Source organism: Argiope bruennichi, chromosome 5 (genome assembly GCF_947563725.1).
Source record: "Argiope bruennichi chromosome 5, qqArgBrue1.1, whole genome shotgun sequence".
In the NCBI taxonomy this organism is placed as follows: Eukaryota; Metazoa; Arthropoda; class Arachnida; order Araneae; family Araneidae; genus Argiope; species Argiope bruennichi.
This window is the reverse complement of record NC_079155.1, coordinates 19,035,005-19,179,183: the sequence shown is the minus strand read 5'-3', so window position 1 is coordinate 19,179,183 and position 144,179 is coordinate 19,035,005. Positions and strand designations below refer to the sequence as shown.

The 144,179-nt window shown below is 31.6% G+C and overlaps 2 protein-coding genes across 6 annotated transcripts; both read left to right on the top strand.

The window, feature by feature from the left end:
* Positions 1 to 36,080: 36,080 nt before the first annotated feature.
* LOC129968198 (uncharacterized) lies at positions 36,081 to 54,638 on the top strand. Its single transcript, XM_056082050.1, has 5 exons — positions 36,081 to 36,148; positions 39,738 to 39,822; positions 51,738 to 51,904; positions 53,265 to 53,341; positions 54,586 to 54,638. Exons 2-5 carry the CDS (start codon positions 39,811 to 39,813, stop codon positions 54,636 to 54,638), a joined length of 309 nt encoding a protein of 102 aa, XP_055938025.1. The 5' UTR covers positions 36,081 to 36,148; positions 39,738 to 39,810.
* Positions 54,639 to 57,740: 3,102 nt separating this feature from the next.
* Positions 57,741 to 129,334, top strand: LOC129968755 (suppressor of cytokine signaling 2-like). 5 transcript variants are annotated; one of them, XM_056082978.1, is made up of 2 exons: positions 57,741 to 57,863; positions 123,326 to 129,334. In XM_056082978.1, exon 2 carries the CDS (start codon positions 123,402 to 123,404, stop codon positions 124,257 to 124,259), a length of 858 nt encoding a protein of 285 aa, XP_055938953.1. In that variant the 5' UTR covers positions 57,741 to 57,863; positions 123,326 to 123,401; the 3' UTR covers positions 124,260 to 129,334. The 5 variants fall into 5 exon arrangements, with proteins under 5 accessions (XP_055938953.1, XP_055938949.1, XP_055938950.1 ...); XM_056082974.1 differs by lacking the exon at positions 57,741 to 57,863 and adding an exon at positions 70,394 to 70,723; XM_056082975.1 differs by lacking the exon at positions 57,741 to 57,863 and adding an exon at positions 103,850 to 104,093.
* The last annotated feature ends 14,845 nt before the right edge of the window (positions 129,335 to 144,179 follow it).

The window sequence follows — 144,179 nt, the reverse complement described above, 5'->3', positions numbered from 1 at the left end:
CAGTCTGCCGATAACTTGTGGGCGGCCGACTATGAACTAAATGCGATGAACGTCGAAGATTCTATCCACAGATTTTCAGACATTTGATTCAAATGTCGTTCATCAAGCTTTTAATTTGCACTACTTTTGGCAATATAACCGACAAGGTAACAAGCGAATAAGACATCGACAAGGTGATATTCTTATTTTGCTAGTAATTTTTGGTCGGTCGGCTATGAACTCAATATGGTGAGTGCGAAGATGTTAAATCTGCAGATTTTAAGACGATTGAAATATCGTTCACTTAACTTATAACTTGCACTAGATTTGGCAATATATCCGACAAGTGAATAAGATACCGCAGTCTGCCGATAACTTGTGGGCGGCCGACTATGAACTAAATGCGATGAACGTCGAAGATTCTATCCACAGATTTTCAGACATTTGATTCAAATGTCGTTCATCAAGCTTTTAATTTGCACTACTTTTGGCAATATAACCGACAAGGTAACAAGCGAATAAGACATCGACAAGGTGATATTCTTATTTTGCTAGTAATTTTTGGTCGGTCGGCTATGAACTCAATATGGTGAGTGCGAAGATGTTAAATCTGCAGATTTTTAGACGATTGAAATATCGTTCACTTAACTTATAACTTGCACTAGATTTGGCAATATATCCGACAAGTGAATAAGATACCGCAGTCTGCCGATAACTTGTGGGCGGCCGACTATGAACTAAATGTGATGAACGTCGAAGATTCTATCCACAGATTTTCAGACATTTGATTCAAATGTCGTTCATCAAGCTTTTAATTTGCACTACTTTTGGCAATATAACCGACAAGGTAACAAGCGAATAAGACATCGACAAGGTGATATTCTTATTTTGCTAGTAATTTTTGGTCGGTCGGCTATGAACTCAATATGGTGAGTGCGAAGATGTTAAATCTGCAGATTTTTAGACGATTGAAATATCGTTCACTTAACTTATAACTTGCACTAGATTTGGCAATATATCCGACAAGTGAATAAGATACCGCAGTCTGCCGATAACTTGTGGGCGGCCGACTATGAACTAAATGCGATGAACGTCGAAGATTCTATCCACAGATTTTCAGACATTTGATTCAAATGTCGTTCATCAAGCTTTTAATTTGCACTACTTTTAGCAATATAACCGACAAGACGACATGTGAATAAGACATAAGACATGTCGCATTTTGTCAAAAAAGTTTGATCGTTGGACTAAGAATTCAATGCGAGTGGATGTCGACGAGTCCAAATTCTCAGTCATTTTATTTAAATGTCATAATGTCCGTTCAGTATATAATTTAAACTATATTTCGCATATTAATAAATAATATGACAAATGAATAAGATGTCATATTTACCTCGACTAATCTTTGTCCTTCGGCTAAGATTTTTATCAGAGTTTATGGACAAAAAAATATTTTCATTGGGCACTTCGATTACCTGTCAGTGGAATTATTAGAGAAGTTGGTACTTTTATGTTATTCATGAGTAGGACGATCGAGATGTTTTCCATAATTCATCATTCAATTCCAAGTTCTAAAATGAATCGCCATCTTATTCATATAATTGTTACTTCCTCTGTAACGAATTGATAAATTTATTTTATTCCTTTCACTATAAGAATTTCCAGACTAAAATCTAGTGAATGATTAAACTAAATTTTAAAAAACACTGTAGTATTTTCGCACTCTTGGGAGTATGCATGCTAAAAAATTATTTTGCTGTAGCCAAATTATGTGAATTCATTATAAATCACTGGAGTAAGAAAATTGTATGATTGTAAATTAAATTTATTTAAGAGTAAAATATCTGTTTTCTTTTGCAATATAATTTATCAGGCTACAATTATTACACTAAAGAAATATTACCGATTGCAGTTGACGACAAAAAAAAATATTTGTGGTGTGGTAGCTTTTTTGCTAAACTAAAAGAGTTTATCCAAGTATTCACTAAATTTGCTAAATAAATTATTATCTTAATTCTTCAGACTCTGCATTCAATATTATGACTATGTAATCGGAGAACGTATCGTTATCGTTTGTATATATTTTTCTTTCAATTACTATTCACAGCAAAAGGTATATAATTTCAGATGCTCTCCATTTTTTAATAGACTTGTATAAAGATGTCTTGATAAAATGATGATTGAAATAATTATTGATAAATAACACATTAACCCCTTGACATATGAATATATATAACCTCCTAATAAGATGGCAGATCTTATTTGGAACAATTTCAAGTTATTTTTGCATTTTAAATTACTTAATACCTTCACTTAATTGCAGATTTAAAATTTAAAATTCAATAATTCCATAAACGATTCAGAATCCCTATTGTATACGAAGGGGTTAAGAAAACCAATGCATGCAACTGAGGGGATAAAACTCACCTTTTGGGAGGAATATTAGCTTGCAATAACTTCGAATTAAAAAAAAAATACTTAACCATAAGATCGCATGCTTAAAAATCAAAATAGGTGAATTCATGTCCAAGATCTAATAGTTTTTTAACAAAATGTATTGTTTTTTTATCCTAAATATATATAGAAAAATAAATACAAGGGAGGATCTAACGGTTAACCAGTCCATTTTTCATAAGAATATTTTTCATATCTTACATAAAATAGCAAGTTTGTACATATATTTACAAAATATTTTCTCCGGCCTTCTTAAAAAAACAACATTATTGTATCTTTTCCGCATTCTATATTGTTCGTCAGCTAACTATAGTAAATTTTTATTGAGTACGTGCACTTATTCGCCTCGGATTCGAAACACATCTTAATTCCTTCTCGATGTTGTACTCCTTACTCTACAAATATTTTAGGTAGGGGACTACGCAGAAAAATAGGTTTTTGGCGAAAACATCGAATATTTTTTATTGATTATTCTTGATGTCTGAAAAAGTTTCTTTTATAAAACTTTTTGTTTCAACATTCATTTTATATAGTTTCTGATATAAAATAGTAAGAGCACGCATTTCTTCATTTAGCATGACACGTCATTCTGGTGCAATCTACGTTTCTATCTATATATTACAATCTGGAACGGAATAGCTATATTTTTTCTAAAATTAGAGATCTCAGAGAAATTAAATCTCAAGAGTCTCATAAAGAAATAGACTCAAATATGGACAATTTTTTGGTGGTCAGTAAAGGAAACTGAGAACACTTTTTTTTTACAAATACCTTTGTAAAGTTTTAACAATGAAAGAAATGGTCAGCATCTGAATAAAAAAGTTAAATAATACTTAATTTTCTTTAAATAATTCTAAAATTAATTATTATGATTTATTTTGAAGCCAAATTAGAGATATTGTGCTTGCCCCCCTGTCGGTTTTGTCTTGCTCCCCAGTCGGCAAATCTCTGCCGCCGCCTCTGTTGCAAGATGATGTCAGAATTGAAAAGGCATACCGGACTGCTACCGTATGGGCTCTTTGATGGTGAGTTAAGTAAAAAAAAAAAGTACATAGTAGATAAAATATATAGCAATGATTGAATCAAATAAAATTTAAAGTAGCGCAAGAATCCAACTGCATGAAAGCATATGACGTTTTGGGCGGCAAGTCCTTTGAACACTTAGTTTAAATACTCCAAGAATTTGTTATTATATCCAACTTCTGCCAATATCCGCCATGCTGCAAATCTTGTAATATTGTAATGCATGCAACTCTGTTGTAAATTTGCATTTATTAAATCTCGGTTTTACATTTTCATCTGATATATCCATCTCTTTTACTAAATTGAAGGAGAATCAATGAAAAAGAGCCTCTTCTAGCGGTCTCCCTTTACATTAAAAGATCTCATGTTATAAAGCATAGGTTCCCAAAATGGTCCAGGTGACCCTCAGGGGTCCATAGGAGACCACACGGGGGGTCCACGTAGACGTGAAAAGAAAACAAGGGTTCACAAGTTGTAAGTGGGGGTCCACGAAAAAATTTCTGGTTTTCATAATAAAGAACAAAAATTTTGGCTTGGATTTACTTATCAACGTAGGTAGGTAGCATCATTCACTAGGTAGGTACTCAGAAATATTCGAGACTCAGTTCAAACACAGAATTAAATAGAACAATAGATAATAGTACAAGTGTACACCACATGTCGAGACTTCCAAAGTGCCGCCCGTGCGCCCGCTCGTCCGGGATGCTTGTTTAGACCTGCAAAGGGATAAAATGCGACTTGCGCTGTGCTACTTTTTTTTTTTTTTTTTTCTTAACACCCCCAATTTAGGGTGATATTTTTTAGGAGTTTTGAGAATACAGTAGAAATGTAGCAGCAGGGGGTCTACCGAAAATAGTAAAACTTTGAAAGTGGTCCACGAGAAAAAAAAGTTTGGGAACCTCTGTTATAAAGTAAAATTAGTTTCTGAACCCCTGATTTATACTTAAAGTTTATCTCGTGATTTTAAGAACACTCTGTATATAACACGTGATTGAAATTATAATTTAATCATATTTCTATCGGCGACTCACACTTTTATGATTCTGCTTTGAACCCCATATTTTTTTATTATAATAATTATTTCCTTTTATTAAGTAAACTTTAAAAAAAAATTCCGATTCAATATTATTGAGAAACTTTTTATCACTCTTCTTTCTAAATTCATTATTATTTTGTAAGAACCTTTAATTTTCACCAAAATTAAATTTACTCCTCTGAAGTAAAATTCTGCAGAAATTCTCTTAAAGCTACTGAAAGAAATAACAGTTTAAACTGCAGGGAATTTGTTTGTACCGATTTTAGAAAAACAAACGATTTTTTTTAAATACCATACGGAGAAGAATTGAATAAAATAATATTATCCGAGAATTTTCGTTGAATTTCTTTTTAAAAATGGATTACCTGTCAAAGAACTATTCTAAAACAAAGGGAGAAAGTTTTGTTCCGAAGTGCAATAATTCTTCCATAGACGTAAGTAATTTATTTGAAATATTTCTTTCCTGTAAGGAAGAAATTGTGAAAAATAGGGCAAATTTACGAATAGATCTAAATGCCCTTTTTCATCGAAGTTTTCTTGTAAAATTGTTATCTATCTCTAGTGGCGTATGTATGTGTGTGTGTCGTATAGGATAGACTAAGATAGAAGTATTCTGTTTAATATCTGTACAGTTAAGATAAAAAATAATAAAATGAAGTTCTCCAATGGAAAAACAATTGGAATTTTGAAAATGGATTATGTAGATACTTAAGTTTTTACTGACCTTATAATGCCATGTAATTCGACTCCATTAGAAAGGTTCATGGATGCAGTAAATAGAAAAGGTATAACGCTTTTCAAAAGACACGGCTTTAATGTCTAACACAATTTAATGATTAAAAATGTTTTTTGAAAGATAATCATATATATTAAGTTATACATAAAGGATTTAACTGAATTTAAAAAAAGCCGTGGGAGACTAAAGTCCTTAAAATATGTCGAATTCGATAATAAATTCTGAAATGGAAGATAAAAATGTATAACATGCAAATTATAAAAAAAATAAAATACAGAAATTCTTCAATATTATATTTATTAAAAATTATAAATACATAAACACCTAAGTTAATAAAATTAAATGTATTTAAAAATTCCAGTAACTTTTTGAAAAAAATTTAAAATGTTTGGATGCTATCATCATTAAGTTTTGTAAAGTTAAGAAAGAGGAGTCAAAAATAAAAAAAAAATAAAAAAGAAAATCTTTGCAATGTAAATTTTAAAAGAATGATAATCAATCAGAGTATTAGGAACAGTAAAATATTAAGACCATTTTCGTCAAAAATGAGAGCCTTGTGATAAAGTGAATTTATATCAAAAAAGTAAACGAATTAATTTTATATGCATCTCACATAAAGAAAAAAACAAGCCACTAACCGAAATTCGATTTTACAGGATATAATTGGACAATGGGACTTCGAGACTCATAGAGGCCTTTTCTACACTTTGCACATGAAAAAAAAAATGAAACAGTAACTAAATTTCGCTAATAGTTAATTAAAATTATCACACTTCAAAAAGTACGTTAACAAAGATAATTAATTCTATAAATGCTGTCCAATTATAGACTGTCAACTGAATTCAGCAACCTACCAAAAAAAATGGGATTTCAGGAAACATGAAAGGTTTTTCTACACTTTGCACACGAAACAAAAAGTAAAAAAGAAACAAAATTTCATTCATAGATAATTAACATTATCACGCTTTAAAAAGGACGTCAGAAATGGTAAGTAAGTCCCTAAATGCTGTCCACTTCAAATTGTCAACGTCATTTCAGCAACCTGCAAGAACGAATCCCCGCAAGAGAAAGATCACCTCATGCAGAACATTTCGTCTTCTTTCTCGGAAATACCGAGTTTTGTCTTTATTCGCAAAGAATCTGTCAACGCCTCCATCAACCAAAAACGAATAAACAAATTCTGAGGAAATAAGACCTACACGACGTTCTGCGGTTTACGATTGTCGCGTTCGAAAAGAAGAAAACGGCGGGAAAGTACCGTTACTGTTCTTGATTTCACACACCCCCCCCGGGTGCCACACGCACGGACCTTTTCTTCCGAGATGGCCGATTCCAGTAATTTATTTTGAGAAAGGTGGTTGTAATTGAATGCTTCTGTGTAAACACCTCGGCAGGCAATTCTCCGCATGCGGAAGTCAATATGACTAATGGCTTTCGCTGCGTCAACAAAAGCCATGTGAATGGCACACTCCAGTGGAATCGGTTAAGTGTAGGGGAAGGATTCATCACGGTGGAAATCGCTTCTTTTTTACTTTCTCGTATACGTAGTATAGAGAAAGTAAAAAAATAATCGTCAAAATATTCGAACGCGAGATTTTGACGAATCTACACGTCTCAGACCTGCCTGAATTCGAAAAACAAATTTTTGGAAAATGTCCATAAGTCTGTCTGTAATAAAGATAACTCAGAAACGATATGAGCTAGGCGGTTGAAATTTGGCATACGGTCTTTACACCAAATTTGAAACTTTCTTTCACATTTTGAGAAAAATATGTGCACAGGAAATCCGTTTGGATGGCTGTTCGTTTATAAGTTTACACGACAATTAGAAAACGAAGAGCACTTAATCGATACAATTCGGTGCACTGATTAAACTTCTTTATTGTAGACATATGTCACGTTTCGAATCAAATCCAACGAGGAGTTGAACGTCTGTCTGTCTGTACTTTTAGAATCATGTAAACGCGATCATTCAAAAACTCAGTGATTTAATTGTATTAAATTTGGTATGCGATTCTGTGACTGCAACTTTAGTTTTGGGTCAAATTTTGGTTTTTCAATCGGTTGGAAAAAAACACGTTTAAATCATAAATTTATCTTTCTTAAAGAGTATGCGAGAAACATTTGGAGAGACCACACCCACGTGTTTCTCGTGCACTATGGAATTTTATTTAAAAGGTTCAAGTTTTAGAATTATCGCTACCGAAATTTCCTCTGGAATATCGTTACCGAATCGTCCATTGTTGCAATTTTCCTGCATTGCAATAATGGACGATTTAGAAACTAAAAGCAAAATCTGGCTACACATATCTACGAAAAATCACAGAAATTATTGAGACTAGTATTACAAATATATAAATGTTTATGTACATATATAAGGGGCAATGTCTTATCTTTAATCTTTTCATTATTAACGAGATATTACATCTCATTAGTTATAATAGTTAAGTTAGTTAAAATAGCTCTTTGTAAAAGTAGGGTGGATTTTTTTGGAGGTACGGGAGGCGGGGAGGGGGAGGGATTTAAGCGTCATATCCCAGCCAATTTTTTAAAATTCATTTGGGAAAAAACTAGGCACAAATTTGTTTTATTCTAAACTTATTCTTACTTGAATACTAAAGACTTATTCACTTACTTGAATAACAAAAAAATGAAGAGAAAGGTATTTTTTAAAAAACTCCTAGTCCAAGGTTTAAGACTACGATTCCGGTCTTATTTTCGCAATAAATTTCGTAGAAACATACTTCTGATTACAAAAAAGATTTTCAAACGTAATATGCATTCATCTTATGGTATTTTTAAAAATTAAAAAAATAAAAACTTTTATAAAAATTACGGAAATTAAGTTCTTGCTTTGCTCTCCTCCATTCCTTATAGTTATATATAGTGTTACGAATCTGTGATGCGGCTTCCCAGCATAGTTGGTTCCATGGGAGGTCCCAGAGCTTGGCGACAAACTTGGCGACCATTTGGCAACTTGGCGAAGAAGTTGGCGACTTTGGCGCCAAAATAGATTGTATTCGAAACATCGAGAATTTTCCCGATCCGTCCAGTAGGAACCGAGATACGCCTCGAACGTTCCTGATTGGTTGAGAGGCTTCTAGCCCCACCTTCTGAGACCTATAAAAGGAAGCAGCCGCAGCTGCCGGGCAGTCGTGAACCAGTGGAGTGCGAGAATAGTCGGAAGCGACAGAGGGTGAATTGAGTAGTCGAAGAGTAGTCGGAATCGACGGTAAAGAATTGGCCTTCCAGAGATAAGCGGAGCAGCGACTGAGTGAAGCTAGTGCTGAACTAAGCTGTGCGCTACTGTCCGCAGTAGAGTCTGGTTATATGCTGCTGTTGTTGCTGCACGTCTCGGCTGAAGATAATCGTCTTCTGTGCTGTATATAGTTGTCGTCTTTGTGCTGTCCTGTGTGTCTTCGTGTAAATAAACGTCGTTGTTTTATTTTCTACTGCCGCCTGCTGATGGAGCGTTCTTCACACCATATAACTTCCACTATCCAAACGAACCCCGGAAATTTCGTAACAATAGTAAAAGTTTCCACCAACATAATGAATATAACGTAAAAATTTCGACTTCTGTAGGACAAAAATGGACACATATTTCATCTTCAATTTTAAGCTGACTCAGTTATGAGCAGTTATAGTACATTTTATTGTTAATAATCAGACCAAGTAGGCACCTAAGGCCGCTAGACTGAAATGGAGTTATAGCCAAGTCGATTAAAATATTTTTCCTAACTGTAAAAGAAATAAATTTGAAAAAATAATTTTATTAATGAAGTATCAGTACTACAGCGTGCGTGCATACTGAATTATTAAAATCACTAATAAAATTACCAATACTTGTTTTTTATAAGGGAATATTAATCATTCATTAACTGATCATGTTATATTCCACTTGAATGTCCTTTAGAATAATGATTTTAAGTTATTATATTTATTTAAAATTTATTTTTTCTGTAACCAAACGCTAGAAAATAGCCTCCTACATCAGCTAGTCTAACGGACAACGCCAGCTAAGCGCCAACAACGCCAACTGAATCCTTAGTTCGCTTTTTTTTTGGGGGGGGGGGGGAGGATTCAAATGAGCATGACTTTTCCATCGTTCCCCCAAATAAATTTCTTTTTTTTTCCTTTTTTTTCATTTTTAAGTAATTTTGTTGTGTTGTAATTATTTTATACAGTATTTGTGTATAATTTAATTCATTTGTATGTGTACTAAGCTCCTTTTGCTGTTTTAATTGTGTCACTTGCCGATTTGAGGGGAGTCCCGGAGTTCTTGAACTCGAGGTTCTTAATCTCCGAACATAACATTGCGTCACTTATTGAATTTTCAACTACATATCGCAACATTTCTTAATCACCTTACAGAATAATTAAATGCTTACATTTATAAATAACGAAATCATTAACTAATAACTATGATTCATTGTTTCAAGCATTTTATTATTTTAATTACCTTTTGTGTGCTGTACATTTTAAAATATAAAATTTAAAATGTGAATTAATTAAATTAAATTTTAATTAATTTAATTAAATTTTAATTAATTTAATTAAATTTTAATTAATTTTAAATTTAGTTAATTTTAAATTTAATTAATTTTAAATTTAGTTAATTTTAAATTAAATTTATTTTAAATTTAGTTAATTTTAAATTTAATTAATTTTAAATTTAGTTAATTTTAAATTTAATTAATTTAATTATATTTTAATTAAATTAAAATTAAAATTTTTTTTTCTTTTTAAAGAATTTTATTAAAATAAAAAGATTGTCTTAAATAAATCATCAATATATATATCGATTAAGTTAAAAATATGGTGAGAGGAGAAATTAAATCGGTTCATTATTAAAAGAAGGATCTCATAACGTACATTGCCTAGGGCCCCAAATTGCTTAAATCCGCCATCGAGTTGCAGACGTGCGACTGCTGTTAATATTCTAGTTTGCATAATCCCGATTTGCATGTTCTTATACTCCGCAGGTGGTTTGTAATCTTTTGCCATTTAGCCCGATCTTCCAGGGCATTTTTCATTTTCAGATTAGATTAAATTACTTAACTCTCTGACTGCGTGATTTTTTAAAATCACTATTTCGATGCGATGCTTGCAGATAAATTCAAACATTTTCCAAACAAAGTGAACAGATACTATATGTTACGCGATAATGATATGATATAATAAATATATGTAATCCTATAAATAAACACTCTAAACTGCGGATGCAATAGAAAATGGATTGATTGCCTTCCCACGGAAATCGCGGGATACGCAACTGGAGAGTTCATCTAGCATTGAAATTCTCACAACTAAACAGGACAGCTGTAAGACTTCTAAAAAGAGTACATATTTAATATTTACCACATACTGACGCAAAATATAGCGTGTTTATACATGAATATCCCAACTTTGTAGAGCTATTATCCCTTTAAAAGGCCGTTTTTTTTTCTAGTCATGGCATATTAAAATATTTTTAGAATTGAGATTGGATGAAGAAAAGTGGTTAATTTGGCCTATTAAATAAATTTAATTTGATTGATTAATTAATTTGGTAAATTAATAACTAAGTGAAGATCAAGATATTTTGTGTGAGATAAGGAATGGAAGCATCTCAGTTTCTGTCTTAATTTGTCAGAGCTTATGCCAACTTACATGACTTCATACAAAGATTGATGAATTTGATGGGGAACATGCTTCCCATGACCCTAGAAAGGGTTAAAAGAAAACAAACAGAGTACAACCTTATTGTTCGTCGGAAAATACAAGTAACAGTGGAAAGTATAAATTTAACACAGTTATACGTAAGTGTGCATTGAGAACCCATTCAACAATACGATATCAAGGTGTTGCAATAATTCATTCCGTACTTTTTCAGCATCTTTCATGTGACGCTTTGACAATCTTCAGATATTCATATCTTAAATTCGTCAACGTTTGTTGGTAAAGGAGGAACAAAACACCTGCTGTTTGATGCAGCCCTAGAAAAAAAAAAGGTACCCGTACAAGCATATTTGCATCGTTTCAAATTTTCATACCAAGCGTGCAGAGAAAATTGTGGGATGAATTATCGTATTGCTTCGATATCATTTGCATTTCTAAAGGGACTCGAATTGAACACTTATAATTGTGTTCAGTTAAAATTTGGACTGTTATTTTTTATTTCCGATTAACAACAAGGCTGTTCTTTATTTTGTTTTCTTTTAACAGGTTTGCAAAATTGGGATATACATTTATAAACACCCTGTACTTCACAGTAGAAATCATGAACATCAAATTAAATTCAACTAGTATTTCCGAACGAACCAGGTAGTCACCATATGCGGCAAGTTTTTATCTAAAGGTGAAGATAACCCTAAAACAATCCATTTTGAAGGCGTGTACCAAAAACTGAGAGGATAACATTCTCTCTCATTTTATTTATAGCCGAATTCTCTCAAGTTATTATTTTTTCCTCTGATAGCTAGCATAAATGAAATCGCGCCAGAATAAATGATGCAGAAAAAATTCTAGAATATCTTTTAATTTAAAACGGAATCGTGTTCATAAATCTCAAAAGAGGATAGAACACAAAGGGATTATCCTTGATATTATGTGCAGCAAAAAATAAAATAAAATAAATAATAAACTTTAAATTCTATTCCTGATACATACAGAAAAAGTCGATATGGGAATCAATTTTCTTCAATTTGAACATAATAATGGTTTTCGAGATTCTTCCTTAAAGAAAATCTAAAGGAAAAGTTCTATTAATGAAAAGTTTATATATTACCAATAAAATGGGTTGTTTTGTATTTAATATCGATGATGATTGATTGATTGATTTCTAGATGGCCTTGGGATAGTGAGAGAATTATATTTCTTCAATAGATCGATTGGAATTTGTCAATAATTTGAGCTTCTATAATCAAATTCCACGAAATTCATTCATTATAGAATTACATGATATTAAGAATGATGTCTCTAAGGATGATGTCATTGTAGTGATGGCGGACTTACTTTATAATGTCTGTCTTCCGCTAAAAAAAAGAAATTATCATTTAGAAACCAATCAGGTATATTTCAATATTTATTTCTCGTAACAAGTAAACAAAGAAAAAGAATTTTTGTCAAAAAATCATCAAAAAACTTGAACACGTGAATTTGACGACTTTCCACGTTTCTGATCATCTAAGTTCTAAAAACACATTTTTGGAATCATATCGATCGCTTTGTGAACACGGTAATTGAAATCCTTGAGCTAAGCGGATGGAATTTAGTATATAATCTTTTCAACAAGTTTCAATATTTCTATCAAATTTAGAATCCGCTTTCAGTAAATTTGTCATTCCGTTTCAAGTCAACGTGAAAAACTATAAAAAGAGAGCTAGATGTATAAAATTTGGTGCACAAATTTAACATCTAAAGTATATCCGTATTCAATTGTGAATAAAATCTTTTAGCTAATTTACAGCCTGTCGATTTGTGCGTTTGCATCCTTTTAAAAGCGATAATAAAAAATGCAATGACTTAAATGAATAGAATTCGATATGGGATTTTGTTTATTAATTTGCAGTACGGTATCAAATTTTGGTTGTCCAATGATCAAAGAAAAGGCTTCCAAAATCCATACTCAGTTATTCTCACTATACTACTAGACACAAAATCTTTATCTGTGGGACTGTAAAAATAAAAATCTGAGTCGTAATGGCGTGCATGACTTTACACAAAGTTCGCAACTTTTATATGAGGCAAAAGGAGTCGGTGAATTTTTAGTACGAAATATGTAAGAAAACTTCCACGAACTATTTCCACTAGTTTAAAGAATGTATTCTCATATGAAAATTTCTTAGTGTTGCATTATTGTTTCTAATGCCTAAAAAAAGGAATAAAATGGTATCAGTCAGTAAATCATTTCCTGACAGAAACAGTAACGTATAAAAGAATTAAAGCATGGTAGAGAAAAAAAAATAATAAAGCATAAAATAATTAAAGCATGGTACAAAAAAAGAACAAAGCATAAAACGATTTAAGCATGCTACAGAAAAAAAGAATAAAGCATAAAACAATTAAAGCATGGTACAGAATAAAAGGAATAAATATTAAACAGTATATTTATTTCCTTTGATTAGTATTATTAACTCTAAGCCTAATTTAATATATTCAGAATACCTATGCTAATCAGTGCCCAACAGATAATTCCTAAAACTTTATAATAAGCATATATGTCTAATAAAAAAAATGGTCTAAATAAAGTAAATTATTATATTTTATGTTATTTGAATCAATAAATGGTCTGATAAATTACGAATTTTAAATTTTTATACAGGTAGCCTGTCAGTTATATTTAATAAAATATTCTTGAGACGCTAATATTTTAAACAAAAAGTGTCCATTCTTTCCGATTAAAACGAACTGATTTATGAAAATGTGAATATCTTTATTCGATAAAAACGCGTTGTTTTAATTCCTCGAACGACCGTCTTGAAAATATGTCAATCAGTACTCCAAAGTCTAATTGGCATAAAATAAGGAAATGAATGTCTAAAAATAATGATATTTGAAGTTTTATAATTCTGTCAGATTTGATAGCAGAAAATTGAAACGCGAGATTCTCAAGATTATTTTATTGAATATGATTCAAAAGATCGGAGGAATATATGAAATTTAGATTTCAAAATTTTTTCAGAAGCACATTTATTAACTGAAATACCAAAAACTATTATTATTAACATCATTTAAATCTTTTTAAAAGTAAAACTAAAAACTGAATTTAATGAGGAATCAGAGATAATTTTACTTTTTAAATTTTTTTAAGATATTGCATAAGTTATAAAAAAATATTCTCTAGCGTACATGAGGTTTTAATGTTGAACAATTCTGTTTTCTCTGTTCATAATTTAAAAAAAAAAAACAAGTTTGTTATAAAAAAACCCTCCATGTTTTAATTGATATTTAATCACTTCCACTTCAAATTTTGATGGAACTAACAGAAATTTAGAGAGATACATAATCAATGAACAGAATATCGCAAGCCTGTAATAGTAAGAAATATATAACTATCAAAATTTAAAACGTAAAAATATTTTGATGATAAAGCTATTAAGAAATGAAGCTACATAAAATAGTTAATTGAAAATTTTAAAGAGCATTAATCCTAGCGAGCCTGGTGGTTGTCAAAGGCGGCTAGTAATTAATAATCACAAACTGACTACTCCGACATACCTGAAGGCACACAGAATAACTTGAATGACCAGACCTCCGCAACAGCAACACTGGCGGGAACTGTGGTTGAATCTTAAGGACCATCACCGGCCACGGTATAACCCTTCCTTAAAGAAGTAAGTACATCCTATCATCGATGGGAGAAGCCAGCTAAAGCTGAAAAATCCCTAATTTTTTTCTTGTTTTGTACTTAATATATTCAATCTATTAAGTATAAGAAAGAAATCACAAAGGTAAATGAGAAAGAAAAAGATCTGATAAATTCTTATCTAGAAAAAAAATATTTTAATTGCTGATAATATATGATGATTATTTGTGAAAGAACATCTTTTTTTTTTCTCAAGTTAGCATTAATTCTCTTTACAAGTACGACTGTGGTTTAAATGACAATATAGTAACTCATCCAAATTATTTTAATATCACAGTCGATTGTTAATGTTCTGTTATCTTCTTGCGCTGTGGTCTGTTGGTAAGGCCTCGGCTTCTGAAACGGAGGGCTTCATATTCGAAACCCGACTCAGCCGAAGAACCGCAGTCTGGTGCACTTAAATTCGTGAGGGCCAAACGTCCTCCCGCTGGTGTGGTGTGGAGTGGAAGCTTGGAGAGGGAGCGCCAGCTCAGGTATCGTCCTCGTCCTCTGACCGCGGTTCAAAATAACGAGGTCTGCCCCACAACAGCTCTACTGTTGTTTTAAAACATGACGTTAATCTAACTAAACTAAATAGAGAACATAATTAAGAAACATATAAACAGCGCTTTACTTAGAGTCTATGGTTCTTAACTCCATACCTGCCTCTATTCCTTTCTGTAGATCTCCTATATTTTCTACTAAATCCTCCATATTTATTTTCTGGAAATATTTCAAGCCTTCAAAATAGAAAAATAAAAATCGAAGTGAAGGCAAAATTTTTTCGATTTTCAAAACTTACAATAACACTCATTTTTCACGTCTTCAGAAATGGCCTTTCCCATTCAGAAACCTTAAAAACCTAGAAGGCTGAAAGCAGAGAAAAAAATGGCTGCCGTAGCCAAAAGACACCGAAATCCGGCGCTGAATCGTCAAGATCGTCAAAAATGGCATTTTTATTCGCTGACACTCCCGAAATTTACGACTTCCATAAGTGAGGTGTTTTTCCCAAAACGAAAAAAAAAGGCGCCGTGAGACAATGGAAAGGATTTTGCAACGCATCCGCCGAGTGGGTCACCGGAATGGGCATTTGTCATCGAAGCTCGACCTCAGTTGTTTTTGCGCACGATAAGGTTTTAGTTATTGTGCGGGTGGCAATGGAAAGTGGAGATATTTACAACCAAACCTCCATTTCCTTCCTGTTCACGCTTCAGGCTTTAACATTAACCTACATATTTTTTTAGGCTCCAGGGTGATCCTGAAATATTTTGCTGCAGCGAGGCCTCTTTTGTCACATGAGAGTAACCCTTCGGCAATAAATAAATAAAAATTAAAGCGTTTTCATTCAAAAAGCGTGGCGGCGTGAATTATCTCCTCAAAATTTTCTCGAATACTTTTTAATAAAGGTGTTCCACGTCCTTATAGGCTGCGGTGGCCTGGTGGTAAGGCCTCGGCTTCGGAACCGGAGGGTTTCAGGTTCGTGACCCGATTCCACCAAAGAACCGTCGTGTAAGGGGGTCTGTTGCACGTTAAATCCGTCATGACCAAACATCCTCCCGCTGGTGTGGTGTGGTGTGGAGAGGGGGGGGGGTGCCAGCTCAGGTGTCGTCCTCGTCATCTGACCGCGGTTCAAAATGACGAGGTCCGTCCCAAAATAGCCCTAGTGTTGCTTCAAACGGGACGTTAATATAACCAAACCAAACCAATCCACGTCGTTATATAAAATTCTGAACCTTGGGTAAGGCAGCGATAACCCTGCATGGCACTGGCTAACAATAGTTACGACATATAGATCTTTGGTGTGTGTATGGTATTTTTAAAATTTTTGGCGATCGATGATTAGCATATGGTTTATACACAACACTTGAAAAATATGTATATTGGACGCTTTTTCTCTGACCGAACGAACAAAACTTGGCATAAATCATCCACTATTACTTACCATTTATTTCAGGAATTGCCTTTTAACTAATTATAAATAACTAAACTGGAGTAACTAAAGAGTAATTCTGTATTTTCCAATTACCTTTCCTGTATTTCGCAAACAAACAATACATTTATTTTAACCGCACTTTTCAAATTAGTTCTCATTTTAATGCTGTGTATTTTGTTTTAATAAATGTCATTCTGATTTTTTATTTTAAGATGAAACGATTTCTGTTTTGATATAATGAATTCACGCGGGTTTCCCCTATCTTCCAAAATCTAATGACTGTAACTTTTACTTTCAATAAATAACTCTATCCTCGCTGTTTATATCACAAGCCCCGTAAAGTTAATGCTTCAGTAAAAATGCAGTGTTTTCTTCTCTGAAAATTTCAAAGGTGTTACTCCTCTTCCCACGTTCTCTTCTCTGCTTTGGTGACTTTTCTATTATTCAGATATTTTAGCATGTTGCCACGTCTAGAATCAATTAAATAATGGATTTTTCAGAATCTGAAGGATAAAAATCGGTTATTTTCATTCACTGCTTTGCTGTTGACAGTTCAACCCACGCTACATTTTTTTGTTCTAAGGCTTTTTGTCTTAGCTTAGGTTTTTGCCTGTGGCAACGGACATTAAAACTTCGAATGAAAGCTTTTATCCAATTCCAGCCTCCAAATGCTTTTAATTTCCTCAGTAAAGGCTTTTCTTAGAAATGGTATCTACTGATTTTATACAGAATTCTGAAATCGAAGGATTCCATTTATTTTTTAAATTACTGCTGGATATGTATAATCTGTTTTCTGAAAGTGATATATCTCTTCAAACAATTTGTCTCAATCTTTAAGAATTTTAAAATAAGAAAAATTAGATATCCATGATAGCTATAATTGTATAACTTCCACAAGTAATTTATTTATTTATTTTAAAAGAAAAGGCACACTTTACAAATGCAGTTAGAATGTTCATTATATAATAAACATCAAATACACACTAAAAAAACTTATTGAAACATTAAGACATTAAAAATCGGAATTTATACATTTAGTCTAAAAAGCACTATAAGTAATATTAAGAATTTAAAGATTATAAATTCAGAACCTTAAAAAACATATAAGAGATTCAAAAGTTGAATATATTCCATTTCAAAGGGAGATTAGAAATTTAACAGTTAAGTACAATCAACTTTAAAAACGACAAAAAGCATATGATTCCAAAAACAGAATCTAATCAATAATTTTTAAAAAATACACCAGGAATTTAAAAAATCAATGCATTTAATTTAAAATATCTTAAAAAGTGCTTTATTTGACTCATATGTGCTAAAATTTATACATCAAATTGGCGTTAATGGGATAATAAATGCTAAAATTAGCTCTTACAAAATATTATATAATAAACCTTTATATTCATTGTAAATGTTAAATAAATTGCATTTAGACGCAACAAGGAAAACTATGCAATAACAATTACGAGAACATAAACAAACCAGCAGAAATGGTCTCCACAAAGCTTTCTTGCATACTGTACAATAAGCGTCTAATCCCTCTTCTTTTGTATAAACTGTGGGGATTTTAGGTAAAGCCACGAATACCTTTCATGGTCCTGTTCATCAACAGTTTTACAAATAGATCGAGTATTTTGACTGAATCTGTCGAGAGGGTATATATTTTGGACGCCTTTAAACGCTACCCGATTGACTTCAAAATTTGACACAAAATTACAGTTGTAAAGACAAGTTCACTTACCGACTTTCATTGATTTTAGTCATTGCGTTTATGCATTAATTGTATTTACATGCATGCTAAAGTACAGACCGACATACGGTCAACCGTGTGTCGGGTTTACTTCATAATTTGATAAGAATCTGTATTCTAGATTTTAAAACTGTCTATCAAATTTCATCTACCGAGCTCTTTGCATTTTATAGTTATCGAGTACGATTTTACTCGAACAACCAATCAAACAGACCTCTTGTGAATGAATTCCTTTCAAAATTTGGTAGAAAAAAAAGGCAGTTAATTAATTTCGGCTATTAAATTCGGCCATATAACTTATTAATTAATTAATTAAAATTAATTAAATTAACTAAATTTAGTTATATAACTAAATTCGGCTATATAACTAATTTCGGCTATATAACTAATTTCGGCTCTCTGCTTCAAAGCATTTTTGAATGTACAGATAGACTTACGGACTGATAGACAGAACAAACATAATGCTAAAAAAAAAAATAAAAAAAAATAAAAAGTTTTTCAGACTCGAAGAAAAGTAAAACGTGAAGATTTATTAAAATCTCGAGTTCGAATTTTTTCACGACTACAATACTTCCGCTATACTTCGTATGCGAGAAAATAAAAATGAGGAGAGATCAAAAGACCTTGTAAGCAGATGATAATACTGAACAATTACAAATGCATTTCGAATATTAATGATGCACTCACGTACAAATGGTTTAGATAAATCATTCATCTGCTCTAGTCTTTACAGCTGCGCATCAGTTATTTAGACGTAAGTTCACAGACAGCGAAAATAAACTTGCAGTAATTAGTTCTATGGATAACGCGTAAAAGGCGTATTTTTGTATAGTACCATTGGTATTAAGTTTGTCTGGGTGCTCCATTTTATTAAAGTAAGATAAATGATAGCTGCTACGGAAAAGGAATCCCCCCCATTCTGTTTGTTGTAAAGAGAAAATGGTGGATTAGAATAAAACCAGTTATCATCATTAGGGTTAATTCTTAATCAAAAATGAATCATTCTCCCTTTTAGGAATGAGGGGAAATGTCTGTCCATCTGTCTGTTGTTTTCTATAAGCTAGAGAGTTCAGAGCAAATAAATTTGGCCCATATATAAGGGGACAAAAATGTAAATCTTTCATCCATTTCTTTTTATATTGTTTGAGTGGATTTTGGCGTCTATCATTAAAGATTATTTTCAAAAATGATTTTTCATCATCTAAAAACTTCAAAAAATTATAGTCTAACTTCATTCGTTCTGCTCAGATTTCTGTTTTGTTTGAATCTTTTTCTATTTTTAATAATTTTTCAAAAATATTTTTTTTGCTTGATTAATAAATTTGGCTGAAATTTTTTTTTTGGATCTCGAAATTTTGATCAATTTCCAAGTTTGTTTTGGTCGTTGGGCACACATTGTCTATCTGTGAAGATAGTGACTCAAAAACTATTTGAGTTAAGATAATATTTTAATAATATTTGAGAGTATTTAAAATCAAATATCATATTGAATAATTTGATAATATTTAAAATTTTGATAATATTTGATATTTAATATCAAATTTGAAGAATTCTATCAAATTTTGAACGAAATATATTCAGAAGAAGTTTGTCCTTGTGGCGTTAGCATGAAAACTGAAGAACGGAGAGAGCTAACTACATGGCATTTGATACACAGTTTTGGCACCTAAAATGCAAATGCGTTATGAATTAAGTCTATCTATAGATTGTCCGTCAATCGATCTGTACATTCGCATGCTTATAAATGCAATAACCCAAAAGTAAGATATACGAATTTTGATATGTAATCTTTATATTAAAATTGAAGCCCTATGTCAAATTATGGTTTCAATATGTCGATTGTTTTAGTATGTATGTCAAAATATGTCAACAAAAAAGGCATAAAAATGTCTATTCGATTTTCTTCACTGTTATTACAAATCACAAACTGTTCATGCGTTCCCAGAAAATAAAAATTTGAGAATCTGTGGCGTCCAAGGCCTTCACCAAGTTTGACATTTTCTATGCGAAGGGGTGGGGGTGTGATAATACCTTTGTTAATTAATATGTGAACAATTTTCAGAGACGCAAACTCACAGCTTAAACTGATATAGGCCAATTCAGCATGTGACGTCATGGTATCTCCTCAACACTCATTCTGCGAAACATCGCTCCTTCAGCAAGTCATTTTTTTTTCTCGTTATACGAGATACTCATCAAACGAGGTTTGATTGTAGTATGTACATAATTATGTTCCAAATTGTTTCTTATTGAATTCTTCTTCTTACTGAATGAGCTACAGACGCTTTTCTAATTAAATTTTGCCACTGAATGTAAAATGTGATCCTCTACTTGGAGGTCTCTTCAAAAGCAACTAATTTCTCGATGAAGGGTGGGTTCTTCTGCTGGGGATCACAATAAAAGTGAGCAATTTCTCGGCACAAAGCGGACTTTTCCGTCTGGAGGTTACTACTAAATCGATCAGTTTAAAATGAAACTCAACATACTGTTGACAAAAACCGTCCACTTCAAAATAAAATTCATCGATATCAGTACATTTTCTACTTATGTGTTCTCTCACATTAATAAAAATTAAATAAAAGTTCACTTAAACGTATTTTACAAAAGTACTCTTCATTGCTGTCGTGACTTAAGGCACTTTACAATCCCAGTGACAGTTATCTGTCAGCGGTTTAAGCCGAGTGAGCGTCTGTTGTTTTTTCAGTTGAGCCAACTAGGGCCAAGAGTACGACTCAGCTATTTCATGCTTCACATTCGCTTGCACAACCCCTTTTTATAGGAGGGCACAAATAGAACACAGAAGAACAACCATGGACTCCAACCCGGGACGCTCAGATGACGGGGAAGACGCGCTATTCCTATGCCAGGACGCCGGCAGGTACTCTTTAGTTTTGGTTTTTGGATTTATACAAAACAGCATTAGAATGATATTAGACACTTTTTTGTGTATGCACATAACCGATCATTGCTGGAGGAATGTAAATATGTGTAATAAAGAGATTTTTTTAAAAAAAAATAAAAAAGACTGCCGAATTAGTCCTGAACTTTAACATGTTGCAATATTTAAAGACAGATCTTTATTTTATTTATTTATTTATTAAAACAGATTTTCGATTCGTTCGCGCATGAATTCATTTGAAGAGCCATTAACACGCACATAGGATTATTTTGATCCCAAATTATCAGAAAAATATTTCCAAATTAATGAACTCTTCAGAATCCTTTAAATATCTAACTATTTTTTATGCGTATAAACTAAATTTATGAAACAGATAATAATTTGCAACAAAAATAAAGATTTTTTTTTTTTCCTTCTTATAAGCTTTTTTTGTATGCATATCTCTTATATCTACTTTATTAATTCTATTCATATAAAATTTAATATAGCAAAATTATTAATTTTTTTGCATAAAAATTTGGCAAATAAATTGTGAAAAAAAATATATATATATTTAATTTACATTTTCTGGCATAATGCTAGCAATGCACAAATAAATATCAAACCCAATCTCCAATAAAAAAATAATAAATACTGACTGCACCCTGTTTTCTTGCTTATTCTGCTTTAATCGCCCATAGTTTCAGGAAATCCCTTGAATTCTTTACCAAAGAAATAATAAAGATCAAGGAAGACCCCCTCTTGTGCTTGAGAATTAAAAGTATTGTGATTCATTCATTCATTGCAAGGGGAATGACATTTGGAAAGCGGGAGGAGGCAACCCTGTGTTCAAGGTCAAAATGTTGCGTTTTCTTCACCAAGGAGGGAATAGAGGGGCTACTTCATTACTACAACGACAACGTCGTGATGTTTCGGAGTTCCGCGATGTGACAAAGTGGTCACGAGCACCTCCACATCATAATTTGGAATAGATACTTTAATTTGTTAGTTTAGGGAAAGTTAAATTTAATTGAACTAGTTTAGACGAGCGCAGTAAAGCTCTAACGTCATGAAATTTGGTAATTAATTTAATTTATACATATTTTTCAATATTTGATCTAGTTTAATTAATTAAAATAATAAAAAAGATTATTTATGGGGTAAATAGATAATTTTAATGGATTTACGTTGCACGTGCCTTTTTTCTATGGGGGACTGATCATAACTGGGCTGAATAAAAATTACAGAAAATTTTCACGCGTGTAGCACATCGTAGCTATCTAGGGCCTAAACAGTAATAATTTTGAGAATTTTAAGCCACCAAATTGGCAACAGAGTTACGATGTCCTCAGCTTTTTTACGGCTGGGAAATTAATGTAAACATTATCAATTGCAGCTCTAGGTCTTTTCCTTTCAGATTTTCCGTTTTCGATCGGTCTGCAAAAATCCGGCCGGCATTTTGCCAAGAACCGAGGGTGGTTGATTGAAGAATGGATTCTTTTATAGAATCTGGACAGTTTTTTGGCCGACCAGATAATTTAATACAATAGGTCACACGCCTGAGAGTTGGCCGGATTTTTTGAAGCTCCCATTCAAGATCAAAACGTTGCATTTTCACCTCGAAGGGGGGGGGCGGAGGAAGGTTACTCTATCATTTATAATCAGAGTTCATTTTTAATTGCTTCACAAACGCTTATATATATTTTTTTTCAAATCATCTACAATTTTATTACCTGAATTACTTGGGAAAAAAGCTTCATGTTCATTGTTCCGAAATTTTTATATCCATAGAGCTTCTATTTTTTAATTTAAACGTAATTCAGTTTTCTGTGATATTCCAATCATTATTTACAACGGCATTATTTTTAATTTTACATTAATTTTAAAATTTAGTCCGGCTGGCAATGGCTCTTGCACCAAAATACCTGACAAAACTAACTAAACCATGATTACATCATAAAAGGGGAGGTACTGGAAGAAACGGAAGCCCTGCATTCAAGGTCAAAATGTTGCATTCCCTTCTCAAAGAAGACAGGATAACTCAATTATTAAGATTGGTGTCTCAAGATTTGGTCATTTGTTTTGGAAAATTTTTGATTGGGGCCTACTTGACGACTTGTCTTGGAAATTTTTGAAAGCACTGTCAAATTTTTAATAAATTAAGCATATTTTTAATTCTTTCAAAAATTGCTTTAATTGACTTTTTCCCTATTTAATAACTATCGCGCAGAATATTTTTTGTTCTATTAAAATACAAAAAGTCCTTTTCCTAAGTGTATTAATTAAAATACCGTTGTTGTTTTGACAAAGCATACTTGAAAATTGATTTTTATTTGACAAAAATCGTTTTCATTACATTTTGATTTGGTATTTTCTCCTTAAATTCAGTTTTATGTAACTTCTTCGTAATCAAAACTTCAGTTTTGAATCCTGTTTATGAATATCGTCTTGGAATCTTTTAAAAGAGAAAAATAAAATAATAATCTTAAATAATGCAAGTGTGACTTAAAAATAGGATTGTAGTTTGTTTCTTCCCCTTTTTACGCAAAGCTGCTCGTGCTGTGGAGTCTAAAATTGATCATCTTGCTTCTGTAAGCTCACAACCATCAACATTTGTTTCCGGTTAATGCTCATTCATTTGAACCGTCTCTGTTTAGAAAGAGTAATTTTGAAATTCTTTCTCATAATTATAATTTAAATTCTGAGGGTGTTTTTTTTTTTTTTTTTTTTTACACCTACAACATGAGAGAGAGTGTTTAATTGCTGAGCTGCAATTCGATAAAAATTTGCTTGTTTTTTTTTTTGTTTTTGTTTTTTTTCCTTTGATAACCTTTTGACTTCCTATCACCCTATTGTTAATTTTGTCTGACCAGTGAATACCAGCTTAAACTCAACTGGTTTGGTGAAATTTTAAGCCTTTATAAGCCCTTTAACGTGTTTTAGAGACAAAAGAAGATTAACATTTTTCTGATACACACGCAAAAAAAAAAAAAAAAAAAAAAAAAGAGAGAGATAGAAATACTTTGACTGACCGAGATGATTCTTAAAACTAGAATGCGTTAATTTTTATTTTATTTATTTATTATTATTATTATTTTGCTAAAAAAATTAGATGTGTTTTGAATAGCTGCATATAATTCAAAAAAAATTATTTTTTAAACATTTCAACATTTTTTTTAGTTTCAAGAAAAAATAAAAATGTTTCAAATGGCTACATTATGAATTAAATAATATCTCAGTAATACAAACTGCATAATAACAATTCTGCAATAAAAGTTTCAATATATTTTTATAATACAAAAAAGTATTATTTTTAATGGTAGAACTATTCATAGAAGAGCCAGCTTCGTATATTTCCAAGCTTCCAATTTAAATCTTATCCTAGAACCACTATTGACATATATCGGTCTTTTCTTCAAATATTTATTAAAAAAAAGCATTTAAATAAAGTATTTCCAAACGCTCAGTGTTGCTTTTGGAACAGCCTTAAATGGGAATAAAAACGCATAGCCAAATGAAATGCAGTGTAGTATTAAGATCATAAAGTTGAAATAGTGATAGAGGGACTGCAACCCTAATTTGGTGTAGGATAAGATAAAATCACGTGACTTCAGAACAGAATTTGTATTCGCTGTAACCACATTCTCCATTACATTTCAAAGGCAGATTATTTCTCGCTTTTAAATGTTAAATTTTAAACATTATTTAAGCTATGGTTAACTCTTGCTGTGCAATTGGATGCAAAGAAAAAATTTCTAAGGATAGTCCTGTATCATTCCACAGCTATGCACAATAAACACATTCTATATATATATATATATATATATATATCCACTTTAAGTCAGTTTAAAATTTCGTAGCTTGGATCACTCAGTGATTTTGATGTTAGAACTGAATAATATTTCATAGCTTGGTTTAGTTATTGTATTTAATTTAACTTGTCATTAAGCTTCATTTAAACTGATATAACTGCATTATGTTTTACTACTCCCTTTATTTTAATCGAATAATTTTCGAATGTGTTGCACGCTCTTGGCTATAAGCTTGGCATCATTTTTTTCTCGCCTATACAAGTGTATATATAAACATTATTGACCTATTAATAATTGTGTATTTATTTCATGCAACTAAATTTCCTTATTATTTCCAATATGTTGTTTCTTTTTTACCATAAATATTCGAATCGTATTATACCATGAAAGATATTAAATCATCATTGTGAATGAAACAGTGAAACTGAAACGTAAGTTTTATTGAAAATGTCATATAGTAAAATTTCATAAAATTTCATGCTAGTAATAATTGCATGATTTTATACATTTTAATTAAGATCTAAAAAAGAAACTAGTAGATATTCAAAAAATAAGAAACTGTTAAAGAAAGAAATGCTATCTTTACAGATAGAAATTTTGTCTGAATGTCAACATTTATTAATAACTTGCGGTCTGCACGTACCCTAAAATCACCGTTTTCGTAAAAATTTCGAATTTCTTTATTATTTTGTATTAAATTCAATACATTTAAGATTCCAAAAATGATTTAATTTTGTTTCTGCGGTAGTAAGAAGCAAAGTTACCGGTAAAACTATAAACCAGAAGCGTATTATTTAAAACTCATACTAACAAGGGGAAGGCACGAGGTTTAAAATTGAGTTCGGGATGAGATTTTTTATAATGGTAGCATACATTTAGAATGTTCTCCGAATTCTTGGATTATAATTTAATTTTTAAAAAGAAAAATAATTATAAATACGAATGCATTTTTTAAAAAAAATATTCAGAAGAAAAAAAGTTCACTTTTATAATCTGCTTTTACAAGGTTTTTTTTTTATTTTTTTTACCTGTTTGAGATAATGATCGAAGTATTTGAACATGAAATGTAAAATTAAACGATGTTTTTAGGTAAATAAAAGAAATAAAATGCGTACTTAAAGAAGAAAAATAATCACTTTTAATTAATGCAAAAAAAAAAGCAAAAAACTAAACATGATCTAAATCAACAAACTCAGCTATTGATGTTATGGAAAAGAAAAATTATTTTCAAAACCAGTTTGCTAGTTTTTGCTTATTAGAATGATAATCTCAAAACAAGAAAAGAAAAATAAATAAACTTTTTAGGAAATGAAAATCGACCGGACCCAAGGACAGAAAGCAAAAGATTGCGCGACAGATTTTGAGTATGTCAAGATTTACGATATGTCGCCAAAAAAAAAAGGTATTCTTACTCTCAGATTCACATGACTCATGTTGAGTTGACTTGTTTCAATAAGAAACATACAACTAGCTCCCTCCATTTATATATCAGCTCTATGGTTAAGAGGGACTTACATTCAGCCATTTATAAAGGTGGGTTCACACGAGGCTTTTTATTGCGCGCAATCGTTGTCTCTCTACTGTTGTCCCTCTATTGTCCCCGTGTGAACAGTTGAGACAACGTTGATGGGACAATGGCTAATAGTTGTCCCGACGGGACAACCATTTGCCATTGTCCCGTTGCAGTCACGTGATTTTCCTGAAGTAGGCGTGACCTTCTATTGCGCGCAATAATAAGCCTCGTCTGAACCCACCTTAAGATTCTAGAAGATTACGCATATGCAGAAAAATTGTGTATGCACTGAAAGAACGTCTAGCAAGTGCTTGTCTCAACGCGATAAGTACTTAGTACTGTTGTACTATTTCTGCGCATGCGTGGTCTTACTGGAATGTTTGGAGCAGACTGAATGCAAACCCTACTTTACAAGTTTACAATGGCAGACGATAAGAGTGCAGTTCAGTATTCTGTCTCTAGGAGAGTGAATTTTTTGATCCTTGCAACTGGCATAAATGAGACAAGAAAGCGACAAAACAGAAAACTTTTCAGAGATTTTAGGCCTTCTTTCTGCTAAATAGTTGCATGTCCCACGTATTATTGGGAAGTGATGAGACAGCGTGCAAGTCTTGTTTGCGACTATCAACGATCATGTACTATGGCGCTTAGACTGGAGATTGTCTCGGAAACTGAATATTTGCCTCGTACGCTTGCCTTGTCTAAAAACAAATAAATGATGCTGTCATCCTTGGCCTCTCCATTCAAGTTTAAAGAATCTCTGTCCAGCACTTATAATAAATATAGTTTACAATCCACTCCATGAAGATCTTCTACAAGAAATGCTGCAACAGAGACAGTGACCGCCATAATCGACATCATTTCCAGCTTCTACAGGTTGCCGTCATAAAAGCTAAGTGTATTCGCTAACCTGGGCAATACTTAAAATCTAAACTTCGTTTTACCTAATCATGTTTATTCTTTTTGTCAATCAGTTTTATTTTGCCTTTTTATGTCAAAGGGTAAGTTTTATTTGAAACCTATTTTTCTAATGCCTTGGTAATATTTATTATTCTAAAATGCAGTTAACAAGTTACTAAAATGCTTAAGTATTTTTGTTAATATTGCAAGATAATATTGAAAGTGTGGTTTTGTTTTGGTTATTTGCACTCTCTAATTAACACGGTTCAGTTGTGTAACTTCTATTAAATATTTAATAAGTTATGTCGAATGATATTGTGTGCGAAAGAAAATATCAGTTACCTAAATTCATTTGCATAAAGGTTGAGTCATCATTAAGGTTCAAGTGTAAGTTTACGCAAGGAAGTTTAACACAGAAATATCTGCTTAAGAATTATTTTTTTATTTTTAAATTATTGATGTTTGTTTTTTGGTGGCTGTTTAAATGGTATTTTTTTTGAAGCTGAAAATTAGTTAAATGATTAAAGTAAAAAGGGGTTATTATTTAAGTACTGTATTTTCATGATTCTCTTAAGAATTGAATTGTCTTTTTTTGTTGTTGTTATAAAAATAATTGCTAGAAAGAGACAACTGGAAATTCTAGAATTTAGATAAATTAAAATTAAAAGACTGATTAAATTTGACTCAAGAAATTTTGAGAGCACTTTATTTCTAAATGCTTAAACCATATATTGAAAGTTTAGGTAGGTAATGTCACATATCTATATTGTAGGTGTAATGCATTGTAATTTACTTAACATGTACTTTCTTTTGACATAATTGCTATGAAACTATATAGATAACTGTAAATGAGAAATTTTATAATCGAGTTTAATTGTAGTAACATCAAAGATATGTTTCTTGAAATAAGGGAGACGAAGTAAAAAGTAATGTTGAAATTCTGACAGGATAATTTTTTATTCCATAAAGGATAAATATCTTTTTTTTATAAATATTAAATTTTATTTTGTACTGTCAAACGTAATATATTTGGTGTGGGATCGATCCTAATAGTTTAATGTAAATATTGCTTTTATTTTATACTTAGTGTTTGTTATGTTTAACAGTCCGATCCACAATAAACATTCTGGATTTTAAGTAAATTTCCCTTATTTAGTAGAATGTCTGCACCGATTGAATCCTCCAATCAGGATGGGATAAACCAAAACACCAACAGTTCGATTCTCCTTCGTGAGGATCGAATGTTTCATAGCTAACACACAGAACACATTCCAAGCTCCCCTTCCCCCATTTCCTGAAAAAAAAACCTTCTTTTCCTGTCCCTCTTGCCCCCTCCTCCCCCTCTTTCTAGGTCGTTTGAAAAGATACTAGATTCACTGACCTCAAGTCTGCCATCTATCTACAGCTGCGAAAAGAACTTTAATTACTGATCATTCATGGATTCGAAAACTCTCCGCACCTTTGTTCATGCGTCAGAATGCGCTTATTTAGTCAAAACAGGAAAAATGGAAAGAGGAGATGTTTACAATTAACAATCAAGTAAACGCTGATTATTAGTGGACTTCGAAAAAAAAAAAAAAAACTTACGGGGAAAACTTGTAATATCGTGGGGGAAAGATTCTAATTCACAATAAAACACGTTTGAACAATTTTCATTTATTATAAGGGGTTAAAACATTAAATTATGATGAATGAAAGATTTCTGATCTTCAAATTTGATTCACTTTTTTTATACGTTTATATCAAATTTTTATTGAATGTACCATGTGATCCTTGGCGAGTTTTTTGGCGATTCATCCCTGGCATGCGCTCAATAGTATTAGCTAATCAAATTTATATTTAGGCTTGTTTTTCTCATCCGATTGAAACCAAAATGTGACGCTGAATTGCAATTTTAATCACAAAACCCCGTTTCACGTTTGATATATTTAAATTACTGTATTTTTGAGTTATCGCATTTACCTGTTTCTGAAAATACAGACGAACAGACAGTCAACCTCGTATTTAATATGAATCTTTAATATGGATTTTAAAGATTATATCAAACTATTGCAACTATGTGTTTCAATATGACTATGTGTACTGAATGTTATTCGTCTAGTTGTATCGTTTTGTAGTTATCGTATTAATTTATAATCCAGCAGCCTGATGAGCAGATTTCCAGTGAATAGATTTTTTCGAAGTTTGATAGAAATCTATAAATTTGGTATAAAGACCATATACCAAATGTCATCAGTCTAGCTCATGGCATTTATGAGTTATGTTTGTCATGGACCGATAGGCATAATGCAAAAATGGGTTTTTCGAACTCAAGGTAATCTGAAGAGTGGAGATTCATTAATATAACGAGTTCGAACATTTTGGTGATTATAATACTTTCCTTATACTTCGTATACGAGAAAATAAAAAGGTGTCAAATTATTTTTCGGTAAATTGAGCATTTATTGATTAAATCTGTCGTTTCTAAATCCTTTGATTGCCCATAATCGATTTACCTTTCATCTACGAAGTGATATCTTAAATACTTCAACCAACATAAACGATTTCTGCGTTTCAAATTATTAACTTAATAATAGATTGCAAAATCAAAAATTCCATTATTCAATGAAAGAATGAAACCTGTCATTGTATACGAAAAGAATGGCCACCACGAGTAATTTAGTCTCGATTTAAATGAATTATCCCACCTCCACCCCACATTTCCCCTAGATTTAAATAAATGTTTTTGAAACTTCTCAACTACACACTTCCAGTTGGCAATATTTTTTTCGAATCCATTTTCTTTCCCAACGATTTGATGCATTCTCAAATTTGAAAGTAAAGAAGAAAATAAGCATTTGTGAGTCATTTTTATTAATATTGTAACATTCCCCGTTTCTCAGTACTGATAAGACATTTTCAGCCAGCTGTGCCGTCGCTGTTACTTACTAAACTCCTCGAGATAGCCAGATGGTGGATCTTTTCACCTGGGTGGTCTCGCATCTGTTCATTAGCGAACTACAATGAAAGACCACATGTGGAATTCCTCGTCCCAGAGGTATTGATAGTACCTTCAAAGAGAAAGGGGTGTCCAAACATCTGAATACTAGATGTTTCTATTTGTGAAAGGACCTTCCCATGACCCACTGGCGCCGCTGAGAGAGCATATGGCTGAACCCCGATTGACCGAAAGAGAGCTCAAATGACCAATGTCAATTAAGAGGTGGAGATTGTCGCAGAAGTAAAGTGCGGAGATTTGTTTTTTCAAAAGAAAGGAAACGAATTGCAGACGGACTGTTGGACTACGCCCATGAGATCGGAGTCCGGGAACCAACTAAATTTCAAGAAAGACTTTGACTGTTGTATCTCCTACTACAGGTGTAAATAACTATTTATTTAACCAAGATTAGAACAAGTTGTTCTTTGTATATATAGGGCTGTAAAATAAAGAATTGTCTGGAAATTCTGCTTCGTTATTTGATCAGTCTAGATCAAGACATTACAATATATCCTGGTAAAAATGGGCGAGAGGGACTACTTTTTGTTACGTGATATGGATAGTTTTCTGGATTGGTTATCTTATTATGGGACTTGTGTTGTCTTGGTTAACTAAAGAACACCAGTGATCCGCCATTAGTTTTCGTAACTTCCATTTCGGTTGTACGCACGTGGATGAGATTGACAATTAGTAAGAGCAAAATGCATGCACATTTTAGCAATAAAATATGTAGGTAATTATTTCGAGAGAAACATGTTACATAAAATCATCATGGCAGATATACTTACTACACAACCTCACTCCAAATCCATCGTTACGCCTCGCTCGACTCTTCTTCTTGCCAGGTAGCGCAGTTGTCACAAACAGAGCCAATGCGATCCAATCGCCAAATTTTAGAAATTAAAATTGGCTTTTGTACTTCTGTCATCTGCCGTAGCCAAAATCTTTGATAAAATTTGACATGAAGGGCTTTTATTCAAGTGCACGAGACTTGGAAATTTGGCGCAATGTGTGAAAATTTTACTCTCGCACCTATCTTTTCATAACTAGGGTACGAGTAGATAATGTAATTTTGTCCCCAGACCAATTCTGAACTGTTGTGCGCAAGGAAGTTTGATCTCTCTCCAACGCTTCTTAATATTCATATTAACAATTTACCAAGGGTTAGTAATTGTCACTTAGAAATTATTGCAGACGGTACCACCATTCTTACACACCATAGATACACAAATCGTCATTACACAACTACAACAGTACATGACCCTTTTACAGTGCTAGCTCTCATCGGCTGGAAAATAACAGTCAACCCAAATAAATGCGCATGCCTCCTGTTCACTAAAAAAATAGAAATGCCCTATCTAGCCCCTTTTTTAATTGCACCAATTAATTTCCCATTGCTTGAAATGTATGTCCTCCAAATGTGAAGGTGTTACGTCGACTGGTTCTCTCGCCAGGGTGTCCCAATCAGGGATTCTTTAATTTTAATCACCTTGTATATTAAACCGAATCTCTCTTTTTTTCATATAACTTTCTATAAAAGGAAAAAAATTGCGCCATTAAATATTTGATGAAACAATGAAAAGGATATGAAAATCCGTTTAACAACAAAATCTAATATTTAAAATCATGAAGATTGTGTGTGTGTGTGTGTGTGTGTGTGTGTGTGTGTGTGTGTGTGTGTGTGTGTGTGTGTGTGTGTGTGTGTGTGTGTGTGTTTAAAAAAAAGTCAAGAAACATTTGTACTGTAATTATATAGATATCATTAAAAAGACAGTTTTTAAAAATTTTAAATGGCTTACAAGTAGGTTATCTATAATAATATTTTTTTGAGCCTTATCACATAAAATGCTCAAATAACGTTTAATTTTTTTTATTAATTAAAATGTCAAAAAAAATCATTCAGAGATGCACATTCGCAAAATTGCATCTGTCACATGAATACGCAAGTTAATTCATGCGTTTATTGCACCGTAAGATTAATCCAAAACTGAAAGAAAAGGATTCCAAAATATATATGCAAACATTTTAGCAGATGCATGGTCAAAGAGAAGGAACTTTTGGAATTTTAAAATAGCTTTATTTGACCACTGGGGTCAAATTAAGCTATTTTTATACAAAGAAATTTTTATAAGAAGAAAGCGCAGTAAATTTTTATACAAAGAATAAGTGATGCGTCAATCTACATCACGACACAAGAGTAGAAGAGACCGAAATTTTTCTCTACAGTGGTTTCACCATGAGATTTTGATAGGGATTTCTTTGACAAGTATAAGGAAATGAAAATTCAGGTATCATTAAAAGAACATTAGTATGTAAATGAAGTATTCTATTCATAGTGTAAATGAAGTACTGTATGCTACAAGTAAGCATTTCGCTTTAAAACTTTTTTTTTCTACCCTTGTTCTTTAGAAAAGTTTCTTCTAATACCAAATATAAAATAAATCAAATTTCAACTTCCAGTAAAAATAAATAAATAAACTTGTTCTGATTAACTCTAAGAAACACGAGTATATTTTATTTCCAACTACTTTATATGAAGTCTCATCTGGGAAAATGAACGATAAAATATTCTGATAGAAACTGCAAGGGGGGGGGGGGAATTAGTTCCGACAAAAATCTGTTCAACTATGTTGTACGCCCTTAGAAAAGCAATGTTTTCCATGATATAAATTTAATCTAATAAGTCAGCAATTCCTAAAATTGCTTAAATATTCTTTCGTTTTTTTTTTTATTATATCTTGTCTGGGGCAATGCATAAAAAATTTCAAAGTCATTCAATGTTTTGAACTAATCAATTATGGAATTAATTTTCTCAACGGACTTAGAATAAAAAAATTAATTTTAATAATAACCAGAAATACTTTTTGCAATTTTCTAATGTTGCCATCCCAAATTAAATTTATAATAAAAAGAATTTTTACGCATCCTTATTTTTTTATCATAATTCTGAAAGCGAAATTTATTTTTAATCGTTGTTTTTCGTTTTCTTGTAGTCTGCATCCTAGTGGTATGTATTAAATTTTAAAAAATTAAAGAATGACAATATGCAAATATTTCTCCCTCATAAAAAAATAGAACTATTATTATTTTTTTTAAGTATTTTCTCTTACTCGTGAATTATTACTTTAAAAAAAAATAGTTTTCAAATTAGCAAAAGCGCAATTCTTTCTCTGGAAATAGATTAAAATAAAAAAATGAAATATCCACCAACGAATAATTCTAAGAATAAAGAATCTAAATAAAAATTAAAAAGAAGAATAAAAGGGAGATAATTCGGGTGAGTTTATTGAAACTGTATTTTCCATTTTTACTTTCTGTATGCCCGAAAAAAAATTTAGATTCTTCTTTTGTTTCTTTTTAGTGTATGTGTTTAAATTTGTTAACATTTAACATAAGGAATTTAACAATTTAAGAAATGAGTTATTATGTTTGATCTTTTGGAAATAGCATTGTATGATAAATAACTCGTATATAAAGGAAAAATGTGAGTCAGTGTAAAATTGTTTCCAATATAAAATTTAATACAAAGAAAAATAATATATTAAATTTTATTATGGTGAATTCTGATCTGTTAATTAAAAACCACAAAGCCTGTTCCTTTTATTTTTAAACTATGCATAAAAGATTTTATATCATTGTAACAGTTGCTATGATTAAAGGGGTTATTCCCTTTAAACATGGCTCATAAGCTAATTTCTAAATCTTGCGAGATTGACATTTGATTCCAGTAAAAAAAAAATGCTTTGAAAATTGTGAAACATTTAATTAAATATTATATTGCGTGAATCAATAAATGCATTACTGAAAAAAAATAAATTGAAATTAATAAATCTTATTTCTTTAACAAAATGCTTATACAGTCTCCAGTTCTATTAATTATATTTGTTAAAATATTTTTGATATTCTATTATGCTAATTAAACAAAAAAAAAAATGCATTTTGAATTTCACAATTTTAAATTAGCCAATCGTTGTTCGTCTTTCTTTTGATTGGTGGATCTTTCTACTACTGTTGGATGGCATAAAATCGTCACTCATTAAGATATGCAATGCTTATGGATTGTGCTGATATTTTTTGAATTTTTTCGGGATTTTATTTAATATTTGCTGGTACCCAGCGCGTTACTGCCGCAGAAGAAATAATTTTGGAAATATCGTTTGAAATTCGAAATAGCATCTTGTTTAATTAGGAATGATAGAAAGAATATTTTCTTATCGACAATGAATACATTTAATGAAAATTGATGTATTAAAATAATATTTATTCTATTTTTTTTTTCTCACTTTTACTTTATTATTTAAGTATACTTTATGGCAGACAATATTTTTTGTTTTTTCCGTCTTCAGCAAAAACAAATTTCTTGACTGTCCGATTCGTGGGCATGCAACAGTCCATGGATTTTCTAGATTAAAAGCAATAAATTGACAAAGTTTTATGGAAATCGGTGGAACTGTAGGGCAGTGCGTAAGATACGAACAACTAAAAATTCATTTTTATATATTGGATATTATATTGTTTATGCTCATACTTAGAAATATTAGAGGGTAGCATAGTAATTTACTGAATTTGAAAACGAAATATGAATTAATTGCATTGCTTATTTAACCTAGAACTAACAAATGATTAAAAGAATAAAAAAATTTGTATATTTTATCTCAAAATTAATTTTCATATTTTTTCATGTTATTATATATTTACTATTATAGGTCATGGAAAAGTAAGAGTATACACATTTGTCTCATAAACTTACTTTATTAAGAATTGTTTTGTATCTTTGGTGCTTTTAGTGTTTTGTATATCCATTAATAATAATTATGTAAATCTGTTTACTTGAAGTCATCTGGGTGCCCCACAAATGCTTGAATTCAGCTCTGAATCGATAGTGCAATGCGAATCTTACGAAGGAGTTGTCCAGAAATCATGACACGGCAGTTATAGCATCGAGGCTAGATGGAGTTTTTTTTTCATGCCGATAGATGGCAGACTTGAGAGAAGAAAAACCATAGGGGTTTGGGAGGGACTTAGGGGAAGCAGATGGAGTTCCCGACTCGACCACTATCTTCGTAATACAAGGCCTCACAATTCCCAACGCTTTCAGCCCATGAGGTTGGATAAATTCTCTAGAAAATTCTGAAGGCAAGTGGTGTAAAAGTGTGCGGTTAGTCATGGTACTCGTTGTCGTAGTGAAGTAAGGGTAATGTGTTATTGGCTTTGCTTAAAAGTTTTCCGAACTTTTTTTCATATTAATTTTAATTTATCGTAATAAAGATGAATAGTGCGTGCTGTGTTCCCAATTGTAAAAGTAATTACACAAAAAATAGCCCCAATGTTTCAGTATTTTCGTTTCCAAGCGATGAAAACACTAGAAGAGCAAGGATCTCTGCAATAAAGCGGGGCTATACCATGCCAACTAAATATAGTAAGGTAAGTTTGAATTTTTTTGGTACAGTTTTTAGTTAAATAATTCTTTTGAACAACGAAACATTTAAAATTATAACTTCCATTTGTCTTCTGTCATTTTTGTTTGCTCTACATTTAGTTACTTATGCTTCCAATTACTTCGGTATCGTTTGCTTGAGCTAAATAAAAAATTTCTTTGTTTTATTGTTACTTCTCATAGACTTTTTTTTATTTGTTCTTAATATTTAAAATGTTTTGTTTCTGTATCTTTTTGATTATACTTCATACATACTTTTTAAAATCTGACTTAGGCCTAATATTTGTTTCGTATATGTAGGTCTGTGATAACATTTTCAAGAAAATCAGTTTTTAACAGTTAGAGAAGCGTTTAATACCAGTACAGAGGAACTTATTCAAGTACCACTGTTAAAGGTAAATTTTTTAGAAATGTTTAATAGTTATCACCAAAATCTTCCAAAGTATTTTAGTGATTTATTGTTATTATGCTCTTATAAAAAAAGTTTAAAATCATCTAATGAATAATAAAACTTACTTTTGAATTATATATATCATGACTATAAATTAAAGAAAATTAAATTTATATTTTGTTCTAAAATATTATGTAAAAAAGTTTGATATAGTTGTAAAACAATATGAATTGCATGCTCATATAGGTTTAGAAAATGTAGTTTTTATTTGTTTATCTATAAATCATCAGATTATATATAAAACAATTAATATTTATTATTTTTAGTTATACACAATCTTTAATTATAAATGAATGCAACTTTTACAAAATATCTTAAACATTTTTTAAAAGAAGTAATGAAAAGTTACTGTTTTGAAATCCATCTTTCATATCTTGTAAAATGAATAGATTAATTCATGTAGAATATTGTATTACTTGAATGGTAGTATAAATAATTATTTTAGATATTCCAACATAATATTGAACTATTTATTTTGGATGAATGAGTGCTTCTGTTGATTTTAAATTTTATTATTGACTTTTATCACAATTGTTTCTTTTACTATTGTAATTAACTTTTATTTGTAAGTTTGTATTTTAACTTTATTTAATATCATAATTTTCATTTGTCTGTATGAAATTTATAATAAAGTTGGAAAACAAAATGTATTTGGTTATTGTCTATCTGAAAAAATGCCATGATTCAAATAGTGTGTGATTTTTTTTGTTTGTGTTTTCTTTTACCGTTTCTGCAGATTGAAGTGAAACTAATTATAAATGCATTGAAATGTGAAATCAGATATAATAAAAGCTAGTTTATTAAATTGTATGAATTACTAATATATTAAATGGAAACAATTCTTAATGTGAAAAAACAAGCCGTGAAAGTAATTCTTTTTTATCAACAGAATTAGTTGGTGTAAAATTTAAATTTTATAATAAATACATTAATATTTTATTTGAAAGTTCATAAGTAATTTGAGAAGTAAACAATTATATGTTAACTTATGAAATACATATATTACTTGTCACTACAATAAAAAAAAATCCTCAAAAGCTTTAAAAAGTCTTAATGATTAATTTAATTTTAAGCTTTAAAAAATATTTTCATGGAAAAAATAAAACAATTTTTAACAACTTTTAATAAGATAAAAAAAAAAACTCCATTAAAACAAGAAAACTAACAATAATACCCCAATGTATATATCTAATGAATTTACATTGTGATTTAAATCTTCGGAAGTTTGAATGTTATTAAATGGTCAATAAGCTATAGAGGACCTTAAGATTTTCTATCATGCCGTTTCTTTTATTCATACGGGGGGAAAAATAAATAATTTTGAATTTTATGCAAGATAAATGTCTCAACATTAGGAATAGAAAGTTATTTTTAAGTGAATTTAAAATATACCTAAACATCAAGGAAGAAAGCGGGATGCTGCTCACGGCAGCCAATCATCCTACCCGTGTGATGTCACAAATAAGTTGTGAGACCTTGTTTTACGAAGGTCGTGACTCGACGAAGCAAGGCCGTTTTGTTGGGTGTATGTGCGTCTGGTACTATAGTTCTCAAGCATTCGATTCTCCCGAAGGAGAATCAAACTGTTGTTTTGCTTAAAATACTCTGATTGAAAGAATCAATCAGTGGAGACATTCTTGCCAAACAAAGGCAATTTACTTAAAACCCGGAGTCTTCATTATGCAATCGATACTTAAACACTACAGCATTGTACATTGTTTACTAAAAGTATGTATATTTTTACAAGTGCGTAATTTTGCTTTCCAGCACAAATAGTGTCATCTGTATTAGATGCTGTCGGATGCCAAGCCAGTGATCCCAGAGCTTGGCAATGAATTTGGCAACAAAATGGATAATGCTCGAAACTTCGAGAATTTTGTTGATCATTAGGAACCGAGATACGCCTGATTGGTCTAGAAGCTTCTAGCCCCGCCTCCCGGGAACGATAAAAGGCCGACACTCTCAAGCTGATGTGTGTGGTCGAGAGTCGTCGTCGTGAATTGTAGTGAGAGTCGCCGACAAGTAACGAGTCTTCGAGGCGAAGCAACGGCGAATTAACAGCGTTGTGTGGAGCGAGTGCTGAACTGCTGTGTGCCGAGTCCTGTTTACTGTAGAAGCAGCGTCGTATCTTTTGTGTAGTAGCCAGTAGTGAGTCGGCAGCTAAAGCGAGAGAAGACAGCGAGACGCTCAGCCGTTGGAGAGATCGTAGAGCGGAGCTCCGAAGATCCTCTCTCTTGCTGGATTCTGTCTGGCCGCTCCGTGTGCTGTGGGCAATTACTACTTTTGGGCTACTGTCGTCAGTGGTGTGCTACTGTGTGCTGTCCTGTGTTTGTCTCGGCTGTAAATATTTGTCATCTGTGTACTCGTGTCTTCGTGTAAATAAACGTCGTCGTTGTTTTCTACTGTGGCCTGATTGTGTGGTTCTCCCACACCATATTATACATCTACTATCAAAAGAACTCGACGGTGAGAAGAAAATCCGTAACAGTTTGGTGTCAAAAGTGGGTTAGTAGTTAACAGTGTGTGGTGCAGACGAGATACCAGAGCAATGGGAGAAGAAATGAAAGCAGGTCAAGAGAAGTTTTTCCAAGAAATGGAAGCCTTTACGGAAGAAATGAAAACCGGATATGAAGAAATGAAGTGTGAATTAAAGATAGACCTTCTTCTTGCGTACAACCGTCCACCCCGCCACCACTGAACATAGCAGTATCGACAGGATTTATTAAAGATAGACCGTTCGTCGAGAAAAGAAGTTTTAGAAGATAAATAATAAAGTCGAAGATGCCCAAGATATTACAGAAGAAATTGAAGGGAACGGCGAGAGCCAAGTGGAAGTAGAAAAGACTGTATACCGAATGGAGACCGGTGTCACTGAAAAGGATCTTAACCCTCCGGAGGATGAACCGAAATTCAATAAAGGGAGGCACGAGCAGGGAGACTGTCAAATAATTGTGGAGCTGAAACAGTCTTCTCTGAATGAGTCCTCTGAAGTGGAATCGCTTGGGGATGGAGAAGATGAACTTTCTTCGGACGGGTCCGTCAGTGGCGACTCCGACTGCTCGACACAAACGACACCACAGCTTGAAAGCGCCGGTGTTTTATTGTTCCCAGGAGGTGGGGCTAGAAGCCTCTAGAACAATCGGGTATATCTCGGTTCCTAATGGACGGATCGACAAAATTCTCCAAGTTTCGAGTAATATCCAGTTTGTCGCCAAGCTCTGGGATCACTGGTTTGGCATCCGACCGCATCCAATACAGATGGCTGTAAATCAGTCTTTCTTATGATGGCACTATTCGTGCTGGAAAGCAAAATTATACATTTGTAACAATTTATAATGATTAAAAATTATTAAATTATTGTAAAATCATTAAAAATTATCATTATTAATAATCATTATCATTAAATAATCATTATTAATTATTATCATTAAAAATTATTACATTTTTAAATCGCGTCACGTTTTGTTTATATTAATTGTTTATCTATTAATTATGATTTATTTATTAACTTTGTTGAATACATCCTTTTTCAGGTACAGAAACTCTCTGCATTTTTTAAATGTCCCACGCTGCTTGGATTCCGTCAAAGTACGGGTGAGGTGACAGATGGAGGAGGAGGTATTTATCTATTTATTAAGATATACAAACATAAGTTTTAAATTTCTGTTGATTTATGTCGTATATAATCGTAATGTCATAATATTTCCAGAAGTTATTACGGAAAAACACCAAAATTCGGCTTGATAAAAAATTTTATTTAAGATTTTTTTAAATAAAAAAATCGTTCTAGCTGTGCATCTCTTCTCTCCAAAGTATGTGACATACTTTGGAAACTATGTCATATAGTCTAGCTTGTAGAGTGTCAACATACACATACACACACATACATACATTTGTTATAAGTAAAGGTAATTATCAAATGAAAAATAATTCAAAATAAAATACTGAGAATTGAGGGGATGCATTTTGCTTCAAAACAAAATCCAAACGTCTTTTACCCTTTCTAGAGCCATGGGAAGTAAGTATTGTTCCCACCAAATTCATAAAAGTTTGAATGAAGTTATGTGGGCTGACGTAATTTCTGACAAATTTTTGAATAAATGGCATATTTAAATGCTTCAATTCCTTATCTTAAACAAAATGGTGTATCTTGATTTGGTACTTAATTATTAATTAATTAATTTTATTTTATTTATTTAATAAGCTAAATGAATCACTTTTCTTAAGCCACTCTCACTGTTAAAAAAATTTTAATATATCATGATTTGAAAAAAAATTGTTTTTTGGATTAAGAGAAGTTAATTTGTTAGAATTATTTCAATAATGCTATAAAGTTATTTCGCAGCTGATTTTACCATCGTTCTCCTTTTAAACAAAGAAAAAAAGCATATTATACTCGGTTTCCTTTGATCTTCTAGTATGAGATGGATGCATCACATCGACCAAATAATAAAAAAAGTATCCAGTATGAAAAAAGGCACGATCGCTTTTATAGCACTCAACTTTCCCTTATCGATTTTTTGCCATCCAATAGAAGCCATTTGAAGAAAAGCAGGATTTGAAATTGTTCAATACGCAGATAAGAATGAAAAAAATACTCCAACATCTGATTTGAACCAGAATAAAGAAGTTTTCACCCAAATAAATAAAAAAATAGCCTTTATTTTTATCCGTAAACTGATTTTTATTCCATCTTTTTCGCATTAGACAATGGTCTTTTTTGTTTTTTTAACAGTCCGCCCGATTTGATGCAGCCATCTCCACGACTAAAAAACTTACCGGCGAGCGTGAAACAAGTGTAAACCTGCAAGAATTTTTACATTTGAAGAATCATCGATGGAAACATAGAGACTTGTTTGTTTGGGTGTTTACGGCGCAAGAGACGTGGTGTTAACTATTGTTCAGCAGTGTTCGCAAGATCTTCTGAAGTAGGCGTGATAATTCACAAAAGGCCTTCCGTTGTTCGCGATAGTTGGCCTCTTGTGAACGCTGATTTATGGAAAAATCTGAAAATCCAACTGTAAGTTGTTCAGTGAAAAAGCCCAACAGATTCAATAACTTTGTAACGACAGGTTATTCTACAAACATATCGAAAGATGCGAATATATTGCAGAAAAACACAACCGAAGAACAACTCTCGCAACAGCACAAAAGGCTTAGAGCGAACTCAACTACTCTCCCTCGCCTCAGTTCACTATTCGACTACTTATTTCCTGTCTCTCGGCTTTTTATAGTTTCCATAACAAGGCCGAAAAGCTTCCCGAGCAATCGCTAGAAATCGGAAAGTCCTAATGAAGTTATCGCCTTAAGATTTTCAAGTATTCTAGGTTTTTACGTTTTGTCGCCAAAGGCGAGGGTAACTGACCCAGAATCTGTTAGAGCTACTGCTATGTCTGTAAAAACATTTTTTTCGTAAGAGACATACTACGCAACGAAGCACTGTTATAGATTAGTAACATTACGCTGCAGCAATTTACAAGATTACAGAATCCCCATATGATGCCAATTGTCCAAATGAACTCATTTTAATATTTAAAAAAGATGCCTTGCAGCAATTTTTCTGGTTTAAACTGAGAGTTTTAGTTGGTATTGGCTAGCTAAAACAGACCTATATATACGTGTGTGTGTGTGTGTGTGTGTGTGTGTGTGTGTGTGTGTGTGTGTGTGTGTGTGTGTGTGTGTGTGTGTGTGTGTGTGTGTGTGTGTGTGTGTGTGTGTGTGTGTGTGTGTGTGTGTGTGTGTTTCTGGATATTAGATCTGATGGAGGGGAGAAGATAAGTGAAGAGCTGCGTTCCGTTTTTAAATAAAAAGCGAATATTCTGATAAGGAAAACTTAAATTAAAATGTTCTAGGTATTAAAAAACACATAAAAAATAGTCCTTCCAATATTAAGATAATTAAATCAGCATAAATTAAAAAAAAAACAAATTTATAAATATATATATTTATTAATTAAAGTCAAATCTATTTAATTATTCTTAAGCCATTGGATAGAAGAAAACGCCCGCTTAAAATTTCGGACTGATACCTGCAATACTCTTTTTTTGAAAAATTCAATTTTATCGGGAAAGCACGACCGTCGATAAATTCTAAAAATATTATTTATCCTTTCGAACTCACTAGTCAAAAAAAGGGAAAGAAAAAAAAAAGAAAAAAGAGTGTTAATGATTTTAGACAATATGATTTCATCATTTTTATGATGATTTTCGATTTTCATGAAAAAAAAATGGGGAAATTAAATCTTAAGAAAGGGGGGGGGAACCCAATTTTCACTGTCGCGACTGGTTCATAATAATATTAAACGGATCATTTATTTTGAAAGTGGTGCAAGTCCATTTTTTTCTTACGGCTACCATATAATTCAATTTAAAAATATCGTAAGATACCTTATTCTTTCAGCTTTACGTTTGGTGATATTTCTACTAATTTATCGAAATGTAATTTAATTATATAATTTTCCTTCAGACGAATTTTTAAAAACGTATATTTATGGGCATATAATTTTATACTTAAAGAAAAATATATATTTACGGGTTTAAAATGGACTTGCACCATTTTCCTAATTTGTCTATCGTAAAAAAGTAATTTGATTTCTTTTATGAAAAATTAAATATCACTTGAACTATATTTTATATTAATTCAATTTTGTTTATAAATAATGGCAGGAAACAAAATGAAAGTATAATATGAATTTTTTATTTGGAATGTTAATTATACTTATTTACTGCTAAACTTAACACGGTACACACTATTTTATGTTTCGATTGTTATAAAGTATTGATTTATTACTTTTTATTTGTATCACTATCACATGCTAATGTGAAATTATTCAATTTTCAGAAGAAATTTAAAGTAAAGTTATCTTCGAACGTAAAATAAAATATAAGCATTATCGTTCTTTAAGAAATTAAATATTAACAACTTATGAATAAGCCGGCGTACTGGCATAGGGGTAGCGCGTCTTCTTGATCTGGGCATCCCGGGCTCGAGCCCCGGTTCGGGCATGAGTGTTCTATGTTCTATCTGTGAGGTGTGTGAATGTCCCCACCCCCGTACAAAGGGGTTGTGCAAGTGAATGTGACGCATGAAGTAGCTAAGTCGTACTCTTCTACTGAAAAAACAATAGACACTCACTAACGACGGGTTTGTAAAATGCCATAAGTCACAACAACAACTTATGAATAAAAATCAGCGGGATTGGTCGCTTCAAAACTGTCTCGCCTGTTTTCTAATAAAGGTGTTATTCCAGAAAACATCTTGTGTGGCATTGGCGTTCAAAAGTCACGAAATATTAACTTTTGACGAGAATCTATCATGTGGTCTTATGCACGCATTCTGACAATTAATCCCTATTATGCGGTTAATAGTAACCGAAAATCGAATTGTGTTTTCCGAACCGATTAAACCAAAAATTTGGCTAAGAACTACACTTGTAGTCACAAAATTACTTACCAAATTTGATGCAAATCATTGCGTTTTCTATTATCGAATTTACATGCTTCTGAAAGAACACATCGACAGACAGTCAACCCCTTGTAAGATATGAATCAATAATTCACAGGTGTCAACACTATAGTTTTTAAATTTGTGTATCAAATTTTATCCATCTAGCCGTTTTATAGTTATCGTTTTAATTTGTATTCGAACAGTCGAATAAATAACTTCCTCTGAACGGATTTGGCTCAAAATTTGATAGAAATCGATAATATTGGTATCAAATTTTGAGCCAAATCCAATCAAGGATTCAACGTCCGTCGGTCTCTACTTTCAAAAACATGTAAACGCGACAATCAAAAGTGCAATAATTTAAATATAGCAAATTTAATATGTGGTCATGTGACTAAAATTGCTGCTCTGTGTTCAAATTTTGTTTCAATCGGTTGCGAAAATGCATTGAAAACGCAAAATCGCCTTTATTATAGTCTGCGTATTTTCTGTAGGCGGTTCAAGGTCACATTTTCTACCTCGCTATTGGTTGTCTGGTACCAATAGCGAGGTAGAAAATGTGACCTTGAACCGCCTACAGAAAATACACAGACTAGTGGAGAGTGTATGAGTAAAGAGGAGATCACTGCCACTGTTTTATTTTTTTTAAATATGAAAGATCGACATTCCAACTTCCTTTCCCGCCCCCCCCACCCCCTCTCCTTTTTCTGTCCGGACACAAGCATAGATGCCTAGTTGGCCAACTCATCAATTTAAGCAATAAAATTTCTGAAATATAATTTCTAAATACTTTGTAGTCCGATCAAATTATCATAAATGTCAATGGATTGATAAAAATAAAAACTGTCATAAGCCTAAATTGACTTATTTTACAAGATATATGAAAATTCTTAACATACAATCTAATTGATATAGTATAATCCACTTAATACACAATTCTTTGAATTCATAAACACAATACTTTTTAGCTTCTTTTTTGTTTATATTAATTTTATATTGGTTATTTAGCTTTTATTTAAATTTAATCAATGAAATATTTGTATATAACTAATGTACATATTTTTTTTAACAGTTTGCATATTTTTTATCATGCATATATATATTATTAATCAGATAAGCTGTGGCGACATCATAGCAGACTGCAAAAAATATCGTTTAAATGATTCTGAGAAATTGAAAGGTTTCGAGCACAAATTAAATTTTACGAAAGAGATTCCATTTCAGCCTTTTCTTTTCCTTTCATTTTCTTCTTAAATTTTAATAAATCACAAAATTTATATTAATCTAACATTTTCTCTAAATTTCACTGCTTACTCAACCTCTAATTCTACTTTTTTTTTTCTGAGTTTAAAAGTTTTTTTTTTAACTTTAATAAATTTCTGAGCATCAAAATGGAAAAAAAAGAAAGAGAGCTTTAGAATTCTTATTAATAAGCAAAGAAAAAAAAATACAACTAAAAAAAAAGTTCTTTCTTTTCAATTTGAAACAAACGGGAGGAAAGGAATTTTAATCAGGCTTTATAAGTAATCGGAATTCGACTATAGGTTTAACAAAATAATTAACTATTGGTAACTAATTTAGAATCTAATGCGACTCTGTTTAAAGCGAAGAAAAAAAAAAAAAAATAGAGGGCAAAAACGCATTTCTTCCATAATAAATCCGTTTTGAAAGATAATTAGTATGGCAAAAATCCTATTTTGTTTAACCAAACAAAAATAAAATACTCGCCAAAAAAGAAAGAAAGAAAGCCAAAAGATTTTAATTATTCTACGACTCACGTCAGGGATTGTTAGTTCTTAATTAAAATCAAGTTTCATTCGTTTTTTATCTTCTTTTCAAGGAAAATTAAGATAGAGTAAAATCCTATTATATTATTTAACTATTTTAGAATGTTCTAAAATGTCATGTTTCTCCGAAATATTTCTTAATATACGTTCTCATTAATAGTTGAAAATTATAATTATTCCAGGATGTTCTTTCTATTTTCATAAACGAAATAGCTTTGTATTTTAACGCATAATATTTTACTTATAAAGTTTCTGAATGAAACTTAATATTTAAGAAATTTATGAAATGATAATGACTAAAATATTTTTGATGTGAAAACGTTATTGCGTCATTTTTTGTAAGGGGGGAGGGGAAAGAAAGAAAAAAGGAGGAAACCAGTAGAAGGGGTCCTCCCGAAACGTTCTCGCATATTTTCTTATAAATATTTTATCCTCCTCTCCAAACATAAAATTAAGAACCTTGGACGATACCGTGAATGCTATGAGTGCTTCTATTTTTATTTTCAGAGTCCCGTGTGTATGCGTTTTGTACTTCTTAGAATAGAAAGAGAACCCGTATTTTCATATCAGCATATGCCAATAGTGAAAAATATTTACGAAGGAGCCTATTAGCGTGCGATCTTTGGAGATTTTTTGTTGTTGATGAGGATGATGATTAATCTTTGTGATGCGGTTAAAACACAGATATCCGAAAACTGAATATCTTTTAGGCGCCTTTTTTCAGATCGTTTGAGGCCAAAATATGACAGAACTACAATTGAAATGACACGGCGGATTTCATTTAAATCATGATTATTTTTTATTTTTTGGCTTTACCGTGTGTATATAATTGTGAAAGTACAGATTGACAGACGGTCAACTCTTTGAACAGATGTCATGAAAGATGTTATAAGCATCTATAATTTACATGCTAAAACTATAGACGTCATTTCATTTCCCTGTCTTGTAATATTTTTAAATGGACGCGTTTATATGTATGCAAAAGAACAGACCGACAGACGGTCAATTTCTAAGCGGATTTGTTATATTATAAACAGATATTTGTTATTTTATATTGAATTTACTAAAGTGTATTATTTTTTGTATATATTGCCAACGAAATTTGTTATATTTTCATTTCGTTATTTGCTATCTTATAATATATGAATAAATATTAAATTTTTCGTAAAAAAATTCATGTGAAGTTTGCTGCAAAATCATTATCTCATTTCCTCTTCTATATTGTTACGAACATGTGATGCTGCTTCCCAGCATAGTTGGTTCCATAGGAGGTCCCAGAGCTTGGCGACAAACTTGGCGACTTGGCGACGAATTTGGCAACTTTGGCGCCAAAATAGATTATACCCGAAACATCGAGAATTTTCCCGATCCGTCCAGTAGGAACGGAGATACGCCTCGAACGTTCCTGATTGGTTCAGAGGCTTCTGGCCCCGCCTCCTAAGACCTATAAAAGGAAGCAGCCGCAGCTGTCGGGTCGTCGTGAATTGAGTCGTGAACCAGTGGAGTGCGAGAATAGTCGGAAGCGACAGAGTCGGAAAGTAGTCGGAATCGACGCTAAAGAACTGGCCTTCCAGAGATAAGCGGAGCAGCGACGGAGTGAAGCTAGTGCTGAACTGTGCTCTACTGTCTGCAGTAGAGTCTTGTTGTATGCAGCTGTGTGTGCTGTTGTATGCTGCACGTCTCGGCTGAAGATAATCGTCTTCTGTGCTGTATATAGTTGTCGTCTTGGTGCTGTCCTGTGTGTCTTCGTGTAAATAAACGTCGTTGTTTTATTTTCTACTGCCGCCTGCTGATTGAGCGTTCTTCACACCATATAACTTCCACTATCCAAACGAACCCGGAAATTTCGTAACAATATAAACTAGTTAACTGTTTCGATCTCTTCGGAAAATATGTATCTAAATTGTCGCAAAAATGTATCGATGTCGAGTATACACGTCAAACACAGAGTATATGTAATCTGAAATTATGTTGTAATGAAATGACTTTTATTTTTCTTATTTCAATAATCACATTTATTTATTTGCTTAAACTAACATACATTTTTTGCATATAAACGAAAAGAAACAAAAAAATTAATTTATTATTTCAATTTGCTGTTAGAGAATGGTATTGAGCAAAACATGGTACAACGCATAATAATCTTTTATTTGTTCCTTTTGTTGAGGCTTGGCCTCAAAATATTTAAAAATATTTTCTTGAAATTTGCGATTCTGTTTGCGTATTTACTAAAATCGTCACTACTTATAACTCCTGACGATTAAACTCGTCATAACGTAAAATGTTGTACTTTTTCCATGACGAATATACTAGTCAAAAACAGTTAAGCGGTTAGTAAAGTAGTAGCCTTTGGAGGCCAGTTAATTCCCCGGAAGTATTTCATTCTATTTAATTTCAATTAAATCGCTTAAATAGAAATATCCATCATTTCGCCAAATTTCAAAACATTAAAGACCTATTATTTTGTTTCTTACATATGTTCCATTAAATTAATTGAAAAATGAATGGTAAACATTGGGATCTTGGGGGAAAAAAAAAAAAAAAGGAAGATTCACTTATGAAATATTCTATGATGTTAAAATGTACAGATGCATAAATAATAGACTCATTTCTAAAGCAGTTACAAATCATGGTCTTTGTTCCTACTTACCTGCACCGTTTCAACCTTAAAGCCTACTACTACCGATGCGGTGAAATGATCAATGGTAACATAAGACATTGCATATGCTCCTGTCCACTAATGGAACACATCAAAAGCAATATAGAGATGACAGTATATATATTCTCTGATGTTATGGATGAAAAAGAACTGATAAATGAAGTTCAGAGACAGCTAACTTGCATACGCCGAGTGCCAATTAGATGTATTACTCCAAATTTAGAATTGAAATTTTTATTTAAGTCTTATTTTAGTTTATTCATCTTTAGTTTATTTATTTATGAGAAAGAAAGGAAATAACTTTACTTTCATTTTATTTTATTAAAAAATTTTTTGTGTACCATGTGATCCTACTTGTGTCCCTTTATCAAGTCTGCTCGTGTCTTTGCACGCAACTTTTTTTATTTTTTTTATTTGGGCAGTCTTATAAACTACACATATATTAATTAGAATCCCTCTTTAGCTTTTATCGATGGACGAAAATCAGTAGATTAAATATTTGATGAAACAATGAAAATGGTCTGAATTTCATGTTAACCGTGTAATCTATCGCTGGAAATTAAGCAGTGTGCATGTGTGTGTGTATGTTTAAAAAAAATCTTCAAAATTCAGAAAAAATTTGCTGAATATTAAATAATTATAGGTGAAAAAATAATTTTTTGAGTTTTAAGAAGATATAAAAATTATTTTTGTGCTGCAATAATTTCGAAAATTATGGTGTGAAAGTATTAAAATTTCGCTTAATTTTTTAAATTCTATTTTTCAATTTTTTAAAAACCTGCTCCGATGTGCCCATTTCCACTCTCCCAAGTGTACATATGCCAAGATTGGTAACTCTAAATGAAACGGTTTGGTCTGTGGAATACCAATACACACACACACACACACACACACACACACACACACACACACACACACACACACACCTTTATTCTTAGTAGAGATGATGCATATTTTAATGCAACTTTTTGGGGAAAATTGTTGCATTTTCAGGAATTATTTGTTATTTCATTAAAGAATATAGCATTTTTTTGGCCAAATTGTTTGCCAATTTTGTTGCGAAATTGTTATTTTATATTCTCTTTTATTAATGCATGTTATATTTTTGGGACAAATATCTTGGAAGGCTTGTTTTCTTCCTTTATATTTAGCATTTGTTATTTTCTATTTTTTCCTTACATTGCCATTTACATTACATTTGCCTTTTGATATTTAATGAACTTTATTATGCAAATATATTAGTTGAAAATAAAAACTTTGTGCGCAGATTGGATGAAACTTATGTTATTTGGAATATATCTCAGCCTTAATTTTAAAATTAGATATTGTAATTTGTACGCATTATTTTGACGTCTCTTTCTCGGCTTATATCTAGGCCTGGTGGTAAGGTCTCGGCGGAGGATTTCAGGTTCGAGACACGATTCCACCGAATGCCCGTTAAACGTCCTCCCACTGGTGTGGTGTGGAGAGGGGGTGCCAGCTCAGGTGTCGTCCTTGTCATCTAACCGTGGTTCATAATTACGAGGTCCATCCCAAAATAGCCCTAGTGTTGCTTTAAAACCGGACGTTAATAATATAACTAAAGCTAAACTCGGCTTATTTCTAGTTTCATCAAATGTTTTCTTGAAAATTGTAAATTGTCTCATTGCAAAATAAATAACAAATCAAAACAATCCTCAAATAATCAAATTTATATAAAAACAGAGTAGGATCTGGAGAAAGGTAAAAGTTGCAATATATATATATATATATATATATATATATATATATATATATATATATATATATATTTATAATATAGACAATAATCAAGACGACATACCAGACTAATATAAACTTTATTTTTTTCCTGAAATAATGTCATAGAAATACAAAAATAAGAATATTGTTTTTCAATCTATTTGTCCGCCGTTCGTTCTCACACAACAGGCCTTTCACTTTACCATTTTCTTTTTCAATTTATATCTCAAGAATTCTGATAGTTCTCTGGAATTTCTAAGTATTTCAAGAGTGAAGTCAAATGAAAACTTTTTCCATAAGGATAAAAAAGGAATTTTAAAAACTAACTTTACTGTTGTTGCCAGCGTACAATAACAAACTTTAACAAAGCAATCAATTTAAAGAAACTAATTTAATTAGCCTTTAATAAACTTCTTATAAAAAAAGGGATTCTAAAAACATTCGGAAATTAATCCATTTAACAGTAAGACAACTCAAAAAACTTTAAATATGTCTCAGAATAAAGGCAAGGATTCCATTCCCGCCGAAAGAACTTTCTAGACAGTTTCTTAATTAATAAGAAAGTCTTGCGCGTTCCTTTAACTTTACAGCTCTTTCGGGAGGAATTAAAACGTCTGGGATAGTTGGAGGGGATTAGTTTTGTTTAAGGTAAGTCTAAAAATGCCTTACGGCTACTTCATTCTCAGAAAGAACTCTGGATAAATATTGCAGTTAATGGTTAAAATATGTAAATGAAATTCTAATTTATGCATGTTCCCTTTTTTGGTTCTTGATTATTTTTTTATCAGGCTTTCCTTTTTACTATCACTAACTGGCTTTGTTACCAGCTGGTCCGAAGCGGATATTGGATGTATATAATTTCTATAAAATTACTTACATAATTTAATGCCCATGATTAATTCTGCTTTATTTTAATAACCTTTTATCTGTTCTTTTTATTGTGCGTATGAACTAACCTAATTGAATTTTAAAAATATTATGACATCATAGTACTTTTAAAAATATTAAATATCTGGTTCATGTGTTTTCTTACACGATATTATAAAATTTTTGTTTCTTATTTCTTGCATAAAATGAAAGGATATTAAATAGAATCCTTGTTTCTTTGCATTTAACAATGGAAGAATATCACGCGATTAAATATTTGATGAAACGATGAAAACAATTTGGGTTTCATTCATAACAATGGAAATATTATTATAAAATGTACTAAAAATATGTTTAAAAGTTAATTAAATTTAAACCGCAGAATTTTACAACAAAAGTAAAATCAATTAAAGAAAACGATTTTTTTAAATTAAAAAAAATTTTCCATATGAATATTTTTGTAAGTTACCGCGAAAAATCAAAATCTCAGTAAACTTTTAGTTAAAATTTCAAATAAATTATTCCGAGATTCACATTTAAATCGTCGAAACTATTTCTGTACAAAATTTGGCAGTTATATGTCATTGTCTGGCCTCTACAACGCCAAAATAGGCAGAGATGCATCTATTCTGCTTTATTATTACAACAGATTATTATTATTATTATTTCTACTATACGGAATATAAAAAAGTGTTATTTAAAAAAATTCAACTCGGAAATTTTAATGAATCTCCACGTCGCAGAATTTCCCCTAATTCTCAAAAAATATTTTTGGAATTCTCTCTCTCTCTCTCTCTCTAAATGAGACATTTTATAAAATATGTGGAAAAGTGAAAAGAAAGCAGTGTTGTGGATTTTTATTTAACACTATTCGTACTATTTTATCAGTTCGACCATTAAAACAGGCATTCAAGAATGAGATGATTGAAGCAGATTTAAAATTTTTTGCTTTTTTACATGTGTGCTTTTCACTTTTGCTCGCTAATATATCATTAAATTATAAAAATGTCACAATGATTTTTTTTTTCTTTCAGAAAGATTGGCTGCTTCTCCAAGAGTTCAAATCCATGGATTTCGTTTTGCGGAGATGTACAAAGCATAATGAATATAGAATAAATCCAGTTAGAATCAATAAAGCGAAAGCATCCATTTCAAGAGAATGTACTCAAATGATAATAAATTTGATGCTATTTCCAGTTCCGTACGTTTTTTGTTTTCAATGGGTAACAACTCGACCACTCCAATTTATTAGAATAAGTTTTTATATATATATAAATTAATTTGAATTTCTATTTTAAAATATAGCATCAATTGTTTGTTTTATTTTGTTTTAGTTATATTAACGTCCCGTTTTTAAAGCAACACTAGGGCCATTTTGGGATGGACCTCGTAATTCTGAACCGTGTTCAGGTGACGAGGACGGCACCTGCATTTGTTTATGATATTGATATTCAGAGTAGCTATATATTTTTGGGATACCATGTATGCGAGTTTTTATGCTTCTTCTATATATATTTATAAGCCAAATAATTTCAAAAATTAAATTTAGAAAGTTATTAAGACAAATTAAAATTTAACCATTTAATTGCGTTCGACGTGCACGCTCTCATTCCAAATCTTCATTTTGGCCCGGTTGATCTGCAATTTTGTGTCTAATAAAAATAAAATCTTATTAGCTTCATTATGATTTTTTTTTTTTTTTTTTTTTTTTTTTTGCAAAATTTGCTATGCAAATATTGTATTACATTCGTCTTGTATATGTGCCATCGCTTGACTTTAAAAAGGACTTAAAAAAAATCCTCTGTTAACTGGTTAAATTAATTTAATATGGAATCCTATCTAAACTTTACTCAGATTAAAAAAAGGACATAATATCGTATCGCACAAAAGCTCCGTTGATTTTTTCCCTTTTTATATTAATATTTAAAAAAAAATAAAGAAAAAGAAAAGCATTTTTAAAACGTTGGAAAACTTTCGTGAATGATTATCCGTTAAAAAAAAAAGAAAAGAAAGAGATAGCGATATTTTTATGTTTATTCATTATTTATTGTCCGTTAGTTCATTTTACTATTGTTCTATTTTATCTCTAATTTTATCTTTCCTTTACTTTTGACGTAAAGATTCTGGATTGACACACTCATTACGTACTTTATTTGGAAAAAGAATTATACTATCGATTTAATTGTAATAAAATTGTGTACTCTATTATTAAATTAAATACAATAATTCAATTTTATTTATTTATACTTCATTTAGAATTGGTGCTTAGTTTCTTTTTTATTGATTATATTACTATTATTTTATTTTTCTTTACATTTGTGTTGCATTGCATTTTGAGTTTTCTTTAGTTTTCAATAAATCAGCACTCTACGGTGATGAAAATCAAAATGTAGCTTATTTGAAAATAGTTTAATTAATTATTAATAGTTTAATTATATAACTGGATTAACAGTAATAAAATTGTGCAAGTTATTATTAATATTAACAAGATAATTTTGTTTTATAATTTGTATTCACTCTAAATTGCTTCTGATATTGTTTTGCCCCCTTTATTTTTTCAGGAGAGAGGATGAGATGCTTCCGGTACGGTGGTTGGATCTCGTCACCCTGGAGGGTACACAAAAAGGTGGGGGATCAGGCACCTCCCATCGATGACGGGACGTACTTCTTTCGGGAAAGGTTGTACCGTGGCCGGTGATGGCCTTTAGGATTCAATCACAGTTCCCGCCAGTGTTGCTGTTGCGGCGGTCCGGCGATTCAGTTTTACTTATCTGTGTGTCATCGGACGAGTTGGAGAGTTAGTGATATGACTTATTTCTTCAAGAGATATTCGAGTTAAAGTATTTCTTTTTGGGACATCTTGGTATGAGAAATAGTGGACATAACGCCTTCATATGTGTTGGATATATATAGCGGACGATAAAAAATTAATCGGAGCAAAAAACAAAAACAAAAAAAAACACGCATTTGAAAATGACACACTGCGATTGGTTTTAGGTTTGGAAAACGTAATATGCCGTAAACTAATAAAGAACTGATTGCATGATGTCGACAATTAACCTTATTATTAATTTTTTTTAATACTCAAACTGTTGATCTTATAAAAATGTTAGTGACAGCACAAACGAAAAATAAAACATACAAAGATTTCAGAAGTAACAAGTGACAGCATGACCTAGAGCGCCAATTTTAAATATGCGTAGCCGAAAAAAAAAAAAAAAAAAAAAAAAAAGACAAATTTGGAATTTTCAATTTATTTTTTCACTGGAAGGCATGGTTTGTACTCGAGGTTAAACAGCGGAACACGTATGTTCGCATCACAATACAAGCGCGACAGTGTGAGAAATTTTTCCTTTAATGCTTCTATTAAGAGATTATTTCAGAGATTTCTTTAAAACAGGCCGATTCAGGAAAGGAAATCTTAGAACATCTTTGAAAGGAATGCATTCCGTAGGAGTAAGGGATTTTTTATCCTTTCGCTCAAAGTGCGAGAATTGCAATAGACATCAATTTTTTTACAGAACGTGTTAGAAATAATTAAATAATAAAAAAGGATTTGGATTGGGAAATAAGAGAATTTTAGAATAAAGAAACATGTGCTAATTGAAGATAAAAATTAGGAAATTAATTAGATTTTAAATTAAGACACACCATATATATATTATGCATTTCATTTGTAAATTGAAGGGTTTACCAATTGAAGTGTTATCGATTTAACTGGTGATTAAATGGTGTGAAATTATTACTTTATCACTTTTATTTTTTATTTAGTTTCATATTATTTACTATTTATGGTGAATTACTTATTGTTTCGCTTGTTATTATTTCGTTTTGCCTTTTATTTTTTTGTGTTTATTAATATTTTTTCTACATTTTTTTTAGCTAGATACTGCAAGTGGAAATACCCCTCACTAAATAACAGATGTGCAACTTGAGCAATTCATTTCTAAAATGAGTAATAATATTGCATTAAAATACTGCAGTGGCATGGGCTTTTTCTTCAACAACAACAAAAAAAAAAAAGGAGGGGGGCTTTATTGTTTAAATTTTGTTGTTTTTTAATAGGTTTCTGGCATTTGAAATAACTTCTTTTATCACTGGTAATTTTTTTTTTTTTTGTATTTAGTAAAAATAGTAAATAAGAAAAGAAAAAAAATTAATAATGCAAGTTGGTAATTGATTAATGTTTTGTTGTTTCCATAGCTCTAGAAAATTTTTGCATCCAAATAACTAACTAAACATGCATTTGTTTCTTTAGGAAAAGAGTACGTAAATCGATTTTGTATTTCTGATTCAAAGTGTTGAACCATACGAAATTGTTGAACAAAAATCTGTGTCCCATTTTAATGAACATATATACGCGGGAGGCATAATTTCGTACAAGGAATAAGTGGTAAAAAATACATCAGTCAACATCGCGACACGAGCAGAAGAAACCAACGTTTTTCCATTCAATGCTTTTACTATGAGATTTTTATAAGGATTTCTTTGACACATGTAGTCTTAAGAAAAGGAAATTTAGTCATCTTTAAAAGAATGTTGTAAGCATTAAAGATTTTTATCTCTTTACTTGAAGCGTAAGAAAACTCTAAGGTGAGCAGTTTTATTGAGGGCATGTAGAATTAATTAAATAAGTAGTGGGAATTAAAGCAAGAAATAAGAGGCCATTTTAGATTGAAATTAATGTGGGCTAATCTGATATAAAATTAGTATTTAAATTATATATAATATAAGCCAATTAAATCATAAACATTATCTTAGAAACAAATTTTGAAAAATTTAATAGCAATTATCTTAAAAGGGCTGTCACTGTCAACGTTCTTGTATTTTTTCTCAGTGATGGAATTCTAGATAGGCTGACTAGACAGCTGCCTAGGACCATTGAGCTGAGGGAACTGCATACAACTCGATAAAAAATGTAATCATTCTAAATGCTGAACAAATAAATTTATAAAAAATACAAATTCTATGCATTATAAATATTAGCCGTCTTTGGCGACCAGTCTGTTCACCTAGAATTTAACATTCTTAGATGTCAAATTAGTAATATGAATTGCATTTTTATTTAAATATTGTCTTATTACATGATAAAATAGAGAAAATATGAATTTAATTGAATCAATCTACAAATGATTGCATATGTAAATTCAAAAGTGTACACACTGCGAAATGGAACTGGAAATGTAAAACTTATTTCAGAATTAATATCTAAAGCATTTTTTTTTAATTTTGATTTCAGTATTGGTAAAAGCAGACGATTTAATAATTTGAAAGAGCAATAAAACAAATTTCAATTTCAACATAACAATGAGAAAGATTGTTACAGATCGTATATGAAATTAAATTAGAGAAACGTTTTCGCAGAAATGATTTTTTTTTTTTTTAATTTAAAAAAAAGGGGTGGGTGATTGAGTTTTTAAAGCAGTGTAAAAATCTCTTTTGTGAGAAAGGATTTTCGAAGATATAGCTGAAAAACACTGAAAACTTAAGTAATTGTAAATTAATATATTTTAATAAACTTTTGGGTTTTTTGAAGATTGATTATGATTTTTCTTTGTTTTGTGTATCAAATTTCATTATAGTCGGGGGGGGGGGGAACTAAAGATTTGTATACAAGGGAAACAAATCAGTAGTTTGTAATTTTGATCTTTACATCGATTAGAAGTATAATGATGTTTACATTGAATTAAAATCATTATTAAATATATATTAAAATATAATTAATTACCTAATTTTATATGCATTGAAAGAATTTCTTTTAATTGCTTATGTTCACATTCCTTTTAGCAAGTAACATAAAAAAATTTTAATGTTATATTATTTGCATATAATATAAATATACATATTACCCTGATATGCATATTAAAAAAATAATTTTAGATTATATTTAATTTTTTTTGATACTCAAATCAAATAGAAATTTTTTTCAAATAATTACTCATATATTAGCTTACATTCAGAAAATCAAAAGTATACACACAAAAGATGGTGATACGATTTTGTTTCTATGCAAAAAGTGAAAGTATTGCTTTCAAAAAAATGTCAATGAAGACTTTTATCAAGTTTCCTGGAAATATTTCCTATTCATCATATCATATTAAAAGCTTCCATCAAAAAATTCAGTCTCCCCCCCCCCTTTTTTTTTTTAAGAGTTAAAAACTTTTTCGAACTTCATATTTTTTGAAATCACAAGGAAAATTGACAAAAGAAATCGTCTGCGGCTATATCGTTTTTCAAATATTGTCCAAACGAATCCCAAAATAGCTAAAGAACAAAAAATAAATCATTTTTCGTCTCTCGACAGAAAACTTGATAAACATTTGCTCGCTCAGTCATGTTTATTTAAATTTTTAAATAACTCCGGGAACTTTTTCCTAGAAAATAATATTTTTTCCTCTTTCTCTCTTCAGAATGGAGATTCTTTTCAACGAAATCTTGGACTTGATCGCACTTCTAATCAATTATTTCAAGTCGGTGATTATGGAATTAACCACAAAACTTTGGAAAGAATTCTTCGAATCAATTTAAAAATAATAAGAGAATAAACTTCTTTTTTTTTTTTTTCTTTTTTTTTTACATTTTTGTTATTATTTGAATCATTTTTTTCTACGTCAAATTGCTGTTCTGTGAAAAATTGTAAAAATGTTGAATTTCCGACTCTAATTTAAAGATATCTACTGTAAGATCAAGTATGTCATTATAAGGTTGTAGTTCAGGAAAAGATTCGTAAATTATATCTTATTATTATTTTTTTTCGATAAAAGAAGAGTAATTCATGCAGCTCATTCATAACATGGATGCAGTAACAGTTTTAACAATTTTTGTGCTGTGTTTTTCCGTATTGATAAAATATGCTTGTTATATAAAAATTAATCAATAAAAAAATTTCTTTAATTTTTTTATTTAACTATCTATGATTATAATTTAAAAATCACAGAAATAAAATATTATGTAATAATGTCTATTAAAAATTTTGTTTGATTTTTATAGGGAAAAAAAGAAAAGAAAAAAGAATATTCCTCAGAAAATCTGAACGGACTTTTTTCTAGAAGTATTTGGAACTCCAGATCTAATTTCAAAAAGATAATTTCTTCCTGAAAGGATAATGACAACAAAATAATAATTTATTAAAGAAAGAATATAACAGCTGTTTTAAATGGGTGAGTGTTCTTTTTATCTCTAAGTAATTTTATTTTTATGAAACATAAAACCATTTGTGTCATAATTTCTAATTAAATAATATTTCTAAAAATTATTTTAATGCTTTATTTTTTTCCCTAAAAACAAAATGAGCATAATTATCCGAAGATTATTTGCAAGAAAGAGAGCAGACGATAACTGCACAAAGCATTTTGCATTATTAATAGGAAATTAATTTACAAGAATGAGAGCAGACGACAATTGCACAAAACATACGCATTTCAATTGCGAAATTTGATTAAATATTTATTGTTTATAACATATTCAAATAATCACTGCTCACTTATTCATTGCGATCAATTTATAAACAAAGTTTTCCAGTAAATGAATTTATTCTTTTTTGCGAAAGTTAGATCTTATCTTTTATAAATCCTTTATATTACAGAAACTCTTACGTCTTTATTAATTTTGGGGGTAATTAATAAAGTGGTAAGTTAAAAGCCGATTAAATATCGGCTTTGTTTCTTAAAGAATCTTAAGTAGTATTAGTAACTGAATACTTTTAATATAATTGAAAACTTGTTCAACTAAGCCTATTACAGCTGTATAAATTTAGAATCACCGTTTAAGTCTTGTATTTCTAAATTTTAAATGCAAATTTTGGAAAAAAGACTGTGAAGTGATTTTTTTTATACATTCGTTAGCATTTTGTGCAATAAATATTTTATGATAATCTATTTTTAACTATCTATAAAATGAAATTTGACTTTTATAAAGTATGCATATGTTTAATGTATTGTTTTTTATACATTTATTTTCACACTTTTTGAATCCAAAGCTATACATATCAATATACAACAAATGCATATTTATGTGTATATTTATCTATCTATCTTATTAAATATACACATAAGTATCTATGTATATATTTATTTATAATTTTGGTTCCTGTGCAAAATAACAAATTATCTTTTATTGTGTTCTTGGCAATAAAATAATTTTTTTTAATAAAAATTTAAAATATCTTTAAAGAAAGATTTTTCCAAATTAAAAAAAAATCTTTAATCTAATTGTTTTCACTCACATTGAATGAAATTCTAATTTACGTTTTTGAATATTAAATTTATTTATAAATTCATTTTTTGTGTGTGTGAGTTGCCCTTCACGTTCAAGAAAAATGATATAAGCATTTTATTCGTTATCTTTATTTAGATGCGCGTTCCTATTTCCTTCAGTTAAATATTAAATGCTAGAAAAAAACACTGAAATTGCCCAGACTATTATTTAAGAAATGAATTTAAAAGTCACGAAATAATAAAAAAAATAACGTGATAGGAGGAATAATGGAAAATTGGGATTAAATCTCAGAGTCCATTAGATATTGCTGGCTTAGGGGCCATCTAATTTCCAAAATTCCTTTTTCATTGATTTTACTTTAATCTATAAATAAAGAAAAACTAAGCAATTAATATTACGAGAAATAGAAACAACCAAAAAATTTAACCGTGGAGCATCTTCGAGAAAACTGTTTTCAGTATCTGGTTTCAAAAAGTTTTATTTATAAATTTAAAAAAAAAAAATGTTTCAAAGCAAAATGATGGAAACTAGCGGTAATGGTCTCCCCGAAACTTTCTCGCATATTCTCTAATGAAGGTGTTTGCCGAAGAACGCTTTGCATGGCTTTGGCGTGCAATAGCTACGAAATATTTGTTTTTGGTGTGAATTTAGAATTTTTATTTAATCTATTGTCATTCTTGGTGAGTGTTTTAGCGATTAATTCCTGGCATCTGGTTAATAGCGTCCGAAAATCGAATCTGCTTTTTCCCCAATCGAATGAAATAGAAAATTGTCAAAAAGCTCTAACTGTAGTCACAAAATATTGTACCAAATTTAATATATTTCGATCATTGCGTGTTTGAATTATCATGTCTTAATATTTCTGAAGATACAAGCCGAGAGATGGTCAAACCCCTCACTGGATTTGGCTCAAAATTTGATAAGTGTCTTCACTATAGATGTTTAATCTGTGTACCGCATTTTATCTATGTAGCTATCTTTGTTTTGAATTGTATTGACTTACATTCGAACAACCGGTCAGACAGACTTCCTCTGAGAGGATTTTGCTAAAAGTTTTTGATAGAAATCTGTAAATTTGGGGTAAAGATCGTAGGCCAAATTTCATCCATCTAGCTGAAAGCGTTTTTGATGTATCTTTGTCAAAGGCAGATAGAAGTTTTCCAAAAATGTGTTTTTCGTGTTCAGAAGTTCTAAAATGTGGAGATTCGTCAAAATCTCGAGTTCGAATTTTTCTATGATTACAATACTTTCTCTATACTACACATACAAGAAAGTAAAAATGCGTACATTTTTCGATCTAAAGATTTTCGATCCAATCTAAAGATTTTTTTGTCAGTGGTGTGGACTTGCAAACAAGTCGGGCAATTGGGGAAAAAAGGAAAGAAAAACATAGACAGATTGATGTATAAGCTATTTAAAAGCATAAAAATAAGTAATAAGGAACAAATTCTGAATTGTTAAGGATATTTTAATTGGCGCAGATTTGAATACACTGTCATGGTAAATCACTTGACAACAAGAAATTACCTTATCCAGAAAATACAGCAAGAAATGTATCTTGAATAAATATATAATCGTAGATAGTTACAGACCTTATCTGTTTTACATTTAGTCTCTATAAATAATATACTTATTTTTAAAAGCTAAGGATTCAAAAACCTAGAGAACATTTTCCAAATTTCACATTCTAATAATATTAGAAGCTACCGATTAATTATGATATATAAATGCAGAAATGATTGTTTACCACTTCCTGCTTTTAATTCTCTTTATTTATTTTTATTGAAAGTAAATGCTTCATTTAAGTTTCATTATTTTATTTTATACGAAATAGTATAATTTGGAACAAATCATATTATTTATCCTTTGCGTATTTTGCATGAAAATTACATTAAATCAGTATCATATCCAGAAAACAATTATTCTGTGAATCTCGCTTATTTAAAAATACGCTATATATCACTTAAAGTATTCTTCAATTAAAAGTTTACACATGTATATTTTATTAATTTGAATCATCAATTCGGTCCAGTAAGATTTTTTAATGAATATATTAATATTTAATATAACATATCTTCAGTTCTGGGAATTCTTAAATAAATATGAATTATTCAGATTTATTTAACTAAAGAAACATTTAAATCGTTTGCTCTTCTAAAATGATTTGCTACTTGAAAAAAAAAATATGAATTCTGCTAAAGATGTATATTTTTCTAACGAATACTTTCTCAGAAGTATAATAATTATTTTCGCAGATCGGAAAATAATTATAATTAATAATACCGTATCACTTTGTCAAACAAATTTACAAGTGCGGCGAGCAAAATTTAGTTGATAGCTAAATTAATTCATTTAAATAAATAATTGAATCAATTAATGACAAATACTTTTAAATGAATTGAATTTTATAGAAATATCGGAAGGAACATTTTCCACTTTCTCGAGTATTAATATATATATATATATATATATATATATAGCTATAAAAAAGAAAAAAAATCCAATTACAATACCTCTTGATAAAAACAATAATGCACAAATCTAAATAGCAAATCTATCTTTTATTGGCTTTGATTCAAAGTTTCATTCGTCGTCATCATTTCAGTGTTAAACATTTCCGAAACAACTCCACCTAACTTGTTACATTTATATAAATACAAATAAAAAAGCCTATACAGCCGGAATTTGCACAGATATATAATTCTAGTGATAAAACTACTTGCCAATTATCAGCTATCTAGTTTATTCCGTTTGGCTTACTTTACTCACAGGCGTACAGAAATGCTTGCCTTTGTCGGTTTTCTGAATTTTTATACAGATCTGCAGTTTTGTGGCAATGATGACAATCAAATTTCGAGCGTCTTTATGAATTAATTTCACAAGAAGAAGTTATTCCAAAAATGTGTATTCGGATTTGGAAATATCTAAAATATTAAATCCAAAATTTTTTTTTCTGCTATATAGTTATGAATTTGTAATGTTGCTTCCCAATACTGTAATATTAGGGTAATTTTGAACGGCGGTCAGAGGACGAGAGTGACATTTGAGCTGGAGCCTCCTTTTTAAATTTCCGCACCAGCATGGATTGTATGACTTTTCATACGAGACATATGCGTACGAAATATAAAACTATCAGTTAATGGTCGTCTGATAGCCGTTTGTGAAACTGGTCATAAAAAGCTTTTTTAGAAGGGATTACTACGTTTTAAATAACTACAATCGCGAGATTCGGCGAAATTTTTATTGGATATTATCGAATTCATTTGGATATTATCGATATTATGTTTTATAAAGTTCCTTGAGCTTGAAGAACAGCTAATTGAGGTTACTAATGTTAAAAGGACTTATTGCGTTTCAAGACTGCTATTATATGAAATGGAACCATTAGAATGGACGTTATGTTTTCATAAGACGGTATGATATATCGACTTTAAAATATCAGTCAGTCTACAGAATACCAATTTGTTTTTAAAAACCTAAACTTTACTGCTTTTCTTTATAATATTTTTTTTAAATCAGATAGTGCCTAAATTATTATTTTGTTGTATAATTTCTCTTTAGCTCTGAGAAATACGAAGTTTTAATTATATATGATATATAGTAAATATATAAGATACATAATAAATAGTAAGATACGTAATAACAGAAAAGTTGTGCTACATGCAGCTGAATACGAACTTAGTTTTTTTTCTGGATACATTTTTTTTAACGATAAACGGAATAAATGAAACCAACGAGAACTGTCTCCTCGAAACTTACTCGCATACTCGCCGTTAAGAGTCTTATTCACTACACCCCTTATAAAATTTAAGATTTATTGCTTTTAGGGTTATTAGAAAATACTGCAGAAGGTTGTCACATTTGGCAATTTATCGCCAATTAAAGTTACAACTTGATTTCCAAATTATTCATTCTCTGAATACTTACGAATTGTTTTAATTAATTTAAGTCATTAACTAGTTTAAACCGGATTGAAACAAAAACGAGACTATGTGAGTACGCATGCGTCGATATTTTTAAAAAAAAGTGTGTGGTTTTTTTTTTTTTTTTTTGCTATTTTAAAATCGGTCGAGCTCCAAAACTTTGTTTGCCAGCTAGAAAAATTGAAAATGGAAGTTTAAAAAAATTATCATTTGTATATATATATATATATATATATATATATATATATATATATATATATATATAGAGAGAGAGAGAGAGAGAGAGAGAGAGAGAGAGAGAGAGACGGGTGGGATAGAAACCGATAGAGAAGTCTCGTCATCGTTTCAAACCGGCTTAAACTGGTTAATGACAAATTAATTAAAACAATGACTTAAAAATAATAATGTTCTCACATAACTCTAAATTTGCGATCATAGATTTCATTTTTTAAAAATTATCTTTTCATTTTTTATATTTTGCGAACCTTTATTATTTTAAACTAACTTCAGATAATCATATTTAGAATTCCTAATAATAAATAGAGTCGACTTATTCTCCCTTAAATTTGGAGCTTAGAGTCTTAGTTATTTTTCTCTTATTAAAAGTAAAAATACGTTTCGGAGGGAATAATTATTTTTATTGAAGCTAAAAATAACTAGCTTTTCACGACAAAGAGAAAATCAAATTTTGTTTCACTTTTTTTCTCTAAAAAATTTCAATTAATATCATATTTCATTGATCTTGGTATATCGAAATTAAAATAAAAATTATAAAACTGAAACTGAGTCATAATAATAATTTGCGATTTAATTTGGCTTTGTTAAAGTCACATTTTAGTAAACTTTTTTTAAATAATTACTTTTGTTTTCGAATCTATCTGGACATAGTTTTCGAAGACTTGGTGGATTTTGAATTTAGATCGGAATTTTACTGAATCCCCGATCAGATCAGAATTTAACTTTTTCAAATTTCAAAATAATTTTTATAAACTTTTCAGTTTATAAATACTATATTTAATGTCAATTCAGTATTTACTTTAATACGAAAAAACATCGGAATTTTACAGTCGTGGCCAAAATTGTGGACACTTTTGAAAATCGTTCTGTTTGTATGCTTATAGAAAATGTTACATTTCACAAAATACAAACTCTTACATGTCAATTTAAAGAGAATTAAATGCTGATTTTAATATAAAAATCAAAATTCAAATATTTGCAATACAAAAATAGTTATTCTCACTTTAATCTGAATAGCAAATAGTGATGAAGTGGATTGTAATTTCTAACTTTCCTGATAAATCACTGTTCTTGGTCTTAGAACCAATCAAATGATAATAATTGATAGCAGAAGCTGACATCGCGTTTAAATTTGGAACAAGTCATTATTGTGCTTTTTTCTGTAGAAGGAAAACTGTTTTTTATGTAATCAAATTGCAATTTAGAAATTTTATTAAACTTTTTAATATATAGTTGGAATTTTTGTAAATATTTCTACTATTTAGTCAAGAAGCAATGGCATCAAATAAAGAAATATATTTTGACACCTAGAAAGAGAGCTAAGATTATTGCGTTACATAAATGGGGTCTTTCTATGCTGAAATTGCAAGGCAAGTGGGTGGTTCAGTGATTACATCTGGAGTTCGAAAGTTTTGTTTATGTTATCAGGAGACAAATTCAATAAAAAACAAAGCAGAAAATGGCTGAAAAAAATGCACAGCATCTTCTGATGACAGAAGAACAAAAAGACAATGTCTTCAGGATAAAAGAATGTCATTGTTATATATTGAATGAAGCAAATATTCGGTAGTGATGGCCAAAATATGTAAGACAAAGAATAGGCGAAGAGCTACATCCTGACTGCATTCTGGCAACTATGAAGAACTCGGCTAGTGTTATGATTTGGTCATACATGTCAGAAGAAGGTACTGGTCTCTTTCATATTATCAATTGATCATTAAATGCAAGGAAATACATTGACACTTTTCTAGAACAAAAGTACGATTCAGCTCCTTGCCACACAGCAAAAATATCGAAAGAGTGGTTTAGTACAAAGAGCATTGAATTGTTATCATGATCAGGAAACAAAATTATCGAGAACTTATAGCACCTTTTGAAAACTCTTATACATATGAAGCGTTCATCAAATAAAAGAGAATTAATTGCGGCTATAATTGTTTTCTGGCATCATGCAATAACGAAGGAAGAGCTTAAAACTGTCGTCAGCTCAATGAAACATCAAAGCAAAACTGTTATAAAAAATAAAGGCTACCCTACTAAGTACTGATAACTCGCTGCAGTCATCAGCATCTAAGGTATCTCGATAATTATTGCCTCTAAATTTTTTTTCATTGCAAATATTTGAATTCTGCTTTTTGTATTGATATCAGCATTGAATTCTCTTTAAAATGATATGTAAGAGTTTGCATTTTTGTGAAGTGTTACCTTTTCTATAAGCATACAAAGTTAGAAAACATTAAAATTTTCAAAAGTGTCCACAATTTTGGCCACCACTGTAATTTCAGTTAAATTTCTTAGACATAATAACTTCATGATTCCACTAGCAAAACAGTATGTCTCAAATCGCCATAGCCATTAAAGCCGTGCTATTTGAATAATCTTACCCACGTCCCATACTTTGTGCACACAGACCTTTCTAATGAAAATCAGCTTACTAATATAATCTTTTGGTAATTGTTTAAAAATTCAAAGTTTTTCAATAATATAAATTTTGTAATGAACCTGTTTGTATTTTATTTTTTTTGTAACAGTTACTATTATTTATTTTGCAATAAATCCTGAATTGAGCGATAGCAATAAAGTCATTATCTAAGGTTGCTTCAATATGCGATATTTCAATGTTTTTATCAAAGGATTGAAAGGAATTTGAAAACAATAACTTGGATGGTAAAAAATCTACTTCTGCCTTTTCTTTAAAAAAAAACAATCTTTTCAAAATATTTGCTCCGATGTAGTCATTTTCACTCTCCAAAGTACAGTCGTGCCAAATTTAGTAACTCAAAGTCAAACGATCTGTTCTTGGCGAGTCAACACACACACACACACACATAGATATACTCACACTTTCGTCTTTATTATTAGTAGATTAATATGAAAAAGCTCTTGACTCTGAAGCTATGTTCAAGAAACGTTAACCGAATCCATTTAAGCACTCGAATTCATTTAAGCACTTCGGTTTCGAATTCATTTGTGTGCTTAATTTGTGTGCTTAAATGAATTCGAAACCGAAAATCGTATGGAAAAATATCATTCACAGTGAATATGGCTGGCATACTGACATATTAATTTCTTATTAAGAGAAGGTTGAAATTCCATCTAAAGCACAAATAATTGTCATTTAACAAGCCATGCCACCTGTTTCAAGTTTCCAAACTTTACAAAAACAACGCAACACTAATTTTTTTCTGAGAAATGATAACGAATATTTCTTTATTTCACATCCAGTATGACCATCAAATAATATTTTGCCATCAGATGTGGCTTTTTAAAAAAAATCAGAAATATTCATTACTGGTTCATAAAAAAAAAGAAGAAAAATCCGGTATCCTTCAGTTTTTGTAAAGCTTGGAAAATTGATGATGCTAAGCTAAGAAATTTATTAAAATTCCATCCGCCTTTGGCGATCAGCTGGTTCGTCAAGAATAATACTCGCTAAGATTTTCAGTTAATATTTTAAATAATTTCGTCTCTGAATAGCTTCATCAGCAAAATGTTTTTAAGCTTTAAATTTTAGAACTATATAACTCATACTCATTATTGAAATTTTACACCGTTCTGTTCATAGTGTTATGTTTATCTCTAATTTTCTGTTAGCTCCAGTAAAATTTGAACTTTAAATTAAAGTGTAAATGATTGAATTTCAATTAATACAATTTTTTTTAAACCAAGTATGTCCCCCTCCCCTCAAAAATATGAGTGCAGAAAACACAGTCGTTTGGCATTAAAATCGTACATGCACTACAGACTAATTTTCATACTGTATGCAATATTTCAAAGAATTATTCAACAACAAATTTTCTGGCTCATCATAAAATTCAGTTTTCAGTTTTGCCTTCAAAAGGATTTAAATGAAGCAAATAATATTTTATTTTAGTCAATAAATATACTACTGTCCTAAATACTATAAGCAACGCCCTTTGGTCGTAAAGAGAGTCTAGAATATTCAGCGAAATATGCTCGACTCTCCAACTTTTTAGTAAAAATTTAAAATTATTTTTTTTATCTTTTGCAATCAAATTTTACCGAGTTATGAAGTTTTGAATATCCCTATTTTAGGACAATTAACAATTTCATAAATCTCGAAACCCCACCCATTAATTTTAAAAGAGAGTATAATTTTCTGTGTATTTTTGTATATTTTTTGCCAAAAATATAGTATATAGTATTTTAATAACGATAAAATACATTTTAATATACCTCTGCTTGTCCTGCGTTTTGGATAATCCAGCAGTTCTTTAATAAGATATAGACGGATTATTGAGAGACTAGGGTATTAAAGTGAAATGAATCCCTGCGATTCTCATATTTTTGTGAGCGACGATGAAGTAGAACTTAAATTCTGAATTTCTTTTCTAATCTAAATAAATAAAGTCAACCTGAAATGAATTTTTTTTATGTGTATTTTGTATTTTTTTTGTATTTTTTTGTATTTTTATTTTATGTGTATTTTTTATGTGTATTTTTTTTATGTGTATTTAAATAAGTGGAAATATGACGTTTTCTGCAATTATGTACATCTTTTCTTTCTCGCTTCTTTTATTGCTTAAATTTCTATGATTGGTTTTATTAATGCTGTTATCGATAATTTTTCTGATTCCATTCTAAAACATACATCTATCAGTAACTAGAAACAAGTTTTTAAAATTATTATTCACATATCATTAATTAAAAATTATTTTATTAGAAATTTAATTTATAAAATTCGTTTTTGATTAAAGCCAATATTTATCTTCACTCTTTACTTAATTCGAATCAAGAGAAGGATTCAAAATTAGTCAATTATATTAAAATTTTTATATGTTAGTTTAGTCAAGTCAAACAAATTAAATAAGTAAATAATTTGAAAATCTTTACAAAGAAAATTTTTTTTAACTGCTTCGAATTTTTTTTTTTTTTTTTTTTTTTCATTTCTTGCAAATTTATATAGAAAATAAGTCTAATTTATTTCAAGTAACTTTACTGTACACGATAAATACTAAATAACTGTACTAGGTATTGTATAAATTATTTATAATTGCTTGGGTATTGTTATTTTGAAACAAAATAATTTAGATCGTAACGATTGAATACTGATTCGCATCACTATTTATGCTTCAATTATGAGTTATTTATTAATAAAAAGTAATTATTCTGCTAAAAATTAAATTTTTAAAAACTTTCCAAAATTATATTAATATTCTTATCATAGTATAATTTGTGTGAAAATATTTTAAACTTCTCTCATTTTCCTTGAAATTTAGAATAGCTCGATAAAAACTATTAAAAGTATAAATCAGGTTTTTAATTAAAATTATTTGCTCTGAAATTTAGAAATGAAATAATATTAAAAATCGATTTCTAAACTTCTATTTCCTAGATTTCAACGAAAAATATATTTCATTATATCGCAGAAAAAAATGTTAACAAAAATTTATATTTTGAAGTCGCCAGTTTTATTTTAATTTTTTAAGTATTCGTGAATGTATACCGAGCGACAACTTATCTTGCTTATTTATTAATCAAAGTAAATCATTTATATTTAGAAAAATGAATGCTATTCAGATAAATATTTCAGATTATTTAAATTGGGTGTACATCGTCAATATTAAACATATATTCTGAATTTTATTGAAACATAAACTTGATGTATTCAACTTCATTCGTATGAAATTAATCATGTAAAAAAACCCACTAACCGGATACTTATCTGGACGCCAAATGTTTAAATTGGCTGTGTTTTACTCCGCCAATTGATGCTAACCGTTGAATAAAAGCCAAAGTAAGAGTTCGACCCTGAGAAGTCTCCTCTATAGCAACCATAAAGGTTTGTTTTCCTTCATTCGAAGCGTTCGGATCAGAATTGTTCGTGACGGAAAGCATTCAGGCGCCTTTTCGCTTTTCTATTTAAAGCATAAGCAGCCAAATATGGCAAACATTGCTAACTAAAAAAATCGGTTGTTTGGAGCATACCTCTAATGCTATGTATTTCAGACACTTCAGAATGAAGTTTGACAGAGGATATTGAAATGAATAAATTGATTAAAATTCTGGTCAACACGATGGGAATTATGATCAATTATTATTAAATTATGGAACGCTTAATAGCATAATTCAGTAAAATATGGAATGAAGATTTTATTGCTTCTATAGGAAAGAGTATCAATTGTTTAAATATATAGTGTTTAGTTTCTTTAAACTGTATTCTAAATGCTAACAATTCTAAACTGTATTGTGTAAATGCTAAGAAAAAAAAAACTATTTTAACATTTTATTTTGTGGGAAAATACTGCATTTTAGCAAATTGGCAATAAAAAGATATTCAAAGTTAGAAATATATAGACTACCATAAATGAGTGACCATTTATTAATACGACTATTGCAGATGAATAAATTTTAATGCAATGAATTTAATTGATGAATAAATTTTAATACAAATGCATACATAAAAGATAAAAAATAGTAACTTAAATTTCTATATCCAGACATAAAATAAGTAAAACTGTCAGATTTCAAAATCTATTTCTTTTGCAAGATGCATATTTATTTTTTAAATAGGAATTCATCAAAAAAATATATAATATATTCAATCTTTAAAAAAATTAAAATTATTTGTAAAAATTGTGATTAATTTTTAAAACGATTAATCGTATTTTATTTTATAAGCTAATATTTCGCTTTTCATTTTGTAGGTCACATATTTTATTGATTAGTTAATAAAAAATTTGATTTTTTAAAAAAAATTCATTTAGGTAAATTATTATATCAAAAAATTCCTATGTCTAAAATTAATGAATTTTGTGACATACGAATGTATAAATTACTTCGAATCTTTATTAAATACAACTTGCCACGTTATGTAATTTTTTATTTATTATTATTCCACATTTTTGGCAAAACTTATACACTCAGCTGAAATATTGCTTTCAATGAAGTAAACAAACATTATTTCTTTTTTGTACAATTTTTTTAATATGAATTTTAAAAAACGAATAATGGACCATCAATTTAACTATTTAAATAAACAAACGAAATAATAAAAAAAATCTTTCTTCTAAAGCGTGCCAAACATACTTTCAGAACGAACGATGTGAAAATGATTTCAAATTTTCCCTCCATGAAGCATCCAGACAACTTCACACTGGCGAGAAAAATAGTCTATTGATAAATCTAATTTAAAAAAGACCTAATAAAAAGAAAAAAAACCCGTACTACGATATTCTTGAACCGCGAATAGCAATTTCCCCGCATGCGAGCAGGGTTGCAAAGCAAACGAGTATGTCGAATTTCGCCAACACCCTGATGTTCCGAGAACTGCGAAGAGAGCGGCGTTTCTCAGTAAAATCTCCGCGCTAAGAATCAGTGGAAGTGATGAAAGCAGCGTAGTGTAGTTTTTATTTCGTGTACGCTGCGCTCATTGTACAGTCAGTCGGCAAGTCAGACGGAGTTCTTACTATTCAGGCGCCTCTTGATAATTTCCAACTGTGATAAAACTTCACAATGTGTGTTGGCAACTTGGAAAAACTTCTTTAGTTTGCAAACGATAAATGCCCCGTTTATTTTAAATGGAAATGAATATATGTTTGTTCTTTCTTGATTGAATTTGCGTTTGTGTTCGTACAAAAATGCTGCGCTTGGATTATTCGGGATATTTTCTTGTTTAATGGGTAAGTTTTAAAAATTTTTTTATTGGAAGTTTGTTTCTCATTTTTATTAACAAAACGGTGCAATGAGATTATGCATTTGCGATTTGTTATAGGAATAATTCTTAATGCTTTCTGCTTATTATTAGAATAAAATAACTATAATTCTAAGAATTTTCACTTTAGTAAAAAAGTATGTTTCGAATGCTTTTTACCCATTTCTTTATGTTGCATTCAAAGTTTGCTTCTTAAAATAAGTATTTAATATTTATCATAAAAATATAATTCTTAAATCTATCTGTGTATATCTTTTTTTTTTTTTTGCAATATATCTCTATTATCTCATTTTATTTTAATGACAATCCAATTTATCAGAAACTTAAACGTATTTAATTGATATTAGTACTATATCGTTGAATAATTTTCCATTTTTCACCTTCTTTTCTGATAGTTTCCTAAGTATCACTTTCTAGAATCTTAATTTTTTTTATTTAAAGAACTAGGGATATTTCTTTCATTGTTCTCATGAATCTTTTTCAAAAAATAAATTTTTAGAAATTTTGTTAAAATATTAAAGTATTGGAATATAAAAAAATAAAAAAAGATTGTATGCAGGCTCTCGTATATTGCTTAAGTTATGGATTCTATATTCACATAAGAATAAATTAAATATGTTCGTGATGCAAATCGTTTGGAATTTTTTTTTTTTTAATGTAAGAATTTTTTTGTAAGAATATAAAGATTTCAGAACACACTTTTATGATAGAAAATATGTATTTAAACCTAAAAATGATTAAATGTGATCTTCTTGAATATATTTTGTATATTATTAATATTTTGTATCAATTTTCGCATTTACAACAGGTACAAATTAATTGTCGTTTTGAACTATTCTTTGTAATTATATTAAAAATTGATGAGAAATAATCTAAATGTACATGCTATTATATTAATTTTAACTATTTCTTATTATAATACTTTGTTCCCTTTCCCTTGTTTTAAAGAGAGTTTTGAATGAGTTAATTTTACAACCTGTCAAAAAATATTTAATCTTCAACATACAAATTAAAGTTTGTTTTAAAATTTTTCTTCCTCTAATGTATCTACATTTAAAAAAAAAATACATAAATTTTATTTTTAAATAGAAAATTTTAAAAAAAAAAAATCTGTGGAACAAATTGGTTCTTATGCATTTTCCTCTTTTCTAGCTCATCATCTGTCTCAGCTGGTTTCTATGGCAACCATTTTGAATTATTAATGCTTCGTAAAAATAAAAATTATAAATAGGAATCTTATTTTTATTTATTTATTTTTCCTTCATAAGAAATGAAATTAACGAAGTGGATTGAGTTTGAAAAATTCGCTTTCTGATTAAAGTAATTTCCTAGCAGCTAAATCAATGCGTAAATATTTTTTTTAATTGTGGTATAATTTAGATTAAATGGCAATATAGATTTTTCTAAAAATGGAAGATATGCATCCTAAATATCAAAAACATATCCAAATTTTTTTTTAATTTTAAATATGTCTTTAAATTTTATCGTCATATCTCATTTCATATAAAAAGTGCTAATAAGCATTTGTTATGAATAATTAATAAAATATATTTTTAGATAATAAAATAATAACCTATTTTATTTTGCTCTGAAATTTTGGCTTTTATTTATTGGATAGCTTTATTTGTGATTTCTAATTCTTGTCTTTTAGATAAGAAAAAGTAACTACCAGTTTATGCATTGGCTTTGAATAACTTATATCAGTAATTAAAATGGATATGTTAGCCGGTAATCAATCAAGAAACTTTTTGTTTTCTAGTAACTTGAAGAAAAACTTTCAGAACAAAAATAAAAATTAATATTTCACCTTTTTTTAATTGTGTGTTTGTGTGTGTATTCTGGACTTGTGGCGATAAAATATAAGTATTAAGTAACGTTGCTATAGCTGTTATTTTGGATTACTCATCTGAAGGGATGTATCACTATGATTTTATAAACTATTTGTTTTATTGTAAAAATTTTGCATTTTACGCATTTGTGACTAAAATGGTATTTTAAATAAAATCTATGGGGGTAAAAAAAAAAAAAAAAAAAAGAAGCGTGCTTTTTTGGTGATCAAGTGGACTAATCATGTGGATGACGGCCTTTTGCATCTCTTAATGACGTCATTGGCGTAAACGAGTTCAATGCCAGGCGAAGAAGATGCGAGACAGTGATGAAATTGACGACCAGTTGTAACTGATGAAAATTGTTAAGAGGCGACTGTTTTCTTCGTTACTTTTTTTTTTCCTCTGGCAGGGATTACGTTCATTGATAAAAACTCCGCTTCGCTTATTATCGCCTTTTCTCTGAAGCGATCGTTGTCTCGGCTCATTCTCGCTAAGTGCCTCGAAGATTAATTTTTTTGAGAACTTGGAAAATCAAACGATAATGATGGGTTGTCTGAATAGAAATTTTCAGACAAAAGGCTCGCTTGCTTTCCCACTCAGAGCTTATCTTGGTGATTTTTCTCGGACCTCATTATGAGTTATGTAGGATTCTTAAACATTTATGCGTGATTTTTAGAATTAAGGTAGATTGTTTCCGATTAACTTCGAATCTGTAGTGCCTGTAGTACATGCATTCTGTAAATATACTGTATAGCCATTTTTTTTAAAAATCGTTATTTAAATTTTACTGATATATCCAAATACTGATAAAACTAAATGTCTTTGCTTTTTGTGCATCGTTGCAATAGTATGTTATTGTAGTCTGTAGTAGAAAGAGATTATTCCAAGAAAACGCAATATGTACAGCAGTTAAAATATTCCATTTACTGCTAAGTTTCAAAATAATAAAAGAATAATCTCCACTCCAAACTAACAAAGAAACATAGTTTTTTTTTTTTTTTTTGGAAGAATTTATTTTGTTCAGAAATACTTTATAAGGATGTTCTGTATATTTGCATATATTAGAAATTTAATTATTTTAAAGATATTAGAAATTTTTCCATTGAAATAACCAGTAAAAAAAATAAACTCTTGAAAATTTATTCTAATCAAGCATATTATTAAATAGTGCTCATATTTCATTTATAAATGCTTGTTTTATGGACCATTAGTAAATAAACTTCAAGGATCTATTTTAGAACAGTGAGTTTTCTGTTGCACAAGGCAATGCTCTTACGAAAGAAGCTTATTTACTTATCTTTATTTTTTTTGAGATCAACAATATTCAAACTAAGAAGTTGCTGTTGGCGTTGGCTTTTCTGCTGAATTTTTTTTAGATTAACCTTGAGCTTATGGATGTGCATTGAAATTCTGATAGTCTCTAGGAGTCAATGTTTGGATTATCTTTTGATTGCAACTACATCCTTCACAGAATTACAGATTTTGAATTGCATTTGTTTTCATTTTAAGTGAAATGAGACAGCTGGAAATCCAACTTTAACTTCCAGTTAAATTTTCTTGCTTCTATTAGGATTTATTTATTTATTTGCACATATAATCTGTTTTGTTTGTTAAACTTAAAATGACTAAAAAAAATCGTGTCAGTCTGAATGCTATTTCTTTTTTTTCTTTCTTCTCATAAAATTAATAGAAAATGCACGCCAAAAACTGAACACTTTTCCGCAAATCGCTTTTTCAAACGTCTAACCATTTGAATGATTTATATTGCGCCCAACGTCTTTCCATCAAAAGTTGACATGTTGCCATTTTATTCAAGCAAAATTCTAAAGAAACAGGAAGAGTTTTTCCAATTCTTTCCCTTTGTTCTATTATTTATTTTCTTTTTTTTTTATTTGTATTGTTAAGACGCGTGTCTGTGTACGAGTGGGACCGAGTGAACCAAAATGCTAGGAACTGGGACACGGATTTCCCATAAATAACGGAAAATTTCTGCCAAGGGAAAAACGTTTTTCAAAGGCATAAACAGTGCCCTTTTCATTTATTAGAATTTCAAAGATTTTTTTCTTCTTTTTTTCATTTAGTAGACTGTTTTTGTCGTTTGTCTTATACATACAATAGATTGCGTATTGTATGCGTTAGCCGAATAAGCATTTTCTTCCGTACCGTTTTATCAAACTGCAAAAATTGTTTCAAGGAAAAAAAGAGTATGTAGACTATCGCCACTGTTGTAATCTTACAAGAAACATGCGATCGAATCTATGTTTGTTAAAGACTGTGGAATTTCGATCGTTGTATGGATAAATTTAAATATAGATTTTTTTTTCTTTGTCTTAATAGAATAGTTAATCTGTTAAAATGTATCGCAAATTGTGTAAGATGAAAGTGGATTATAAGTGTATAGAAACTGGGGGTTTCAACGAATTTTAATAATATTAAAATGAGAAAATGGATGTGTTGCTAATTTTATTTCGCCCAATGAAAATGAAATAAAAAAATTAAACTGTTACGGCTATTTTAAAATTTACAAGCAATATTTTTCAAATTCACCTATAATTCGACATGAATTATGTGTTTAAAAATCAAAATCCAAGGGAAAAAATGCCTGGTTAAATATTGATTTCATTTGTTTAAAAAAAAAAGAGAGAAAGAAAAAGGAAGAAAAACTTGAAGCAAAATCTGATAAACGATCAAAAGTTTTTTTTTTTTTTTTTTTTTTTTTTTTGAGACAGAAGAAATGCCTTATCATTTACATAAATAAATCTTAATATTTTTCCGCGAAAGAACATTTCTGAGTATTTGAATAACTTTCTTTATTTAAACAGAATAAATAAATAAAATATTCTTTGCGATTTATTTATTTATTTATTTTTAAAAGGAAAAGCTAGCTGATTTTTTTTTTCTGTTAAGTTTTATTGAATCATTTAATATCGCCATTATCGGAAATATTTTAGTATTTACAATATATGAACTATTTAAAAAATTGTTGTTCATCTTGGATTGCTTTTTAAATAGTTATTTTAGACTTTAAATGCTAAAAGGTCCTTTGAGGAAATTCACTTATAGTATATTCAGTGTTTCAGATTTTTATTCATTTGAAAGAAAAAATGATTCAGATTTTTAACTCGGCCGCATCACAGTTAGATTAATGTTTAATGTTTCTGCGAACTAAACACTTAAACTTAACAAAACGGTAAGATGATGTCATGTACATCATTTGCGGTTTTTGCAGCTTCTCTTTTCGTTGAATCTGTAGTTTGTTGCCAATTCCTATTATTATTATAAAAAAAGAATTCCTTTTTCCCTCCCTTCTTTACTTGCGTCATTAAAATTGCCTGCAAATAAAATGCAGGAAGTAAACTAGAATAGTTTTGTTGTTTTAATTCTGTGAAACTAAAAGTTTGTTGAAGAAGGTAGATTTTTTTTTTTCACAGTATGCATGCTTGTTTGCATTGTAAGTAGTATTAATCTCTAAAAAATGTTTTAAGTGAGATCACTTATTTTTTTAAATTTCATTTTTGGTATTTTCTTGGACGTATAATTTAATTTAAGTGAGATCACTTATTTTTTTAAATTTCATTTTTGGTATTTTCTTGGACGTATAATTTAATTTAAGTGAGATCACTTATTTTTTTAAATTTCATTTTTGGTATTTTCTTGGACGTATAATTTAATTTAAGTGAGATCACTTATTTTTTTAAATTTCATTTTTGGTATTTTCTTGGACGTATAATTTAAAAGCAGAGTAGAATGCTACAACAATACCTGATGGTAGTGTCTGCATTATATATTTTTATTTGTAATGTACATTAATACTAAGCGAAAAATGCAGACGTTAAGTTGATTTTTTTTTAATGAAATTTCAAAATTCTTCGTTCCTGCACGTATGTAGTTTATTTGTATGTTTTAATAAATTTCAGTTCTTTTTAATAATGGCAATCAGGAAAACGACTTTTAAAGATAATGTTGTGGATAATGTATGATGCTAAGAATATATATATAACAATCATTCTATCACACCTTATTGATCAGTTTAACTGTTGCATGCCATCTTTGAAAAGGTTTATAAACTGTGGCAGTTCTGGATGCAGAAATTTTCCCAATTTTTTTTATGTACTTATCCTGAAAAGGTAGCACATTAAAGCTTTTGCAGTGAATGATAAAAATTAACCAATCACAATCCTTTATGTTTATAGGCTGTATAATATAGTAAAATGTAACAGTTCTGATGGTAAAAGTTCAGTGCGTTCTATATGTAGAAACTGCTGAATCGGGAACCATCAAATTTAGTACGCAATTATTTATCGGGCTGACAATGATAAAGCAAAGAGTTTTTTCCTAGTTAAATATTATTCAAATATTAAATTTCTCTGTAGTAACTTCGGAGGCATTTTATTGCGCTAAAACTATTTTTACATCACTTTAAATGTCAAAAACTTTAATTTTCAGCAATTTATTTTTATTTCCATTTTCTCTGACTTTAATACTTCTTTTAACTATTTTTTATTTATATTTTACAATTCTTTTCACCATTACTTTATTTACACTCAAGCATGTTGACACGATATATATTTTCACGTTGTCACTTTTGATATTAGGTGTGGAATTCTAAAAATATAAAACCAGAAGAATGATTGTTACGCTGTTTTGGACTAAAAGATATATGTTTTTTTAAATATTATTTGGCGAATCTATGAGATGGGTTTATTTACTTTTATCTCCATTTCTTCTTTGTCAAGTTTATTCTGGTCAGCTAAGGGATTTTGAAACATACGAAATACTTTATTTACGAAAAATAGATGCTTGCTGACTTTCTTGTAAAAACTGAACGAAAGAAAAAAAAAATTAGTTCTGGAAAAGTACGTATTCGGTTTGCTGATCTGGATCGAATGTTAGTATGGTTAATTAACATTGTGTGAAGTCATTTCAGACAGTATGGTTTTGATTTATAGATGATTGACTGATTCTTTCATTCTCATACTGTTAATACTTTTTTTTAGTTCAGCTATTGAAACCTATATCTTGTAAGAATTTCGCTTAATTTGAATAGCTGGTTCTGACTAGAAAACAAACAAAAAAAAAGTTTTTAAAATTTAAGCATTGATATAAATTTCTTATTGCTGATAATCAAATTACTTTAATTTCCTTTTGCAATTGCAGCAAATATTAAAAAAAAATATTACTGGTGATTTCTTATATGAAATAAATTTGCTGTTTATTTGAATTTGTTTTGCTTAACTTTTGCATCCCGTGATTTCATGCAAATATTATTTATTTAGGAATAACATCTTAGAAATGAATTTTATCATTATTTTGATTTATTTGGATATAAATGTTATTTTTAGGTTATATGCTATTTTTTTAATTCTTTGTTAGTATGAAAATGTGATGGTTTGATGAATTATTTTTATGCTTCAAATAATTTTTAACTTCTTCAAGTAACCGAAAAAAATCGTTTTATTACCAATTAATAATTTAATATTATTTCGTATGCATTCCTGTTTTAACCCCTTGAAGAATATATTTTTTTAAATGATAATGTATTGCAAATTTTATTTAATTATATTATTTTTGTTTTATGTCGGTTCCAATTTAGCAAGGCAGAAAAAAAAAATTTTTTTTTTCACTTAAAAAAGAAATTCAAATTTTAATTTAAAGAAAGCTAAACGTACGCATGTATGAGTATTAAAAGATTAAATAAAAGCAAAAGTTGCTGCATGAATTGGGTTCCTGACTGTAACCATTATGAGGAATGCTCGGTGTCCGATAGTCCAGATCGCAACAGGCCTTCCCTCCATGCTTGCTCATCTTCACCACTGGTCACTGTAACGAGAGTTCAAAGACCTTTCCCTGAAATCCGAGGGGATAAAAGGCAGACGGGCCGGCCTCGCCACAACTCGTTTTCTTAGCCTTGGAATACAGAGAAATTCCTCTCATACCTGGGGCTATTCTTGCGGTTGTTAGGTTTGAAAAGCTTACGTTACCTCATCACCGTCTCGTGCCCAGTTTGGCCGGATTTCGAGACCCCTTACTAAAGATTTCACCTTACTTCAATTGTCTCGAAAAATTATTTTAATTATGCCGCATTTTTCGTTGAAATGCGAGTCAAAAACACTAATTGCTTTTCAGTGATAAAACGGTGATCCATGATCGAAAAACAATTTTGCTTCTTTTAATTTTTGAACCTTTATTTTTAGCTTTCGTTTGGAATAGTTATTTGATTAAATAAAAATCATATGATTTATCGAAATAGGTTACTTGGAAATGAAACTGTTATGAGTAAATTTTGTCTCCATTCACCAGTGTGTAGCAGTGAAAATGGCGTTCGGGGGAATAAAACTTCTTTTTTCTCACTCCATTGTCATATTTCGTTTATAAAATATGAAATAAAGTATTAATGATATTTCTTTACAATCCATTATCCTAGATTTGTAGTATCGAGTATACATCTTAACATTTTCCGTTTCTATGTTATTGATGTATTAACCGTCTTTACTGGTATGTCGAATGTAGCTTGCTATTTTGGCTATGACACCATTTTTTCATATTCTTATTAGTGATTATTATAAAAATTTTAGAATAAGAAAAGTGTTCTTTAGAATTGTGACAAATCAATCTACTTTCAGCTGTCTAACTACTAAAATGAATCCTCACTTTCCTGCGAATATAATTATTCTTTTCTTACTCTTCCCATTACAATTGTTTTAAGATAAACAGACCTATTATTTATTCCTCCCTCAAAAATTCAATTTTCTGCTGGGAAAAAGCAAATCTTTTTTAATAATTCGTATTATATATGTTAATATTTTTTGATAGACAGTGGGAAAACGATAAAATATTTATCATCCTAAATGTTCCTCTCATATGACTGCAATTTTGTTAACACATTTCCTTAAAGTATTTTAATGAAGTCTTCGAAGAATCTATTATGCGATGCTGTCTTGGTTTATACCGACAATTATCCGTATCTTATGATAACTCGAACTACTATACGAATAAAGATAAATCCAGCGCAGTTTCCTCGCCGTCATTACCTCGATCTACCGAACACGAGGAAAAGTCTGTCCCCAGCTTTCTGAGTAAGAAAGGGTGTTCTCCGGCACTTCTGTACCGAGCGAGCCGAAGAGAAAGATTTAGTCACTGATGTCCTTGGCAAAGTGCATTGTCTTTGATCTAAGCATGCACCATGCTCTTTCTGGGAATTCCAATAGCAGCTCTTGCCTTGTTCAAACAAAAGCCTTCTTACCGACTGTTTTGCTGTCTTCTCTTTTTCCTGGTAATTCCTGCTCCTCGATTTACAAAGTTACGACGACGACTCTAGTTTTTTTTTTTTTTTTTTTTAGTAGGATTAACAGTGATTCCTCCTCGTCAAAAGTCGTAAACCGAATTGTTCCGTGTATCAGCGAAATAGCTTCACGTTTGTTATGTTGATTCTCTCGTAAAATGCAGTTACTTTGAAATAATAATAAGAAAAAGAAAAGAAAAAAAGATCTGGATGACGATATTTTCCAAGTGTTAAGTAAAAGTTCCCTAACGGTGTTTATTTAACACTGTCTGAAACGTTAATTCTTCTTGGGCCTGGGGAAGAATCCCGATTTTTGGGAAATTGTTATTTTTGGGCTTTATCCAGTTAATTGTTTCGACCTGTTCGGAAAATGCGCATCTAAACTGTGTCGCAAAAATTTAGTGATGACGAGTATATATATATATATATATATATATTAAATATCCTGACGAATAAACTCGTCATAACGCAATATGTTGTAATTTTTCCATGACGAGTACTCATCAAAAACAGTTAACTGGTTATGGGTGAATTATCGTTTTCATACACTTTGAATTGGGAAATTTATAAATTTTTTTGTAATTATATGTTTTTGTCAATTTATATAACCACCACATATTTTTCTCTATTGTTTAATAATTTTTAAGTCTGACTAGAATTTTGCTGTTCCAAATTAGAAAATTTAAATCGAGTTTTTATTATATTTCATAAATGAATGAGTTTTCGAATGGAAATAGAAATTTATAATCACATTTGTGAGCAGAATGATTTGTTTGCAAACAATAATTTAAGAAATATATATATATATATATATATATATATATATAATATAACTAATATTTTTGTCTTTCAAATTTTGAAGATTCTTGCTTTGGGGGGGGGAGAATAAAAGAAACGCCACCAATTCTACTGGCTTTGATGTTTTCAGTTCGGAAATTGTTCTACTAAATAACTCATTTCCGTGTCATGATTGTGAAGAGAAGAGATTAAGATTGTTTTAAAATAATCTGAGTGTGATTTTTTTTGAAAATTACTTTCAACTTTTTATTCATCGAATTACTGAATATTTTTAATTATCTGTTCAAAATTTATGAAACTTCCGAAAAAACAAAGAGTTCTAGCAGGCGATGTATGGATATATATTATATGACTTTATTCCAAGTAATAATAATAATATAAAATGAGAAATTTCTATAAAATACGAATTCGTTAACTTTCTTATTCTCAAAATATATTTATGCGAGTTTAATCATTAAAGTCTTCTGTAAATAGATAATGTACAATAACTACTGAAGTTAACGATGAATTTTGAAAATTTCTCCCTTTTCTACTTCCTTCTCGGGTGTGTGTGGGACGTGTTTTGATATTTCCCCAAAAATAAAATTTCCTTTTTCATTCGCAAGTTTATGCCTAAGAAAAGTATTACTATTCGTTTAAATTCTTCGAACCTGCTTATAGAAAAGATGTTTTACCGCTTTTAGTTTATTTCTTCTACTCTAACTAAAAGAGTTTAAAAAATACAGTAACCTTTGCTATAAAATTTCCGGGCATTGCGCTTTAAAGCCGAATTTAGATATAATTCTTTGTTTAAAAAAAGATTCAAAACAACAAGTAACAGTTCGCTACTTCATTATTATTTCTACCTTTTTTTAATTCAACTTCCGCGTATTCAACGAAATTTTCGGAATTTGTGGAAAATTAGAGGTAACTAGGATAAAGGTTTATCGTTTATTCAAAAGTGAGAACAAATAAGGAATCCAAATAATTACCAAGTTCCTCGGAAATCGCTATGAACTAAATAATAATTTTCTTATTACGGATGCCTAACTATAATGGAACTACGATAAGTAAGGAATAAGTAATCATTCTTCTACTTGGAAGACGAGGCGTATTTCCTTTTCCCTACTGGATCACCAATATTTTATTACCTGGTATTCGTGTCATTTCCCCCTCCCCCTCCCAACATTCCAAGCATCATTACGTTGAGCAGACGAGGCGAATTTTCCGAGAACTTTTCTAAAAAAGGGGAAATAGCATCTTCCGGGAGCATGAATTTTTAATACATTCATTTCTCCAAATATCTAGCCTTGGGTTTCTCTGAAAATATCATCCTATGGAATATGGAACCTATCTTCTCGGAAAAGACATGAAAGTCTCTCAAGTCTGCCAATATTTGCTATTTTGAATAGGATGTGTTTGAATTTTCTCGGAATTCGTGTTTCCAAATAAGCTTTATTTGATTTCGATTGCCTAATATATATATATAATATATATATATATATATATTGTTTTGCCTTTTTGCAGTTTTTAACTCGCATAGAACACAAAATTCGAACGGAAATAGTTCGCCTTAAATGATATTCTCCAGAGGCTTTTCATTGTCTGAAATTTTAGAAATGTAGGTTTGTCTCCTGATTTCTATGAAATTGGTTTCATATATGGGTTTGGTGCTCATAAATCTGTCAGTGTGTGCCAAACATTTTCGTGGACGTTGAAATCTGGAAAAGAGGATCCTTGACTGTTGCTTTCCTTCCTATTTTGTGGTGGTCAAATCTTACTCGACAAAATCGCGGAGAAACCTGCACACACCTCTCGCGATGCCGAAGTTTCGGGCAATCCCTTAATGATCCTTTTGCTCATCATTTTCTTCAGGGGCAGAAGGGAAATCGGAGATATGTATGCCCAATCTAATTATTACACTTAACCACTTGCGGTGGTTAAGACAAGCACTCTCTTGCCAAAACAGTTCATTGTAATTCGCAGCGAGGCTACACGAAATATCCTATATCTTATAAAAATCGGAAAAAGACTTATATCTTATAAAAGAATTAATATTCGACCTAAGACTGTACTTCTGAAAACTATATTCCAGCATTCAGTCGATGGGCCGCGAGCATCATTTTTTACTTCCATGACATGCAGACCTGCTGACATGTGTAGCACGTCGTTGGCGATTCTGTGGCAAAAGCATCTCGACGTGGACTTGCGTGGTTTCCATCACAAGTGGTTAACGCTTTTAAACCCATCTCGGCCATTCATAACTTGTCCGGTATGAATCGGGACTAACAATATGTTCCTGAAAGGACAGTCGACTTTAAGACAAGGAACTACATGCGTGGAAATGTGACAGTCACTGAATTGTGCCTGTGGTCTGTTATATAGTTCTTAGCTGGAGGGAGCCTTGTTTCTCAAAATGTATAAAATTATCCATTTAAATTAGTATAATTTGAAAGCTTATAAGGATGTGTTTGTTCCGTATGTCAAAACATCTGGCTCTACAACAATTTACCCTTTAATTTAGCAAGTGTTGAAAAGTTGTAAAAAAAAATGTTTTAACAGCCCATAATGAATGGAATATATATATTTTTATGTGTTCTTAGAATTGTTTAAGTTATTAATTCTTAGGGATTTATTTTTATTATTACTCAGAAATCTGTGTGCAGTTGCATACTTATGACACCCATTTGGAATGGTAGATCCATTCCCATTAGAGCCAATGAAAACACGTTGCTTCTGATCAACCGTGCTAAATACTGGATTCTGTGTTAACCGGATTAAATTTTATGTTACAATGCGTTTTGATATAAATATATACTGACAGGAATATTTCTTGGTTTGCATGTGTGCATAGTAGATATTTGTTTAAAGGCCGTATTGTGAATATAAGCGTAATATAATAAAATAATGCATAGCTGAGAGATAGGAAAAATCATTAATATTTAGGGATAGGAAGGATCGATTTACATCACTGAAAAAAAAATCTTTGGAATATATATGTGGCAAACATTGAATTAAAATGCAAAATAATTATAAAAATATGTGGGTGGGGCCATTTAGTGAATGGGCCACTTGGCTTTGTGGCCAGTAACAATAAGTCACGTCTCCGTGTTGCCACCTCCGGTTGAATGAACTGTAACTGATACAGATGATAGTGCTAAACAACGCAAGGACACGCCAAAAAGTCATTAACCGCGATTCTGATTATTCACCATTACTTTGTAATTGTAAAACCAGTAGAGCGCGAATCCCCAAACTCGTTTCAGCGGAAGCGGCGCCTGTGTCTTACTTTCAACATCGCCCATGTCTCCGTGTATCGCAGAATTAAGACACGGGCACCCCCTCTTTTTATTTTTTTCCAGGGATTTAGCTTAAAACTATTGCTGTTTTAGTCGTAACGTACTACGCTCAGATGAAAATTGTTTGATTCCTGACGCTATTTCTAGAGGTCGTGTTAAAAAAAAACTGTCAAGATCAACAAGTTTGTGAGCGTAATGATTGCAATTGTTAATCTGAAGTTGTTTGCCATTACATTTAATTTGTAAAGAGCTAGAAATATCCTAATATATTATCACTTTGGTATATATATATATATATATATATATATTCTAGATGAATTTGTAATATTGGCATACAGATCCTGATATATCGTGACTTTATCTTAATGATTGCTGTGGTTTGTTGAAAGTATTGATTGGTAAAAGTCATGAAATGCTGGCATTAATATTGGATGGTTATTTTATTAGATTTTCAGTATTTTAATTGTATTTGCCTTAATTATTTAATTGTATTAGTTTGCAATTTTTTCGTTTTTTAAATAATAAGTGATTAAAAAAAGCTAAACATACACTCATATATATATAATAAATAATACACTCCCGAGTATCCGGTTCATGACTATCCGGGTTCCGTACTATCCGGCCGAGTTTTCTTTTTTCATAATTAAATAAGGAGGGTAAGGCGTTGTATTGGCAATATTGTTTATATTTCCAGCATTTAAGTTGCTAATTACAGAATTAATGTTAAAATGTGAACAGTTTATATCCTTTAACTTTCTTTTTCACTAATAAATTCTGGAAACGTACAGTGCAGTGTATAAACATACATAAACTACCAGTACAAAGCCTTCGATTTTAACTCGACACATTACCGGCAACTGCTTCTATGATTCACCGGGACGCAACTGCGTTCACATTGAGATAAATGAATGGCTTAGTATTCGATAAAAAGCGAGAAAATACGTATTATGTCTGTGGGCTTTGGTATAAAAACTTTGTCTTCTAGTATTACTGGACAAAGAACAAAGAAATGAGTTCATAGAACTCCGGCCTGTCCGGCTTCTTTGTTATCCGGCCTTCCTTTATGCCATATTAAGTTGGATACTCGGGAGTCTATTGTGTGTGTATATATATATATATATATATATATATATATATATATATATATATATAATATTATCCCCATGCTCTACAATTCGTGGATTGGCCAATTTTTCACTTTTATTCTTGTTATATAAGGCAGCTTTTGAAAAGCCGTAAGATAAATGGGTGCTGTAAGAATTGTGCACTTTTATTTTTAGTGAGTTCTATTGTTTCTTTTTCACATTTCTCCGTGCAATTCCTTCTTACGAAAAACAATTTATGAGCGAAGGTTAAAAATAGCACCAACATTTAGAAAATCAAAGATTGTTTGAAGAATTTTATGTTCTTTAAAAGGATCGAAATGGATTTGTTCCATTAAGCCGCAGTACGGCTTTCGTTATCTAATACCATTCTCTTACTAAATATTTCCTGGGAAATCTTTCCTCTTCTATTTAAAAACGTTTTTTAAAGAGAAATTTTAGCTTCATTTTGTTCCCACAGTTTGTGAAAGGATTTCATTTGATAATAGATGGGAAATAAAAAAAAAATCCTTCAATTTCCTTGACATTTCTGGGAATTGTATTTCTGTTACGTCGATGTTCTAGCTCGTATTATTATAATCCATCTCTTCACTATTTATTTTCTACTTTTATGATTTCAAAGTAAAAAAATATATATGCACTTTTTTTAAAACAAAAGTGTCAGAATATATTTTTGCTTCATTTTTTTAGTTGTCTAATTTATTTTAATTAGACTGTTGAGCAAAAATCTAAAAATAAATATGCTGGTTTTATTACTTCTATTGTCTGAAAACTCTTTTGTTGTTATACATTTTGGGAGTAATCAGAATTGAAGGCATAATCTCATATCGTATTATATCCTCTTCAAAGATATCATCATCATCATAAGAAACGAATAAATGATTTTAGCATCATGCAAACATTTAATATGTCAGAACTCATCGTATATGCAGGGTGTTTCAAAGGTTGTTTACTAACTTTAAAGATGGGCCGGAATAATGAAGTTAACCATTGTTGCAACTGAAGTTGGAAATTCAACACGAGTGCGCAATGTTGGAGACTTATATTAGTGAATTAAATGAAAGAAAATGTACGCTAGATAAAATGTGCGACATAATTTACTATTGAACAAGTTATGGCTTCAGAAGATAAATTCTTTGAATACACGCTTTAAGTATTCCAACAGTTGGTACTGCGTTTACTTTTTCTTAACATGTTTCATCCGATTTATAATCTGGTTATTAAAGCAACTTGGTTGTTTTCTATTTTAAATTTACGTAATATTAAGTATGTGTTGTACATTTTTTTTTATTTTCCTAAGAAAGACCCTCTGTAACCCCCACCCTCACCTTTCCAACCCTTACTCTACTGCAAAAAACGTTCTTTTATTCCTGACCTACCTTGAAATGCTCTTTTAGACGCCCTATCTATCTATGAAGAGCATTTCGGAGAATTTGTTTCATTGTATAAGAATTCATTAATGCGAATGTTTTTATTCTCCAAGCTCTTTTTTTTTTGGGGGGGGGGGAGAAATTTTTCTGCGAAACATTTCTTTAAAATCTAATTTTGCCTCTGAACTCTATTTCTGGTTGTCTGTTTTTTTCCCTCTCGCGCTTTTGCCAATCTGAGAACGTGCGTTTGCTGTCGTTGCTTGTCTGCGTCTAAAAAAGAAGGTCATTAAGAGGCGCATTTTTGTTTTGCGGTGGCTCATTTTTATCTTCTTTGCTCAAAATAAATTGCGCGATTTGATGGTGATTATTTTATTTATTTTTTTTAATCTAAGGTGCCGCTCACTTCTTAATGAGATTTTAGTTATCCTACTAAAAAGGTTTTTCCCCCTCTAGGTGTCTTTTTTTTTCCTTCTTGCTAATGGTCGTTACTTTCTACGTAAATGTTTGTGTTATTTTGTTTTCAGATCATGGTAATGGATCTCAAACAACTTCAGTCTTTCCGACCAGCTATAATCGTATTAGATTGTTTTATTTGATTTTTAAATTAAATTTCAAATTAAGTTAGTATTTTCGTGTTTTTAAATTTTCCTTCCTTATAACCACCCCACCCCCCCTCTTCGTGCTTTTAAACTTTTATGTAATCATGTATTTCTACATATCAGTGGTTTATCAGAGGATTACTAATAATCAAACCGAATCTGAGTGGCTTGGAGGATTAATGGTAAAGATTTAGTCTTGAACCAAGCAAAAGGCATAGATTGAAACGAGCCAGATCTTCGATGTGCGTTTATTCCATACTAAGAGGGATAAAGTGCTTCTGAATTTGAATGGTGTTTGTGCACAGCAGCATTGATATAGAATGTCGGTCGGCCTTCAAAGGTTTCCTTAATATAGCTGCTCGTATTATGGCCATCCTGCATGTGCTTTCATAGATATTCTGTCAAATCCCGAATGTCTTTACATTCCTCTTATTAATTGTAGGGCCCTAGCTTTCACATTACCTGTGAATTTAATCATATTTGTTTTTCAAAGTTATCTTATTGATTTCAGCTGTTGATAATTATGAGTACATATCACTTATCAATTGCTGAAATTTACATATTATTATAACTCATAAATATTTGTTTCCTGCTTATTGTTATTATCTTTATATGCATTTTGCTCGCACACATAAGCGATAGCAGCGATATTTGACTCCGGCCATTAGTGTTAATGCATATTTTTTAAAAAATGTTTTTATCATTGTCAGAATAATGGGAGTGAAGTGATGGGCCAAATTAATATAGGTGCTGTGGACGTCAGCTGAAAATGAACTAAACTGCTTAAAAAAATCTAGTAAATTATACACTTTTTAAATAGCTGCCGAAATAATGATAGATTCCGGATGCTGCTTATTAACGAAGACAGTTTATGGAAGAATAATTTTCTACCCAATTACCGTCACCACGTACAGACACTGCTTCGCATAAAAAAATTTTAATAGAAATTTGTTCACTTTTTTTCCCACTTTAAAACCGAAGTGGATCGATAATTTATATCTAAAATTGCGATATGAGTGAGCACGTGTCAGAGCACTGTGTATCTTTTTTTGTAAAAGGAAAATCCCGCATCAGATTTTCCTTCGAAATCCCCATTCGTCGAATCGCAACCGATCTCTTGTCCTCCCAAAAATAAACTACTGCGAAGTGCAATCCGATTTCGAGCTATCGTGTTGACATCCGAAATACTATATTTGCGGTTTTCGGAACCGTGCTCAGCGAACCGGTGTCCGTCATTTCCCGCCGCGGAAGTTGGCAGGTATAAAAATCAGTGCTCTTTCCTTCGCCCCGCTAAACGACGCGCTGCATTTGGTTCGTTTCCAGATACAGCAAGACGACTTTTTCCATTTATTTACTCTTATTTTTCTCGGCCCTTTTTATAGCTCTTATGACTGTACGGGCGAGCCCCGAGAATAATAAAAAAGAACTAGTGGTAATAATAAAAAAAGAAAGAAACGAACACTCTTTTCCACGTAGTTTAAAAATGTCCCTTTTATTCGGGAAAGGAAAGATTTACTTTTTTTAATATTTTTTTTAATGCGTGTTCCTCTTATAGGGCGAGACGGATCGATCAAAACTTCAGTCATTTGTAGCTTTCGGGGGGTCGTGTACTTTCTGCAATCTGTATTAGTGTATTTATTATGCACATGTCTGGTCAATAATCAAATTTAGAACTATTAGGCAGGGAAAAGTAAAGCACTTTTTTACATTCAGATTTAAGTTATGAATGACCATGACATATTAGATTAACATCTATTTAAAATCATCTAATAGGAATTAGCATGGTTATTCAAAATTGTTAAGTACAGAGATGTAACGACCGGGAGGGTATGGGGGGGGGAGTAGATGCATTGGGTGCCATTTTCATGGTATGCCATCGGGACAAAACTTCAGTGCATTTATATCAATTCTTGAAATGAAATATCCTGAAGGTGTAAAAAAATATCATATAACGTCCTGCACTCTTGCTACGCCACTGGTCGAATGGCACATGAACTGGCATTCTAATCTTGAAATTTTCACGCCACACCTGTGGATGAGAATATATGTAACTGATAAATAATATTCCCAGATTTGATAATGTGCTAAGGAACAGTATATACACACACAGTGGAATATATTTATAATCACGTTTTGCCGAAATCAACATTAATCCAGAATTTACCGAACAAAAAGTAGCGTATCTTAATATGAACTTGTGAAAAACTTAATTCAGAACAGTTATTCTGTGTATTCGTCCAATCTTTGATTCATCTATCTAGTACATGACATTCTTATTTTTATTTTTCTTATGGCATTGATGGTGCCTTTTTATACCATGATAATTCTTTTTCGTTCTACGTCACCCTCGTCAAGGTCTCGACATTATTTCTCTTTCAAACACAGAAAAATGTGAAGCTTTGGTTATAAAAAGGCAGTACTTTTTTTTTTTTATCTGTTTGTTTTCTAGTATCTTACACCTCTCTATATATGTCGATTTTTTTATACACAAAATATGTTTCAGAAACTGGATTTATGATTAACTTTTATAAAATGTCTTTTATGTAACGATTCCCTATTTTTACCCGAGAGCCTAGTAGTAAATTGATTTAATATTTTTTTTGCACATTTGAAGTTTTACTGGATTAATAATACCATATGTATGCTTTTTTTTTATACATATCCAATGAACTCGGACATTTTCATTTGCATCATATAATCGTATAATTCTAAGCAGTAAATAATTTGAGTGCACGAGTATTTGAAATATATGGATCCAAAACCTTATTTTGCACACTTCAAAATGTATTATTTAAAAAAATTATTAATCAAATTTCTATTTATTTGTTCATATACGATTTAAATAATAAAAAAAAAAGGATTTTTAACCTTTTGCACTCAGAAAAGTAAAACGATGCATAATTGTTCTCCTAATACAAGGACGTGTTTATTGCTCCAGAAAATAAATATTTATATAACCAATTTAAGTTGAATTTTCACGAAAAATTAATTTGCATCTCTTTACTATTCTATCGGTGTTTTTAATAATCAAAATTAAAAAAATAAATAAATTAAACTCCAAAATGAGGCATCATCTTGAATGGTGGTTTAGAAGAGACATTCAAGTGCAAAGAATAAATTATAAAGAAGAGGGAAGAGCACTGGTGATTTATTTGTTGTACTTTTTGTTCGATAATCCTAGGTAATCATCAACTTCAATTTTTCTTAATAAAATTTGAATTACAATTTATGTTAAATTGTATATATATATTACTAAGTATATTTATGAATTTATAATCTTTATAATGTAAATTTTTAAAAAAAATATTAATTTTTATTCCTTTTGGCACAATTTAAATATTTCGCTAACTAAAAATAATTTATATAAAATTTATTTTTATTTGAATATGATGTTTAAGTACGCGTGTGAAGCATTTAAGTGTGTTTGTAAGGGCCGCACGAAAACCTTCTTTACCTAGAGGCACCGGATACAATGTACCTTCCTGCCTTTCGCAAACATCACGCAATACAGCATTAATAATAACCAGCTTGACCGAGTTCACTCCTAACCATTCTTAAAAATGTTACTAAATTCGCTCCAAGACATAACTTACTGCCGTCACCTTCAGTAACTAGGTTGCTATAAAAGAGCACATAGAACTTTCTCAATCACAATTTTACTTCCTTCCCTACCTTATCCGGGAGGCGTTCTTTTATAGGACGCTTCGCATGTAGTATTTCGATTGATTCGATACACTTCCATGTACTATCATTACACTCTTTCACCCACCTCCTCCCTTCCTAAGCTATTTCCAATTTTTGCACAGCGACTTCCATTTTTAATGATTTTTTTTTTTTTTATCGTTCCAGCAGTGTTGTTGTAGTAGTAGTGGTAGTAGTTTGATCGGATTTCTATCTCGCTTGACCGAGCTGGGGCGCGTCCTCATTCGTTCTCGGAAAAAAAAAGTATTATTATTAGAGAACACGCCTCTTAAAATAAACCACGGTGTGTGTCTCTTTTCCGAGAATAAGCGGAACTCGTAAAAAATGTATAACACGTAAATCGCCCGGGTGAGTGTCGTGCGAGGTCTCTTTCCTGGAACAGTATAGAGTGGTGTGTACATAATGAAGGGGAGGGATTGTGTGTTTACTGCCCGAGCGAGGGGGCGGGGGTCCGTGATGCTGCAACCCTTTTGTTCCTCGGATCGATGTACCCCCCTTTTTAGAAAGGCAGATGATGGATAGCGTGCGGTTTTGTCAAAGTTGTTACTATTACTGGCTGAAGGACTGCTGCATTTAAAACCTTGCCAGTTCGGGTTGTATCATTTTTTGTTTCGTTTTCACATGGAGGCATTGGCTTCTTCGTTATGCCATTTCGCATTTTGTAGAAATTTCGTGAAGACCGTTTATTTTATTACTATTTTGTATGTACACATTTGCGATTGAAGCCGCTAATTGTCATTAAATGATTGTACTGTAGATTCCAGGTTATCAGTTGGGATCTGATTGAATAATTGATGATAACAAGTTATTTCTTAAGACGGAGACTTGTATTTGTATAAATTATATTATTTTAATGATTAAAAAAAATATTGCTTGTTTTTTGTGTACAAACATTTACTGTTTCAATTTGTTTCATTGTTTTTACTCCCTTTTAATCAGAAATATTTTGTTTTTTGATTTTTTTTTTTTTTTCTTCCTTATCTTACAGGGTGGTGAAATTCTGCTTGTTTAACAAACGAACTAAAAATTACGTTAGCGTTTGTGCTAGTAATTGGAAAGAGTGAAATTTTATAGACATTTTAGACTTAGATGTTTCAGACATACGTAATGTATCATATGTATTTCCACTTTTGGCAAATCCTTAACCCTCTTGTCAAACTCCATATCTAATAGATAAATATGCAATTTTCATCCATTAATAACAAATATTTACTTTTTCGTGAGGAACAATTAATTATTATATTTATGAATGTAAAATTATCAAAACTGTAGAGATTTTATATTTACGAAATACATTGTAATCATTTAATGTTATGACTTAAGTAAATGTAATTTATTAACCCGGGCCAAAATGAACTTCAAGTTTTGAACTGCATTCGCTTATAGATTACTGAACACTATTTGTAGGGGGGGGAATGCAAAGTACTATTTCCATAATCATTTAATGTTGAAACAAAAACAATTAAAACAAGCTTAGCCATTATGATTAAATTAATGTCCATTTCCTGTAAGGTCATACCGCAGGTTTCTTTTTCGAATTTTTAAGATCCTATTGTATATCATAAATAATATTTCATTCATTACAAAATGATAGATTATTTTCAACGAGATAGCTAACTTTCATAATGATGCTTTAACCTTTTTCGATCCGATTTTTGCATGATTAAAATTTTAAATCCCATGTACAAATGGTTCTTTCTACGACAACCCATGTAAAAGTTGGATAGATTGTATCCAATAGGGAATGAGATTTAATATCTGGAACCATCAGGGCCGAAAATATTAATTTTATTTTGTTTTAGAATTAAAGATGCTCGTCGTCTTTAGAATGCTCATTTTCCAGCAGTTGTTATGGCATACTCAACAAATTCGAGTTACTGTTCATGGTCATCATATGTTATTATAACGCATGATTTAGGCCATACAAATGTATGGCATCAAATCTTCACGCCGCCGGGGGCACACATAGAAGAGAAATGCATGTTCACAGCGGGTTTGCATGAAAAGAAAAAATTCTAGGAAGAAACATAGCCTTTCTATTTTTTTTAGAGACTTGTTGTATCATGCACGTATGCTGTCACATTATTACTTTGTAACTGATAATTCCCTTCATTTTTTATATATATTATTACTGAAAAATGCCCTTTTGAAAAACAAAGTGGATTGACAGCTGTATCCAAATAATGACATCAGACATGATCTTCTAAGAGAGAATTTGCAGCAACTACAATTAAAAGTTACATGTGAAGATCGTGAGATGCCTACTTAATGAGCGGACTTTTTAAAAAAGATTTCCTGGGTTTCCTGATTGTTTTCTTCTTGTGTTTTTTTTATTACATAACCGAGGAAAGTGTTTTCTTATCAGCTCACCTGTCACGTGGCTGGATTGCATTAAGAGATGTCATTCTTCCATTGTCTCTTTTTGTGTGTGTGTGTGTGTGTGTGTGTGTCTGCTGTTTATTAATTCGATCACACCTTTCTCGGCATTCCTTTACTAATACGATTTCGTTTCGTTCGGGTCTTTCCTTATAATTTCGACGAACCTCGATACATTCTGCCGACTGGGCGAAAGCCGACTTTGTCGCTCCTTTGAAGAACTTCTATTCCCATTATGTTGCAAATGTGATCGTGTACATGTTATCAACAAAATTTAAAACCCGACATTCTATAGAATTCTTAAGCATTTTATTGAATGCCGAAAACATTGTCAATATTTGAAATGATTCATTTTCACACATTTCCTTGGCATTATATAGAATGCCACATGACAAACCGGTAAAGCATGAAATCCATCTCCAAATCTTTACAACTCCTTACAAAATTCAAAATAAAATTATTTTTCTTCCTTGATGCAACAATTAGGTCCATATTTTATTTTGTTTTCTTTAATAAAAAAGCCATAAATTTTATCCTGTACAGCTTTAATTTTACGTATTTTGAGTAAAAATTTTTTTAATAACGCCCTTTATTTTTTCAAAATAGCATTTGTATAGCCTTATCATGGCTTTTTCCCCATTGTTTTCCATTTATCATTTTATGGAATGCTTTGTTATTATATGTATTTTCTAGGCATAGTATATAATAATTTTCTTATTTCATGCTTTGCCTGAAAACTACAGGCACTCTATAAAATTCTTAAATATTCTATAAAATATAGTGGTAATATATATATCAATGATTTCTATAGTTTTCACTCTACGGCACCCTGGAGGCAGTCGGATATGTAATTCTCTTAATTTTATTTATTTCCAATTTAAAGTTTAGCTGTAGAATTTTTAATATGTTAATGATTTATGTATTTTGAAAACTTTATAAATGTGATTAAGATAAATTAATAATAAATAATAAATTTAATTATTTTATATACTAATGTGTACATCCACCTTCTGCTTGGCGCAGCATGGCCAAATTTGGCTTTTGCGCTAGTATACCTTACAATCCAATTTGATTCTACTAGTTATTATCAAAATTTGCTGAATATATATATGCACCCAAAAAATGTTTGGAATTTCTGATGTATACCAATGCTCTTCGTCGAAAATTCTAAAACCTTAAGCTTTCAACAAAGAGAGAAAGAGAGAGAGAGAGAAAGAAAGAAAAAAAGGAACCACAGGGGCTTCAGACTGAGAGGATGTTGTTATCTCTTAAATCTTATGTCCCATGGGGCGGCGCAGAACGATGACAACAAATCTTTTCGTACATTCACCTCCCCCTTCCTTGGAATATAACAATTGACATGGCTTACAGAATTCTGGGAAGCCCCATCCCGAAGTTCTCCCTCCCCTCTCAGTAGCTAATTCAGCCAGATGTCATCTCAACTCGCGGCAGATGGTTTGCGTCTTCTCCCCCCTGCTGGGAAGTTCAGAGGTCATCTCTAGGTAAGATCCCCCTCTCGAACTGGTTTCAGGTATCCTCGGAAGACAAGCCACCAATTAAACGTTCTTGGAAAAAACCATCACCGAATATCCGTTTGTGCGCTCCATTTTTTTTTTTTTTTAATATTTTATTTTCCCTCTCTTTTACCCTCCTTCTCTTATTTCCTCTGCTAAAAAAAAGAGAGAAAGAGAAACTGTTGGTGGAGGAGGAAGTGAGTACATCAAAAAATCCCCGGGCTCGTCGCATACAAAATTCTGGCAAGATTGGAAAAGTTCTCAGAATGAGAATTTCTAAGGGAGATGGGGAGTGCGGACTACTTCTCGGAAACTGATTCGCTTCGAGTATCTTTTTTTCCTCCTCCTCTTTTTCTCCTTTCCTATTTGTCCTATCAAAGTGCACTTTTTCACATTTCATTTTCAGTGCCATATCTCGGAGTAAAAAATTTCTGTTCATATTTTTTTCCCATGGTGTTTTTTGAATTTGAAAAATCCGAGAAATGTCGTGTTGATGCTTAGTGCTCGTGCTGAAAAAAATTAAAAGGAGGAACGACAGGAAAAATGTTTAAAAATAAAAGAGTAGGTTTGCTAGGGAGGGGGTGGGATAATAGGAATGACAGGAGGATTGAAAATGCACGAGGCTGTACTTTTTATGCTTTCTTTGTCGTATTTTGCATTATTTTCAGAACGTTTTTAAAACCTGATTTTTTTTAGAATGCAAAAAAAGAAATTTATTTTTAATTATATTGAATAGTATATAATATTAATATATATATATGAATTATAGAATTAATTATTGAATAAAATTTATTAATTTGATTATATATATAGAATTTATTATCTTAGTTCTTAACTTTAGAATTCATTATCAGAAATGTTATGAAGCCTTGATATCATTTCCCCCTAAATTCAGTACCAGTTGATGCCATTTAAATGGAATCAAAATGTAATTAAATTTATCGATTAACTGATTATTAAGTTCTGAAACTATATTGAAAGCGTATTAACAGCATTGCGCATAAATGTACAAAATTTTGAATCTCAAGTTCATTAAAAAGTCAAAGGAAAGCAATACAAATTTCATCTTTACAGACAATGAAGCATATCAAATTTTAATAAAAGTGTTGAAAATTATAAGTTTTACTTCGTCACCGGCCGAAGCATAGAATAAAATGTATACCCCCACCCTGAAAATATCGGAACATGAATCAATTAAAGAATGGGTTTCTACCCACTCTTTCACTTAAAATGGTTGGATTAACAATGTTCGTTATTGGTTGCAATATGTCATAATTGTTCTATAAAGAAGTGTTTTTTATGTAATGATATGACCCTTAGTTTTCCTTTTTGGGGACTATGAGTATGTTTCATTCTTAATCTAATAGAATTGGAAAGAAAACAACGATAAAATAATCTATTCCTGACATCACCCACTCTTCACCACCCCGCAGATTATTCTAGAAAACTTAGAATTAAAATCTTGCACCAAAATAAAGTGCATCAGCATGTAGGCCTTGTCTAATAGATATTTCTTTATCCGCTCTGTACCTCGAATTGCAGTTCTTTGAATTGTAGGTGTAGCCGCCGCTGTTCTTGAATAGATAAAATTCGAACGTGATAATGGTGACGTCATCTGTCTCAATAATCGAGACAGGCGCGTGTTTTTATTAATAACAGTGTTAAACTCTGCATTCTAACAAGAAGCAGTGTTCGATTCTAAAGTTAATATCAAACTGCTTATTATAAGTTTTAATTCAGATAATTAAAATTCGTAATTCAATGTATGAAGTTAAATTCTAGTGAATTCATTTAATCCTGGAATTATAATTTGTGGGGAAAGTTAAATTTATGGTTTCGAAAATAATGCTAGTAGATTAAATAAGTGGTTGTATTAATGGAGTAACGTCATAGTTGTTAGTTAAGTCTTAAACAGTGGCGGATTTTGAGAATAGGAAGTCAAAAGCGTGCAATTATTTTGAGAATATTCCTTCTATTTTGGAGATAAACTGCTGACATAAATGTGCCTCGAATGGATTTTGACGTTGAAGGTGGAATTTTTGAAGGAGCACTTAGACTCCGGATCCGCTATTTTCTTTACTAGAAAGCTGATAAAATACCTAAAAACATTTTAACCTTTATATATATATATATATATATATATATATATATATATATATATATATATATATATATATATATATATATATAATATTATTTGTTGTGAAGTAGAATGCAGTTTGGACCAGCAGTGAAGAGACTTTTTACATTTTAAAATTCTTTTTAATCCATCGGGAAAGCATAATTATTTACAAGCAGAGAAGCGGACAAGACGTCCGCCACAGAGCAGTACAAAAGCCGGAGTGGTGAAAAAGGGCCGAAATAAATTATCCCTCGCCTTATATAACCTTAGATTTTGATAGGGAAAATATTTCTTCATTGTGCTAATATATTAATAAGATTCTGATAGGGATTTCTGACACATGTCAATCACATGTAAGGGAAACACAGGGATCTTTTAAGAAAGCATGTGCTTACTGGACATTTTTACCCCTTCACGCCGAGCGTGTGAAAGTATCCGGCGTTTAGCTGACTAAGCAATTTTATGAAGCTTCTCTTGAATTAATTTAGTAGAGAAAGTGGAATTGGATCACGAAATAAGAGAATATTTTTAGAATGAAGTTACTATGAAAATTAATTAAATCGAAATTAAAAGTTTAAAATATCATTATATATATATATATATATATATATATATATATATATATATATATATATATATATATATATATATATATATATATACAAAAGTATTAGAATCAAGTTAATAGGAAAAACAAAAAATCAAATAATTAAACCAAAAAAATATAAAAAAAGAATCCGGCCTGAAGACTATATTCCTGAAGAATATATATATATATAGCCTAAAAATCAGTAAAACCTGTAGTTAAATATTCAGAAAGTACTAAATAGAAAGGGAAATAAAAGAGAATTTTTTAAAAAAAGTTTGTAAATTCACTTAACTGGGAATAAACTTATCTATATACTTCTCTCTACTCTTCAATACTCAAAGCAATCCATTGACAGTGTCAAGCGGCTGAAAGAGTTAAACCAATCTAAAAAAGCAGAGTGCTAAATTTTTCTCTCTTTTTCTTCGGCATTTGAATAAATTTTCACTAACTTAACAATCCAGGGAATTAAAGAAATTTTGAAGCTCCGGAGTACGAGGACGAGCGTCTCTAACGCCTATGATAAAGGAGGAAAAGAAAAAAAAAAATTGCCACTAGTCTTAATTTCTGTAATGAGTGCAACCTGTTTGTTAACTTTTGTATATTTGTAATGAAAATGATTGTTGCCTCCATTTTGAATTCTTTAATGCAAACATTTATGTTTCACAATGATTCGAAATAAGAAGAACTTACTCGTCATTACAATCATTTCAACCTTTTAGATTTCTGTTTTGACCATTTGGCTTTTTTTTGAGAATCTTAATTTAGTATTTTAGTTTGTGTTAGAGATTTAAACCATAAAATGATACATTCTGCGCATTGATTTGAAAACATAATAGTCGTTGCTTTGTTTTTATTAGTTTAATATTATTAATCCATGAAATAATGTTTACCATAAATTTGTGTGGATACAGAGGAACATTACAGAAACGGGTGGAGGAATCGACTTTATATTAATATTTTAATGATTTTCATTGTTTTGAAAGACATTATTTAATCTGATATTCCAATATGTATTTCCTTTAAAGAATTACCATCAAGTTTTGGATACAAGTCTAACAAAACAATAAAATAAACTGTCTCGCATCAACAAAGTTCACCTAAATTTACGCCGTCCAAATTTATGTCAAAACTGCATATATAATATCCTTACGGATAAAAACGTAGCATGATCGAAAAATTAATATTAATGAACTCATTTGCCGATGCAAATCACCAGATAATTATTTCCTAAAGATGTACGTTCATCCAAAATGATGTTCTAACGATCCAACTTAAAATATTCTCTTTAAAGCAAGCAATCATTAAATGGAGGGTTGTCCCTCGGTTTCCTCTAACAAATTGTAAAAGCTGGGGAACTCTCCCGGGACCGACGAGAAAAGAAGAGAACGATCTGTGAAGTCATAAAGCTTCTCCCGGGACGGCATCAGAAATTTAGGAAACCGATTCGTAGTCGCAATAATTGCTTCTGTGTAATTACGCGCGGCGTATAAATAGCCGATTCTGCGAGAAGCAAAATAAGTGTACTTGGAAGCGAGTTGCTGAATCGGAAGCCTTCGCACGAAGCAAACAGCCAGCATCATTTATGTTGCCGGAAAAATTATCTCGATTTTTGGCAGCGTGCCTGCATATTGTAATCGATGGCTGCCTCCTTTTCCCAGAAAAGAAATTAACAGGACAAAATAATGCTTCACACACTATTCTTAAATTCGCTGTCGAGGTGCCGCTTTTTTTTTTTTTTTTTTTTTTTTAATATTTTATTTTGGCTCTTCGCGGAAGGGTGGGGTGCTGAAGTTTCCCAATTCTTCACTTTGCGTAGTGGCCGTGGTCGTGTTTTTCGTTTTCGTTACGTACTTAGTGCATTTTTCACAAGGCTTCATTGTTTTCATTCCTTTATGGTGTTCCTATTTGTATTCGTATTTTTATTTGCTTCAAAAACTTTTATGGGTTAATTTAGTTTTTAAACAGTTTTAGTGATATGAACGTCCTGTTTTAAGGCAATGCTAGGGTTATGTTGGGACGGACCTCGTTATTTTGAACTGCGATCTGGTGACGAGGACGACACCTGAACTGGCACCCCTCCTCTCTCTCTTCAAACTAGTTTTTAAACAGAAATGTATTAAGATTAATATTTCGTAACTACATTGTGAGAGAGATTCTTTTGAACCGCCATTTGGTAACGCGGATGATACTTAAATCGGTACTCTACTCGTTAAATTTCTACGTCACACCAGAAGTCGGAAGAAATTTGACTTTCGATATGCACTATAAACAATGGATTTCCGATTGAATAAGATTTCGAACCTGGGTGCCTCCACAAGGTCACGCGGTCTTTTTCATTAGCTAATAAAATTACTTGAAAAAATTATATTCTTTGAATCTTTTTTTCAGGCATACAGGGTTGGCATGATCGAAATGATATAAACATTTAAATGCATACCGACATCATTTAACTCACTCGAAAATAAAAATAAAAATTCCCATTTACGAAGAGGAGTATTTCTTGTTTTGACTGAAATTCAACTCAAAATCATTTTATTAGTTTGAAGTTTATTTTTTAAAAAAGATTTAGTTGTATTTTGTTATCGAATTGGTTTCATCGTTACTTCATTGAACTCTTCAATAGACTTGTTTACTACTGAGCGCAAAACCAGGAAATGATATAAAACGGTATTTTTCACATGATTATTATCGCATCTTTCCTGAAATCTAAACTTAGGTAATGCAAAGATGCGAAACTTGTTTGACGGCATATCTCTTTCTTGGTTTCACTATACAATACGGCATTCATAGAGTCAAAGTAGGAAAGTAAGGATGTGTGCACTATATAAATGTTTACGAACGTCTTGGGACATGCCACCTATTTCTTCCAAGGTCACCAAAGTTCATCCCTATGGGTCAGGGGTTTCGTCGGTTTTCCCCAAAATGTCTTAACATCTGACTCAGTAGTCATTCTTACGTCATTAGTATTCTTTTAAATTCACAGTGATATGTTTGCTTGTAATTTAAAATGATTAAAAAAAAATGGTGCTGTTACGCGCTTATGTGAAACTATTGTACGTTTGAACTTTTGCTATAATATCTATAATTGAAGTTACTCGCAAACTTATTAAGATTTTGTGGTTCGAATAAGTGGGTTTTTTTTTAATGTATTTATTCTCTTGTTCCTTTGTTTTATAAAAATGAAGAAAAGACTCAATTATGTAAATACGTCTGCTGTTTTTATTCTCGCAATAATAATGGCATTTTCAAATCTTAGTGAAATTTCCTTCTTTTGCATTATAGCTAGAAACGCATGCTATGGATATGATATCTTATATAGATTTGACGATGTTAGCATTTGCTTGTATACGAGTCCATTGAAAGAACCAAACGCGTTGCTCTTATCTGTTTTAATATGCATTATGCATTTACTGATGGTTGTGTTTATGGAAAACATTAAACAAAAAAACAAGGACTTAACCTTTAGTTATTTAATTTGGTAATCTATTTCAGTATCAATGCCATTAGTGATAATATTATCGATATTTTTTTAAATGTTCACTTCTTTGTCACTTTTTAATCAAAGACAAATCGTGTAGCGTTTATAATGGTATATCTCTACTGATATTTTAAATGGAACTTTAAAGATGAGACCCTAGTCTATATCTACCTTCGAAATAGTAACAGATAGTGCTTAGTGTAGTATTTAAGATGGCGTATCTTTCTTCCGGTCCAACTTATTTACTTACCTTCGTTTGCGCACACAAAAAGCTTTGAGTATTAATCTTTTAACCCCACAAAGACTGGATTATCTTATAATAAACTTTTGTAGTTTCTAGCGTATGTTTACCATAATGCCTTGTCTATAAGGGGATGTTTAAGTTTAGGAATCGTCAGTAGAGGAATGAATCCGTTTCGAAACCAGGTTCAGGTGATTATACCTTGTGTATGTGTCCTTGAAGCACATTAAATTTGGGGTATTGGGTCTCATCCGTACTGGACATTTCCGACGGGTCATAAACGTCCAATAAATCATCTGTAGCTCATTAAAAAAAAGGGGGGTCAAGGAATGATTAGTTTAGGTTTGTTAAAAAACATGTTAGCTATCGGCAAGAACATTTGGCTAGAAAATGTATTGGTATTTTAACTAAATTTTGATGCTTAAACATAAGGGAAAAGCTTTTGTCTCTTTGTGTATGTAAGGGCTGACTCTAAAACGTGCTTTTCAGAGAGATTTAAAAAAAAAAATAATTTTAAATTAGAATCGCGTCTGAATCAACTCCCCCCCCCCATATACACTAATATGATGCGGAAATACAGAGAGGGGAGTGCTGCTTCTTCATCTGATTTCGGTTTAAAATAGTGAGGTTCGTACCAAAATAGTCGATGTAGCTGTCATAAACGGAACTTAGTTTTGACACATATATCTCTGACATTGACATTTATTGCCATTTCGGAACGGTTTTAAACACATAATATTTTATGAAAGCTATGTGAAATGTTTCATTACTATGGTCAGCATTTAAAAATAACGCCATTCTTATGTCTAGGTTAAAATTTGTGTGGTTTATTTCAGTGATGCGTTTTTCCTTTTACCATTTTATACGAAAGACATAAATTGTGTAGGTGCCAGCCTTTATAAACGACCATTTTGAAGTTCACAATTCAGAAATGTCTTAAAATATTAGTATAAACGCTGAACACCTTCATACAAATTGCTGTTTAATACCCGCAGATCTTTCATAAATACCTTGTGCAATCCTCTGTTCTAATGGAATATTCAAATTCGCCCGACTTTCAACAATGGCCGCATGCTTTGGTATTTCCCGGACAGAATTATCGCGACGTTATTCTGAATATTTATTGGCATGCCGCGAAGGACACTCCGGGACGTTGCGAAAGCCCCAATCCTTTCTTTCCAAATCCCTCCCGATCCAATTCTGCAACCGCTCACAGTTTACGCGTTTTTTGAACTTGGATTTCTACATATCTGGAGATATTGCTATAAATATTTTTATCTTATTTTAATGTATTTCCCTTCTACATAACAATGTCATTAGCGAATCTGGAAAATGTGATTAAGTTTATGCAAGAGATTATGGGAATATTTGTGGCGGTTAGTTCATTGTATCGAAAACTCTGTGATCAATAAAAACGCACGTGTGGTATATTTCGCTTATTGTGGCAATTTAATTAAATGCTGCTTTAAATCCATCTGAGTAATGAAGAAGCGAGTTCTGGATTCATTTATATATATATATATATATATACTCAGCTCATGAATGTTATATTATTTTATACAACCATATCTTCTTAGAGGCAGATTAGAAGGAAGGCTACAGTCACCATGTAGTAACTTTGTAATTATTTCTGGAAATATTTCAAAAAATGTTCTCATATGGTTAAAAAAAGTATTGTAAGCTTTGAATGTTCATCAAATGCCTTAGAATGCTGATAATTATTTTTAGAAGCAGAGAAAGTAATTCTATTTCTTTTAAAATACATTTCAGAGTAATACCACTTTCGAGGATTATAGTGCTGTATGGGCCCAGAGAGTTAATTCCTTTGATCTGTTCAAATGCTTGTTTAAATGATAATAATAAACTTATAATTTTCGTCTGCAATTTAAAAATTAAGAAATCGTTGCTGTTTTGTTTTTTTTTATTTAATTCCAATCACTAGTTTATTATAAATGGTCAAATATTAAGCTAGTGAGTACAGTGAAGTGAATTCATTCTGTCTTAACTGACGTCCAACAAAGGTACTTTGTGTAATTGCAGTTGTCGAGTATTTTGTTAAATTGTTACAACTACTGAAGCCGTGTTTGCTGTATTCCTCAATAAAGCTGATGGATTCTAGAAAATCTGTAAAAGAAAAAGAAAGAAAAGAAACAAGTTCTGTGTTGTTTCTCCATTCACAAACTTAACTATATAATCACATGCGACTAATTTGAATGGTTTCTACGAAAGGCTATAAAACTAGCCATTTCATACTCACCATTGCGTTTTTTAAGCAGTTCTCCCCCCCCCCGTACCAGTTTGTAGCAGATGTGTTTTACTCCCATTTTAAGGCTAGTGGTCCGTCGATTTCTCGAGAACATACCTTTTAATTGCGCCGCATTTTTCTCATCGAACAACTCCTTGATAATTAAACCTCCATGCAACCACCTGTCTCTTTATTTTCCTCCTCGCTTTCGTTTTTTATTAATTAACAGCCCAGGAACGTTTTTAAGTGCACGTCTCGAAATTCCCCGAACGGTTCACGCAATATTGTTGTCTTCTCGCTCCCTTACCCTGGAGACATGTCATTTCCGGCATTTCGCAAGATTCATTAAATCACTAAGGCGAGGAGTTTAGAGTTCCGAGAAGCGACTTCTTTCTTTTTTCCTTTCGTGTTTTTGATTTCTTCAGAAGGCACAAGTGGCCCGTTTCGCAAGTGCGGCAAGAAACCGGATTTTTAAGGCTCGATTTAGGTCAAAAATCTTGTCCCACAAGCCGTTGACCACAAGTGAATGCACATTTCTCTCCCTCTCTCTGTCTCTGCACGGTTTCCTCGTCGTTTAGCCTTATGAAATGCGAAAAAAAAAAAAAAAAAGCTTTTAGCAAAATAACCTTCGGCGACAGATCTTCTCGCGTTCCCAGAAGCGGACACTCGAGCAGATACTGTGTCGAAAGAACCTGTGGGGGAAAAATTGGAATAAAATGTAGCTGTCCTGTTTGCTTCCGATGAAGTCATTCCGATCCATTTTGCCGAGAGAGGAAAGTGCATGCCTCCGGACTCCGCAGCCGAATTGTCAGGTGAGATCATTTTACCTTCACGGGATGATATTTGTGGCAAATTTGAGAAAATGGATTTTTTGTTTCCACTCACCATGTAATTAAGCACCACAAAATCCATTATTTGATTTTTTTTTTTTTTTTTTTTTTGTCCATTGGAAAAACGTTGTTAATCCAGGTTTTTTTTTTTTTTTTTTTTTACCTGCTTTATTTAGCAATATCCTGTTGGTCAAACACACACATTTTTACTTCTTAAGATATTTTACTCTTAATATGCATGGATTAATGCAGTTCAACAAAATGCTTTCAACTTGTTGTAATCTGCATCAGTTTTATTTAGTATCATAAGAAAAACTGAAACTCCTCGAAAAATGAAACTCTTCTAAATTTTTGATTACTAGAAACAGAGTTAAGGGAAAAGAAAAAGAAAATAAATCAAACGGGTTTAGAATTGAAAACTTCAAAAACAAATATGCATAAGAGCTAAAATTATTAAACTTCTCATTAATTAAATCTCATCCAGAGAGTAAAAAAAGTATTATAGTAAAGTATAATTTTCTATACTGTGTAATTTTAATAAATACGTATGATAACGTTTATTTAAGCTTACTTGCAGCGCCACCCCCTCCCCTCACCCTGTGGTGGCGAAAAAGAAAACCCCTCAGTTCAGACATTGTTCTCATTTACCTCCTGTTAAGCGAGGGTGTGATCTAATATTGCCATTTTATAATGTTTTTTAATAATTTAATTAGCATTAATCAATTCATAATTTGATATATATTTGTTGAGTTTCACAATAAATGTTTTAAAAACTACAGCACACTTCATTTTATTGAGCTATAGACAAAGTTTTTTTCTTTAAATTCTTTATACCATTTTTTTTTTCTCGTTAAAGAATCAAAGAGAAAATGCATTACTGCAGCGTTTTCTTTAATACAAATAATCAAAATATGATTTATATTCTTAACCAAGTAAAGCTCTTAAAATAAGTTATAGACCCTGTGATAAGAATTTAAAAAAATAAATCAGACCTATAAACGATTCTGAGAAATCGAAGTCGTTGAGAAAGTGAATTCCTTTTTAATGATGTGGAACTGATATATGTTGATGTGTGATTTGCATAATGCGCCTGTAGGCAAAACTTAGCAGACAGTCGGTTTGTCATAATCACCGATTTTTCATCCATAGATTTTCATTAAAATAAAACGTTTCTTATAAATAATTTAACTGTGCATTTTTAATATAATTAAATATATATAACGCTGTTTGAAATTTCGCCATGGAAATGAAACTACTGGGTTTTCTTATTTTGTATATAGCTAGTAACACTTATGTACCCTAGTTGCGCACAAATATTGTACATTATTATATGGCATTGATCAATAATCGCAATATTGTGGAATATTGATTAATATCATATAATATCGCACAATATTGTATCCTTATGTGCCCTAGTTGCGCACAAATATTGTACATTATTATATGGCATTGATCAATAATCGCAATATTGTGGAATATTGATTAATATCATATAATATCGCACAATATTGTATCCTTATGTACCCTAGTTGCGCACAAATATTGTATAATATTGTGGAATATTGATTAATATCATATAATATCGCACAATATTGGGCAACAGGCTGTGCTACCTGGGGTAGAAAAATAAAATTAATGTTAGAGACATCTTCGCCTTTCCAGAGTAGCAGCAAATTGAACAACTCTTTATAGATATAAAGTTAAAAGGAAACGTTCCTTTAAAATTTATCCTGTCTTTATTAGCTATAAACAACCGCGAAGTCAAACTTTTAGTTCTCACACCGTGCAGTAACAATATGCGATGTTGCTTATTAGACTTAATTAGCTCCCCAAACACTCTGCTCCTGATACTGATATCCACATCATTAGCAAATCCCTTGTTAGCGTGTTTTCCTCAACCAGAAATAACGAGCTCTTAGTAGAAGCTACTCAAGTTCGCTTTCGGATCCAGTAATAAAGGCGCGTCAGGAGCACAAATCGTGGTATAGTAGCAAATTTTCTCATGAGCGCTACAATCTTCATCCATTTCTGTTCCAAGACAGAGCCCGGAGCATTCCTTGGGAAAGAGTAAATCCGGTGTAAGTGCCCTCTTTCGTCATGAGGCGTTCGTGAGCGATTCTCTTTCGCAACCGATTAAAAAATGTCTCTGCCCTGCATTTTTGAGCGATGTCTTGCAAAACTCGGTTCTCACGGAGGTTTCGCCGACTCCATTTGCGTGATTATTTGTAGCTGCCATTAAAGAATGGATGTTGAGAAAGGACAGACCTCTCGCAACATGCGGTTCACTGACTTCATAATCGTTTTTCACAGAATTCTTTATTATTACTTATTATCTTTTTTTGGTACTTAGTGACAAAGAAAACTTAATTTTGTTGCTTTTTTGTGTATGAGTTAAAAAAGAAGTAAACGCAAATGTCAGCTGTGGCTGTAGCATTGTATTGCCGAGTTGCGTGTTTTTTTTTTTTTTTTTTTTTAATAAAGTTTGTGATTTTTTGCGTCTTGCTGATTGATAGCAAATTTGGGTAATGTTAATGCCCAATGCCTTTGAAAACGAAGGTGATGGAATCATATCTCATTTGTCCATTATTATTATGTTCGTGTTTTTGTTTCGCTTTTTAAAAGGGGAATTCCTAAATCAGTTATGTTTTAAAATTTTATTTTTATCAAGCTGATTCGTCGTGTGAAATGAGTGTGTATCAGAAATAATGTATTTGCTCATGCCAATTGAATTGAACGTGCTTCATGCGTTTGCATGTATAAAAACTCGGTTATTTCACATTGTCCAAACGATATTTTATATCCTGGCTATTAATATGTTAAATAATATTTCTTTCATTTGTTGTACATTTTTTGGTATCTAACAAATTCCGTAACATGGTGTTTGTAGAAGGTGCGACGGCGGTAACTGTTATTTTAATTCCTGCTCTGTTTAAATGTCTTTTCTCTATAGATTTGTTCCAGACTTCATACTCATTAATCAGAACTGTATTCTTACACTGAAAAGCTTAAAATCGAATCTTATTAAATTTTGAAAAATGTCTTTAGGTATTTTTGCAGTGCGTATGAAATCATTGATAATTGAGTTCAAATGTGAAAGTTATAGTTTAAAAAAATTATTTTGGACAGAAGCAAATTCATAGACCAGCATAGTTCTATCTTCACACCAATCATTCGTTCGATTCTTCTTTTGGAACATCACATTCCTCTTAACCTTATTCTGGTCTTCTCCAAATCAATTCTCTGTCGAAGATTTCTATTAATAAAGTTTGGTATCGATTTTTTTTTTTTTTTTTTTTCTTTTAATTGAGGACTTTTCAATAGAGAAGTTACCGTCTAAAAATAGCTGTTCTCGTTTCCACGATTCGTCATGCTTTTACTCTTTCCTGTTTCGCGAGTTGTATCTGCCCTACCGTGAAAAAGAAAGGACGCGCTTCTTCCGCTCCTTTTTTCATCCGTGTTTTCCGATTCCGAGAAGGTAGGTTTCCGAATGTGATTCCATTATCACAGATTTATTTCTTCCATTGACGAAACTAAACGAGACAATGCTTGTTATTTTTAAGCTAGCGATTAGCAGTCTCCCTAAATAAATTTTAACCTTTTATTTAAGGGCAATCGTACCTGGAAAGCATTTGAATGCCGAGCTTCTCACGGAGTTAATCTGTGGGTAACTCTGATCATCCCTTGGATAGTATTTGCGTCGCTTCTTGCAAAATATATAAGTCTTTTGAGAGCAGAAATGAATAAAAGATATTTTATGCTATTGAACTGATAAAGACAAAGAAATAGTATGTCAATTAAAATAACTATTTTGAGATTTTATCTAATTGCAAGTTAAAAACTAACTATAGCTTATTCTGTCACTGCTTGCATGATTTAATTTTATTATACTGGGACAACGTCCTTTAAATTGTAGATCCGATTATTTAATCACAATACAATGGTCCATCACAAAAAACAATTTAAAGGATGTATTAAATTGTTTCATTGAGTGAGTAAGAAATACATGCAAATCAACTTCTTTGAATCTATTTTCTTTTTGTAATTGTTTAAGTCTTAAGAAAATAATACTTTGACACAAAATATGCAACACTGGGTAACGTGTTACTAATACCCTCTAATGAAGCGTTGCTAATGACTTTTATGCATTGCTTTGTAGGTCATTATATTTTCTTTGTATAGATTCAATATATTTACAATATATAATACTTTAGCGTCGAGCAATGTTCATAACAAATGTGAACAAGTTTTATATATATATAATAAGGGGTGAATTTGCCATTTGTACAGAATGTATACGATGAATAGAAAGGAGGTACTAACAAATGGATTTCCCCGAATGTTTCTGTTGATCTTTAGAAGATAGTAGGGACAATTGTTATCGAGAACGGCTTTTCTTGAAACACATACCAACCCAGAACAGCGTTCGACGAACCCTGTTGGGACAGTTCACAGAACGGCTATTCGGTCCAAATTTCTCCCCCGATTCTTAGGATAAAGATGGGAGTCCCGGAATTTCTTGCTTAAAGCTAAATGTATAGCTAAATAATCGTTGTTTCCCAACATAAGGAATAAGCTGGATAATCATGTCTTATTTTTTTTAAATATATTTTTTCAAGTGATATGCTGTCTTGAGCTTTATTTACTTACGTGGAAAATAGAGAAATTGAATTCATTCGAAAAGAATTTAGTGAAAATTTTAGAAATAATCTTTCTGGCATATATCCTTCGATAAATTAATTAAACAATGGAATATTCTTTAGTCTTCTATAATAATGATCATTTCCTTTTGATGTTATTTGTTGCCAATATTATTCCCGTGTTTTGAAATACTATTGAAAACAAGACACATTAATTTTGTGCCACGTTTATTTTGAATGCTGAAGATTTTCATTTTCTTTCTAGCAGATATTCAAAATCGAATTAATATTAAAGTTCATTATAAAATAATATTCAAATTCCGTCAATATACTTTTTTTACAGATAATGTATCATATTGTACAAGTTTCTGAAAAAGTCGAAGGAAGAGCTTTCTCCCTGTTTTTCCTCTTATCCACAATAAATCAACTTCAATTTTAAAGCGTATATTATTTTTGTTCTTCACTAATGATATTAATGCATTCAGTATGGCTGTACATCCAAATTGGATTTCCATTTATTATACATTTTACATTCAACCTGTGATGTGGAGGACTGAGTAAATATGAAACATAAACATAAAATAACATATAAAAGATAAACTACTTACAAACATAAGACCTACATTATTGAACTATAGTCTTCTGTTAGCTCTCAGAGAATATAACTGGCTGTTAAAATCTACTGGTCTGACCAAGTCTGGTTCTTTAGATCCCCCCCTGCGTACCCTTACCTTTGGATATAGTGCCTGCGCATGCTCGAGAAAGAAAGGTTTTAGTTGTTGGTCTGGTTGTGCTCGGTGGTGTCCACTATTGCTACTTGTGCTGGTCTTCTTGGGCATTAGTAGACATGTTTTAACAATTTATTAGCGCAGAAATTTAAGGTCAGATTTTCCATGATGTTTTTCCGTTTCTGGAAATGAAGTTTTCTATGGGGTAAGTATTATTTGAAGTGGGGGAGGGGGGAATTAATGCCCCCAGCTATAATGCAAATTCTTGAGGATCTCCACCCACGTGTTTTTATGCAGTTCTCCCTCGTAATATTTTTTTTTAATTTAAAAATGTATGCGCTTTTTTTTTTTTTTTTTTTTTTTTTTTCTATTTGTGATGAGCTGCTTGCATTGTAGCCCTGTTTTTCTCCTTTGACGATCCGGTGGCTGTAATGCAAATCCTGCAGTGAAATTTATATAATAACTTTATACATAATTTGTACACTGTTGAAATCCTAAACATAAAACTTTTTTTATATAAATGTCATAAAAAGATGAAAAAAGTTTTATTTTGAGTATTATTTTTATTAAATAAAAATATTATGGGTATTTTAAAACATTTTAACTACTACGTTATAACATACACGATTTCTTTAAATATAGTAAGTACCATTCTTTACATATTTTAACTAACTTATATAATAATTTTAGCTGAACGGCTTTTAAAAATCATTTGGTCCAGTCTGCTATTTTATGAGAAATTACTTATTAAAAATTGTTTATTGCCCACTGGAATTATTTTAGTCGAAAATAGCGTTTTTAAATGATTCAGATGAGCTTAACCATTATTTTCAATTCACCTTTTTAGTTGAAAATAAAATTAAAAGAAGAATTTTCGTATTGTACTATTTATGAGAAAGAATTTGTTATATTAAAAAAAACATTATTTATATGTGCATTGAAAATTCCATAATAAATGTGTTTTTATCTTCTCGCACATTTTGTTTGCATCACAGCTTTTAAACGTGATTTGGTATATATTAACTATAACAGTTATATTTTAAGTTCTTCAAATTTTGAGCCGATAGTGAAATATAAGGAATATTTTAATGTAGGTTTCAAGATAATTGGTTATGAATGGAATGCATGGAAGTATTTTCAATACTCTCATCTAATATCAATGAAATAAATAGCCATTGGGCTTGCACCTTATCGGGGCTGAATTTATTGCTCAAATTTTTTATGAGTTTATTTATGTAGGGTGTTTTTTCTTATTGCTGTAAATGATTAATTGTTTTTACAACTTTTTTCATAATATAATGGGAGTAATGGGATCATGGAGTAATGGGATAATTATGAGATCATGGGTATAGTGAGAATAATGATCACCGACGGGCACCTTACGTTCCTGATTGAAAAGTAGTCGAATAAATAAGCAGGTTCTATCTTTCTTGGCGAATATATAAATGATGTGGGGTCGAGTTACTTTCACTTCTACGACGGAACTTATGCCCTGTGGGGTGGTGGGATCTTAATGGATGAATGCAGACGGGATTTTTTTTTTTTTTTTTTTTGTATGAGGCTTTTTGACTTTCCCTTTAGTTTCCGTGTAAGCTGACACAGTCATTTAGATGTTACCCAATAGCAAGGTAGGACGAAAGTATCACTTCATGAGTTTTCAAGCTGATGGTTTTTCGTTGATATCTGGTCTTATATTTTTGATTAGTATTTGGCAAAATTTTCGCATTTATTTGCTGTCATTACGTTTTTATTGCTATTCAAAGTTAGACGAATTAATATTTGGATTAAAGTGGCGTTGATACAATGTCGTGATTGTAGGCATATGGCATCATAATAATATGGACATTAATTGCATTTATTTATGACTGGAATATTTTATGAATTTTACATATAATTTCTAGATGATTTTATTTTGATAATACATTTATATCGTTTTTCTTATATATTATTTTAGCAATAGTTTCTTTCAAGCATATATTCAATGTTTCTAGTAGAGCACACTTGTATTATTTCACCTTTTAATTCTGCATTTGTAAATGCTTTATATTTAAATGAAATTTTAACTTTAGCATTAAAAATTTATGAAACAGCGTTTAAATGTTAAAATACTGGCATCGAGAACATTTACAATTGCAGTATTCCCGGCGGATGATTCATTTTCGAACATTTGATTTGAAAAGAAAATGATATTATGTTCAAAATTTATTTCGAATTCAATTACTTTTTTGAATTTTTATAATTATTATTTATATTGAGTTAGTTTTTTTTTTTTTTATCATGAATATGAAATTTCGAACTTCTCAAGTTTTTATTCATCTTTTCATTGCATATACATGATTTAAAATAAATTCAAATAATATCCTTCTTAATTTTTAAAAAATATTCTTTTCAGTTTCAAAAGAAAGAAAGAAAAAAAGTCCGATTTTGTAGATTTTCATAGTTTAATTTTTAATTTGAAAATTTTTTTAAACATGTCAGGGCATTTAGTCGATTGTTATCATTAACATAGTTAAAGACACTTCTTGATTATGTAATGCGAAAGTGATCGTTCCTGTCTTTGTTATTTTCTGGCACATGAGGGAAAAGAACATTTGTGAAAAATATTCTTGACCGTCTCTGTGCAGAATAGGTTTGTGAGAGCTTTCATATCTGGTTTTTCAATGGAAGTTGGTCTCCACTTGTAACGAAAGGAACATCTGTGGGAAGGGGAAGATGTTTTGTGATCTTTTCCTGGAAAACAATCTTGAGTTCTGAGGGGAGAATATGTCTCCAGTCACGGACTGACAAACCTCTTTAACATGTCATTGTCAACTGGTTTTTGAATAACCAGTTATTTTTGGATTTAAATTATGAAAAATATCATGAACTGATTTAAAATGGATCAATCGATTTATTGTTGTAAAAAAAAAAAAAAAAATCCTGAGTATTTCATTGAAAATGTGGCTTTAAACCAACCGTATTATAGCTTGGTGGGTAATTCTTCCTGATGCGACATGGACGTTTGACTTCTATGTTGGCTTAAGAATTTCCCTGGTCATTTGACCACAGTCCGAAATGGCGAGATCTGTCGCAGAACAGCCCCTCATCAAACTGAATGCTAAAAGTGAATAAGCAAATTCTACGGCATTTTGTTGATGAGTATCCAAAAGTGCATTTCATTTCGATATCAAAAACTTTTTTGAACTATAAATTTAGTCTTACCGTTATCCAGATGTTAATTTTTATTTCAAGAACTGCGTTCGGCACGTTTTGATTCATGAAATCTTTTGTACTCAAGATGTACTCCAATGGGGAAAACTCTTGTTGTATACAAACGTGATTTAATAAGAAGACATAGTTCAATGACTTATCTTCTTGTTCCAGTTTTCTTCACTGCTCAGTTTGCCCACGCATCATATCAGACGACAATAAGCGCTGTCCGTGCCGGGTGTCGGTCATCAAAGTAACGACTGATCGCTCGTGACCTAAATAAAGAATCGAAAACCAATATGCACACATTCTTCATCCACCTCCTCCCCTACCTTTTTTTCCAACGGAATAATTGCGACTGCTGCTTCTCCAGTTTCACATCCGCTATCGCTCCCAAGAAAGTGCGAGAATTCGTGGCTCTCCTATCAGCAAACGAATCGCTATTATTTATTTCTTCTTGGCCGTGCCGTCGCGCGTTTGCTGGGTGGTGACAGATCAGTCAGTCACGTGCGTGGGTATTTGTTATCGAACATTTCTGATATTGATTCGAGAATTTCAGATTTTCAATTGTTTTCGGGAAAGCCCTTTGAGGTCACGTGCCCGAGAATGAAACTAGTTAAAAAGCGAGCTCTGTTGTTTCTTGAGAAGTGGAAATCTTTGAAAACGAAGCATTGTAATGATGATTTATGAACGTAGAAAGAACTAAAACCACAAAAGTAGGTTGGAAGGTGCTTTATCGGGAAATGTGTCGATATCGTGGAATAATGTCACTGACGTTGTATAAGTGTAATCTTTACGAATAATAGGATCCAACGTGTCCGACCTTGAGAATTTCTCGACAAATTTACTTTAGGATTGTAACAATATGTTTCGTTCTGTACCAAGAAAGATTGAGTACTTTCTGAAATTAATCTAAACCAGAAGAAAGAGTATGGTAATTTAAAATGAAATATTATAAAACGTGTTTTTTTTCCCCTTTTAGTTTTTCATATACGAAGTATACAAACAGAAAAATATTGTAATCATCAAAAACTTAGATTTCAAATTTCATCAAAAATTTCGAACTCGAAAAAGACTTTTTGGCATTATGTCTGTTTGTCTGAGAATACGATATTTTAAAACAAGTAGAGTTAGATAAATGAAATTTGGTATATGAACGTGACACTAAAATTGTATATTTCTATCCAATTCGAAACCAAATCCGTCAAAGAGTTGACCGTTGGCTGGTCTGTACCTTCGTATACATGCAGACGTGGTAAATGAAAAACGTAACAACGTAGGTAAATGAAATTTAGTCCACTGTTTTGGCATCTTAAGTGTAATTAAATCTGTTAAAGATTTCACCGTTTGTCGGTGTGTACTTTTGCATGTATGTGGGATGAAAAAAAAAAAAAAAATCAATAATTTAAATAAAGAAAATATAATAAGTCATTTTGTGGCTACAACTGTAGTTTGATGCCAAATATTTGTTTCAATCGGTCGGGGGAGAAAAAAGGCGCCAATACACGTATTTGGTTTTTAGTACTTTATAAACCGTGTATCAAGAATTAATTGCGTAAGTAATCGCCAACAATTGCACATGGATTCATTAAAATGACGCTAGATTCACGCCAATTATATATCTATCTTTCGATTAAGGTTCGCCAATGATGAGACTTTCGTGGCCTTACCTAATGGCGACTATTTTATGCTAGGAGAGAGAAATGACACCTTTATTAGAGAGTATGCGTGAAAATTTTAAAAAGACCTCTTTTTTTTTTTTTTTTTTTTTTTCCTTTTTTTCCCCTATGCACTAGAAATGAGCGTTTATCCATAATCATTTTATTCTTTCTCTATCTTCAGTGAACTAAAATTATATTGGCGCCACTGAAAGTTATGCCGTCCGATGCTTCTTTCTTTTGAAAATAAGTGGCCTACTTTAAGATTTAGATTGATTGTATTAAGTTAAAAATTTTCTTCTTTTTTTTTTTATGTCTCGGTCACTCTCTTTGCATTTTTATGCTAGGTGCTGATTGGGCGCAAGAAATTATAATTTCATTTTTGGGAAATGGTTTCATCGAAGAAGTCAAAATACCTTTCCTTATTGTTATATCTACTTTGCTTTTATTGTTTGTGACAGAAATGCTTAGATGAGTAAAAGTAACTCTATATTTGTTTTTGATATCGCAGAAGCATAGTTAAGGAGAATATATATTCAAGTTGTTGTTTCGGTTATCATATTAGACTTCTTTGTAATATTTTATTTCATATGATTATCAACCTATTCTTTTACTTGTATTTGATATTTTGATCTTTTCATTGCATTTAGCTTTAGTAATCCAATCTACAGAGATTGCGATTCCATTTGTGATCCTTTCCAAACTGTAATTAACCCATTCACAACTAACACTTTGGGGGGGGATCCTTACCATCACAGCCCAGGCATTTTATTTTTAAAATATAATACACGGCAAATATATATATGACATTGGAACCAGCGAAGGAAATCGTGCCCCTACATATGCGACGCTAGTAATGAAAAGATTAAAAACTAAATGATATTTAAATATCATCCTCTCACGTTTACCCAAGTTATTTTACCCTGCCAATGAAACGGGAGTGGGGAATAAGGCAATCCATTGAGAAGGTGGAAAGATACATAGACAGTATGTTTCGCGCGTCTATTACTTTCATATCCCACGTCGATTACGTGAGCAGAATGATCCAGCAGACGTGTGTGTCGACGATTCCGCGCAATCCCGCGTCACCTATTTGTGGCGCGCTGTGCCCAAGTTTGACTCAGAAGGTGAAGGAGATGAATCACTGGTAAACTTGAATGGCAGTGTTGCTCTTTTCATAACGTCATTTGTCTTTATAGGTCTGGAACGAGTCATTAAGAATGAAGGCCGGGCTTGCAATTTTAATGTAGAACAAGGCTTTTTACACTTATCTTCTTACATAGGATCGCTTGTATAAGTATTTTGAATCGTGGAAGTAATCGTATCTCATCAAATAACGTGGTAAGTCTTTATAGATTGTATGGATGTGTGGATGAGTCTTTTCCTTATTACAAAAAAGAAATGATCATGAAAGAAATATTGAATATAATATTATAGAATTTTAACTGTATAATAACTGTATTCTTTAAAGTCCAATGCACTAATGGAGATATAATTTTGCTTTTGATTGTTGTCAAAACGGTGCCAACGAGGGGAAACAAGTTCGATGTAATCTTTGATTCCATGAATTCAAATCGTCCTATATTTGATCCACGTCAAGTATAAAATTTGATTAAGGACAGAGTGTTTGCAACGTCATTTGAAGCTCTTGATACACTCAAAATAAGGATCATTGATTCTGTGTTTAGTATCACAGCTAAAATGTTTGGTGAGAATTGAAAAACCTCCGTTATGTCCCAAAGGTGGCCACATTGAATTTACTCACGCAAGTGGTTTTATTACAAGATTTATAAACACCATTATATCTATCGAAATAATCAAATTTTGTAAAAGAATTTTTTTATAATCAGAGAGATTTATCGCTCACTCTATATTTAATGAGGAGTTTTATTTGCATATTTTTTTTATTATTTCCCATTTTTTGCTTTCTACTTATATGTTTCTTAATGGATGCCGTCGTTTAATATTTTTGTTGATGAAATGGCATCCACTGGGGTAGGAACTTGAGAAATTCTTTTGTAAAATGTGTTTTATTGATTGATCAAGCGATTAAAACGAAGCAAAATATGTATAATCACATGATTATCATGACCGCATGTTAAATTCTCAAATAATAATAATAGCAATTAGATTTGGCTCTGGCTTGTAAAGTGCTGATTAAAAAGGTTAAAATTGAAACAGTTATTATTTCCCCCTCTTTTTAAAACATTTTGTTACTGACGCAGTGAAGTTGACAATTCCAATTATATTCTTACGCATAGAATGATTTATAGACAAATCAGCTGTTTAAACTCATTACACTTTAAGCGTGACTAACACGACCCACTTATGGTTGCGGCAGGTTGATTTTGAAAATTTTACTTGCAATTTTCTTGCTTAAAATGACTAAATGTAGAATCAATTTAAAAACTCTCTATAATGACAGAAAAGCATTAACGAGCCATTAAACGTTTAACTGCTCTTACAAAGAAAAATAACATACTCTGCGGGTTGTCAGGGGTATTATTTCTTGAAGCGGCGATGCGAACGTAACCATTTCTTAAAACGATACAAATCTGCGGAACGTTTCTGAATGATGTGCGCAGCCTTACGGTGTTCCTTTCAGATGATGCTGGAGAGGAGAAGTGAAACCGTAGACGTCAGTCACATCTCGTTTTGTGGCACTTTTCGGAACTCGTTTCCATCCAAACACTTCGCAGAAAACGATGGCGCGAGCTGATCCAGTTATTGGTCGTAACTGCTCGACCTATCGCCGCTTGACGGTCGGGAGAAAGAAAAAAAAAATGTCAAGGCTGGTAATAGATCGCGGGTTTTGGTCGGAATGGCGATAAAAACAAAAATAAATAAAAAGATGGCCACTTTTTCCACTGAAAAGTGACTGTTTCTGGCAACCGCCGCAAATATCTATCAATTCTTCATTCATTCCTTTGCTCCGTTTGTTTACTTAATTCTGTGGTTCAATGGGCGATAGTGTGCTACTGGGATTTTATACTGGCGACATTTCGCATGATATGATATTCCGGGAACCGTTAAAACTCGAATTAGTAAGGAAACGCAGAGATCTAGCTGCGCAATGATTTGTTTAGAAGTGGCTGGACAGTAGTTTCTTATTTGTCTGCTTTATTCTACGAACGTGAAACGTAAAACTTGCTTATTCAGACACATTAAGCTCTAATGTGTCTGAGTTGGAGAGATAAATGGATAGATAATGGGTTTAATCTTACTTAAAAGCCCATATCCAGAAAGTGATATGTATGAAAATTCAGCATTAAAAAAACACTAAAAGTTTTTGAATTAAACTGGTTTTATTGTAATTTCAAGGGCGGGAAGCTTTTCTTGACATTCATATGGTTTTATATAAAAGAATTTTAACGAAAATGTTTAAAACGCTTAATAGATGTTCAAATGAAATATCAACTTAAAAATTACTTTATAATCTTTTTATTATTTAATAGCAAAAATCTAAAACTATCATCATGTGACATTAAATATAAGTAATTGATTACGTAATGCTTTTATAATTTATTAGAAAACTCTTTATGAATACATGTGAAATGACACTTTAATAACCAACTCTATTTTGATAGATTAGTTGGTTAACCCTTTCTAGGGCCATGGGAAGTATGCTTCCCACCAAATTCATCAAACTTTAAATGAAGTTATCTAAGTTGGCATTAGTTCTTAGAAATTTTTCAATAAAATAGAAACTTAGATGCTTCAGTTCCTTATCTCACACTAAATGGTAATAAATATAGTAATAAGTTAAATTTACTTTTCTTAAGACAATCTCAATCATAAAAATATTTTAATGTGTTATAATTAAAAAAAAAGGGGGGGCCTTTTAAAGGGTTAAAACAGAGAAGTTATTTCAAAAGCAGAAAATTATATCTAATAGATTTCGGTTGCTTAGTAACGGAAAATAAATTTTTAAAAAATGCGAGTAAAATAGTAATATATATTTTACTGTCAAAATTCTCATCTGAGTAAATTTTAGTAATTTAAAGAAATATTATTGTTTATTGAGATAGTCGGAGGTTCTTTTAAATGACCTTATTAAATGTGTAGCTCCTTTGCAATAATGTGTGTCGATTTTATTTTAAAATGTTTTCTTAGTCATTTTACTTTGAACAGATATCGTTTCATAATGATTCATTTTAATATCTGACGCACGGATTGCTTGCAGATTCAACAAAGTGACTTTGAGCCAACACACACCGGCTCATTGTTACTTTAGTTATTAGTTGTTTTTTGCAATCCCAATGTTATCACCGTGTCAATTGTTTCATTATGATATTGAATACAATTTCAAAATCTGTTTGTGCTTGGCGTTTATTCAAATTGGATGAGATACGATTTATAAATATATTAAATGAACACTTGCCTTGAAGAAAAGACAATACAAAGACATCATAGTTGAAATAGTAATACGTTTATTTCATGTTCGTTAATCCTTTTTGCGCAGTGAGTCAGTTTGCTTCATTAGCTGGGTGAAAACTTAATTGGCTTAATAATATATACCCATTGGCTTATTCTGTACTCCACCCTGCGCGCAAACGGTTAAGCCGTCGGGATGATGCCGTGCATCACATTGAAGAAGTATGTGCAGAGAACGTCTCATCAGGTGTCGTCCTCATCTCACCAAGATTCAATATGAATAGGGGTCCCCCAAAATAACTTTTTTTGTGTATAGTCTATGCTAAACACCGAAATGGAGATGGGAGTGAAAATAAGAACGCTTCATTATCTCATTGCAACAATTAAAACCAATTCTCCGCGACCGAACTCGGTTTTTTTCCCACGAAGAACTGTCAATCAACTGCCCATTGTTCTGTGAATAAATAAGAACCCTGCTTCCCCCGTCTCTTCGGTACGGAGAAAAAAACCGCCGGAGCGTTCTGCAGGCCAACAAACTGGAAATCCATAAATTCATGCGCACCTAAGTGGAGTGTCTTTTTTCATTCGTGCCAGTGACACACATAAAACTGTCGCGCGCTCTGTGCGAGGACGGACGAAATTCTCTCTCACGGCCAGTGCGGAATGGAGAGGATGCCCGCTCGGATCAGTTCTGTCAAAGGATCGTGCATGTTCGGTTCGTTAGAAAAAGAGGGCTTCGTTCTTGGAGATCTCGGGATGTCACGCCGGCCGAGGCCGACACCAGCGGGATGTTCTGTGAAGGCGATTAAAAGCAAGGCTGCTCTGAAAATTGTCAAGGTAGGACTGTCGGCTGAATAGGCCAGCTGGTAAATGGGATGATTGGATGTGTGTGTGTGTGTGTGTGTGTGTGTGTGTGTGTGTGTGTGTGTGTGTGTGTGTGTGTGTGTGTGTGTGTGTGTGTGTGTGTGTGCGTGTGCGTGTGCGTGTGTGTGTTTTCTTCCGAATTAGAAAAGTTTAAACCTTCTTTATCATTATTTTTTGCACATTTTTTTTGCTTCAGGGTTGATGTTATTGTACTTATAAAAAAAGTTTATTGGTGGTAGGATTTTTTTTTATTATTGAGTGTTTGTGTATTTTTCGCACCTCTTAATAAGGGTAATCGATTTTTCTCCTAGAGGTCCAATCAGTGATGGATTTATGTATTTTGCCTCTCTAAGCAGTGCACATTATGATGCCACTTTTTTGTGTCTATTTAGTTTCACATATCAGCGTATTTTTTAACATATGAATGATTTTAAAGTTAATATTTTATTTATTTATCATGACTCCATATTGTCCGGCATTCACATTTGTTTGCAATGTTATTGAAACCACTGTTCAGTTTTATAAGTATTCTAATAACTAAGTGAACGTAACTGAACATATAGGAACTTAACCAACTAAACTGGATAAAATGTTAATGTTATTTTAATGTTTTATCATTCATGGAATTTATATTCTTCGCAATCTTATTCATTTATCAACTAAGAAAATAAATATTTTTTTATTCATCTGCTCAGCCTAGCAATCCTAGTCGACTGCCTAAATCCATCATTGAATCAATCACGTTCATTTGGGGATTCCTAACAGGATAAAAAATTTTGTTTAACAGTATTTATGTAATGAATTTTTTTAAATGCGATGCAATCCGCATTCTTATAACTAAGCTCAAAATGTTTGATAACCTTCTTTCACGCTCAAAGTAAAACCAATGACTGAGGGAAAACGAAACGTGACTTAATAATACTTTTCCTTAAACTCATGGTACTAATATTTGTACGATGTATTTTATTCTTAAAATCAAATATTGCTTCATTTTCCCGAAAATTCTTCCGCGAATAAGGGTGTGTCTGCATTTTGTTTCGAATGTGTTCCTAAAAGCATTCACATGTTGAACATACCAGAATCAGTTGCAAAAGGCAATCAGCACACCAATGTACTTTTCCCGGAGTCGCCTTTTCTCCGTATCAGTTCTCTTAAATCGCGTTGAACAAATAGGCGAACACAATGCGGTATTATTATTATGTGGAAAATGCGAAGTGATAGCATTATCTTCCCAAGAGGAGTATTGGAAACGGTATCGTTATTTTCGGAATCGTGCAGATAAAGCGAGACTTTTTTGAAACCATCTCGCATCTCTTTCCCGAAACTGGATTCGAAACCGCCAATCCGATAACGGAAAAGACAGATAATGCGCATAAATCGGTTTTTGTGGGCGATTACGTCTCATTTGCTGTCTGAATGTCGTCGCGATCGTTCCTGTCATGCCAGTGATATATGGACGCGGTAAGCCGAGTGTTTGTTTTCCCTCGTAGATGCTTTTTTTAATATTCATTTTTTTCAAATGTTCATGTGAAACTTCGCTCATTAAATAGTTTATGGCTAATAATAAGAATTACTGTTAATTATAGTAATATTAGTTGTTTATAGAAAAGTGTTCAGTAACTAATTTATATAATACCTGCCATGCCTATAGTAAGAATCAAAATGAAATACAGATGATGTATAATAACTGCCAAAGTAAATATTAACCCTTTACGCCCGGATAGTGTCTCTCATTCGCCATTTAAGACGGTGCGTCATTTTGATATTTTATTATTATTTTTTTTATTTTTATTGTTAAAAATACCTACAGAAGGGTGAAAAGATGCAGATTCATTTTTTTCGTGGAAATTCAACTTAAAACAATTGTATGTATTTATTTTTTGGTGTAATAAACTAGTCCATGTATTAAGTGAATAATCAAGCATTGAATTACTTTTTCGGGTGCAAAGGGCACATTAGAATAAAAAAAAAAATTTACAGATACTTAAGTTACATTAAACTCGAAGCTTTTTTAAATGTGCGACTTCTTTCTTTAAAATTGGAGTTGATAGTAAAGAATGCATGGTTTAAAAAAAAATTAGTTAAGACTCCAAGACATTTAAATGTATGTTTTGCTTTTATTTAATTTCATATATATAATATGAAGTCTATTTCTTATATATAAAAGCTTCTATATATAATTTCTATCCTGTAAGGCATAATATTATCTTTTTCATTGTTTCATCTGGAACATTTGTATTTTATAATCAGCTTTCAATTCGTTGAAATGTTGTTTTCAGTACAGTAAAGATTACATGCCAAAATAAAATAAAAAATAAACAAGCAATTTTGAATTTTGTTTCAAATTTAAAAAATTTGTTAGCCTTTGAATATCGGATTTCCCCTTTTTAATACTAATCGAGACCATTTTGATGTTGTTTTTTTTTTAAATTTTGATTGTTATGAATACCTACCGAGTGGTAAGAAGCTGTAGATTAATTTTTCAAGGAATTTTAATTTAAAACAAAAATATATATTTATGTTTCGGAGCAATAAAGAAGAATGTATCGAATTACTTTTCCGAGTCTAAATGTTTAATAGAAATGACACAAAGAGCTGCCATTGAAACATTTTAAACTTATTTGTACTGTTTTTTCCTCTTCTAATTCTAGTCTTAATAATATTGCCGTCAGTTTTCCTTTAATTAGGTTTTAACCATTCATACATACAGGCATTTTCAGCTCATCCCATCCAAGGATTTTTCGCCAAAAAAAATCAAATCCAACGTTTTCCTCGAAGTTGAAATGATCGTTTCCAAATCAGGAAATATGTTGTTCATTTCAAGAATTCTGGGAAATGAAACGAATTTTTAAGGTTTAAGTGTTGTTTAGTTAATTCATAATAATTTTTTTTTTCATTTAACGAAAATGTACAAAATATTCGATTGCGCTCGGAAAGCCAAACGATTTCTCAGGTACTCGTGCTCGTTCGGGTAACTGTTTTCGGAATCTTTCACCGACTCCCGCGAAAACGACGGTCGGTATCCTGCTTTCGCTGCCGTCTTCTCCCGGAACCGTTTGTAGTTGAATAAACGGTCAAATCCGCTTCCTCTTCGGCTTTTTGATGAGCCCCCCCCCCCCTCCCACTTCTCTCTCCATGTTAAAATGAGTAGCGGCATTTAAAATAAGTGGGATGAAAAGGGAAATTTGTGTACTTCCTACTACGTCTGTGCCGTGCGTAGAGCGCTTTTTTTTTTTTCTTTCAATGTTTACTATTCCTATTCTCATTCAACAAAGAGAAAGAAACTTGTGTTGATTTCTGGATTTTGATCGTCGTCTAACCATGTCTTTCACTTCATAGTATTATTATACGACAATGCAAGCCATTGTTTATTGTTTCATATTTTTTTTTATTTATTTAAAGTGTATTAAATTGAAATTCTTTTTCTTATGATTGATGAGTGTAGTACAACCCTCCCTATTTTGAAAGATAATTAATGTGATTATTCGAAAATGAGACATTTTTTTTTAATTTATGGAACTTGCTAGTAAATATTTGAATAATATATCAATGGATTACTTTGGATGGATTCAAGCTAAATTCTGGAATTCCCAAACGTCTGAGTAGAACTAAATCTTTGTACACAATTCATTTCTTTTTAATATCAGTAATTTATGCATCATTTTCTTAGATCTGTTCAAATATCTATTTTCTTAATCAAATGCTAACGGATCAGATATCGATTATTGACCAAAAGTTTGACGTGTTTTCTTTTTCTCTTGCAGACTATTATCTGAGTAATTTTCATCCGGGAGTACCCTCCGTTGACTCCTACAGCTAACCCCTTGCATCCCCGCCGCCATGTTGACCAGCCGCTTACCCCTGGATTCCACCTTCAGCAATCCGTGTCCGTCTCTGTCCGACTCTTCATCAGCAGACCTCTGCTTCAGCCACAAGACATCTGATCCGAAGTGGCACTATCCTCCTGGCGACATCCCCAGGACATCCCCCATCCCTGCCCAGCAGAAAGACTGCCCCACCAGCAAGAAGGTCGAAGAGATCAAACCGCCGAAAGCGGCCATGAACTGCATCGAACCCGAAGATGATCTCAATATTCTCATCAGCAACGCCCGCAAACTTCAACTCTGTGGATACTACTACGGAAACCTGAGCTGGGTGGACGCTTCCGCCATTCTCAGACACTGCAAAGTGGGCACCTTCCTTGTCAGGGACTCCGAACACGGGAGCTACCTGTACACCCTCTCCGTACAAACGCGGAAAGGGCCCACCAGCTGTCGCATCGACTACACGGACGGACTTTTCCGTTTAGACTCTGCGAAAGGCCTGTCGCACAAAATGCCTCTCTTTGACTGTGTGCTGTCTCTTATCGATTACTATGTCCACCTATCGCGGCACTGGCCCCTCAAGAACTCCAAGACACTGTCCCCGGTCTGGCTGGACATGGACGAGTCCAACTCGACTGACGTCCCAGTCCAGATCTACAAACCTTTGTACAGACAGATGCGCAGCCTTCAGCACTTGTGTCGAGTGACGATTGTTAAAAGTATAAAAGAAAGCGAGTCTTGTTGCAAGACCGCCTACAGGACTACACAAGATCCGTCAGTGCTAGTTTCTAGAACTTTGGACGAAGACCCTCAGTACAAAAATTTACCCAATATGATTAAAAACTATTTAGTCCAATATCCCTACACTCAATGACACCGTCAATGTCTTAGGTTTTTTTTATAGCAATGTTGTGCCTGGCCACATTTATTTTTATATGTGATTTGATTCATAACAAGGGTGGAAATTTTTAGGAATATTCATTGGATCGGTATGTGTGAAATTTTTGACTAACACACTGAAAAAGATTGGACTTTTAAAAAAAATAATAACAGTTCATCTTATTAAGATCAACCTGAAAAATACTGAAGCAGGATTTATCTATCCTAATGTCTAAAGTTTTTCTCTTTTTAAAATAATTAGAGAAATTCTCTTAATTTATAAAATAAATGTCAATGTAGCGTTTATTTTATAAAACCCATTCGACAGATGCAGTTTCGTTTTTAACACGTCATCATTGGGACCAAACAAAAATATAAATAATGTGTTAAGATCCATTTAATATTAAGAACAAACTATGCATTTTTCGCTCGCCTCATATTTTTTTAAATCCAATTCCGATGCAGTTTTATCGTGAAGATGTACGGACATTTGTGTATGCTATTTATTTTTTTTTTTTCTTTTTTTGTACATTCTGTTCTGTTCCATACATTCTTCCAAACAGTATTATTCTGGAGTAAAATTGAGTCTTATGTTCCCGATTCTTATTCTGAGACCCTGATGCAGATTTTCTGCTTCATTGTTTCTTGTGTCTGTATGTGAGTGAACATCAGCTGGTTATGAGAATATTTATTTTGTGTGTGCGTGTGGATATAGTTTTAAACGTCAGACATGTGCTACCGGTACAGATTTATTTAAACCAGGGCTTCTTAAAAGCATCCTAACTTCACCCCCTGCCCCTTTCTCTGGAGAAGGGGGTGGGGAGGGAAAAACGGCATCACATCTCCAATGCATAGGAAAATGGAATAAACCAAAGTGGTACTAATTGATGGTAGTAATAAAAAAAAATCATAAAAATATTTTATTTAAAATTAGGTTGTTAAAATACTTCAGACTTATTTCTGAAAACAAATTTTTATTATTTAATATAAATCTTAATCTTTTGCACTCTGAAAAATAATTCGATGCGTTATTATTGATTTAATACATAGACCTGTTTATTGCACCAGAGGGGGGGGGTGCCAGCTCAGGTGTTGTCCTCGTCATCTGACCCCGGTTCAAAATTATGAAGTCCGTCCCAAAATAGCCCTAGTGTTGCTTTACAACGGGACGTTAATATAACTAAACTAAACTGTTTATTGCACCGAAAAATAAATATACGCAACTATTTTAAGTTGAACTTTACTGAAAATTTTTTAACATTTTGTAGGTATTCTTAACAATTAAAATTTTAAAAAATAAATAAAAATGTCAAAGTGATTCACTATCTTGAATGGTGACTGAGAGAAGACAGTCGAGTGCAAAAGGTTTAATATTCACTTACTTATTTATGTTATTTATGATTTAATAAGCCCTGGGTTTAAAAAATCTGTTTCATTATTTGCAAATGGGTGTATTTTGATGTTATAGAATGTGTCTAAGTAATAACTGCAAATAACATTTGCAATACCTTAACATGGCAAGGCAAAAAAAAAGAAAAAAAGCTTCGAGCTTTTTTTATGCAAGTTATATCATCTATGCAATTTCCTCCGCTGTTTGATCAATGCAGATGTAAATATGTACATAAGTATTTTAGTGTCATTTTTTTAATGAAAATCAGAAGAACTAGATGATCTAATATATATATATATATATTTGTATTTATTTTTTCGTCCATTGTATAAAGTTTTGAAACTGACTTGAATTTTCTGGAAATTTTGACCAAATGTTCTAGAATTTGCAAAAGCAGAGAAATTTTTTTTATATATAATATCATCCATAAGCATCCGGTGCTTGTAGCATTGTGTTTATAATGATTAAGCCTACTCTAACATGATAATGTGAATAGGCTGGCATCCTATCTATAAATTTTAAGAATAAATGCAAAGAGAAAACATTCAAGACATTTGAACCTAATTGCTTAGCCAATCTTTGTGCTTTTATGTAAAGTATGTTTGTAAGAGCTTATATATAATTTGGTCTCAAAATTCGTATAAATTTGAATGCCATATAAATTTGTATATAATTATTTTGTTGTTTTTAAAATTATTTTAAGCTGAGTGTTTATATAAAAAAAAACTTACCCGGTGAATTAGCACATTTTTTTCCCCCAAAACTTTAAAGAAATGTGTTTTTAGTCAAAAAAAAATCATTCGCAGTTAGATATTTTAGAAAGTCACTTTTTTCTTTCTATTTGTTATAGTGAAATTTTAGTTATATTCTCGAAAGAGGGTAAAACTATGCAATATGTATGTATTAGAACGCAGCAGTGTGTTTATAGAATATTTTTATTATTATGTCATAAAATTTATAGTAAAACTAAATTATAGTAAAAAAAATATTGTTTACGATTAGTAATTTTTTACTTGAAATGTTTGTAAATTAAATTTTTATTGTGAGTATAAAAACTGACGGAAAATTACTAAAAAAGAATTGTAAAAAAAAAAAAATTACAAAAATCTTTTTGTGAGATAATGATGCTTTGTTATCACTTAACGAGATTTTTTTGTAAACCATGTAAAAAAATTGAAAATTTATGTAAAAAAAAAAAGGGAATTTATATAAAAAAAAATTACATTTTTTTTTCTTTTTTGTGAGAAAATTATATGTAGAATACTGTCTTCGTCGTAATTTAACGAGACATTTTATTCATTCTAAAAAAATTATTGGAAACTAATGTATATAGAATTTATGTAGAAAAAATAATAAATTATTATAATTATTTTGAGAAAAGCTTGCATAATGGACAATCTGTATTTCAACAAAATAAAAGTATCGAAAGATTCTATATAAAAATGTCTGAAACACTGATCCAAATGAAATTTGTTCATGCATTATTGTATTAAATTATAACTAGACTTTCTTATGCAATATTCTGTATAAGCAAGACAATATTATTTTAACATAGAGCATTTAACGTAACCCTTAAGCAAACCCGTGCCGTAAAGGGAAACGTAAACATTCTTTATAGAACGGTCCACTGGAATCTTCAGGTTTCCTGGAAGTATTCCTTTTTGTTTCAGACAATGGGAGCGAGTAGGTCAACAATGGAAACAAGAAAGAAGGCCAGCATATGTTGATGCGATTTCCAGGAAACTCGATTCGCCCTCTTATAATTTTTTTTCTTCTCTCTCTCTCTCTCCTTTTCTTAAATCTTGACTGAAATGTCACTCACTCATAAATGCTTTTTCAGTGAAGCAAAAAAAAAGGTTTGTTTCCGATTTTTGGAAAGCTCTCTCTCGTATCTCTTCTACGAAAACTCAAAAATAGTTTATTGATTTCTTCTAGTCCATGCCTCTCGTTAGCTTGTTTGGAGTTACCTCGTTTAAAAGGGACCTCAGAGAAGTTCTGGAAATCGTTCTTGTTAAGATAAACTAACGTGTTCTTGTTCGAGTAAATTGCTGCAGGAGTCAAAAGATCTTTTGTATCTAAATTTTTAAGCACGAGTATGTTATTTTGATAATTAGCTTTGCAATCCTTGGAGCCCAGGTCAAAAAGTATACATTTGATTAGCTAATGTTTATTCGTTTTTTATTAATGGTAATTCAGTTTTTATTTATACATAGTTTTTTTTTAATTAAAATTATCCTTATCCGTATGTTTGAATATCCTTGTTTATATCCCATGTTCAACTATTAGGTACTTGTAGGACTTGAGGGAGCTTTCTATAAAGGTCCATCAAGAAATGTTCGCTTCTCGAAATCAGAATGAAAATTTAATTATAAATAATAAAACCAGGTTTTTTTTTGGCATAATTTTTTAATTATTAAACAAAACAGTTTAAACATATCTAATGGGCTTTAGTCGTTGGTTACAGTCTGTGACTGAATCCGATTAAGTTGATGGTTTTAAGTTTCCCAGTTAGTTTAAAATGAGGTACAGTATTTTAGAATGATATCATACCAAAATTGTAATGTTGCTTTCGCTAATGCTACTGTTTAATTTCGTACTTTCAAATAACTGCTCCTAATCTTATTTACGAATGCAATCAATATTTTTAATACATTGTATTAATTGTCTTAAATTAATTTGATTGTGTACTATGTCTGATATATTGAGTTACATCGATGTTGAAAATGAGAAGCTTGTTAAAAAAAATGATTCATGTGAGTCATCTTCATGATTCTGATTCAGCAATCATCTGATGTTCACTCCCTTTCCGTGTGTGTCTGTTGTGTATTAAACGATACCGTGTGCTACAACGGTGTTGTTGTACTTGCTTGTGTTGTATGCCATAGCTTAGAAAAAGTGATTACTGTCTAATAATTTACTAAGCCTAGAATACAAACTTCTGAATTCTTGAGAAATGTTTTTTTTAAATAATAGCACATGTTTTGTTATTGTTTTCATTGTTATCATTAAATTTTGCATTGCAACTCAAAATGAATCATTGCATAAACACTCGTGACATCAGTTAACCTATTTCACATAAAAAAAAAGTTCATAGATGTCTTGTCATATTTCTTTCAGTGTGATGATTGTGTTATTATTAAGTGGCGTGGATGAGAGGTCGCCGACCCCTATCTGCGCCACTTTTTGTTTTATCGGTGTAAATTAACGAGAAGAAAATGTTACACACAATTATATTTTATTTTGCATCCAGCGGACATTTAATTTATACGATATGTTGCTACCTCGAATATTTATGACTATAAAAAGAACTTAAAACTGTGTCCATGTAATATTCGCACCGCAAAAATCGCGGTGAAATTGTACAGAAAAAAAAAACTTTTTGTATTATGATGTGCTTTCTAAGTGTTTAATGACCAATGCGTGGTGTATGTTCCATAGCTGTATTATGACTTCTATAATGTTGCGCAGCCGTGTATGTGCTGCGAGCTGCTGTACAGTTCTGTGTGTTGCGGCGCAAGGTATGCGCATGACTTGAAAGGGATATTTGCTATTTATTGTCAAATTTGACCAATGTAACCTCATGGGTACGTGCATGTGTAATGATGTTGCGTTTTTCTTTTTGTGTGTGTGTTTTCGTGAATCATGAAATTGGCCAAAATAAAAATCTATTTATATTTAAATCAAAATTGTCTCCGTTTTGTTCTTGTGTTCATTGCTCCAATTGTCATCAATAAGGTTTATATTTAACTATATTATCAGTCTAGTGAAATCATTCATGTGCAGAAACTGCAAGTGCTTGTCCCGCCGGAATAAGCGCTGGTGTGGTGTGGAGAGGGGGGTGCCAGCTCAGATGTCGTCCTCGTCATCTGACCGCGGTTCAAAATTACGAGGTCCGTCCCAAAATAGCCTTGGTGTTGCTTCAAACGGGACGTTAATATAAGCAAACCCGCCGGAATAAGCACCTACCGTTGTCCACTCATTTTGCGCATACTTAATATGTAATTTTACTAGATAGACAATATTAGTTAAATGTAAATCCACCTTTATAACCAAACTTATTTCTTTCAGTCTGGTATAAATATTGTATCACTAGACATTAATTTACTTCTCATTTCTGAACTAGTCTTTCGATCCTCTAATCATCTTGTAGACAAACTTACTATCATTTAATCATTGTATCATTATATAGTACTATCATTATGTTGATTTATTTTGTTGGAAAGACTAGAATAAGTGGACGTTACGAACCTAAAACATTGTAAAAGATTAAAGCACTTACTTAATCAGTGCACTGCAAAGTACTCATTTTAAAATTGTTTTCATATATTTATTTCATCCATATAAAATCGAAAGTTTAAGTTTGGGTTTATGTCTAGGTAAAGTGAGAGACACAATCTTACTGAGAGGATTTTATTGAAGACGCAAAGTGTCCCGCCCTTTCCCAAAACCCTTTTTGTCCATTTAAAGATCTGTAGCAACGTTCGGCCGCTGGTCGAGTTACTTTATAACAACTCTCATCAAGTCTAACTGTTATAACGTGAAGTAATATAACGGGATGTCAAAAACGAAACTATCCACACAGTTATTTGATAATCTCACTGATTGATTTTGCCGTGAGATTGAAATTAATTATTTTAGTGGTTCGATGTTTGTATCAGCCCGTACGAAAAGTATAGGAAAAATTCTGACGGCAAAACATCTGCACAGGAAAGCTTAGCAATTAGTAACATCCTCAGGTGGGGTCATTTGGAAATCTATTGGTTTAGGCTTCATTTTTCAAGAGTATTTTCATTTTTCATGGAAAGCTTTTGATGATGGCTTTTTTTTTTTCACGGTCTTTCCACAAGTTGTTAAAATTGAAGGTTGTTTTTTTTTTTTCCCAAGAAGTACCCTCAGCCTCTTTTACTCTCAATTCATATAGAGGTAAATATCTTCCATTTATATAATGAAAAAAATTCAATGAAAATATTGTATTTATTAAAAATTAATATTTAATCTCAACTAATAGAATAAATATTATTAACATAGTTGTACATGGTTTTTATTAGGTCATACGAGTTCAATTTCAGCATTTTTATTTGAACAATAAATTGCAATTTTCTGAATATAAAACAAAATTCTTTTTTTTTTCTTGCAAAATTCATGCATCCATAATTATAAATATATAAAAACTTATTCTCATTTTTTGATCTGATTATAAATACTAGTGCTGCCATCTGCTGGAGATCTAAGAGATTAATTTAGATAATGATCGTCATCATTCGCATTATGCCTTTTTCTGAATTTTGCAATCTAATAAGCGAATAATTGGTTTTAAGTATTTATTCTGATGATATTTTAAATATTTATATTAGACTTTTCTAGCGGTGAATAATAATTTGAATGCATTTGAAAGACCTTTAATAACAGACAATTATGCAGAATCGTATATATTACATAATCGTAATTATGCATAACATGTATGTTATAAATTACAACAAAAAAACTAGAAAGTAAACAATGGATTTTTGTAACAATTAATCTGCAACGTCACAAAGTTTTTATTTTATTTTAGTTTTTTCACAGAAAACCTAGGAACTAGCTATATAGGAAAAATATTTCTATGTGATTTTATGAAATTTAATTTGAATTACTCCCCGTTTTGCAATAATACGAGGGCTACTTTAAGACGAACTTTGTAACGCCATGAACAGATCATGAAGTCGACGGCTGAGTTAGGCTCCCCATTTCTAAAACTTAAAAACCACATCAGCGGGAAGATATGCAGCGTGTTCATTCAGTGGACTACCGAAAGTAGAACAATTATGCTGATCTCTATTTCATGTATTTTAGGTTCAGATTTGCTTGTACACAGTGGCGGTCAAATGATCTGACAAGTTTGGTGACGGACTGAAAAATGTGCGAGAGAGTTCTGAGATTTCTCCAATCCATAAGTCTGACTGGACATCGGGATTTGACATTGACTTTGGAACAAATAAATACGTCTTGAGGGGATTCTAATTACACAGATGTACAGCCGCGAGATCTTTTATCTATTGAAGTCCATGAATATGACAAACCTATATCTCTGAACTGTAAATAATATCTCTATATTTTACATAAATAAATAAATTTTTTTAGATTGTTTAACTGCATGTGCCTATCAATGTTACCTGAGTATGGTATAGTTGTTTGACTTTTGAATCTTTAGGGCCTGTCATGACCCTACCCTCCACGTTGCTGTCCCAATCACATTGCTGAAAGTGAAGTGAAGTGAGAGGAAGAGTGGGTAAGAGCTCAGGTGGGAAATCCAAGAAATGAGTTTAGATTTAAATAGGAATTTAATTGTATATATTGTTACGAACCTATAATATTGCTACCCGGCACGAATAGAGTCATCGTGAGAAAGACCGTTGTACGATCGGTCCTGTACGTGCTGAGATCAATGAACTTAGAGCTTGGCGACAGACTTGGCGAGCATTTGGCGGCTTGGCGATAAATTTGGCGAGTTTGGCGACTAAATGGATAGTACCGGAAAGTTCGAGAACTTTCAAGATCCATCCACTAACAACCGAGATGCAGCCAGGTACGCCCTGATTGGTCAGAAGATTCTAGCCCCGCCTCCCGGAACTATAAAAGACGGGCACTCAGAAGCTACGAAGTTGTTGTTGTTGTGTGGATCGTCCGAGTCGTCGTGTGTATCGTCACAAGTGGTGTGAGAGGAGTCGGAGTCGCCGACACGTAGAGAAACTGGAGGATTAGACAGCAAGAAAGCTGCTGAACTAATGAACTATTAGAGATTAAATGCGCTGCGTCATTACGATTGACCGACGGTATTTTGCTGTATAGAAAAATTTTTGTAACAATATGCATATAGTTATCGATAATAAATAATGTATAATTTAATCCTTATAAAATAATAAATTTAAGTATCCAAGAAAAGTGTCATCTCTTGAGTCAAGGCACACGACATTGCTCATACACAACTGCGAGTAGGAGCTGAATGGTTCTCGAAACATTCCCAAGCAGCAATTCATAAATATAGTCCTGGTTAGCCACGTATCAAAACCTTTCGACTTTTACAAACCACTTTATATCCAACTCATACGCCAAAAATTACTTATTATATTTGCTTATTTGCTTTCATTTGAATCTTTTATGCATAACTTGATGTTCACAATCCCATTGTCAAATTTTTCTTCAAAATCAATACCTCTTCTTTTATCGTACACATGAGCTTTCATTGTATTATAGAATCCCATGACACTATACCACATTCCACCGAAGAACCGCCGTGTAAGGGGGTCTGTTGCACGATAAATCCGTCAGGGTCAAATGTCCTCCCTCTGGTGTGGTGTGGAGAGAGGGGTGTCAGCTCAGGTGTCGTCCTCGTCATCTGACCGCGGTTCAAAATGACGAGGTCCGTCCCAAAATAGCCCTAGTGTTGCTTTAAAACGGGACGTTAATATAACTAAACCCATGACATTATAATGCCATTAATCCTCTCATTCATAGTTAAGGTATCTCAGAATACTGGAACGCCCGAGTTTCTCTTTCAAAGACTACTCCCCCACCCACCTGTTCTTGAAAATCCCAATTTCAATTCCTATTCTTACTGGTTCCATTCACAAAAGAGAACTCCGGTTAGGTATTGGTTATTAAATAAATGTATGGTTGCACATGTTTGAAAATTCTGAGAAAACTTCCCTGTTTCCCTTGCTGACCAAGTGTATCGAACAAGGCACGTTCTTAGGGTATTCGATCTCACTTAATGGAAAGGGGAGGAATTTCGCAGTGATATATCGGGCAATCGCCGTCGTTTCATGGAAATGAAGTATGGGGTCTTTGAGTAAAGAAAGAGAGTTTGGGGGCTTTCAGTAGAGTTAAAAATGTGAACAATCCAAGTCATCTATCTTCGAACTGTGCATCTTCTGTGGTATAACATATAAATTACGCAGATAATAAACAAAACATTCTCCCCAGGATTTAAACAATTGAAGTAAATCAAGCGATTAAATAATTGATGAAACACTAAAAGTGGTTTGAATTTCATAGCAAGTTTAATTAGTTATTTCATTGCTTCAAAAATGATGGCTACATATCAAACCATATTTTTCGAATCTATTGAGAATCTTGTCTGATATGTCGCTTTCACATTCTTGTTAGAAAAGGATTTTCATAAGTTTCTAATAGTACTAATAATAATAATACGAAAAACTCATCGATTAATTTAAAAGAATTTGAACAAATCGACTTCCTAAATCTTAAAATGAATTTTTACACTCACACATGTATAATTATGCATCATTTTATCTTTCTGAGTGTAAAACAATGCCAAGAAAAACCTGACCTTCAATCGAATATTTTCTTGTTACATTATCATTATGATCTGGCTCTGATGAGTTAAGAATCACGGGATAATCTAGAGGAATCAATCTGATGATGGCTGTGACGTCAGAATCACGTAACATCTGACGAGTCCATTATGAGAACTTAGGGGACGGATGTGAATGAAATTTTGTCATATCTGTGTGAGTTTCCCTCGTTCATAACAATGTCAGTAATACGAAATCAGAAAGATGCGTTGAATTTAATGCAACCGTGCTTATAATATCTATTCTATTTTTCTGCGAATCGCGTTCTGTATCTTACTATTCTCCCTCTCAGTAAATGCACTTGTCTGAAACGCAAGCTCAGCCAACAACTCATCAAAGCCACGCTGTATACTATAGAAATTAAAAGATAACATAGGTTTTCGATATGGATGTATTCCCCTATTGGGGGAGAGAGAAAATAGTTTGACCCTCCCACTGAATTAACTTAAACTTAATCAGTTGAGGTTTTAACTAGGATAAAAAAAATATTTGAGGAAGTTAAAAAAAATAATAATTCACTTAGAGGATGTAGAAAAATTGAGAAATTTGAACATAAAGGATGTAGAAAAATTGAGAAATTTGAACATATAGGATGTAGAAAAATTTAAACATAAAGGATGTAGAAAAATTGAGAAATTTGAACATATAGGATGTAGAAAAATTGAGAAATTTGAACATAAAGAATGTAGAAAAATTGAGAAATTTGAACATAAAGGATGTAGAAAAAATTGAGAAATTTGAACATAAAGGATGTAGAAAAATTGAGAAATTTCAATGTAGTAGTAACAAGATACGCACCTTATCGGCTTAAATCGCTGTTTTCGTATCAGCGGTCTTGTCCATGGCAAGTGCCATAAGAAACAATAACAACATATGTGTATTCAACTTCTGCTTCGAAGTGTGGGCATTAAAGTATAGTAGTCAGAACAACATGAATGACGTGTTGTTGAGGGTCCTCTGCTCGAGTCACGCTTTTTGCTTTATTTTTTTACTTATGTGTTTATATTTAATATTTTTACTTTTTTAATTTGTATATCTAAGTGTTTCGTGAAAAAATGCGATTTTACACAGACACACACAAAAAAAATTTATAACTAACTATTAGAGTCTTTTTCTGCCTGCTCTCGTGTTGACAATGTCATATAGCGCCCTCTCGGACCCGATTTTACCATGGTGAAATTGAGTGCAAGTATAAAAATATAAGCAATGATAGTAAAACTGTAAAACGAACACTTTAATATAACAGATTGTTTCGAATAACATGTGAAAAATAAGTGCATTCATGATTTTTTTTTATTTATTTATTTAAATGACCAGTTCATATGTAGGTAAGTTTGAAAAATATTCATATGTAATTAGTATGTGTCTAAACATTTTCTCCGAAAAAACCCGATTAGAAAAACCTGATGAGCTAAGCTAGGTCTTCCAGATATTACCTACAAAATGCTGCAACGATTAAATGCATTGTAATCATTTTTCTATCTAAGGTTATTTTATAACATGCCATTCGAATAAAAATAACAACTTCTCCATCCCGGAACTCTGTAACAGAATTCTGCATTGTTATCGTCATTATGACGGTGATATCTTTTTTTTCATTGTCCATGTAAATAGTTTATTCCAATCACACACATAGACAGAAGGGAAATGTTTTTCGTTTCAGTCGCTACCTGGGGTAGAAGTGTGTGTGTGGGGGGGGGGTGATGATCATAAAAAAAAAGGGTTCAATTGTGTCCGTCCAGACGGCAAGACAACCGAAAAACAGTAATCACCTTCACTCTGAGAGTTGAACAACAACCGGATATAGTCCGGTTGGCGACCGGATCAACGACATGAGGGAAAGACGGCCCGGCCACCTCTCCTGAACCTGCGAAGGGTGAAATAACAAAGAATTACATCAAAAGAAATGAATGAAAATTCGCCGCTCTCAAATAGAAGGGGTTAACCTATTCACGGAGGAGAGGGAAAGAAAAGAAGAAAAGTTCCATCACGGGCGTCATTATCATCATCATTACGAGAATGGTTTCTTTTACTTTGAGGGGCTGTATACTAAGTGCGATAAAATTCGTCTGACAGGTGCAGTGGTGGTTCGTCAGCTCAGAAATGAGTGCTACAAAATTTTTTAACAAAAACTGCATTTTGTGTGTGTATGTGTGTGCGTGCGTGTGTGTGTACGAAGTATAGAAAAAGTATGTTAATCGCCACCAAATTCGAACTCTGGATTTTGGCGAATATCCATGTCTTAGATCACCCTCATTTCGAAAAGCTCATATTTAACGTTATATTTGTCTGTCTGTCTATCTGTGACAAATATTAATTTAGGGATGAAATTTTGTACACTGTCTTTGCACCAAATTTGTACATTTCTATTAACTTTTCTGAAAAATCTACGGAGAGGAATTCTGTCTGCTGTTCGAATATAAGTTAACACTTATCTATTAATGATGATGATGTGTCCGCGTTACCACGGAAAGGGGGTGCAGTAGCTTCTGAGGGTAAAGACCCCTGAGCACCCGAGGGCAGAAGACTGACTTCTAGCTCATATGAAGATGAAGCTCACACATTCGCTTGCACAACCCCTTTTTACAGGGGGGCACATTCACATACTTCACAGATGAAGAACAACCATGCCCGAACCCGGATTCGAACCCGTGACCCCCAGATCACTCGGAAGATGCGCTACCTCTATTCGCGGACGCTGGCCTCTTAACTATTAAACGAAGGGATAAAAATCAGCGTACAGATTTAACATTTATATTGTAGACAGCTATCAACTTTTGAGCTAAATTCAACAAGGGGTTGGACGTCTGTCTGTCTGTATCTTCAGAATTATGAAAACACGATAACTCAAAAAGCACAGTGACTTATATGTATCACATTTCGCATGTGATTTTGAGACTAAAATGGTAATTCTGTGTCATTTTTTTTTTTTTCTCGATCGGTTGAGAAAAACACGTTCTAAAACACAAATTCTAATTTTCGAATACCATTAACCGCATGCCGTGAATTCATTGCCAAAAATCTCTCGAAAGATCATACAATAGATTCTGTAGAAAAACTGAATTCACGCCAAAGGTTAATATTTTGTAATTATTAAACACCAGCGGAATGCAACACGTTCATTGGGATGATACCTTCGTTGGAGAGTATACGAGAAACTTTCGGAAAGACCATTCCCACTGGTTGGCTAAGCGATTTCAATCAGTAATGAAAAAAGCCGCAAAAACATGCATTCAATTTTCGGATACTGCCAGGGATTGGTCGCCAGAAAACTCGCCAAGTATTTCAATCGGTTGGAAGAAAGGCGCTCAAAATATATTTTAAATTATAGAGGTATTTGTGTAATAACAACATACCAGAGATTAATCGCCAGAAAAAAATCGTTAAAGATCATATTAGACTCAATAAATGATCGATGTTTCGCAAAATATTGCTTGACAATGTCATGAAATTATTACACAAGTACTGGTTTTTCTCTTTAATTATATTACAAAACATAAAACTCCTATGTATCTCATCAGACAAATGTAATTTAAATTTTATAGATAAGGGAATTTAAATTCTGGTTATTCATATAAATATCGAAGAATTTGCCTTTCGTATACAGGATATTAAAAATCTCAATTTGTGCTCATGACATTCAAGTTCATTTACGATAATGCTAAACTTCTGACAAAAAAAAAAAAAAAAAAAAAAAAAAAAAATCTTAAATGCATTTTCCGAAAACGATCACAAGCGTAAACCAAACGATTTTCCGAAACTTCAAAAATTATGCATCGGATAATCGACCTAGTTAAAACTTCGCCAGCCAAAAGAAATGAGTTCTTGGGAGACTCCGGAATCGTTCGCTTTGTGGGGTCACTCACCTTTCGTTATCGCTTGGCCGTGATCGGAACCCATCAAGCCTGAGATCGATATTCGATGTCGGATTGCTGCGGTCTGCTGCAAAAGCTGCTCCTTGCAACTTGGCACAGTTCCAGCCATTATTCTGTGCTGATCACTTCTCTCATTCGACGTCTTATTTACAAATAAAATAAATTATAGTAAAATAAACATTCAATCTCCTTTTCGAGTTCAGATGTTTCGATAAAAAAGGGTGATATCCGTTTCAATCATCGTCTTGACTTCCATTTCCAACGGGAGTGATCTTGCCGAAACTGCAGACTCCTTAATCCCTTCGCGTACAATAACGAGACTGACTCGCGTATCGAATTACAAAATTTTTAATTTTATGTCTGCAATAAAATGGAAGCATTAAGAATTTAAAATGCAGAAATAAATTAAAAACGCTTTAATATCTCATATTAAAGAAATTAAAATAGAAATAAATGTTCCAAATAGGACATGTCATCTAATAAAGAAATTAAATTTGTAAGTCAAGGATTTAATAAAAGTCCCCCCCCCCTCACCTCCCCAAAAATTGTTAACTGGGAGCAAAACCATACAAAGCTCGAAAACTTTTTTTTTTTTTTTTTGTTAATGTCCCATTAATGAGGGACATTAACAAAAAAAGGTATGGAGATTCCTAATATAGTAAAGAAAAATTAATATGCTTTTTGTCAAATGATTGAAAGGAAAATCTGACACAAAACTACAATTTTTGCAGCAAGCTCACATACCAAATTTTATTTTTCTAAGTCCTCGCATTTTTAAGTTATCTTATAACTTTAAACGAGCAATTCTTGTGTGTGTGTATATATATATATGTATATATATATTTCTTGTATCTCGAAAACGGCTCTAATGATTTGGATCCATTTTTATATTTAGATAAGATTTTGCTTTTTATGTTTATTTAAATAGGAATAAACGCTATTTTACTCAAAAAAAAATTTATATAACTTACTATTAGAATAAGTATATACTGTGGGCAGTGCATTATAATAGAACAACATGAATGGTGCGTGTGTTGCGGGTCATTGGTTCGAGTCGCGCTTTTAACTTTTTTCTTTAAATTATGTATTTATATTTAATATTTTTGCTTTTTAATTGATCTGTATAGGTGTTATTCCTGAAAAAACGTCATTTCACACAAAAAAACATTGCTTTTATAACGAACTATTAGAGCCTTTTTCTATTTTTTCATGCTCTACAATGTCATATAGCACCCTCTCGGAACCCGATTTCACCGTGATAAAAACTGAGTGTAAGTTCAAAAATACAAGTAATGATAGATAACCTGTAAAATGAATGCTGAAATGTAGCAGATTGCTTCGAATAACATATTAAAACTAAATGCAAACATGATTTTTTTTTCTTATTTAAATGACCAGTTCATATGAAGGTGAGATCGAAAAATATTCATATGTAATCTGTATGTGATGCGTATTTAAAAGTTTTCCCTGAAAAAAAAAAACTCCAATTTTACAATAATAATAATTAAGAAAGAAATTTGCAGAGCGAAACTTGGTTTTCCACATATTAGTATTTCATTACATGCAAACGAGCACAGATTGATAGCATGGTCAATCCTCTGATAAACTGCGTTCAAAATTGGATAGGTATGTATTTTCCAGAAGATAAAACTATATACTAAATTTCATCTGTTCATATTTTTGTAATTATTTTATTCATTTGCTGTTGTACATATAGACAAACTTCCAGCGAATAAACTTCCTTCAAATTGGATAGAACTTTATAAATTTAGTGATAAAATGTGCAAAATTGTTGGAATAAATAAAATAAATTTCTGTATCTGAAATTTGTAAGTACGTTTTTTTTTTCTAAAAAAAACTTTTTTCGTTATTTTCTCCAAAATTTTCTCACATACTCTCTAATACACTTTCCATGCCAGAGAACGTCTTGCATGGCAATGACATTAAGAAATATTAAGTATTGGCCTGAATGGAGCCATTTTACTGAATGCGAGTTATTTGACGATTATTCCCTTGCGTGGAGCTAAAAGTATCCGAAAACCGAATGTGTGTTTTAGATGCGCTTTTCTCAATCGATTGGAATAAAAATTTGACACAAAATTACAATTACAGTCAAATCTCATATCAAATTTGATATATTTAAGTCATTGCGTGTTTGAATGATCGTGTTTACATGTTTCTGAAAGTACAGACAGACAGACGGCAAATTCCTTGATGGATTTGAGTCAACATTTGATAGGTGTCTACTCTATAGATGTTAAATCTATGTACCGAATGTTATCAATCTAGCTCTCTTTGTTTTATAACTATCGTGTTTACTTATATTCGAACAGCCAGACAGATGGACTTCATCTGATCAAATTTTACTCAACATTTGACAGAAATCTGCAAATGTGGTTTAAAGACCGTATACCAAATTTCAACCACCTAGCTCTAAGCGTTTTTAAGATCTTTGTCTCAGACAGACGACCCTATTCCAGAAATATGTTTTTCGAACTCAAGGAGGTCTAAAACGTGGAGATTCGTCAAAATCTCGAGTTCGAATTCTTTGATGATTACAATACTTTCTCCATATTACGTATACGAGAAAATAATTCAATGAAAGAGATTTTTTTTTTCCTTCTTAATATAGGTCACCCATAGTTCATCTGATAATAATCCCATCAAACTCATCAACAACCCTTTCTGCACCGCCCGACCTTGACCAAGGAATGAGAAAATAGAGCGCGAACGTGCGTGCGAAAGAACGTGCGACAAATCCATCCCCAGTTAAGTAAAAAATAATAATAATAATCACTCTGTCTCTTCTTTTCTCACTTTATACGTTAGTTCTGTCATACTTTGTAACTAAGGGGATCAATTTGTTAGGCATTCCTTATTTTGTTTCAGTAAAAATCATGTTTTATGTAACTTTTATTAAGTTTATTAGGGTAGGAGGTTCAGTGGATAGAACTCCACAAATGTTTCATGCCTGTTGTCGTCGTTGTTTAAATTCACATTGCAGCACCTCTTTTTCCCCTTGAACAGAGACCGCCACCTTGTGGAGTTTTACCGAAGACAAGAAGTTGAACGGCAGACCTGCTCCCTGAGATCGACTTTTTCCAGATGCGCAACCCTTGGCTAAGGCCGAATGCTTTCGGCTGGAAAACGTGGTATGTGTGTGTAGTAATAAGTGTTTTGTGAATTTTGTAGTGTAGCTGTGTTTGTGTAGATTAAAAATAGTGTTAAGAACCTGTGATGCTACTTCCCAGCATAGTGGGTTCCATAGGAGGTCCCAGAGCTTGGCGACCATTTGGCGACTTGGATACGTATTTGGCGATTTTGGCGCCAAAATAGATTATACCCGAAACATCGAGAATTTTCCCGAGCCGTCTAGTAGGAACGGAGATACTCCTCGAACGTTCCTGATTGGTTCAGAGGGTTCTAGCCCCGCCTCCTAAGACCTATAAAAGGAAGCAGCCGCAACTGTCGAGTGGTAGTGAACCAGTAGTCGAAGAGTGGTAGTCGGAAGCGACAGAAGAGAGTAGTGTGAACCGGTGGTGAATTGAGTAGTCGGAAGCGACAGAGAAGAGTGGTCGTGGACCAGTGGGGTCATCGTAGTCGGAATCGACGGTAAAGAACTGGCCTTCGAGAGATAAGCGGAGCAGCGACGGAGTGAAGCTAGTGCTGAACTAAGTTGTGTGCTACTGTCTGCAGTAGAGTCTGTTGTATGCTGCTGTTTATGCTGTTTTGCATGCTGCTGTGTATGCTGCACGTCTCGGCTGAAGATAATCGTCTTTTGTGCTGTATATAGTTGTCGTCTTTGCGCTGTCCTGCTTGTCTTCCTGTAAATAAATGTCGTTGTTTTATTTTCTACTGCCGCCTGGTGATTGAGCGTTCTTCACACCATATAACATCCACTATCCAAACGAACCTCGGAAATTTCGCAATAATAGTGTATTTAAAACTGAGCAGTTCCTTAGTAAACCACAACACACCACTATAATATATATTTTTCATTTAAAAAATATCCTTTTAAACTTTTCTTAGATGAAGCAGAATTTTGATTCAATTCATCTCCCACTTCTCAGTAAGTATTTTTAATGTTTTTGATAGAAATGTCGGAAATTTGACTGGAGCGCTTCGTAAGTTATGAGCCCGGATTAATTAAATCTCGTTTTCTGTTTTTCAATCACAATATTTAAATAATTCTTGGTGCAACTTCTGGAAGCTTTGTTGTGATTTGAACTTACTATATGAGTAATAAATAGACAGGTTTCGAATTAAAATAAAGGCATGCAATCCAAAATGTTTAAAGAACGAAATCCAAATTTAATGAAAAGAAGGGGAAAAAATCTGAAAGAAAATGCTTATAACGGAATGGAAATCAAAATCAAATGCCTTACAAAGAATTCCGGAAATGCGCTCATCTTGCTGCGCGTCACCCTATGCGGAGTGTTGTAGTCCAAAAATATTAATCTCGAGGTCCTGAAACCATTGGAACACAAATACTTGCCCATTGGTCCATCAAGCGGGGGATAATTTGTTCATTGACTGAATGAGATTGAAACCTCTTTCCACGATTTTGTTGTCCAAGTAACATTGCGATGTTGTTGTCCTGGAGCATTGCCACATGGGAATCGCTTGTGCCATTCCTGCCTAAGAACCATAAACAATGAGCATTCTGCGCACATTTCTGAATTCATGGATGCAATTTTTGAAATCGAACATTTCTTACCATTAAAAAAAATGTCAAGCAAGTATTAAGCACTTGAACATAGAAATGATTCACTTCAAGCGAATTGTTGATTACTAGAACCGACATATTTTCTACGCATTTAAAAACGGGAGTTCTGTTTTTCGCTGTTTTAATCAATACAACCTACCGATCCTTACGTCTGTGATCACTACAATCTGCGCCTACTGTATTTAAAATCTTTAAGAAATATCTGTAATGTTAACTGTATTTACGTAGAAATATAAAGAATTCTAGAGAAGTAGAACAGAAATATCAGTCTGATATTTTGTCTCTATTAAAAATCAATGTGCAAATTCTTTAATTTATTTTATTGAGAGCTGCCTATAATTTTATCAGTATTAATGAATATTATATATCAGTATTATAATTATAATTATCAATATTAATATATGCTATATATAATATTATAGAAATATGACGAATTCAGAAGAAATAAAATAGAAATGCCAATTTGAAATATTATCTGTATTAAAAACCCTTGCGTAAATCCTTTGACTTCTGAATCTTTGTCTTTTAATTTTCTCGTATATAAAAAAAAGTCCATTTACGAATACGAATATGAATTTTATATGATTCCAATTCTCATTTACGAAGGGCTGTTGCATCTCATTAATCTTGCGGTTATTAGACGAAATGGCTGTTAGATTAGCAAAAGTTCATTTAAAAAATCGAATTTTAATGGCAAAAATATCAGTTTTGTTATATATACAAAATTATACCGAAAATTAGACTTTATACAATAGTTGTTACAAAACCTAAGTAGCAGACAATTGTGCATTTCTGGTTCTAGGTTTTTCAGATTGATATGATGTGACTTGTTGCTCCTTACACACCCACGCTTGCCTTTATGAAAAATGCCATACTTCTAGAGACCGGATTAATGAAGTGACGGATTATAGAGAATTCCCTATATAACCATTTTTATGAATTCTTACAATTTAGATTTCCATTAGTTTACTAGTTACTTCCATTAGTTTATTAGTTTATTTCCATTAGTGAAATTACCTTTAGTTTCCGCCAATAATCCATTTATCCGAAAAGCGATAATCTTATATAAAATTTCTGACAAATTCCACCTACGTATTGCTTATTTGTCTGACCCAATAATATTAAATTTGTATGAAGTCCTATTCATCGAAATTTTAGCTATTTATTAAAAAAATTTAAGAAAGCCAGAATTCGAAGAATTACAGATTTTTCCTTCCAATTTTATTGGAGAGAAAATATATAAAAATTCAAAAGTATTAAAAAAAATTTTATGAGTTAAATTCTTTGAAAAATCCATATATGGAACGTAGGAAAAACATGCTGAAACTATCATTCACAACATTTAATTAATTTCATTAAATTAATCATTCATTAAAAATTGATAATGAATGAAAAAATAGCTTTTTGCAGTTTTTAAAAATTGTTTTGCATATTCTATAAATTTTAAAACAGTAGCGAGACTGACGCAAAACATTTTCTGATTTTAATTATAAACAAATTTACATAAAAGAAAGCGATTTTCTGTCTTATAATAATTTATGTAAAAGAATCTTTTACTTTGAAAGCTTTG

What these genes read in the sequence shown, in the direction of transcription:
- LOC129968755 (XM_056082978.1), top strand. Translation starts at nt 123,402, where the DNA reads ATGTTGACCAGCCGCTTACCCCTGGATTCCACCTTCAGCAATCCGTGT.
- LOC129968198 (XM_056082050.1), top strand. An exon ending in TTGATGCTATTTCCAGTTCC is followed by an intron (nt 51,905 to 53,264) that starts GTACGTTTTTTG and finishes TTATTTTTTCAG; the next exon opens with GAGAGAGGATGAGATGCTTC. An exon ending in ACAAAAAGGTGGGGGATCAG is followed by an intron (nt 53,342 to 54,585) that starts GCACCTCCCATC and finishes CATTTTTTTTAG; the next exon opens with CTAGATACTGCAAGTGGAAA.